This window comes from Mycena indigotica, assembly GCF_014461135.1.
Source record: "Mycena indigotica strain 171206Taipei chromosome Unknown Mind.scaff0020, whole genome shotgun sequence".
NCBI classification, from domain to species: Eukaryota; Fungi; Basidiomycota; class Agaricomycetes; order Agaricales; family Mycenaceae; genus Mycena; species Mycena indigotica.
The window spans coordinates 126,411-259,184 of record NW_023503019.1 but is presented as its reverse complement, the minus strand read 5'-3'; the positions used below and the strand labels follow the sequence as shown (position 1 = coordinate 259,184).

The window sequence follows — 132,774 nt, the reverse complement described above, 5'->3', positions numbered from 1 at the left end:
TTTGTTTATCCTTAAAAGTTTTTTTAAATTATAATATTTAAACTTTAAGTTCCACCAGTAGTAGATCTAAATTAGTTAGCTGTTTTCTGCAGCTCTAACCCTGAACACAACTATATATATTTGGTTAGATTTAATATCTATCTTCTTTTTCTACATATATTATTGCAAAGAAGATACAGGGTAGGGGGAATTTACGTGAAAGTCGGGGTAGGTTTGGGCTCACAAGCTAAATCTTTTTACACCTAAAGTGCATGACACAGTAAAACAGGGTGCTGGAATTGACTTAAATGTTAGAGAGAAAGCCAGCAGGTAGTTATGAGGTAGTTATTGTTAACTCTACAATTATTTGCACTTCCCTCTACAGCTAGCATCTTCCTCTCTTTAACAACAGGCTCTAACTCTCCTTTGTTAATAATATGCACTTCAAAAAATTTACCAGGGACTATTTTGTGCACAATAAGACTTACTGTGTTAATACCCTTTTAGTAGCAATAACTTAAAAGATGGCAGTGACTAGCTGGCCTCAGGACTAGTAAGCTAAAATAGTAGACACATGGTGTTAGGCCTGAGGAGAGATAAGTTATAGCATAGGGCAAGGCATAAGACCACACACAATGTGACGAATAAAGTATCGCCCTGTCAGGTAAATATCGAGGAAGCTCTTGTTATGGAGGAGGACCAATGTCAGGTATAGGCCCTTAGGGATATCCAGCTATGGCTCTTCATCCAGAATGAGCTTAAGATTGATTGAAGATAGTGTTCAGAGCTAGTAAGTATTTAAGGCAAACCTGATTTAGTTTCAAAGAACATGTCTACTTTACATATTATAATGCTGGTAGATAAGCGAAAGGCATGGTGAACAGTAAACTAGTAGATAATAAAAGAACATTAGCAGCAAAGTTTTAAAAAGAACACACGTTCTTGCTAGATAACTTATAGCTTCAAGAAGCTAATACTTGGGTTATAGTTAGGGTTTAAAATTATATGTGTTTTCAGACTGGGAACCTTATAATTAGAAGTTAAGTTAAGCTGCAGGTTTAGAGTTGATATAATAATAGAATGAAAAAGAGAGAGAAAGGGTTGCCGCCTACTAACATTATAAAAGGAACCTGTGTTAAGCCTCCTAAGACTGGGAATATGCCTTTGTTACACCTAGCTTAATGCTAACAACACTAATCTAATGCCCTAGTGTAGAGGTATTTCAGTGATAACCAGGTGAGCAACAATAACTAACTTTATAATAACAGCATGGATGTAACTAGACAGCATACTCCCTATCCTGTGCCGCTGAACGAATACAATCACAATTACAATTATTTAAAAGCCAAGGGAAATTTTCTTTTTAGGAGTAAAATGATTTAAATAATGTTGTGTAAGTAGAGGACAAACACTGGAGTATATGACATTTAACATTAAACATTTATAAATAAATACATATGTTTCTGATGGAAGTTTTGAATGGATAATGGTCCGGACCTGTGCGGAATACCCCATCATTCCACCCTGTAGGATATGTAAAGTATTTCACATAAAGATAAACGGGTGCATACAAGAAAGCAATGTTATACAGTTGCTGAACTGGTACTCTCTGCACACTACTCTTTATCTTTACTACTGCTGCTGCTGCCACTAGTTTGAAAGAAGTCAGGCCGTAAAATAACATAAAGTTGTGTAGTGAAGACCAATCCAGTAGTTTCAGTAACTACTCTTTGCCTTTGCCACTGCTGCTGCTCGTCTGAAAAAGGTTAAGTTGTGAAAAACAGGACAACTATGACATATTATATAGGCAATACAGCTATAATCTGCTAATTGATTATATAATCTCTTGTTATTTTTTATTATACACAGAACAATTATTACATATTACATAGGCAATACAGCTATAATCTACTAGTTAATTATAAAACATTTGTTACACCCATTATAAGTCCTCTGCCAATGCCTCTTAGCACCAACAACCCTTCACACTCTGTTTACTACATGTACTAACCTTACTTGCAACAGCCTTTACAGTACCCCCCCTCTTGTAAATAAGCCCTCTGCTTCAGCCACACCACAAAGCAGCTGCTCTTGTGTTCCTGCTGCAGGAAGTACAAGATTGCCTATAAAGATTGCCTATAAGAGAATAGGGGACGGGAGTGTTGATAGACAATGTTAGTATATTTTTTCCCCCCTTTTATCCTTTATAGCTAATTTCTACAAAAATACAATGTGCTAAATACAAGATTGCATGTGCCTACCCACAGTTTCCCATCAGGAACAACACTCACACCAAAAGAGCACAGCGTGGAATGGTAACCTCTATTATAAAGGTACTGGACCAGAAATTAGGTAGCTGTTACTGTTGCCTGAGCACACAGCTGGCGTGAGCCTGCTATCTATATCATTAAGTGAGTGGTATGCTTTCTCTGTATGCACAGAGTTTGTATAGCTACAAGCTATTGCAACCACTGTAATACGTAGATAATAGTTAAGAAGCTATAAATTTCTCTTACAAACAGAATACCTGGAAGATATAGTCATAATAGGTCTGACACTTTAATCTGGGCTATTAGCAGCAAAGTTGTAGTAATAATACACAAGCAGAAGAAGAGAAATAAAGCTTAAAAATTGTGTAAATAGATTGTATTATGAAACAAATAAAGTAAATACAGTTATAATAGATCCTTGCAAACAACTGCGTACAAACGCCTACATTACTCTTGTTCTGAACTGCACTAGCATAAGGTTGAGTCTGAGCAAGCAAGTTAGAAACTACTAGTAAGTATAATAAGTATTAATAATAAATAGTGCTACATAGAGGATAACAAACCTTAGGACAGTCTTCAGCTGGTCCTTTCTTATCATATATATACAGCATCATCATCTCAAAACTGCATAGAACAGTATGGAACAACTGCCCTTAAAAAATATTGTTGTTTTTGCGCTATTATAGATTAACAACTACGAGGAGGATACAGGTAGGGAATTAAGATAACGCTCAGAAGATAGGAGTAAAAAAAGTGTTACAAAAGGGCTGTTTTGTGTGTTTGCAAGATAATTTTCAAATAGAATAATAAAATACTCTTATTAAGACTCTTAATAAGGGTAATATACATATTTAAGCTCTTAGCTTGGGGGCTGACCATTATTAAAACTATTATCAACAACACTGCCCTGGAACTCTAACTCTGCCTCTAACTACAGCTTTAAGACTAAGACTTAAATCCTCTGTATAAGGTTCTTTTCTGTGCAGCAGGAAATAGCAGTAGAAGCGGACAGCTGCTGGTAGAAAGAGTTGGAGGCGAAGAAGAACTTCCTCTCTCACAGCATAAGTTAGGGTAAGCCAGTATAAGTTAGAGTAAGTCAGTATTAGTCAGCCTGGAATTAGTATTTAAGGAAGATACTAGTAGCCTTCTGTCCCCAACATTTTTATTGTCTTTTCCCTCCTACCTTTATACCTATCAATACAACTTAATTATCAACCACTACAAAGTTAGATCATTTGATTATCCATTAAGTTGGCCCATCATCTGATTTGGCTTTGTTTGTAACAACTAGCTATCAACTAGTGCACTGGCTCTTCAAGCTGTCAGTAACTATAGGGTAGGGGTGGATAGTACCTTGTGCATATAAAGGTCCAACAAGTTCTACATTAAACTAGCCATGTGGCAAAAGAAACTTGGCAGCTATTATTAGACATTAAATTTGCTTGATACTCTCAGTTTTATCAGTGTTTGTAGCAGAGTACACTCTGCACTGCGCGAGCAACCTTTATTTTTTTTAAAAAAAAGACAGAGTAGATATTATCTGTCTCGAACCCACGTTAACAGAAATTGAATAGAGTATTCTGACCGCAGAGGACAGGAGCGGAGGTAGACAGTATACTATGCAATGGGCAGTGGAGCTGTTAAACCCTTATCGTCACAAACAACACCTAGGCAACAGCATGGGTAGGCCATACCCGGGGCCGGTACGTGGGTTTTACCCTGGCCGGTACGGGTGTCAACCCCAAATTATGCCAGTTAGCCAATAAAGGCAAGCAAGAAACACCATAAAAAGATATTGTAAAGCTGATGCAATTTGAAGACTGGCGTACAAGACGAAATCTACTCTACTTATATACACTACTACTATATGTTTACCATACCTAATACAAGAGGCAATGACATTATACTTTAGCGATGCCTTTACATGCTGTTTGCCTCATGTTCAATTCTACGCTGTCAATCAACATCAGTATCAACATCTGAGAATCCAATCACTATCTGATCATCTATCTTATTTCCTCCTTGTCTTATCTTATCAACCAGGGCCAGAATAAAAGGTTTAAATTGTGAAGACAAAGGTTTGTTTTTTGACACTTATCATGGTAAAAGGCCAAGGCTTGTAAAACATTGTATAAAGGAGAAGCAATATGGTGGTGGATAAATATATTGCACAGCCACACCTTATAATCAGTTTATAAGCAGCAAAGCCACTGCATGACGGATGAAGATAATTTGTTACTCGGAACTTCGGAAGCTGTGGCCCCACAGGGCTGCTCCGGCCTAAAATGCCTCCAGCCAGATCATTTCCTTGTGCACCCTGTAACATTTCCATCAGATCAGCCGGTGTTGATGCGTGGCTGACAAAGCAATTAAAATACTACAGTATGTAACAATGTAACACAGATCACCATTGAAGACAACTCCAGCCCTAGCCAGAACAAAAAAAATGCCTTTTTAACAGGTATCCGCACCATGACCACCTGTTCCCTGACAATATTCATAACATATTTATATGATTCAAGGTAGGGCCGACGAGCGGCGTAGCACAAACTGATTAAAAGTAAATAAAAAGTTTTCTGTACATACAGCATTGTAGTGGCAATTGGGTCTGAGGCTGGCAAATGTAGGTATTTTCAGATTCCAAATTATACAAATTATCCTGGCAGGAGCTTAAGCTTGATTCAACTGAGAGTAATTTTCCTTCAAAGCATTGAATCACACTAGGGTTTCTGCTAAAGATTATTCCCAAAGCAGAACATAATTCTAATGTTCAACAACTTTAATTGATAATCAAGAAAAGAAAACTTAACCTGGTCAAGGAAAAAATAAAGTTCTGTATCAGGGCATAAAATCTAGAATATATTGAGACTAGCTCTTTTATCACCCTGATTTGTTGATAACAAATGCATCTCACTTAAGCCTTAATATTTTTCAAAAAAGTATTATTACCTGAATTTGTCATATCTAATAGGCATTTTTTCACTTATCTCTGATATATTCTGCTGCAGGACCTGGCAGATGTGGTCTTATATTTTGTGGTATATTTGCCATATTTATTTGCTACAGATTATAGTTATAAAATGGTCTGTTGATATTATCTTTGACTCATATCCTATCTGAGAACTTGATATGTGATCCAATCACTTGCAAGTCAAGTCTACTTTCTTTAAGTTTTATTTTCCATCTGTTCAACTTATTGAAATGTAAATTGTTATTGTCCTAAATACTAGGATTATTTACATTTGTTACCAATAAAATAATATGTCTTCAACATGCATATATGACTTTTGGCTTACCATACTCTGGGAATACTGTCCTAAATATTTTCTGGGCAAGCTGTTTTCTTTTGTAAGTATTTTAGTATTTTAAAGGAGGAGTCTCTTTGACGTGAGAGCGTGACAGCGGCATGAGTGATGCGGTGGTCGTCACAAATCAGGGCACTTTCGGTTTGGTCACTCCCGGTCGGTATAAGCAAAACTGATAAATCAGTTTGTGAATTTCGCACCTGAATATAATTATTGTATGCTACAAATATGTTATTGTGTTAGAGCTCTACATAAGATATTGATACAATACTGTAGTATTTCAATCGATTCGGCATGTCACGGTCACAGGCCCGATTTTTGCGGCGGGTCACAGGTCACTGGGAGCTTTGCCGAACTTTCCACCCCTACCTAAAAAGTCACAATTTTTTGCCAGTAGACCCGCGATAGAACCAGGCGCGGAGATCCGATCTAGCTCCTCCGTTGTGACTGACACCTATCCATCATGATCACGGCCTTCTTCCGTTCTCTCATGCTCACCACTGCCTTGCAGCACACTCGTCGCTCAAGCCTCAGCCCGTAGCTTGTCTCTGGAGGTGAGTATCTATCCTTCTTCATTCAGTATAGGCTGACTCCTAGCTCTAGTCTACCCTAGGCTCTGCCATGGCCAAGTCCTCGTCAAGATCATTGGCATGGCGCCAAAACAAGGTCGCAGCGTAACGAGAGTTCGTGTTGCGCTGTCGTGTCCCTCGTCGCAGCTCCCCTCCCTTATCGACCACCACCACATCTACGCTGTCGGATTCGGCCACATTCGAGGATGTTAACCCGCCACTCGCGTTGCCTTCCTCATCCACCTTCACCTGTCGGTTTCGCGGGCGCTTTTTGGACACGACATGGGAAACGACTTCGCGGGTTGGGACTTCTGAGTCATCGTCACCAAGCTCAGGGTCATCGTAGGCGAGTGGATGGTCTTCAGCAACTTCTTCATTGGCTCGAGGACGATAGTCGCGGGCTGTCTTTGTTTCAAACGAATCCCACACTTCCGGCTTCTCCTTTCTTAAGGCGCGTAGTCTCTCATTTGTGGCCCAAGATGTCATTGACGCATAGGACAGATTGTTGCCTCCCCGAACTTGGCACATTTCCCATGCCTACGTTGCTGGAAGTCAATTCACTGCCAGTGGAACAAGAACTTGGTGAGTAGTGCTTACCTTCAGAACCATCTCAGGACGATTGATGGCCTCATAGCCCTTCCAGATCCAACCGACACTGGCATCACGCAGCTTGCCAATGCGCGTATCGAGTTTCATCGGCTTTCCTTGTTGACGAAGCTCGAGGAATTTGTCGACGACATAAGCATGGTAGGCCAGTTTGACGGCATGTTTGAAAGGTCGATTGACACCTACATCCAGCGGTTGGCCTATCCCAGTACATCCACCTGGAACGAAGTCGATGATGATGTTTGGGTGATAGGTTTCGACCCAGCTCATGAACTCATCGGAGCGATGTACGGACCAGACATCGATTATCCAAAGTGTCTTCTGACCGTCGGGGAGGTTTTTTTCGGACTTGACGCGTTCAATATGAGGTACGAGATTGTCGGTGACGAATTCGGCGCATTGATTGCTGACTTGACCAGTGATTATTCTTCTTCCCCAATGGCACAAAGCAAAAGTGAGCCTTTTCGCAGTCCTGGCGATGTGGAGCATCGTCATTGGGAGTGACTCCATCTGACAGACCGCCGTAGACACACTGGATCGGGAGAACATCTCCTCGGGCAGTGATCGAAAGCAACGCGGTAAAAGCCCGTTTTTCTTCGGTTCCCAACAATGCGACTTGCTTTTCGCCACGTTTCGACCATGTCGGAAATTATCAAACAGCTTCGTAACCTTCGCGCTGCTGGTGCTGGCGTATCGACTGCGACAGTACGCTGCATCGTCATTGCTACAATCCAGGCGATGTGCCCCGAGCTCTTCGAACACCAGTTCAAGGACGGATCAACCTTCAAAGCCTCGGACTCGTGGTGTCGCGCTTTTCTACGCAATCAAATGTCCTGGTCAGTCCGAAAAAGCACCAAGGCAGCACAAAAGTTACCAGCAGATGCGGAGGAGCAATGCGAGACAGCATTCCTTCGACGTGCCAACCTCATCAAGGAGCACCGCATTCCGGACACGCTCGTTATTAACTCGGACCAGACTGGTGTCATCTTCATGCCCGGCCTGCGGATTCCTCCTTGACTTCTGGGTATGCCGCCTGACCACATATCAGAGACGCGAAACTGACATTTGTAGAAACTCACCAGGATACCTCGGCAACCTCCTTTCGAATGTCCAGGTGTATGGCCCTGCTTTGCAGCCCGCTCCAGGACTTGGGGCTTCCACCGTCGCTCGCCTCGATGCCATTCGATCCATCCTTCGACCGTCGACCGCGGAAGATATTGGAAGAACTTCCGGTTGACCTTTTGGAGATACAAGATGATGTCGGCGGGTCTCCAGCCAACACGATCCCGAGCATCAAGGATGGCCGCCCACGAAAATGGTGTAAGCCAGTTGATATACTTGCGTGGTCGGTGCGCTGCCTTTCGCTTTCGTCCTGATGGTTTTCCTCGACGTTTCTGATGCTCGTCCAGGATTGCTTGTTTTGGTCGCGATGCTTCAGCAACCTCGCTAGACGAAGGCCCATCATCGCTATACTTTAGCTTAACAACCTGCAATCGGTAAGTAAACTCGTCTTGTCTCGCAGATACCAACTTACACGTTGACGCTTTGCTCCTTTAGGATTGATTAGCTCCTTTGCAGCACGCTTCTTAGCACGGGAAACGATGCTGCCGCTCGTTCTGGCTATCTTTCCGACACTGGTCAGCCAGAGCTTTCCGTTCTCGTTGCTCAATCTCTCTGTCATCTCTCTTCTCTCGTCGTATGTCGGCGTCCTTTGTGATGACCTCCATCTTCTCATCCTCTGTTAGCGCTTTGGGCTTGAAGTAAGCAAACAACGGAGCAATAACCGACTTTGCCTTCGACTTTGAGTTGTTGTACTCGTCGATGGCCTGTCTCGTTGCGGATACCAGCTTGGCTTTGGTAAGCAATGGCTTCTTCTTCTTTGGGCTACTCTGAGGTGTTCCAGTTGAGCGGTCGGAGTGCAACCGTTTAGGTGGTCGATCTGGTATTGTCGGCCGAGATGGTGAAGGTGATTTTGGTTCCAGAGCTTCGTCTTGGACACTGCTCACATTAGAGACAGAGCACTCGTTCTCATGCTGAGATGAGCAGCTGCCTTGATTGGTCTGAGTGTCCTCATGGTCGACAGCGACCTCTGTATCCCATTGATCATGGGCATCATCATCGGAGTCTTCTAGTTGGTCATACTCAGACTCTGATTTGGTGTCCACATCCGAGTCTGTAGCAACGATGAGCCAAATGTAAGTGTCGGCCAATGTCACTACCTTTTGTCTCATAACCATCTTCAGACAAGGCCTCGTCGTCATCGTCTTCTTCAGCTGGCAGACGCAGTGCATGCTCGAAGCTGAATTCAAACCCAAAGGCTGTCTTTTCGAATGGGGTGGGCTGCAATAATCCATGGTAAGGGACTGTAACGGATTCAGGTAAGAAAATAATACCGCTTTTACCCCTTCCTGATGTCTCTCCATCACTCTCAGAAACATCGACAACCGCTCTCGCACCATGTCCTTCGCTGTCCCTTTGGGCAGCGGAAAGCGCTTTGGATCAAGGAAGTTTGCAACTGCACAGTATGCGAGGACACCACACGAGTGCATGTCGCGCTGCTGAGGAATCGGTAACTCCTTCCACTCGAAAGTCTGGCCTAAATGACCGTGAATCCACCAGGTATACTGCTCTCGTATATGGACCGGAATTGCCATGGGCAAGGAGTTACCATAGAAGATCGTGTTCTGGGAAACATCAATGGCAAGTGCAATCCAGTGGTTATTGTCAATATTGGCGATGGTAGTGAAGCGTTTGATAGTACCGCTGGCAAAACCTTCTCCGACGCGCCGGATGTGTTTGAATGAGCTGGTCTGGTAATGTGTGGGATTGTGGAATGCCTCGGTGAGCTTCGGAGTGAACCAGGTGTTCCGGACAACATCAGTACTGTCGACGCCTAACTCGAGGTCTCGTTGGAGCATCTGGTGCTCGTGGGTCGTTGTGAGCCACTCGGTGGTCAACCAACGCGAAAGGTATGCCACAGGTTCTCCATCTTCAAACCCTCTGACATGATCCTTCCAAGCCAGTGTATCCAAGACGTGAAAGACACGCTGAAGACGGTCTATCGCCACTGTATCTGTCGACACCTTTTGTTCTTCTTCCTTGAGCTTGTCAATGGCCCGTCGCCATACGCGCTTCTCCTCTCGCACTCTTTCCGCCTGTGTCCAGAACGTGACAAGCGACACGGGGTACAGCCGATTGTGTTGGCGGAATGTCGGTGCATGGAGAAGACAAATGGATTTGAGGGAAGGATTATAGAGGATGAGGCGGCCGAGTGCCTTCACGACCTCGGTCGGAGGCGCAGGAATGGCTTTGGGATCAAATATGGTAACAGTCGGCTCCATTTCACAGAGATAGTCGTCCACATCGGTGTAGACTGTGGAAGCATTCTGTGGGGGTACAGTAATCGGAAGTCGATGAGGGAAGTGACAGAGAGATTGGGCTCCGGAAGTAGACCATAATAGAGTTCCGACAGCTTGAGTCGGTTTGGCAGATTATCCATGATGAGACGGGGAAGCAATGGGCACGAAGAGGCAGAGTGAAAAAAATTAGGTAACATCTGTCATTACCATGATTGGCATACTTGTTGCTAGGCAATTCATGATTGCTACATATTTCATACACATTGGGATAGCTCCAAGGGGGTGTCACGTGTCAAAAAGTGACAACCGGGATGGTCGGTCGGTCCCCCCTCCGGACCCTTAAAAAAAATTTTTGGTAGAAACTTTTTGGCTGAAATGGTAAGTCAAAATTGTCTTAGGATGGGTTACAAGTACTGTTTGGTGCACTATACATCCATAATTAAGTATCAACAATCTCACAAGTGGTTATTTTTCAGTATCTCATCATCAGATGGAACATTGTGACAAATCAGAACATATGGGGATGGATATCTGTACTCTGGAGTGAGATTTGTAAGACAATGACTATATCAGGACTTTGTCTACAAGATATATATATCGCTAGAAGTCTATGTTTCTATCAATGTTCTTGGAAATTCAGAGGACTGACTGAGTTTGATGCTATCAGATCACATGACTGTGTGAATTACCTTCCTAATATGGTAATGTCACGTCACAGTCACGGTCGGTGGGTCCCCTGGAAGGGCTTAAACAAAAAGTCCAACATATGTTCCGTTATTTTTTTTCTGATACCCCCTTGGATAGCTCTCTACAAAATAGTCCCAGTGGCCGAAATTTTTGTGGGTGTCACAGTCAAAACGGGCCCTTGCCGAACTTTCGATTTCGGCCAAAAGTGTCACCGGTCACAGCCCTGCCGAATCGATTGAAATACTACAGTATATTATGTCCTCAGAAGAATACAACAATATTTGGTCAGCGCTACCCTAATCAAGTCAAATAGTACAGTACTTAGTCTATGCCTGGTATTGTTATCACATCATCTTATTATGTGATGGGCTACCACAGTCACTATCTCAGCAACCGTAAATTTGAATATAGTCTTATGCCTCAGGAAAACAATATTTTGTGCGAATTTTTATTGGGAAATAAGTGAAAGAAAATGTGAAATTACTGACCTACGTGGCTTATCTCGGACTCTCTATCATGCATTTTGGATAAGTAGTTGCGTGAAGGACAGGTTGAAGCACGAGATTGTTCCAGAAGCACGAGATTGTTCTGGAACAATCTCGTGCTTCAGTAACCCGTAGCCATGCGCCCGAACACATAGCTATAGTGTTGCCGCGAGTCGAGCCCGAGCTGAGCTCGAGCTGCCATATTTGGACAGCTCGGTTTCAACTCGACAGCAGCTCGCATAGTAACTCGCGAGTTGACTCGACAGCAGGACTATAAGAAGTATGTAGTGTAGATTCAAATTATGATTATATGGTTACATCTCCCAACGGCCGCAAGCTCTCCCGCAGCTCATCCAGTCCTTCCCTGACGAGAGCTTCTGCCTCAGTTGCAGACAAGCCAGCCATCTCCACTATATCATCTGTTTCCAACACGTCGTCCATAAAGCGTTGCTTGCGATGCTGTCGGAACCGATACTTCAAGATTTGAAGCATCTCCATTGTCTTTGGCGAAAGCTGGTTTCGCCGAAGAGTGTCAGTCTCCTTGCTCGAGGAGAACACACGTTCACAAGGCACTGCTGAGGCCTGGCATGGCATAACATCGCATGCAACTTGGAATATGAGTGGATACAGTTTTTGATTGTCCTGGTAGAGTATGAGGAAGCGCGAACACATATGCTAATATCATACCTTGATATCCCAGTAAGCCACAAGATTGAAGTCTTCGTCTTCAAGGGCCCCGGCCTCGTCCCACTGGTTGATCTCCACATCCACAGCCAACTCATCTGCCCTCAGCTCAAGGGTTGCCTGTTCCTCCGGATCCAACACTGTGATTGGCGGCGTTGGGATTGACTCGGGCGCTCGAGGACATGCTTGAGTCACGGGATAGTGTTGCCCGTTTTCGCTGCCAGCGTGCTAATCCACTGACTTGTGCACGACTTGCAGAGCGCTGTTCGATATGGCTGGTTGACTCGGTATGGCTGGTCGACTTGGAAGGTGTTGCGGAAGCACCTTGATCACGCTCAGCACGTTTGTATGACAGCATCTATGGAGTGTAAGTTGCGGAATACAGCAAGAAAGAACATACCACTGCGCGGAGAGTTTCACGGGCAGTTTGAATATCATCTTGAGACCAGTTAAAAGATTCCATAGCCGTGAACTTGAGGGTAGGGTTGATTGCTGAAGCTTCATTAGATGACAGAGATATAGTTGAATGAAAATATTAACAAACCAATAGCAAGCTGATAAATTTTCGTTGTTCGTGCGATGCCCAGGTATTCGTCGAGCTTAGCAACAGCTGCATCAAGCGCGTGAGTCAGCTTTGGGAACTTGACTTTCAATCCGCCTGCCAGCGTCTCGCGCAGCTCTTCGTAACGTGGAATGACTAGAGCCAGTGTCGGTGTCTTTTCAGCTGATGCGAGTTGTTGGATATCATGAGGAAAGGAAAGGATTTCGCGAATGTCCTCAAGGACGTGGAGTTGGTGATGCGAAAGATGGTGGTCAAGATGATGTTTCGTGAGGAAGCGTTGAATAGCAAGAAAGAGCTCGAGGTAGCGGTCGATCATCAGGAACGTCGATGACCAACGTGTCTCGACATCGGTGAGGAGAATGATTTGGCGAAGGAGGATATATGTGCGAGGAGTGCTATCGACAGCAAATGGAATGAAATTACAGTTCACATTACCATCCCGAATGATGGCTTGAAAGTCAGCTCTCCTTTCTCCAGATGCCCGAATAGCTGCGACGCACGCCTTCACTGCCTTGATTACATCGCTAGCCAAGGCGTCACGATAGGCAGGATCGTCGTCAAGTTCCAGGGAGGTGAGATAATAGTCAAGTGTCTTTTCGCGAGCGGCATCTTCTGCGGAGAATATAGTGAGATGGCGAAGGAATGCAGTCACAACGAGATTAATGACGTGTGGAAAACATCTACATGCGTCAGCATTCTGCAACCAAAAAACTTGATACAGACCTGATCCGATTTTGGTCTTGGTCAAACAGGATGCCGAGTGCTTTGAGTGTACTTTCGAGGCCCTCCATACAGGTATTGTTGTTGGAGGCATTGTCCAGCGTCACCGTGGACACACGATGACGACAGTTCAGGTCAGTCAAGATGTCATGAATCTTGTAAGCTATGTTTGCGCCGGAGTGGGACCCATCGAAATAGCGAAAAGCGACAAGCGCGGAGCGAAGGACCAGATGGCCATTTTCCCAGGCGAGCCAGTGCGCGGTAAGCGCCATAAATGCCTCGAGATTTCGGCGTGACCAAATGTCAGAGGTAAATGCTACACGGCCAATCGCGCGCTGGTCTTGCTATCAATACTAATTAGGTTGACGCAAAAAGAAACGTACACCAAGTTCTTCAATCAAGCCTTGATACTCCTTCTTGAACAAGGTCTCCAACTCTTGGGCAATCTTGGTTCGATGTGGTAGGTCACCTTCTTCTAGTTGCACTCCAATGTAGAGCAACAAATCACGAAACTCAGGACAGTCAACAACACGCAGCGACTATTTATAATGAGCCATGAAGACACAACAACAAGAAAACATACCTGGTCATCGACCGCAATCCATCGCAACAAACGGAGTGTTAGACCATCAAGGGTAAACGGTTCACGCTCGCGAGTCTTCTCTAATGCTGATGAATCTGCAAGACTCTCCCACCCCTTCAGCTTGTACTTCAGGACCGAGCGATGCCATTCCTCCTGATGGTGGGCTTCCAAATGTCGGCGGATCGTGCCCGTGATGCCATTGTGGCCGTTCTTCCATGTTTGCCATACGTTGAGTTTTACATTCTCATGGTAGCTAATGAATAATAAGATGACTGTGATGTTCACGACAACTTAACATACCATAAGCGACACCGCAGATGTGAGTATTGCTTGATGTCGGGAGGGTGTATTGAGGGCTCCGGTTCAACTGGTGGTATAAAGGCAGGCGCTGTTGCACCATCGACGCCATCAACGAAGTACCAGATGTGCGTTGCTGCAGCCCCAGAATGGAGGCTACGTTCCTTCTCCACCAGCGACCCAAAGCCTGTTGTGAATCCAATGGGCAGAGTTTGTGGCGCTGGAGCACTTGGTCCGGCAGCAGCAAGCACCGAATTAGCCTGCGATGCCGGAGGGACATTTTGTCCATTCGAGCGAGGACCAGTGGTGCGCTGCCGCTTCTTGGGACGTTCTCCACCAGATACACGCGACGCTGGTTTTGAACTTGGTGCAAAGCCATAGCCCTGCACCTGGAAGCTATGCTGTCCCGCTCCAAGATTGGTGCTTTCAGCCAGAGGGCTCTGGATGGTGGGAAGTGGTGGAGTGTAAAACGGAGTAATTGGTGGATGGAAAATGGGAGTTAAGGGTGGCCGATGATCGATCGGAGGGAGTTGCAGATGAAAAGGAATGGTAGGCGTATTCTGAGCCTGAGGACTTGGGCTGGCAAAGGTGGGTGGGATGGCTAGAAAGGTTTGTTCAGTATTGCGAGCATGGTGGTCATGAGCAAACAGACCTTGATTCCAATGATGCCATGATCTCAAAGTATTGCCTTCGCTCACGCAATTGACGCTTGCATTATTGACTGCTGTTGGAGAAGATGAAGGGAAGGAAGTGCGAGGAGAGTTCCAGGGGGGTGGATTCATAGTTGAGCTGATATTTCCTGATTATGGTTAGCTTTTTATACCAGTCGCGTTCAGCCATGAAACATGGTTGTCATTTTTTTTCTTTTGAAAATCCAGCATGGAGACAAATGGCACAAAGGGTACGATGCCGGAAGATGCACATGCAACGCAAAGTAGGATTGGCCGCTAAAATATCTGCAAGTTCATTGTACTAACATCTTCCTAGCATATCTACAATTCTCCTTATTCTTTGACCCCGCTGCGACTCCATGGATTCTCATCTTCCACCGGGCAAGCTGTGGTTTGGGCGGGATAACATTTCCACCACGAAGATGACGACACAGTCTTTTGTTTGTTCGATGGCGTAGATTTGCGTTCGAAATCGGAGGCGGAGCAGATGTGGCTATATCTCCTTGATCTGGCCGGGCTACTCGTCGAACAAGGCGTCCCCAGCGACCAGGGCATGCTGGGCGGTAGGCAACAACAGGTGGGAGACCTGGGAATATGTCTTCTAGGGGGGTTGTGTAAAGCTGTTTGGGGAGCGTTCAGCAGATGATAGATAATGATAATAATATGTAAAAGAACGCACAGAGCGTATCTTCTCTGGATCAGTTATCCAGACTGGTTGTGGGATGTGATTTGGACTATGTTGAGAGCTCATGAGTGAGAGAGCAGGGCGGTAAGATAGATAGTAGAAGCCGGACAGCAGAAAAGGTCGTCAAAATATTATCCGAAGACTGCCTCAGGGGCGCGATTCCACGCGTCTAACGTAGTCGGGGCCTGGAAACCGGCTAAATGCCCCTATAGACTCCATGTGGTTGACCTTGCGACATGTTTTGAGGGTGCAAGCAGCAAGTAGTTGGGAGGGAGATGAGGGATTTGGTGTAAACTATAACGGAAAACAGGTCGGCCCGGGATCATTGACATATCACGAGTCATCAGACGAGCTTCGAGTCGAGTTGGGCTCGAGCTGCCTTATTTAGAACGAGTCGAGCTCAGCTCGGCTCGTGCACGAGTTGACTCGAGCTCGCGGCAACACTACATAGCTATGATTAATTGTCCGAAATCTCCGAATGGATCCAGCTAAAACGGGAACAAGAATTACGGCTAAATTTGACACTCGCTCCTTAGTGCCCGTGTGATATCAGTCAACGTCGCCGTACGTGCCCCTTTCCCACCCCTAGCGGCCAACATAATATACCTAGCGCGCATCCGCGTCCCGCGTGCCTGGCGACGATGTTTCCCGTCCTTCTTGTCCTCACGCTCCTTACCCACTCTGCCATCGCCCCCGAGCCTGCCCCGCCGCAATCCTCGCCCACCCCGCTGTCCTACTACCTCCCCGCCTACCGCTGCCCGTCCGGGCCCTCCTTCATGCTCATTCTGGAGGACTGGTCGCCGCCCACCGGCACCCTCGCAGACCCCCACGTCGGGACTCTCATGTGCATGGGGCAGATCAGCGGCACCCCCGGAATGTCCACGTGCTACTTCTCGCTGCAGGACGGCGCGCCGCTGACCGGCAGCGGCGTGGGGTGTGTGGGGCTCGCCCCTATCGCCGACGCGCCCGCAGCTTACGGGTGCCCGTATATGTGCCCCACGCGCGACCGGGCCGGGGGGGAGACGCTCGGCCGCACAACGAGGGGTTTGGACGCGCTGAGCTGCCTCTACGGGACTTGGTGCGGATACGATGTGCGTTCGCGTGCCCCCTTTCCCGCTAAAGATATGCTCACCGTCACCATAGCGAAGCACCGGCGCGTTTGTCCCGAGCCGCGACCCCGACATGGATCAGAGCCGCTGCCCTCTTGCCGCTGTGGCGTCTTGCGCGGACCTCAGGCGTCGATATCGTGGCGTGGATAACCTCACCGCCATGTTACGGCGGAAGGCCATCAGGGCGAAGGAACTGAGGCACTCGTGAATCGGGATTGTACGCGTATCAGTGGTTATGTTTAAAGCTGATACCATCCCAAGACGCAAGACGAACGTTCAGCCGATTTGCTTCCCAAATGTACATCTCTTGTTTCAGTGTCGTCGCAGAAGCACGTTAAATATGGTAGTACCCACTAATAGCATTCATTCTCCTTCGATGTGGCCGAACCGCTCCGGCCATCTGAACCCGCCTGGCGGAAGGGCTACCATCGCGTCCCTGTTAGCAAACGCCCAAGGTCAGCATTAATGAGGCCAGCGAAAAGGAATGTGTTCCCCACCACATCGCGCCAGCATCCCACGATGTGGGGTAGACTGCACCTGTCGCGGGTGGCGGATATTCGTAGCCAGCGACGCCGGGCGCTGGATGCGATATGGGTTGGTCGACGTCGAGGGAAGGATTCCCTCTTGCGGCGAGCGCTTCGGCGTCAGAGGGGGTTGCGAGAAGCTGTGTATTGAAATCCGAGGGAAGCAAAGCGGGTGTGGGTACGGTGGCAAAATCGGCGGCGTAGAGCGCATGCATCGGGTCGGAGAGATGTAGGTCGTGAGGCTCTGGAGGAAAAGATGGAGTGAAGGACAGGCTGGACTCGCCGGAGGGCAGGTGATGGGATGCAGAGCCCGCATAGCTGCTTGTGGGTTGTCCCCCCGCGAGGTGGGCATCCGGGCTTCCTGGCCATGCAGTGGGCGGAGGAAAGAATTGCGAGGGATCGAAAGCCTCAGCGAAGAATCCGTCGAGTTCGAGAGGGGCAAATGCAGCGGGGCTGCCAGTTCCAACCGACGAGGCGGAAGACTCGGCACATGATGAGATGGAGTTGCTGCGACTCGAACGAGGATGCCGCTGTCGAGGCCGCCGTTTGAAGGATGTCGGCTCTCGGAGAAGGGCGTTGTATCTGTTGAGCGTAAGATTGCATAGCACCGGAGTAGACTGACGCGCCTGTTTTTCGCTGCGAGTCCTGTCCTCCCTGGAAAGTGCTTCTTCACAATTTTCGTCCATAGCTTCCCCTGTGTGTTGACGGCCTGAAGGAGGAGATTGTCATGCGACTTCGACCAGGCACCGTGGTCGATTGTGGGATCGAGGGTGTCCGTCCACCGCTTTGCGCATTCTAGGCGGAATATCAGCGAGTCCTTGGAACTGCATGTGGGGACACACGGTCGCTGTTCCGCGTCTGCACCATAGTGGCGACCAACGACCACCTAAGGAAAACAGTCATTCGCAAGAATCGCGATAATGTCGCGACGCACCTTGTCCCGTACTTTTCAATGGCGGCGACCAGCCGCGCATCTTCCTCGTCTGACCACCCTCCACGCAACACCTCCGCGTTCATCTTCGAGTACCAGCGTTTGCGGCAGTCCTTATTCGTGCGCCCGGGTACGTGCTCTGCAATGGCATTCCATTTGGACGGGGCAGACGTCCCTGGCTCTTCTTCTTGCAGGGCCTTCACCAACGAGCGGACGAGGGAGCAAAGAGAACGCACCTGTTTCTACGCCCTGCCGGAGCAACAAGTCTTCGTCTATCGTCCACGGCCTGCGCTCGCGCTTTTCGCTGCGCTGCTGAAGAGGCATGGGAAATGGATTGCAGAGGTTTCGGAGCCGGTGCCGCTTTTAAGTCATGGTCGTCCGCGGCGTTCAATCGTATGACGCGCGTCGCCTATAGGAATACATCCTGTGGGGACGGGAGAAGAAAGAGGGCGGCGTGATCGGGGCAGAGCGAAGGGGAAGGAAGGAGGGCGGTGGGAGTGTGAGGTAAGAGTAGGTGCACAGCATCACGCGGTGAGTCACGCCTGATGCAATGATGCGTCCATGTGGGATCTGCGTGGACCATGGGAGTGGTGCAACTTTGAACGCAAGTCAAACTGTACGCGCATGAGGTGTCGTGTAGGTTTTCGCGCAGCATAAATGAAAAAAAAAAATCTGAGGTTGTACGTGCCATCGACGAAGCCGGGGGCCGGTCGCGGTATCAGTCTCCATTTCGGTCGCCGCCTGTGGTCCGCGATAAGTTAAAAAAGACTTCACGGGCGTACTTCTAATAGCTCGCGTCTCAGTAGTTGAGTTGCATGCATGGGTCGGACCAACGCCCGCGCCGACCACCCGCCGGCGATATGTGGTTACCATGCCAGTGACTATGATTGCCTGCGATGAGCGCAACACACATCCCTCCAATCCGTCGAGATTCAGAACCTTCCACTGTCTGCTGGAATCCACCCCGCGCAGAACGGACCCGTCCGAGACCGCCGGATCCACATTGACAAGGCGCCAATCTTCTCAGGACGTCGCGGTCTGACATGATCTTCATGTGCCGAGCTCCATGCCGAGCCGTCGGAGCCCGTCTAGAACGCCGAATATGCCGTGGCAGGTTCAAATTACTTATAGTAACATGCTCAGGCTGAGCTATACTTAGTGTATCCAATGCATATGATTGAAGGTAGGGCGCAGCACAATCTGATTTCACACGGTTTCAGACTGAGATGTTCCTGAGAGAAAAAGATATAAGTACTATGAGCAACAAGTGCGCATTGTGTTTATTTAACTTTATTAAATTTCCCACAAAAATATAAAAAAATTTGAGGAGCAGGTCTGAGTCCTCAAGCTTGAACGAAGAATTTTTGGGTCAAAAACTACACAATCTTGTCCCATTGCCAGAACTACTTATATATAAATAGTTGATTGCTACTGTTCATGCTTCTATTTCTATTTTGTTTGAAATCTGGACAAACATACAATGTCATACCTAAAATACGAGCCTTCTGGGATCACGGAAAGATGGAACTGGGCAGCACATTCTAGATTCTCATAAATAAATATTGATCGGCCAATGGAATAGGCCCCAGCCTCACTGGCACTCTACATAGTACGACTACCAGGCAACAAGTGCATGAGACACCTCCATGCTTTTGACCCGTTCACACCCGGTCACTGTTCGGCTTCTTGGCCACAGGTGGCTGGAGGTACCCCAGGTCCGCGACGGACGTCGTCCAGACGTCGGACTGCCCGCGCGACGCGGCCTGGATGCCAACGACCAGCAGCATACCGGCATAGCCCATCACTACGCCGCTCAGTTCCCAGCGCAGGCACGAAGGACGGGACACGCACGGAGCAGCCAGCTGAGGAAGCCCATCGCCGCGACGCCTTGCGTCTCGCCACAGAGGCTCTCGCCGGCGCCGCCGCCGGCGCCGGTGACGCCCGCGGTGCAGTACCCGAACTCGTTGAGCACCTGCAGCACGTTCGCCGTCGCGCCGCCGGTCGCGAGCCATAAAATAGAGAGCACGAGCAGCACGGAGATCTCGACCCAGAGCCACGAGGCGGGGCCGCCGGGGCGCAGGAGCTCGAGGGCTACCCTATAGGGAGTGAGTAGGAGGGAGGTAGAAGGATAACTCCCGTACATGGGCCCGACGCTGAGCAATGTGAGCACGGCTGCGGCGATGGCGAGCGAGGCGTAGGCGAAGGACAGGTCCTCCAGCGTCTCGGTGGCACTCTCCACCGCTGCGCCAAGCCCGAGCGCGACAATGGCAAAGAACAGGGCGACACCTGCAGAGGAGAGTCAGCGAACACAGTATTTCCGAGTCAGGTGTGTCACGCTTACAGAGAACAACAAGGCGGACGAGCGGGAGCGACATCTGGGATGTACGACTCCGAAGAGATGCGGGGGAAAAACGAATAACGAATGTTTTCTGCGAGTCGAAAACAATGTTTTATACCTGCGACCTACCAACAGCGGGCGCTGCCGCTGACGTCCAGCCTATCGCAGGCTTATCTCTGACAACCGCGAACAAAAGTGGAGTCCTGTTGTTTGTCGGCGCGCGCGACGACGTATTCGATCTGTTCGCGATATGTTTTTGCTATCTCGTGTTGGTCACTGTCGCCGGTGATAGCGCGGCGGATGGCTCGCAGAGATATGATTCAATCTGCTCGAGATATGTTTTTGCTATCTCGTGTTGGTCACTGTCGCGGGTGATAGAGCGGCGGATACCTCGCAAAGACATCTTCACGCACATCTACCTGCGCACGGACCGACAATCCTCTCGAGAGCGGGCGATATGGACCCACGCGAGCCACATCCAAGGGCATTTTGCCAGTGACGGGGTCCGCTTGCGACTGTGATGTAGACGAGGCGATGGCACGAGCGCCATCTCGTTCCGCGGGTTTCGATGCTGTGGATGGAGGAGGAGACGGTGCTTGGGAGACTTGCGGGCCGTGAACGTTGTCTACACCATGGAATGATAGACAGGTTGAATTGCGACGCTGCACTATAGCTACGGAGCGGGGCAAGCGTCCGCCGGTCCGTCCTAAAAGCTTTGTGAGGACCCCGCTGTGGGGATTCGAGACGAGCGCGTACGACGGGCGGCTGCGTTGCCGGAATCACCGGATGCCGGTGGAACATCCCACCGCAGTGCAAGCCGCAAGCCGTGAGGTTGCAGCAAGCGATCCACTGGCACGGGAAGCCCGCGGAATGCGCGACGCGTCTGCCGAGACGATCTTCGCGCCGGCGCATATGCGCATATGCGGCACAGCAGCATATGCGGCACAGCACGCTGCTGGCGGTTATTCGCGGTCGGTGATGCCGGGGGTTGTCCTGTGCACGTGCGACGACGCCAGCGCGGGAAGGGGGATGGACGCCCCTACTCCAGCTCCGCAAGCACGCTCAGCCCAGGGCCCCAGACATGATCCCGCCACCAGCTGCATCCGGGGTTATAAACAACCAAACATGCGCGTCAGTAATAGGCACGCACCAAAGCCCAACTCGCAGGACTCGGGCACCGCACACCTCACGCATCCTCAAGAGCTTCCGGGAGTCGACGTGGCAGAAGACAAGCGGTGCGATCCTTATCGCCATCGATCAGATTCACCATCACACACGTGGATGGCAGCTGATGCCTGTCACACGTTTTGCCTCTCGTCGTACCCCATCATGTCGGCACCCGCACCGCGCCTGCCGTTGGATTTGGAACGGGAGGCGTTCATTACGGCGGCGCTGCTTCATCCCGAGATGACGCCGACCCTCCTGCGGGTTGCCCGGCGCACCAAAGAATGGTATAGTTCCCCCACTGCCCTATGGTGTACCCCTGACCGGCGGTAGGCTCGAGCCCCTGCTGTACCGGGCGCTGGTCGTGTGCGCGGACCGGGCGGGCGTGCGGGACCTCCCGCGGTGGATCCCGATGCTCACGCGGGCCCGCTTCCAGGCGCTCGTCGCGCGCGTCGGCGCGGCGTTTCTCAACGGCGCGGTGCAGCACGTGCTCCTCCTGAATGACGTGTCCCGCGCCGACATCCGCACCGTCCTCGGCACGTGCACCCGCGCGCGCACGCTCACGGTGGGCGCGACCGCCCTGGCCGGCGAGCCCGCGGCGCTGTCCCTGCTCGCGCCGGGCACGCTGCACCGCCTGCGCTGCCGCCTCGACGCACTCGCGGGCGAGCTCGACGACGCGCGCGTCCGGGCCGGCCTCCCCGCCCGCCCCGGGCTGCGCGGGCGCACGCACCTCGAGCTCTGGGGGGCGCCGCTCGACCGCCCGCGCTGGGCCGCCGCCGCCGCGCTCACGCACCTCGCGGCGCCGCACAGCTTCGCCGGCGCGTTCCACCAGACGCCCGCCGGCGCGGACGCGGTGCGCGCCTTCCTGGCCCGGGAGGGCGCTATGTACGTGCTGATCCACTACGGCTCGCGCCTTACCGGACCGGAGCTGCGCACCCTTCGCGACTTTGCACGCAGCCCGCGCTTCGTGGTGTACCCCGCGGGCATCGGGCCGTGGGAGCAGGACTGGATCGACGGCGTCGCGGGCCGCATGGACTTCTGGGAGCGCGCGGACGACCTGGTGCGCCGCCGGAGTGCGGGCGAGGTGCCGGGTGAGTGTATTTGTGCTGCAATTGCCACTGGGGCCCTGCTGATGCGTGGTTTGGATAGTGGAGAGGTGTGCACTTCGAAATACGCCGATGGGCGGATGGCGGGCGACGACGCTGTGATAAGTTTGGATATTCAGAAACGACATGGCCCGGACTCCGCCCCTACCCGGCCCATTTCGAGCGTTCCCATATCTATCGTCCACGGCAAGGAGCCAAGCCCAGGCCGTTCGTTGGCAATGGCAGAATCCTGTCACACGGGTTCGCCACATATGTGTGAGGTGGATCATCTGACTGTTTTTGGCCACATGCGGGAGCTTGCAAAGGGACTGTAATTTCTTTGGTGATATGTATAAGGCACGGGGAAAATTCAAACTTTTTTTTCCCATTAACAGGTGAATTCAATGTAAACATTTCAATACTTCTACTTCTTTCCATAAAGCACAAATATCATGTATCTGAATTAAAATAAATGTTTGTTTTTTAAACATATTTCACATCTTCTAAAGAAAACTAAATTGTCGATTATTGCAAGTTTATCTTTCCAATCCAAATTTGTATGCCTGTTTCTTTGTAGCAGAAAGGACATTATTTTATTTTTCCCATAAAGAAGATGTTTTCATGTCAATTAAAACAACATCTTCATATTTTTTTGCATGGCAAAGGGCATCTTTTGTTTCCCCTTTCATACAAGAACAAAGACGGTTTAAAAAAGTCAGAAACATGATGTTTCCCCATCCCTTTCATGCAAGCAGAAAGCACACCTTCCCTTTTTCTTGAACGATGTTCTTTCAATCTGCTGTCAAAGGTATATACAAAAAAGACCTTTCTTAAAGTAGCGGAAATATGGTTTAGGAACGATTAGGAACTACTTTCGATGGTAGGGACTTTGGGATGGCCAAGGTTGCACTAATTTTCAGCTGTTACTCTTAGCCTTAATCCCACATGTCTACTGTGCTAGTATGTGTAGAAGGTTTTAGAAGAAAAAGGTTTCTTAAACCCAGGGTTTGACTGCACTGACTTTGCAGCACAGCTAGTGACACGTCATTGCTTCTTATCACATTGTATTTAAGCTCACGTAGTATTTTTAGTTAGTCAAGTTTTCTGGACTTTGAATTGATAACTTACCTACATAATTTTTGACTTATTGACACCTCTACATCTCAACAAGTTCGGACCATAGAACGCCAGAACTCATGTCAGATGTGTCTTGTGTCTTGTTTTGCTTCCACATCGCTGAGAAGTAGGCGGTGTCACAAGGCGGTGTCACAAAGTTCAAGTACCAGCATAAATGTACATTCAATAGTGTTGATAAATTGTATTTCAATTTTCTTATTATCACCACAATCTTGAGTAGATTTAATTCTCAATGCAATCTATAATCTAGGTTTATACTGCCTAGGACTAGCAATTTTTAGCATCTATGTACAGAGTGCAGCAAAATTATCTGATCTATTGATATCCTGCTTATGTTGTCTTCTTGCTTGGTGCAAGGATATAAGGGAGCCATCCTGGACAAAGAGTGTGCGCACCTCAGTCCTGTAATCAACGGCAGATGTTCTTTTGTATTCAGTATGGAGTGGGAGCATATTTTGTGATCTTTCTGCTTCTGGGAGATGCAAGTTGTGACGTACAAAAAGGATTCCATTCATCATACACATATAATAATATATGTATGGAAAGACAGGAAATGGGACTTCCGTGAGAGCCACACCTACCGATCCCGTGGGTCCCGTCCCAGTCCCAGTCTCAGTCCGAGTCCCGCCGCCCGCACAACCGGCTGTGATAACGATCTCGCGTGCTGTAATTCCGGCGATACAACTTTACGGGATTGGCGCTGATTGAGCTGGCGCTAAAAGTGACAGCGACATGACACGACAGCCTAGTATTTGACGGCGATCGACAGGGACCGCCTCCGTCGTCGCGTCGTCGTCTGCCTGGACAAACGACGACGAGCCCTCGCCCTCGCCCTCGCCAGAGGTCGGTGGGCTGCACAGACTACAGACTACAGTCGGGGACTGGCGGTAGCAGGCGCCGCGGCCACCGGGTCCGGCGGCCGGGCCGATGTCGATGCGCGCCTATTTCCGGTTGCGTGTTTTTCATTAACCCTGTGCCAAGGACAAGGGCTGGTTCCGCGCCTAATCCGGCGCCTCGTGGCGGCCTCGCCCCGCCCGGCTGGCCGACAGGCACGGACGATCGGTTGCGCCCCTCTTACTGCCCCGCTCTCTCTTTTTTGCGTTCGTCGTGCAGGCGGAGGTGGTGGTGGTGGTGCGGGCGATGGAGGGAGGGAAGGGGATGGAGGTAGAACGCGGGGCGTTGGCGACGAACAAGAACCAGAAGGGGAGATGGCAGATTCGGCGGTAATCAGGCGGGCGGTGGCTGGCTGGCAGACACCGCGTTCGTGGCAGCTGTCAAATATACAGCTAAGTGGCAGCGCCGGCTGTAGGTATAAAGGAGCGCTCCTGGGCTGGGCGGTGGCCGTCTTTCCTCCTCTCCCTCCCCCCAGCAACGACTAACACAACGATGGTCGCGCTCCCGCTTGTCCGCCTCGTCGTCCTCTGTGCGTCGCCCGCGTACTGCACGTGTGCTCTGCTGACCTCGCCTAGCTGTGGCCCTGCTGTTCGCGGTCGCTGGCCTCGGGCTCGGCGCCGCGCTCACGTCGACGACGGAGAGCCTCGCGAGCGTGTCGCTGACGTACGCGTCGCTCGCGATCGCGGCCGCCGTCCTCACGCTCATCAGCGTCGTGCCCATGTGCGCCTTTCTCCCTCCCCCCTTCCCCCCACTGACCCTCCGCAGGCTCGTGCTCGAGCGCATCCGGCCCGGCGGGCCGACGTCGTGGCTGGCCGTCGAGATCCCGGTGCTGCTGGTGCTGTCGATCCTGTGGCTCGCGACGGGCGGCGAGTCCGCGAACGTGCTGCAGGCGCTCGACGCGTTCGGGTACACCGCGTACTGCTCCTCCTCCTTCGACGGCGACAACACGTTCAAGAACATCTGCGGCGAGACGCGCGGCATCGCCGCCGTCGGCTTCCTCAACTGGGCCCTGCGTGCGTTCCCTTTCCTCCTCTCCGTTGGGCGCGGACTGATCGCCGGCAGTGATGGGCTACGGCATCATGCTGCTCGTGTTCGCGATCCAGGCCACGTCGCGCAAGCAGCCCGGCGTGTGGACGACGAGCGTCGCCGGGCTCGCGGACCTCCCGCCGCCGCAGCCCGCCGGCGCGCACGAGAAGGCCGAGAGCGTGCCCCAGTCGTACAACCCGTACGCCGGCAGCGAGTACGTGCCCCCCGCGACGACGACGGGCGGCACCGTCCAGGCCGGCGCGGTCCATGCGTGAGCGGTCGAATGAATGAATGAACTTCGAGGGGGGAGGTGGTGCACGCTGAACAAGTACTGTAGAAATTGCTAGTGACGATTCGCATGAACTCTTATTTGGCTCTTTTCCGCACGACGCACCGGTCCGCTGTGCTTGAGCGATCTATCGAGTCACCGATGCAGCCGCTGTGTTTGCGCCATCTGTCTTCTGAAGCCTTGACGGTGCGCACCGAGCTCATGGGATGTGCGAGATGAGGGAGAGCAGAAAGCCGTATCCGCAGCCGCCCGCGCGCACGGACCACCCTCCGACCACGTGCCTGTTATGCCATCAATTTAATTTAGCTCAGGCGCCGCCGCGCCAGCGCTGAATACGTACTCAATGCATGTTTTGCATGATATTATGCATTGGGCAACTTCCCGTAAGGGTAAATAGAATTCTCGAGCGGTGCCAACTTGAACCTGTCAATTTTTTGAGTGGAAATTTTGACAAAGTGTACTTCCCATAAGAAGAGTATGATTGAGATCATCCAAACAACACGTCAACACTTCTCTCCGCACCCTCATGGCTGCATTTCTGCTCCCACCTGAAATTTATCAACAGATGGAGGATGATGATGACAATGACAAGATGAACCTTTGGGGGGCAGCCACTGCAGTTCTCTTACTACTATACTAGGGTTTATGGAGGCTCATCAGCTTATGGGGGTGGGCACTGAGGGGTTTTTGATGTACATCAAGTGATGTCAGAGAGGCTCGGGTATCTAAGCTCAGCAACGCAACAACTATATCTGTGTCGACCCCAACTGCTTCTCAACCTACAGATGGACACCCCATGGCAGGCACTTTATGCCAGCCATGATAACCGCACATTCATCACCACAATGCGCTTCAACACTGCAACATTTGACTACATCATCAAGTCGGGATTTGACAGGGCTTGGTACGCAACACCAATACCGCAGGACAATGTGTCAAGAAGTGGACGCTTGCGGCTGGGTGCAGGCTCCCTGCAGTTGGGGTATTGGGTCTCATTCTCCACTACCTCAATTCGACAATGTGTGAAATTTCCCTCCAGCAAATCTTCGCACTCTGTTATATCCCGTGCATCTTTGGACGCTCCAAGGTTATCCTTGGAGTGCAACAGGGTTTTTACAGTTAATCTGCACGCAGACTCCCTCGGACCTATACGGACCCTCCAACCATCAACTCGGATCTTTACCCATTTGGACTTGCGTTTGTTTACTTATATTCTTTAGGCGTTCACCTTGTTTCCTTTGCCTCGTGTATGTCTTCTCGTTCCCCTTACTTACTATGCCTTTGTACTTATCCCGCTGTGGAAGTGTGGAATGTCCCTTACGTAGCTTTTCCTTATGAGGCAGTTTCCGCTTTAGGACGCCCATCATCAATATTTGATGTGGCTATTTGTTTGTAGTCTACATCATCATTTAATAGAACTCCTCACACCCCAACCACCACCGAGTTCGCAACCAGTGCCGAGATTGCTCCACCGAGGGCAGGTTGCTAGTGAACATCGAGCCCCCAACCACCAGATTCTTGCGCCTTTCGAGTCCCCGAGCTTCACGACTGGAACAAGTTTCTGCAATTTCACCTTCACTTTTGCTTTCACGCTTTCAAGAATTCTTCCACTCTTTTCCCTCCGAAATCATTTCATTCGTGCTCCCCCAATCCCGGACATATTGACCGTTCTTCTGGCGAACACTGCACAAGCCAGTACTTCCACACCGCAGGCAGATCCTGTGGACCTCATCGGATCTCCCTGGGAGGTCATATGCCTTATGCTTACCACTTAGTATAAATACTCGTACTCTCCACTCACTATGGGGCTAATCTAGGTTGGAATACCACCCCCTTTAGGAGGTATTTCCCACTTCAACCTAATTTAGGTGGCTCTTAGGTGACTGGTAAAGACAACATTTCTGTAAGCTTTAAATCATTTATTTTTTCAACCTAACAGATAGGTGGTTTTTGAAAAAAAAAATTATGATAAGTTACTTACAACCTAGATAGGTTGAATAGATTATACAAGCATAGACACCATTTTGTTGAATTTCATACCAAGTCTTTTTCTACCTACTGAGTAGGTTGTTTTCCCCATGTAGAGGTTTAGCACATTAATGCAAAAACAACCTGTTAGATCAAATTTCAACCTATCCAGAGCATAATGTCAGTGAATATTGATACACACTTTATTACAGAGCTTATCATACTGTAAGCACCAAATCTATATATTGTAGTCCCAAAGTAACTCCTCAATGACAGAGGCCTTATGTCAAGTTATAATGTTTGGTCTCAATATCAATATCAGAGCTATAGTTTTGACTACTATCTCTTAGTCTAGTGGTTATAAAGTAGTTTAGATAAAATGCTATTGTGGCTGGTTCAAACCCCCTATATGCACATTTATTAAATATTTAAGTATAAAAATGTTACCTGTTCTTTGAGTTCAGAATGTCTAATGTTCTCTATTAGAGCAAGTAATGGAGTACTATATGGTTGTAACTCGATACTTTCTTTTCCTTTATAATATTTGAAATCAACCTAAGAAACAACCTATTCCTCCCTATGTAGGGCTTAGGTTAGATTCGGCCGATTTAGGTAAGTTTTCCACCCTTAGTTTAGGTTGATTTCTCACCCTACAAAGCAACCTAACTAGGTTGAAATATAACCTATCCTAGGTGGGGTTACTACCTAAGATAGGTGGTTGCATAGGTTATAAAAGCACCTGCTGAGCCCCCATAGAGACTCCTGTACTTCAGTTTCATTATTAACATTTCTTGCCTCGCTCTCTGCTCTCATCTGACTCCCTCTGCATTCTAAGCCTTTACCACCCTTGGCTTCTCCGAACGTATTTGTTCAGACTTGCGTTTGGCCTGCAAGACGTGTAGTCGCTCACTCCAATATAGTATTGTAATAGCCACTGGGTTTTGCTTTGGACTTTCCGTTACTTACATTCAGTTCTTGCATGGTACTTAACATACTCATTCCAACCACCATCTCTTCATATCTTTAATTTGCCCTGAAAATTCTCCTTGGAGTTTTTTGCTTCATCCCCGAATCACAAATCCAGTAGCCAAGAACTGATGAAGAGTTCCAACACCACAACAATCCGATTACTGAATGTCATCCACGACTAACAGGTGCCTTTGCTGCTATTGATGGACTTAATCTTCCCTTGCAGACATCTGGAGATCCGGAGGTTGAGAATGATACCTACAATGGCTGGCTTTGCAAACACTGTATTACTGACCCATTTTGATCAATTCAGCGGGCCTGTGACCCGTGACCGTTTGGCCGAAATGTCCAATTTGGCCACAGGCCGAATTTCGCGTGACCTACTACCCGATTAGGAATTTCGGCGTGCCGCAGGTGCCGAAAATTTGAAAATCTTCCCGATTGGGACAGTTTGGGACCAAAAGATTTGGCTGTGACCTGTGACCCGCCGAAATCTTTCGGCCAAAAAATCCCGATGTGACCATGACCCGCCTAATTGAATGAAATAGGTCAGTAGTTCTGTGCTTGTCTTTTCTCCCCAAGGTGTGTGAGCAATGCATTGACTTGGTTATCATACCTAACTAAACCCAGGAACAACTATTGCTGCTTCTCTTAATAAGCCTGGAAGCTGGTATGACTTACGTGTTGCGAAGCCAATCTACAAAAAGCTGTTAGACATGACACTGGATGGCTGGTACCTTTGCGCTGACACGGCATTTCCACGGGGAACAGCTCAGATTGCTGGCAAAATCTGTGCACCAATCAAGACCGGACAGGTTTTGGCAGGAACAGCTGCCGAAATTGCCGAGAAGATTGCATTCAGTCGTGACTTACTTTGATATCGACAGACAGAGGAGTGACTACAGAGACTGGGTGGCCATGACGAGGAGTCATTGTCAACTCCACTGAAACCCAATATGCAGCAACCGGAACTCTTGTATTCAGCAACTGAAACCCTCAACCGATAAATCCTTCGACACGATGATACTATTTCAAAGACAGTGATATAAATACTAAAACAAAAATGATAAAATCAGGTAGATCATGAGCATAATTATATTGGTATCGCTTTGCCATACGGCCCAGAGTCGAAGATCTAGGTCCAGATGACTGGTATCGTGTGTATTGGTGTCAATGACCTGTGTAAATCTTCTATATTCGCGACCATCTAGTTTTGCTTGTGAAGAATTCCTCGATCTTGAGTAGGATAAGTTGATAGCTCGGCCTCCCAGCTCTCGAATGACACCCATAACTCGTATCTTATGCATATGACCTCAGCGGTGGTTGTCCCAACTCTCCTGGCGCAAATCTAGTGTTCAGACGTCCAGTTCCTCGTCAGTGTTTTAGAGTCGCCGTTGATCACAGGTCCAGACCTTAATCTATTAAGTTGGTTTCCCCCATTTAACCGTCCCTTGGCACCCTCGATCCTCCAGCAAATTCCGAAACTATGTTCCAATGATGTCAGTCGTTGATACTAACAGAGATAGGGGTATCCATTATTTAGGAGAAGTCGATATCGAGTCTCCAGTGCGCGCCAATTTAGTTTACATTCCCTTTGGGTCTTTTGCATAGGATTAGATAGATCCTAGCAAGGAAACGGGCTCTGCGAACTTTTCTTAGTCAAGATTTCAGAATCACCCAGAGCAATCTGATAGATTTCAACTGGTCCTTTGGCAGATAACTCCCTAACTGACAATTTGGGACTCAAGTCAACTCCGAGACGTACGCTGAGCAACAAGATCGATAAAAAATAGTTGTTTCCTAGTCTGTCCCAGACTGCAGCTTATCACTGGCCCAAGCTCATCAAGGCTGCCTTCAACATCATCTACAGAAACTCCGTTGTCTGGGACATTAACACCTATGATTTCTGCATCAACAATGCATTTACTGCCTTTTAAAGTAAGACTGTGCAGAAGGCCAGTTGAGTTAATAGTGTAATAGCCTTTATTGATGCTAGTGCATAACATATCAATTTCTACTATATTCTACTAACCCTTATGTTGGTAAAGGGCCAGCCTAATAAAGCTTTACATGATACATCATATCATCAATCAGTAATGTGGAAGAAAAGGCTGGTCTAGAGTTCGATAGAATTTAGGGGTCAATTGTCTGGAATTAGGGTGTATGAAGGGAGAGAATTCACAGGGAAATGAGGGGGAGAATTCGTGTAGAAGCAAAAAGGAAATAAATGAAAATTTGCAAACACTCACTCTAGTCATCTAACTCGGCTCGGCGGCTTCGAGACTCAACTTAGGAAAGAATCTGCAGCTAGGATGCTTAGTGTTCACTGGCAACCTACTCTTAGTAGAACTATTTTAACACTGATTGCAAACTTGGTAACGGTTCAGAAAGTTATTATTAAAATAATATAAGCTACAAACAAATAGCCACATAAAATTTTGATGATGGCGGCCCAAAGTGGTAACTACCAGAAAAGAAAAAGTAACTAGTAGGCCACTCTACACTTCTACAGTAATACTCTATTATTTAAGATAACACAGCTAGTCCCTAAATAGTATGGTGGGACCGATAGGTACTAGGTTATGATATATGTTACTAATAGTTACTAGTAGACAAAGGCGGTGGAAAGGCCAGAAGACAAGAAGCTAAAGGAGGGTTATTTCTGGAAGATGATCACATAGGACCTTTGTGTGTTGTCCACGATGTCTTGCCTTAAAGCACTTATAAGTCCTCCAGGTGTCTTATCATTCTCCCCCTATTATATCAACTTCCACATCGCGCATCTCAACAGACCAGAACAGATTAAAATGCAGTTTATTGCTTTCTACTACGCTATTAGTGTCTTTCTTAAAAAAAAAAATGTCCTTTCATCATCCACCAGTTCACCGTCGGCTATGCCTTTCACTTATCTAACAGCATCACAATATACAATGTAGACTGTTATATGCAACATATTTTTCGAAAAAAAATTAGGTTCACTCTAAATACCCACTAGCTCCAAATGCTATCTTTCACCAACCTCAAGCGCATTCTGGATAAGGAGCCACGCCTGGATATTCCTGAGGGCCTGTACCTAACATCCATCCTTCTCTGTGACAAGAGCTTCCTCAATATTTATCTAGCAGAGCAACACCTTATTTGTTACATTATGTGGTCTTATGCCTTCCCCTATACTATAACTTATCTCTCCTCAGGTGGTAGCTGCTATCTTTAGAACTAAGGTTACTTATAGGCTCTGCTATACTAGCATGCGCTACAGCCAAGTGCCACAACTATTAACTATAATTAATCAGGTGCACCTATTATTGGAGGCAGAGATGATTTATATATATAGCAAAGAGAAGGTTAAAAAGGCCCAAGTCTTTTTACCTTCCTAATGCCTTTTCTGAGATCTGGCAGGCTTATGAGTACATACTCGAGAATAATGTTAACAACCTGCTCCCTATAAAAGGAAAATGACTGTTTATTGCTAATCATCCACAACTGCGAAATGTTTTCAAGCTCAATAGACAGGCCTAAAAGCTGACATCTAGATGCGACGAGCTTTTAATAGAGTTTGTTATTTTGCTCATGCTGCACAAGGAATGGAAGGAGCTCTGTGGGAGAGGCAGTTCGATTAGAAGAAGGGTAATAGGATGTTTAATAGATTCATCTCTAAAGACGCTACCCCAATCATCACTGTAGCACCTAACCCTACCATTAGCAGTGCTGAGACCGGGCTTACGACCTAGCGAGCTACCGTGAAGGATTTAGAGTTACAGAAGTCTAGGCTCTAGAGGGCCACCCTTAACAAACCTGAGATTTTAAAGGAGATCCGCATATCAGCAGTGAACAACTGCAACTTTAAACTTGCTAATAGCAGCAGATCTTACCAAGCAGATCAATACAGAGGAGAAAAAGCAGCTGGTGCGGCAGCCCGGCAGCAGTCCCATCTCGACCAGTGCTAAGCTTAAGTAAATGACCTCATCCAGTGGTGTTGCCAACTTCCAACTGATAAGGCCCTTGATAAGCTGATCAAGGACAAGCTTGCTTAGTGGTGTAAGAGCCTCCTTGCCCACCTACGAAAAATACAAAGCTAATTACCTCTTTAATAAAATCTATTTAAAGTTCCAGGTTTTCGCCGTTTAACCGTCCCTTGGCACTCTCGATCCTCTAGCATGATCCGAAACCACGTTCCAATGATGTCAGTCGTCGATACCAACAGAGATAGGGGTGTCCCTTATCTAGGAGACGTCGATCTCAAGTCTCCACTGCGCGCCAAACCGAATATGCCTTTTAATATACATGTAAGGGCAACCCCGGAGGCCTGAGAGCAAGGTCCTAGCAGGGGAGGATCCAAAGCGTGAACATTGGTAAGCGAATACAAATGAAGCTGACCTAGCAGGGGAGGATCCAAAGAGAAGAAACTCTGAGGGTCCGCCTGCTAGGTAGCTGACTATATACTGCTTGTCCGTAGCTGCCGCTGTCGGGCACAGAAGGCTTGGGCGGCGTCGCAGGCGAGGTCCCAGGGCGACCGTCGGGAGGGCATTGACGGATCGGTGATTGTGCGGACGAGATGGAGGGCCGGACCGGAGTCGGAACCGGAATCGGACCAGAATCGGGCGCGTCTCCGGGCCGAAAGGGAGGTTCCCCTGACAGGGGTGCAGATAACCCAGCGGTCAAGAGTGACATGTTACTACCCTATTTCGATCAAGTGTCCGGGGCATGTAACGCGTAACACAAGATGTCTGCTGGATCAGGTGTCCGGACTACCATAAAAGGCAACTCTCACTCCGCCGGAACAAAAAATTGCCTTTTTAAGGCTGTTTTTGATCACAATCCGGCCCCGAATGCATAACGAGGACCACACCGCGACCGCCTGTAATGTGTAACGCGGACAGGTGATCGAAATAAGTAATACAGTATCCATTCCTCAAGGAACTCCACATACTTTACCCTGCCCTGGGTGTAATGCACTGATGGGTATCCGATATCATCTTCAGCAAGCGAAGTAGTGGGCCTGGCAGATCCATCCACCCACCACCCTGCAGCCAGTCACCACCCCCTCTGCCCCATCTTCCATGCAGTCAAAGTGGTCCCCTGCCCATGTGCCCCGATGCGCTAATAGCTCATATACTACCACCATGGACAGGCATATGCATCAACAGCACTTCGGTCGCTGACATATGCCGCCTGCAGGGCCAGGACAGCGGGGAACCGGATGTACATATGCTTCAAGAGGTTGTGCACAATCAGGCCTCCTTCGGACCATCCGAGTGCATCTGAGGCGCATCCAACCAGCACCCCTTGGACGCTCCAACCCCTGCACAATCACCAATCACCTTGGGACAGAGCCTGCGACACCGCTCAGGCCTTCTGTGCTCTACGTCAGCAGTTACGGACGACCAGTATATAGTTGGCGCCTAGCAGGCGGACCCTTAGAGTTTCTTCTCTTTAGATCCTCCCCTGCTACACTTTTGTCGGAGTCTCTAGGGTTGCCCCTACACCTATGAGCTTGAATAGCCCACTCTGTTGTAGGCCCAGTATCAGGTAATTAATGAGAGATGAACATGGTGGACACACGGTAAATTCAAATCTTTCTTTTCCCTCAGAAACATGAACACAAATATCACCTTTTAATATATATTTCCTTCTGAAAGAAATAAGATATTTTATCTGAATAAAAATAGACACTAAAATGATTTCTTTTTATCCATCTTTAAGTACCAGAGAAAGACTCTCTTTTCATCACAATGAAAGAGCAATTAAAAGACTGCCATTTTGTCCAACTTTCTGTCTACAACAAATTGTGATCTTTGTGTTTTTGCAAACTTAGAGTTTCTTCTCTTTAGATCCTCCCCTGCTACACTTTCGTCGGAGTCTCTAGGGTTGCCCCTACACCCATGAGCTTGAATAGCCCACTCTGTTGTAGGCCCAGTATCAGGTAATTAATGAGAGATGAACATGGTGGACACACGGTAAATTCAAATCTTTCTTTTCCCTCAGAAACATGAACACAAATATCACCTTTTAATATATATTTCCTTCTGAAAGAAATAAGATATTTTATCTGAATAAAAATAGACACTAAAATGATTTCTTTTTATCCATCTTTAAGTACCAGAGAAAGACTCTCTTTTCATCACAATGAAAGAGCAATTAAAAGACTGCCATTTTGTCCAACTTTCTGTCTACAACAAATTGTGATCTTTGTGTTTTTGCAAAAAGGCCAATTGAAAATCAGGGCTTTTGATGTGCCTTTTTGTGTTGCACAAAGAACAACTTTTATTGACACACAAAGACGTTCAGAAAGATTGTCTTTCTGTGCCTCTTTTGGGCAATTACAAAGATGTTCTTTGTGATTGCCCAAAAGGGGAAAGGAAAGGGTATCTTTCTGTACACCTTTCAGCTTGACTAAAACATTAGCTTTCTGTCAGGACTAATAGACATGAAGAAATATAATATTTCTGTGCTACCCTAGGGTATACCTTGGGATATACCCTAGGGTACACCTTGCAGCTCAGGTAGGGTTACCTTGGATGATATTGTGACAGAATGCTTATGTGATTGCCTACAATGCCCACCAATCATGTCATCATGAGAGCTCCGCTTTGAAACAAAATCCTTGAAGCCACGCTGCGTCCAAAATTCAAGTCAAACTGTCAAAGTGATTGCTTATTATGAACAATATATATATGAATAGTGTATCAAACTACTCTACACTCTTGGAGACCAGAGAGCCGCTCGTCTTGGCTCCGTGGCTAGCACACTCAATTTTAAGTTTGTAGTTTTAACTTGTGGTTATTATTTAAGACAAGTGTTGTTGGAGAAATGGTGATCATGTTGCTCGGCGAGCTTGTCGTAGTTCATCCGAAAGCCTTCGTGGTGGCCGCGAAGGTCGACTTCGGTAGGCGCGCAAACCGAATAACTGGAGAGAACACACCTCGTTTGCGTCCTCGACAGTCGGCGTTAATCTTGACAATAAGTGCCTTGATGAGGTCCTGACAAAGAGAGGGCGAAACAGAGTCCCCCTTCTCCAAGTCTTCTTGAACATCCTGCGCAGTCTAAAAGGTGTTGATTATACACTTTTATCATATTGTTTGCTTACAGAGTAACTTGAGTGTGGAACTAGTTTGGTATCCTGATCCTGACATATTCAACCCCATCGTGGAACTACTCACAACCTTGAGAATCCAAATTCTATGTGAGTCTTATTTTAGGCCTTCTTTCATTATCCTTAGTTTTTTCTAATAGATTTTCTCACCACTGAACAACAACAATTTTTTGGTCAAGTTCCATCTGAAAAGCCAACCCTAGCTGCACAATCCACTCACAGGCAACCCTCTCACCCACTGCCACGGTCCATCATCCCAAGAGAACCCAGCATCATGGAAGATCTTTGGGCTGCTCTCACTGACCGCAACGAACTGCAGTTCATCCTTCAGTTCAATAAGATCAAGGCATCTCTGGACGTTATCCAGAGTCACTCTGGCTACCTTCTGCCAAACTGGCAAGTGGAGATTCCCCAGGAACTTACTGCCCATATTCTGCAACAAAATTACAACCACTGCCTCATGCCATTTACATACAGATTGAGGGGCACAGGAAGCTTATCCTATGGAGAGTTGCTTCCCAGACTACTTTTTGAAATGTTTCACAAAGTTGGTTTGAACTCAGCTTCACTCTTCATGGACTTTGGTAGTGGGGTAGGCAACGTTCTTTGCCTTGCTAGTCTGCACTTTGGTTGTGGCAGCTTTGGGATCGAGCTCGACCACTTTCGGTATGGATTGTCATTAATCTGTGATGGTGATATGAGGGCCAGGGCAGCGCTATGGGGCTTGAAGTATGGAGGAGTAGAAATTGAGCAGGGAGACATGAAGAAGTTGGAGGGACGAGTTTCCAAACTTCTTCGGGTTGCTGATTGTGTCTTAATGACGAATATAGGTTTCCGACCCAAAGACCACCGTGCGTGCTTTATCTCTGACCTGTTGAAAGTGGGCTTATCTGGATTCCAGTTGATCAATTTCTTCAATCCAGTCTACAACTTAGGAAGCCTGGGGCAAGCCTCATTTCTATGCGTCCAGCGGGTCCCAAAACTTTCTGACCCTATATCCATGTTTCGAATCTTGACCTCAGAACCCCCCTTGGTTCGGAAGGACTCGACGGGGGCGACTGAGCGGCGCAAAGATCTTGGTATTAGCTTAAGTACATATGAAGATATTGTCTAGATAACCTTTCACAGAGCCGCGCACCTGCAGATTCCGCGCCGATTCCCAGAAATCAGCGAAATCTCTCTGCCCGGCCTCGGATCATGGACACTCAGAAAAGGGGATTGGACTTCGATATATTCTGTTCGTAATACGCCAGCCAGCACTCCGAAAGTCTGCCTCGTGCAAAAGACGGTCCCTGTCACGCTCACGCTTGCGCCAGGGCCGGCCCGGGCCCGCCGCCCTGCGCCTTCGCCCGGTCCGCGCGGCCGCCGACGGAGGTCGTCCACACGGGCTGCTTGCGCCGGACCGCGAGCGCGACGCGCATAGCCAAGTAGCCGACCACTACCCATCCATCAGCCGCTAACAACGAATGCAACTTAATTGTCACGCACACAGCACGCCGATGACGAACGCAAACGCCGCGAGCGCGCGCGTCTGCGCGCAGATGGCCGGAAACGCGCCGCGCGCCACGGCGACGAACGCGCGCGCGCAGTACGGCGTGTAGCCGTACGCCCAGAGGTCGGTGTCCCCCAGCGCGTGCGCGGTCGCGCCGCCCGCCGCGAGCCACAGGACGGCGCACAGCCCCAGGAGCGGGAGCTCCGCGGCGAGGGACGACGCGGGCCCGCCGGGCCGGACGCCCGCGAGGACCAGGCTAAAAGGGTGTTAACTTGATGTGACGGGCGCACGAGGACGTACAGCGGCACGACGACGAGGATGGTGAACGCGGCGGCGGCGAGCGCGAGGATCGTGTGAGTGAGCGACACCGTCTCGAGGCCCGCGGTGGCCTGCAGCAGCGCGCAGCTGAGGCCGAGTTCGACGAGCGCGAGGAGCAGGACGGCGCCGAGGACGACGGCGCGGACGCGCGGGAGCGACGCCATGTGTTGGCCCACCCTCTCTGTCGCGCGGTATATAACGTCCCAGGCAAGGCGGTGCCCGTCTGATCGGGGGGTATACTCGCGAGGTCCCCGGTGCGCGTATATTACACGCGCGAGGTCACGCGTCGGGCAGCGCTTGGCACCGCGACCGCGACGGCGACCGGCTGGGCACTGGCAGCCGCGCAGCTATGCGTGCATCCGCGGGGGGTCACGCCGTTCCTGCACGCACGCGAGCTCGGCCTCAGCCCTTCCATCCACCCCTGCGGCGCGCCGGGTCCGCACGCCAGCGGGGCAGACGCCCACACCCACGCCAACTGCGATTCGCGCGACAGGCGGCGCCCGCGAAGCCTCCTGCTGATGCCGCGCGCGTCGGTGCCAAGCGGCTCCCGAAACTTAATACAGTCAAGCACCGGGTTAATAATATCACAGTGATGTCGCGGCCCTGCCAAGCCCTGTCTAGGGCCGGGCCCGGGCTTGGAGGCAGCCGACCCCCGGCCCTTGGCCCTTGGCCCTTGGCTTACCGTCGGCCGGAAGGCTACGGTTCATTTTTGATCTTTTGTTCTGCCGACACATCACACCCAAGCATACCTACTTACTTATGACTCGCCATTGTCGTCCTAGTTCCGTTTGTTTGTGTGTTGGTAACACAGTATGTGCCTCCATCTGAGCTACTAGTAGCACTGAGCACTCACATAATTCAATAAATTGCAGCTTGGCCGACATCGAAGTAAATATATCCCAGCCATTTGCCCCGCTGAGTGTCGGTGCAAGGGCAACCTTGCGGCATGGGTCCTGAGCAGAGGGGAATCCTTAGAGTCTTAGAGAGAACAAGCCAAGGAGCCCGCTGCCCAGGTGCACTACTATATACCAGTGACCAGAGTGGTGATGGAGTGACTGCATAGCAACCCTGATGGTGACTCTGGAGAGACTCCCGGAAACAGGTAAAGTGTCAGCGTCGGGCTGGGGCCGTATCGGGTCGTCGGGTGGTCCGACTGCGAGTGGGTCTAAGGAGCACGAAGATGGGTTTTAAGCCCGGAGAATAGATGATATTAGCCTAGCGACTACATCCTGTAAGTACGGTTTTTATACGCTCAGATATTAGGGATGGATCGGATGGGCGCTAGGTCCCAGGGCGGATCGGATGGGCGCTGCGTAGGGCCCGCAGGGGTGAAGGGAAGGGGTTAGAAGAATGGGAGAGCATTGAGGAGTATGGTGGTTGTGTGGGCCTGCGCGGGCCCGATCGGCCCCAAATGGCCCGGCGGCCCAACCCGAACCGTGATATCACCCCCTCCGTTGTGGGCGGCGTCTCGACACCCTATGGGTTTGCGCGCTCTGGTCTTCTTTGCGAATTTTCCATCGTCCATTTACAAGTTCCTCGCAGGGCTAGCGATGGCCAGGTCCGGTTCGGGATTTCGGTTCGAACCCGAACCGGACCGGACTGAACGCGCGTTCGGCGTTCAGGTTCGGCAAAGGCCGTTTCTGAACCGAACCTGGCCCTCGGTTCGGCCAGGTCCAGCCATTTTGGGCCAAAAAACGCCGGTTCGGGGCCGGTTCGAACCGCCGTTCGGCGTTCACGTTCGGCCAAATCTGCTTTTGAACCGAACCGGCAGTCCGGCGTTCGGCCAAAAATGGCCAAGAACCGGACCGAACCGGACTTGGCCATCACTACGCAGGGCGCAAATGGGTTGAGGGTGTAGAAATCTTCCAGAGCCACAATAATAATATAATAATATCATAACATAATATGGAATAATATCATATTTGTTCTGGTCCTAGGCATAATATAATGATAATAATAATAATAATAATAATAATTAATAATTAATAATATGGCATAATAAGAAATCATAATACTGACCTATTTCATTCAATTGTGCTCATGAAAGATCATCTAAAATATAACCTTTCTGTATGCCTTTCTGTTTACTAAAAATGTCACCTTTTTGAGCAAATGGCAAGCTTCCTGGAAATTCCTCAGAGTTTTAGGTTTTTTAGTACATGTTCATCTAGTGTTTTGCAAGATCTGCCTAGCCTACACTAATAACAACTTTCCCAACATGCTGTTGACTCTCCAGGTACGCAAATGCCTCATGTGCCTCTTCGAAAGAGAACACCTTGTCAATTACGGGACGCGTGCGCTCCGGGTGTGCAGCAAGGAGGCGGTTCATCGCATGAAATCTAGCGTGTGTAAGTATATCGGCATTCATAACTCAGTAGCTCACTGCGAGACCGCCCCGACATAGCTTCCGCGCAGGCGGACCTGACCCCAGATTGCAGGGCCGACAATATCAGGTGGCGATATGCTTTGCCCACCCACGGCACCAATCATGTCGACGCAGCCGCCCAGGCGCACCACACGAATAGAGCGCGCCAAAGTGCGGTTTCCAACGACGTCGAGCACGCGATCCACCCCGCGGCCGTTGGTCAGTTTCAGCACCTCTGCATCCCAAGCGGGAGTTTCGGAGTAGTTGATTGTGTGCGTCGCGCCGAGCGTTTTAGCGAAATTGAGCTTGTTTGCTGAGGATGACAGGATGATGGTTGTAGCCCCAGATACCACGCAAAACTGCAGGGCAAAGCTGCGGGCAGTGGATAAGGAGGAATGAATTCGAATCCCAGGAGTCAAAGGACAAGGAGCACTTACATTGAGACGCCACCTGTTCCCATGATCAGCACCGTATCGCCAGCCTTTACTTGATCAAGGCCGTCCACAAGGGCGTTGTATGCTGTGAGGGCCGCGCACGGCAGCGTCGAGGCTTCTTCAAAAGCAAGGTGATCCGGAATAGCAACGAGCGACTGCCGAAGGCATTAGCCAGCGCTCTAAAAGCCAACATAACTTCAGGGACGTACATGGGCAGGATATGCTCTGCACTGCGTCAGCACACCATGTACCTGGCCTCCCAGCGCCGTCGCCTTGATCGCGCGCGTCATGCCTGCTGGTGCGAGCAGGTCAAGGAAAAAGTTAGCCATGACGCGGTCGCCCGTTTTCCATTGCGTGACTTCGACGCCAACAGCAATGACTTCCCCAGCCATGTCCGAGCAGGGGACGAGGTTGGGAGGGAGACTGGAGAGTGTCAGATAGGTACGCGCAGCACGGCGACGCACTGATGCGGGTAGGTGCCGTGGGCAACCATGAGGTCGCGGAACTGTCAGGGGAAATCAGCATCATGATGTGCACGAGAATTATCATTAGGGATGAACCTGCAACGAGACGGCCTTCGTCCTCACCAGCACCTCTGTTGCTTTGAGTGCCGGAATAGCCACCTCCACGAGCTTAAGCGCGTCAAGAGACCCGGGCTTGACCGTGACGGCAATGAGCGGAAAAAAACATAGAGAGCGGCTGCGCAAACCGTTTGCACGATGTATTGCCGTGTGGTCTTGGGAATAGCCATGTCGGATGGTGTCTCGGCGATCTTGAAGTTCGCCCGTTTTATACTAGTAGCGCGACGCTGCAAGCCGGTGGGCGACTCGTTGTCGCTGTCCGAACGCCTCGCAGAGACCCGCCAAGGCGCGGATCTTCCCACAACGCGGCCCACTGGCTCAGTCAGCGCGCAAGATGACACGACGAGAGAAGAGGCTTCCGCTGACTCATTGACAGGCGTCTAGGCTTGGTCTACTAAGGCTGTTGATGACGTGATGACACAACGCGATTGTGCTTCGCATGGCTACGAGGAAGCTTCATTATATTATACAGAAAATCATTTGTTCACACCAGTACTGCCAATATAGGCCTGCCACTCTTCCAGCAACGCCTTCCCGACGCCCGGCTCGAGCTCCGTCCCGTCCCGCGACACCTTCACCTCGCGGTCGTGGTTCCACGGGTTGCGCAGCATGCGGGTGCGCGTGAACGGCAGGCGCGCCGTACAGATCCACGTCAACGCAAAGTCGCTGCCCCAGCTCGTATCGGCGTTCTCGGGCATGATAACGCGATCCGGCCGCGGCGCCGTATCCCCGCCAGCAGGGCTCGGTGTGGATGCCAGGGGTAGTACCGGCCCGGAGCTGGTGCGAGAGGTTCCTCGCGAACGCATCGCCCTGACCGGTGCCGTTTCGTCAAGCTCGATCACCGCAGGTTGGGACTGCAGATTGGCGAAGAGATGGTGGTCGAGACTGTACTTGACCGCGGGTGAGGCAGCGCTAAACACGCGCTCTCTGGGACCGAGAATGGCGGGTGCTGACTGGACATTTGATGCGCGGGCGGAAGATAGTGGTAATGGGGACTCGTCGACGAAGTGCGAGCTGCTTAGGAGCGGGGACGGGGTATTAGCGGGATGAACTGGGGAGCGTCTGGTCCAGGGAGTCGATTCTGAAGGCGAGCCGTTGGACCGGCTGATCGGTCCCGCCATCCTGCAACTCTGTGGTCAAACGGAAACAGACTATAACGCAAAACAAGAACGCGCACTTTGCATACCCATAGAACTCGCCGCTCTTGTTGACGCTGAAAATAAGGAATACGTCTTCCGATGTCCGGAACGCCCGGTCGAGTACACCCTCATTATGCTTTTGCGTCGCCCACAGTCCGGTCTTGATGCTCAGCTCCAGGTCGTCCTGCGAGAAGTTAGGTATAGTATGGAAGGGATAAACGGACCACTCACCCTCGTTAACGATTTGAGTATAAAATATCGCTGCGGGAAATTCTCTCGCAGCATGCTAGAGTCCGTCGAGGCGCTCGCATGCGAGCCAGACCCGGACCGAGAGCTCAACGGAGTCGGTCCTGGCCTGGACACTTCTGTCAACGCCGACAAGCCCCCGGATCCAGACGCCCTGCGGCTGGCCTTGTTTGCTTTCACCCACCCCGTGTGCATTCCCATCCCTCGTTGTCCGCCAACCCCCGCATTCAGATCGTCGTCCTTCTTCCTCACTTTGCACACCAAGCGCGGACATCGTGAGTCTGCAGGGCGGAGACGGACTCCATCGAAACGCTCAATCGCCGCCTGAAGTTGAGACTCTGTTTCGTAGTTGACGAAGGCACAGTTGGATCGAGAAATTAAAAAGATGGATAGCACGCCCAAGTCGTTCTCGTCGCTTGCGGTTGTTGTTGTCGTTGTCGGTAGTGGTGGTGGTGAGGATTGTGTGGACTCGGGGCTGACTGTGCTTGCATCGGCAGGGGGCGGTAGCTGAGACGGTGATGTGAAAAAGCGCCACAGCTCATCGTGCTTCGCGTCGCTGGGGACATTACCCGCCCACATTACCCAGTCGGAGCGCCGGACGGGCGGATTCGGGTGGTACTCCCTACGCACAAGCGGTTTCGCCGTTTGCTTTCCGCTGCCCTCTTGGTGTGCCGGGTCGGGCACTTTTTGAGGAGAGCGCTGTGACAATTTGCGCTGAAGATGCGGCTGGCTGACGGGAAGGGCAGGAGTACCATGAGCAGCACCGACAATGGGGGCATGCGGTGAGCGGCGGTTATGAGGAGAGGACTGCGATGGCTGTTGCTGGGGCCACCACGGGCTAGTCCGCTCTCCCATGGAAGGCCCGGCATGAGCATAAGCCTGGTACGTGGGCGAAGGGAAGAAGTGTGGGTAGCTCGCGGCGTGGATATATAAGTTTTGAGATATATGCGGCTGCTGGGCATAGAACCCGGTGTGTTGGACGGGTAGCTGGTAAGACATCTGGTACGGGAGGGAGCCAGAGTTGGCCTGGTGGTGGTGGTACGGGGAGTAATAGCTCTCCTGTGCTTCAGGCGGCGAATACCGGTGTTGCAGGCCTGCGTATCCCGACGCCTCAGTCGGCGCAAAGGCGTTAAAAACTCGCCTGGGGTTAATCAGCTACTCCCAGTATAATGGACAGCCACGCACCTGGCTCCTGGTCCTCTAACACTCCCGAGTGCCCTAAAGGTAATTCTACATGCGTACCGCGTCAGCACGGGTGGAAACGGAGGAGATGGTGGAAGAGAAAAAACAAGCGCTGTCAATGGGTAACGGCGTGACGTGGCGCCGGTGACATCGGGGAAAAGTCACGCACCTCCGGGATTGGTCACTGGTGCACGCACCGTGAGCGGCGGGGGCGGTTGGCCATCGTTGGGCATGAAATCAGACGGCGCAAGTGTGGGCGGTGTCTGTGGTGGTTGCGGCGAGACCATGTCTAAGTATCTCCTGATTTAGCTGGTGATCGGGGTCTAGACCAGGCCCAGGCACCCACCAATCACCAATTATATGTGTCAAGGGGGAAGAGAATCAAAAGAGAATGAGAAGGCGCGTTCGTGGGGCGGGCGGAGGTGGAGCAGCGCGCCGTTATGTACTCCGGCGAAGTTGCTCGAAGAATCGCGCTGCGTCATCGCACGGGACTCAATGCGTGACGTCATAGAGAGCCTAGGCCCGCACACGTGTGATACACGCAGCATCTTGGGCAAGCCTCAGCAAGGTCCCGGAGCGAGTGGCGAGGATACTCCGCAGTGAGTAGTACCCACGTTAAGGGTCGCCGTCGCACAAATGACCATCATCTTCCCATCATCCATTGCTATGTTTGTGGTGCACGCCAAGAAAAGATATCTGAACCTTTAATACCCTACAGGCAACAGGACTCCGAAATTCGAGGTACCTCACGAGTCACCGTTCGAAAAACTTTATCTTCAGTGAATGTTCAGAGACGGCAGGCTGTTGCCACGGATCCAGTCTCGGATCAATGATTTGCGTAGATGACGTGGCCCATCTGAGATTACGCAAGCAAGCGCTTCTTTTCCCTTCCCGCCATCCCCTTTCCCTGACACTCCCGCTTCCCTGCTCGTGCCGCTGCTGAATGGAGCACCACTCTACAATCCAAGACGAGGTCAATGCGCTGCCCGCGGTCCCTGTTAAAAAACGGCGCATCCAGCGCGCGTGTGACTCATGCCGCCAGAAACGGCGGGCGTGCGACGGGCTCAGAAGCGCGACGAAACGGTGCTCATTCTGCGCGGAGGCGGGGGTGGAGTGTGTTTACTCCGGAGCGCAGACCACCACGAAGAAACGAAGCTATACGGAGGTGTTAGAGGGGCGGCTGGCACAAATGGAGGAGAAGCTGAAGCAGGTGCGTTTGCTATAATTCTCTCTGTCACCCACCGTACTTATTTCATGACATTGACAGTTCACGGAAACCTCAAAGCCCGGATGGTCCGCGGAGTCCAGCGTCACGGCACATGGTTCGACGACACGAGCAAAAGTGAGGCCTGGCCTTGCAGTAGAGTTTGCGGCGATGACTATCCGCGCAGCCAACGCGGCAGAGAACTTGGAGGATGGGTCGGACGATGAGGTCACGGAAGAATTGCGACTAGCAAAAGAGCTCAGCAACATGAAGATTAGTAGCCATCGCGAGCAATTTATGGGGAAATCAAGTGGGGCTATGCTTGTCAAGACTGCTATGGACCTCAAGATGGCATCGAGGGCTGGGAAGGGGAAGGATCCGAGTAATCCGGCGACATGGCTGGGCGAGGGATGGACGGAGAGGAGAATGGAGTACTGGAGCCCCGTACCCTGGACGTTGCGCGGGTTGTCTCGGCCACGCTACGTTTTCCCGCCACCAGATCTTCTCGCCGACCTCGTCGCCCTCTACTTCGAGCACGCCAACGTGTATGTCCCGCTCCTGCACCGTCCCACATTCACCCGCCTGCTTGCTCGCAACGGCCATTTAGAGGACGATAAGGTTGGCGCAATTGTGCTTATAGTCTGTGCCATTGGCGCGCGCTTCTCGCCGGACCCGCGGGTACTCGGCAGTAATGCAGCTGGCGGTGGCACAACTGCACAATTAGCGTGTGGGTGGCAATATTTCTCCCAACTGTCGACGGAACTGGAGTTTATGTTTGAGACGCCGGGGTTATACGACTTGCAGCGATATTGTGTGCGTGGCCCTCTTTCCCTTACTTCTCTCCCTTGCTCCCTCTTTCCCTGTCTCCAACTCTCGTTCATTTCATGGTTCATTTGGTCCATATTAGTGCTTATTATCATGGTTTCTTCTACGTGGTTCTAAGACTCATATCTCAGTAGCTGGCCATTCACTTCTTGGAGGGGTGCGCGACGCAGGCCATGTGGCCGCTCATCGGTGTCGGGCTGCGCATTGCGGAGGAGGTCGGCGCGCACCGCAGGCAAATGCACGGGGCATACCCAGGCAGTACTAACACAGACGCTACCTCTGACTCTGGCGATCGACTTGAGCGACATTCAGTCGAAGCGGAGTTGTGGCGCCGCGCGTTTTGGGCTCTGGTATACTATGATCGGCTTGTGAGCTGTACTTTGGGCCGACCCTGCGGTGTGCAATGGGACGAGTGCGTATATCTTTTGCGCATTTCATTTGGCTGCGACCCTAACGCCATCGCAGTTTCGACCTTCAACTGCCGACACCAGTGGATGACTCTGCATGGGCGGGGGAAGTATCTGATCCCGCCCAAGCCTGGCGACAGCCCAAGGACGTGCCGAGTTCTGTCGCGTTCTTCAACGCCATGCTCAAACTGAACAACATCCTGGGTTTCGTGCTACGCCTTCTGGTGGGTTTTTCGTTTCCGAGAATCCATTATTTGAATGCTGACGAGCACGTAGTACTCAATCGACAAGAAAAGCGGGATGCTCCGGGCGGACGACGACCGCTGGGAGGAGCACATAGTCGCTGAGCTTGATTCGGCTCTGAACAAGTGGGTGGATGAGATCCCGGAGCATTGTGCGTAGCTTTTCTCTCTACTAGTACTTGCGCGGCGCTTTCGCCTTCACCGCATGTTGTACCCGCTGCTGACTTGCCACCCAGTACGATGGGACCCTCAACGCCAGGATCATCTGTTCTTCAAGCAGAGTGTTGCGTTGTACTGCGCCTATTACCATGTGCAGATGACGATTCACCGACCGTTCATTCCGATGCTACGGCGCGACTGTGTGTCACCTTTTCGTATCATTGAGTTTCGTGACGACTGCATTCTATAGCACGTACACCAACCGGCTTACCGAGCCTCGCAATCTGCACCAATGCGGCACGAAGCTGCGCGCATGTTGCGGACGTGTGGACCAAGAGGACAAATGGGCAGCCGGCGGTTAATCTGCTGGTACGTGTTTTTTTAAAACAATCTTGGCCCACTTTGATCTTCTCTCAGCCAGCTCTCACTATGGCCGGCGTCGTGCTTCTGCTGAACGTGTGGAGCGTGAAGAGGACGGGACTTCCTCCGCATATGAACACTGCGGTCGATGAGGTCAAGAAGATCATGGCGGCCATCCGGGTTTGTGAAGCACGGTGTGTACTCCACTTGTTGTCGGTTTTAGGTCTAGCGGGGGAATTCACACGTACGCAGATGGCAGATGGCCGGTCTCTTCTGGGACATCCTCGCCGAGCTGGCGAATGTTGGTCAAGTGCCGCTCAACGCCCAGCGGTCAGGCCCGAGCACTGTCGATAATCCGAGTGTCAATTCAACTCCCGGCACCAGCGAGAAGAGTGTAGGCAGGACGAGTCTTACCTCCGGTCATCACGAGAGCCCGGCGCCAAATCCAGAACCTCGTGTAGGCGGAATGAACTTTCCGGCCGAGCTTCCGCCCGACCCGGCCCTCATCTATCCAACCGCGCCGCCAGTAATGGCGATCGGCAGCCCGTCGCCCTTCACAAGCACACCACCCACCCCGCCCACGTCCCTGTCAGCTTCTGCGTCGACTTCCTCGATCAATGTTGGAAGTAAGCGCGCGTATTCCGCACTGGAGGCCATGTACGCGCCCGCGCCGGCCGCGGTGCCGTACGAGGCACATTGGTCTGCGGAAACGACGACGCTCGACATGGGAATGGGCGGGCTGCAGGAATGGGCGGATCAGGCATTCGCTTGGGTTGGCGCGCCCGGAGAGTTCATGGGCACAGGCGGGGAAACGCTGCCCATGCATACCGCCGAACTGGGAGGTGGATACTCGATGTGGGAGGATGTCGGCGCCAGTGGGCCTGTCGGACCGGTGGGAGAGGATTTGGGCTTCGGCGGTGCGATGAATGTGTGGGCGAATGCGCCACCAGGGCTTGCGTATGTCCTGTTCCATTTTCTGGACTTCCTTCTCCCTCATCACCCCCACTCAGCGCAAATGATTGGGGCACGTACTTCAGCATGGTCAACGCATTTTCCACCCATGCCGGCCAGTCTGGTTAGCCACATCTTCGGTGTTCCAATGGGCGAACAGTGTGTTAGCTATCTTATCAGGAACCGCAATCTCATCTCATTTTACGAGTCCATCGCAGCATAGCCCCGGCCGAGAGCGGATCGCAATAGAAAAGACCTAAAAATAAGACGCCGAACAGAGTATTTACCGATCGCCGCTCGTTGTCAATCTGGCTCGACAGATGCTGATCTCGGAACCCCGCGCAATTTAGCCTTTCTTCCTTCTCTTCTTCTTCCATGTCCTATGCCTCGCCGTCGCCAGCACCGTCCTCCTTAGCTGCGTCTGCAGGCCAGCCCGACCTCGCAGCGCTCTACCGCGGGAACCTCATTCCCCTGCATGTCGTCCGTGAGCAATCAGTGTCCATTGTCGACGTCGAAGGACTGACGAGGCATACACAGTGGCGGGCCTGACTTGGGTTTTGCATGATTACCGTGCGTACATATCTCCGCTCCATGCCTTGAGGTTGAGCGACGCGTCTGGTAGTCGTCACCTTGGAGGACGAGGCACGTAGCTGCGTCAAAGCTGCGGATGTGCTTCTAATCGTGCCCGATAGATTCGATACATCTGGCCGCAGCGCCTTAATTTCAGTAAAATTATGTTTTTTTGGGTGCGCTCGAATCAATCATGGGTCCAGCGTTCTCTCATGGCCCACAGATTCGATATTACACGTAGGAACCAAGTCGCTGGGAACACCTAGAACTGGCTTACTATGTCCGCAGCATTGCGCTATTGCTCTTCGACGTCGTACAGATTCATGTCTTCGCAAGACCGGGGATCACTAATAATAATTTGTACGTGGATCCGTTATTGTTTTCTCGTAGTGTGGACTCTGAGGCATGCGAAGATGCGTGGCGATGGACACCATCATCCGCGTTGTTGGTGCCGTTTCCCTCTGGAGTGTCGAGATCATCATGCAGCTGCGGGTCTACGCGTTGTACAACTGCTCGCGACGGGTGCGTGTGTAGCCTATCACGCAACACTTTCCTAGAAATAACAACCATCACAGATTGCGGCGATCAACGTATTCCTCTTCCTCTGCTCCATCGCTGCCTTCTTCTGGATCCTCATCTACAATCACGACCACCGCGCCGCTATAATCGCCAACGCGATCCACCTCCCGCTCCCCGGCTGCCCGACAGTGCATTCAGGGATTGAATGGGTGCAGTGGGTCCCTGCGACGGCGCATGAGGGCGTGCTCTTCGTGTTCGCGCTCGTGAAGACGGGGCAGAGCGTGTGGGCTTTGGTGTGGGCCGACGGTGCGGCGACAGGAGAGAAGAAATGGACAGGGAAGGGCAGAGGGTACCGCGCGCTGTTGCCGCTGCACACCATTTTGTTGCGTGACAATGTCCTCTACTTTTTCGGGTGCGTTATCCGTCTGCTTGTGTGTGGGGCGGACTCTGATTGAATGACTGCAGCGTGTCCGTTTTACTTGTTTTCAATAATGTGCGTTCTCCTGCTCCGCCCGTAGATACACCTGTTGAAATACCCTTAGCTGATGGTCGTGGTGCGTTAGGCTTGGTCGGTATACCTTCCACTCAGCTGTTTTTCTCCTCAGAACGTAACACACATCCCTTGGTTCAGCTACGGGTACGCTGCCATTACGCCTGGTGTTGTTCTGATCTCTTAAGTATAACTACAGGCCATTCCACGCGGCGATTGGAATCATGACTTCACGGATGCTGATCAACCTGCGCAAGGCGGCAGCGCAGGAGAACGAGCTCAACCTGGCGAGTAGCCTGCGTGCGGGGGTCATCTCCAGCCAGACGCCGTTGACACCGCGCGGACAGCGCGTCTTCTTCCCCGATAGAATGGTGCTTGACACGAACAGCAGTGGGAGTAGGATGCAGATTGAGACTGTTTGATCATAGCTCTATGTTGGAAGTACATGGTGACCAGTTATGCTTTCCCTCTCGGAAAGGTTATTGGTTAGAGACAACTTGAAAAATGCAAAATTTATCTGTGATGTGCTTTTGTGGAGGAACCAGTAGACAAACGGCCAAAGTGCTGGCCATTATTATATTACAATTTACAATTATGCCATATTATTATTACTATCACAATTATATTATATATCATTCTATATTATATTATTATGGCTTGAGCATAATATATTATAATCTATTATTTTACCAACTTATATGTCAGCCCCAAATCTAATCCGGTACAAATCAGTGTTGTTGATAAGCGTCTTAATAAGGGTCAGCCCCCAAGCTAAGGGCTTAATATCTAAATTACCTTATTAAGGGTCCTGATATTAAGTGTCTTAATAAGAGTACTTCCTTTTTGGGAACTTTTTTTTTTTACAAACCAATTTCAGGTATTGGAATCACTATCAGAACCCTCTCACTCTCTCTGAATATCCAATAGTACCCTTCTCTGTCCATTAATGCTATACTTGGTTATTTAATACAATAGATACCTAGTTCACGGTGCAGTTTTAAGCACCAGTTTAATTGTCTGGTATGCTAGAAGTATGAAGAATAAACTTAGAAAGTTCTACAATACTGTATTGATATCATAAGTGATGCAATCACTAAGCATAACAAGGGTCTTAGCTTAAATCTTGTCCAAGCTAAGGGTTATCATTATCATCTTGCAAAGGGTTAATATGGCAAACCCTTTGAATCTTATCATCAACACTGCCCAAATTCACAAACTTTGTACAAAACCAGCTTGTATACTAACTAGTACTTCTCCTGTTCTTTTTCACATACTATGAATGCTCTTCTTGCTCATAGTGATCAATTGATTGTTACCTGTTGGGACTTGGCAATAATACTATCAGTTGAAGAAGAAGACTTACATATAATATATATTAAACTATCAACCACTAGGGTGAGAGGATGTTCAACCTGAACCAAGATGAGTACACACTCATAACATACTATCAATATTGTAATATGGTTACAATCGCCAAAGAAGGTAATTCACAGCAGACATGTGCCTGAAAAGCCCCTTTAAATATCATCCAATAGAGGGATGTGAATAAGCTACTGTTCTAGAGCATTACATAATATTGGTACTAAACCATATACTAACAACTGAGGTTGAAAATGCCAAAGGTTTGTTGGCATATGATCAAATATTATAATAAAATCATAATATAATATTTCACATTATTATTATTATATTATATTATGGATATATTACACTGCGGAGGACCATATTATGAGAGTATTATTATGTATTTGGCATAATAATATCATAATAGGCCAGCACTAAATGACACAAAAGACATTTCTAGATCATCTGTGCTTTATCGGGCAGGAACACCTAGAACTCTTGTCTTTGCCAGTGCTCCCGAGGTCGGCAATGGTGCCGTGGACCGGTCGAAACCTTCCCGTGGCCGCGATGTACCTGAAGAGGTGGGGGAATAGCTTGGGAGTGCCCAGCAGCTTTCTTATTTCTCTTGTGAGTGGTCCTCCTGCTCGTTGTAGGCGACTGCATGCTTCGTCATGTGCGCTGCAGTGGAGGAGGAAGTGGGCCACGTTGCATATCGGCGAGTCGGCTCAGTTGATGTGGTGAAGGTGTTTTGCTAGTGTGCAATGGCCAGTTCTCAACTGCAGCAGTATCGTCGCGTGGCTCCAAGGGATGCTCGTCGTGGTGTTTTTTATGAATGCCCCACGACTGAGTGTGTGGTCGTATTGCATCGTTCGCTGGTGCTGTATAGACGCTTTCCACAGCTTGTCCGCCTTCTTGCACAGGTCTTTGTTGATGTCTTGGCGCACTGCCAACTTGCTAATTGGGAGCGGGTCTCTGAGTTCCTCCGGCAGTTGTTCTCGGGGTGATGTGGATGTCGTCGATGCTGGTTTCGCCTCTTGGTCGGCACGCTCGTTTCCCAGGATGTCTTTGTGCCCCGGGGCCCAGCGGACTGTAATAGCTATGTCAGTATTGTACTTGAGTAATTCACTGCAGGCGTTGTGCCTCTAACAGCTGAACCTCGTCGCCGCACATGAATCGACCCAGGATGTCCCCCCCCCGGAGCACGGTAGGCTGATTACTTTACTTCCTTTTCTCTCACCACATGCATACACGACAAACTAACATACAGCAACGCCGCATAAGACGGCTCTATATACTTACTATACCTTACATACCCACCACACACCTATTCGCGCCCGCCCGACAGACCAAATGTTGGGCCAAAGGCAAGATACCAACGAAACAACTTGAATTGCGACGGCGAGGACAAGTACATAGATAGAGTATGATGCTGACTACCATGCCTCAGGGCGAAGGCCAAATAAACTGGATTCAAAAAAAAAAAAAAAAAAAAAAAAAATGTTAGAGATAGATGTCAAATTTATCTATTTCTTGATTTATGCCAAGGACTTCAAGTTCTTCCTCCAGATCTTATAATTTTTTCCTTTTGGAAAAGTCACTGCTTAAATTATCAAATCAATATGGCATTTATTTTTTTAACTTGTTGAAGTTGTGCTTTGAGATTTTCTGGTGGACAAATGACAGCCTTGTCCAAAGATTTACAAGCTACCATTGATATAGCTGTTTCATCCTACTGTAGCAATTAGAATTTAGACCACAAGTTTGCATACTTAAGGTGTAATTGGGTCAAAAAACATAGTGTTAAAATCAAGCTAAAATTCGCCGAAAACCAAAAGAAAATTTTTCGGCCCTCTCGGGCATGAGAATATTCGAATTTGATGACCCTATGGTCCAATTACTACAGTATTAAGTACTTCTCCGAGGGGGGGATTTCTAAATAAACCCAGTGCAATCCCTGCATGTGATAGGGCTCTGACGTGGGAGCTTTGAGTCATCACACATGTCTCGGGCTCGGCAATGACTAACTGCCATGTCACTCTCTTCCTTCCCTCATGAACTCATCGCCCACATCGTCTCCTACCTGCAGGACGTCTCCAGCCTGCGGACCGCCGCGCTATTACACCCCACATTTAGGCCATGGGTCCGCGACGCGCTTTTCCACACCGTTCGGCTCACGCACACCAACGTTTTCGCTTTCCGCGAACTTGTGCAGTCGTCACCCGCGGTGCTGCCCTACATACGCAAGCTGGATATGATGCCAGTGGGCGGAAGGAACACCAGCTTCGTGACGTTAGACCCGGGGACGCTACTCAAGTGCGAAGCGGTGGCGGCGCTGAAGACCTACAGCGATCCATTTGGGTTCCGCCATTTGGGTAGCGCGGAGTGGAAGACGTTGCAGGGTGCTGTGAAGGGACTGAAGAAGCTGGAGCTATTGGTGGATCGGCTTTATCCACTTTCGTACTGGGCCACACTCCTTGACTCGTGCGAGAGCCTGGAGAGCATCGACATCACCGTGGATTCAGGCGTCAACGGGTGGACCACAGAGGATGTCGAGGTGGAAATTCCTGGAAGGGCAACGGACGCAGGGTGGTCAATGTCGCTGCAAAGCTTGTGTGTGTCCGGCGAGGTGAAGGTCCTCACGCCGCTATCTCGCTGGCTCCTTCCCCGAAAAGCGCTAGATCGGCTGGTCACTCTCGAATTGGATGTCTACTACCTCCACGACGACTATGGGCCGCCAGAGGAGGATCGTCGTAGTTCACTTGTCTCCGCAGCAATGGGCTCGGTGCGGGAACTGACCTTACATTTGGATCCTCGTGTGTGATCAAATTCTCCTCCTTCCATTGTCGCTGATGTTGTTGTTAGCTGTACCGCTTAATTCATCCTCGAACATCCATCTGACGGTCGCATCGTTTCCAAATCTGACCAAGCTGCTCCTTCGCGATGGGCCCGATGCCGAGCTCGTCGACTCCCTCGCGTGGACGGCGTCATTCCTCGCTCTCCCGCTCGACCAGCAGCACTCTAACCTGGCACAAATCACCCTTGACCACGGCATCCGGCGGCGCGATCTCCTTGCTGTACCGAATGAGACTTGGGCCCGCCTCGAAGAAACACTGCTTTCCGCATCCGACTTCCCGGCATTCCCGGCCCTGGCTTCATTCACCTTTGCCAACCCGCACAAGTTCTCGTTCGCGCATCCGGACTCGATACCGGCGCCGGACAAACGCTTCGTCGAGGAGTATGTGCGGGGCCGCCTGCCTCGCCTCGCTCAGGCTGAAAGAGGGAGGGTGAAGCTGGAATTTGGGGGTGACGCGGATGCGCTCAGGCGGCGGATGTGGGAGCGCAGGATGGTTAACTGAGGGTCATATCGACTACTGACTGGTTCTGAGTGAAACATGAAGGATAACAGGCAGTGTTTCGGAAATGTACTTATAATGCCGCCTCATTGTTCCATACTCCAATGGGTGTAGCGGGAAAATGAAATAAAGATGTTTCCGCATAGTTCTAATGATCGACTTGATGTAGATTTATGCTGTTAAAGCCTTTGCAGAAGGTTGAGACTAATCAAGATGCTTTTGTTGCAATCTAGGGCTGTCCATTTATGATTACAAATACATGTTTTGCATGATATACTTATTTATGTTACTAGGACTCTGCGTACTCGGTGAGATATCACTGTATCAGATGTACTGTATTATAGACTTTCTACACAGGGAATTTACTGTTTTTGTAATTGGTTTTTTCAGAACAAAAAGGCATTGGTTTTATTTCAAGTTTTTTACATAAAGAAAGGAATTTCATCATTATTTGCACAGATAAAAGACTAGAAGTTTCATTTAGACAAAGAATCCATACATAAAAATCCCTTTAAGAGGTATTGTTACAACTTTTTAAAAAAAAGAAAACCTTTAAGTAGTATTTGAGCTTACATAGCACTACTACTACAAAAGACGGAACTGTTCTGTGCCAGACTAACCATCTGAACTTGATACGGTATTAATTTATTGAAATGTAGGCAGCACCTCAATGACCGGCTTTTGTGTCTCTAGCGGCGGCCTCCACGCGTGCCCACAGGGCATCCCGTCCACCGAGGGCGCTACTCGCCCACTCCGCCACTGGGGCATCCGGCATTTGCACCCACAAGAAGCGCTGGTCTGCTTCTAGTCGGGGGTCCGGCTCCGTGATTGTGCCGCTATAATCGACGAAGACGACGAAGGCGAGCGCCGTATGAGGGTCGGCGCGTGCCGCGAGCATGGCGTCAAGGAGCGGCGCGTGACGCGTGAACAGCGAGACATAAATCCGGCTCATAGCGAAGTATGTGAGAGCGGGCAGCGCGAGGAGCTGTGTGAGGAAGCTGCGCACGTCGGCCACAGAGTTGGGAAACTCTAGTTCGATATGGGTGAGCTCTGTCAGCGCAGGGTGCGCGCTGATGGCTTTCAAATCATTGAGAGCGAAAAAGTGGGCGAGGTCCCCGGCGAGACGCCGCAGGACACCCGGCTGCAGCAGGGCCAAGGCGCCGTAGAGCCGGGTGTCTGGTACTGGAACGATCACGAGCTCTTCGATTCCAGGGCATACAGCGAGGATAGCCCGAATGTCGCTGGACGTGAGGCCGCCCTCAATCCGGAGCCGCTTCACATGGCTGGCGATGACCGCTGGTGACTTCCGCTGAACGAGCGCAAAGAACGCCTTCGGTGCGAGGCGCGATACGGGGGCGGTCACGGGAAGCACGGATGAGAATCCAATGACTACTGTGAAGAAGTAGATTGGTTCTATCCTGTGGCTTTGGTTAGAAGATAGCCCGCGATGACATGAGCGACGCACCAATTCTTCACCCGGGCGGCGGCAAGCATGAGCGCAGGCACGCAGGCGGCGTTGTTGAAAGCCGCGAGGCGGAAGATGTGGCGCTCCAGCTCGGGCGGAAGACGAGGAGACTCTGCAAAGGACATGGTGGTCGAGAGCAAGAAGCTACGTCAGGGTGACGTGGCGTTCGACGTATCAGCAGATTGTCATAAATATTGTCCGATTGCACTGAGAATGGTGAATAAGTTTCAATGATTCTAGGCCCGTGACGAACACTATCATGATAGGCCTGCAGTCATCTCTGATCACGAACACACTGTTTAATGTTTTCAGATTCAAGTAGACAATTGTCCTAAAAGAAGATCATAAACGTACATCAATGACGCACCCGGCTTTCGACGAGTTCATCCGCCTCTTCCCAGAAGTCCACACCCCTCAAGGCGCCTTCCCGCCACTGCCCACCCCAGTAGCCCAGCGCCCGGTTTAACCAGACCCAGCCGGACATCTGGATCAGCTCATTCAGCGTGTCCAGTACCGGCGGTGCCGCGGTGTAGTGTACGAATACTAGCACCCGCAATGGGCGGAGCGGAGAGGATAGCACCTCTAGCGTAAGGCGAGTGTTTTCTGGATAGCTGAAGACGCGGGCGCGGTCGATGGCGAGGTGTGTCAGAGCGGGAAGCGAGAGCACTTTGCGCCAGGGGGCGGGCTCGGCATACGGCGCGCCTTGAAAGAGTTCGAGGTGGGTGATATTGGCGAGCGACGGCGCGACAGAGTCGGAGAGCAGACCATGGACAGCAAAGAGCAGGTCAAATCTGGCGCGGAGCCGGCGAAGTCGGGCCATGGAAAGCTCCACCAGCAGCGGGACGGGCTCGTCATTCCCATCTTCTTCATCGCTACTAGAGTCGTAGTAGTGCCGGCCCCGCATAACGTCGCCAGTGATGACAAGCTCCTGCACCGATGGGCAGGCAGTGAGGATACGAGCTGTCTCCGCCCGCGATAGCTCGCCCATGATCAACAGCGCGGTGACGCTCTCGCTTAGGAGTCGACTCTGCTGGGTAGACACCAACCGCGTGAAGGAGGGCAGCCAGATGAACGGAATACAGCCGGCGGTGTCGGGGGAGATCGTGAAGCCCTCCTTCGTGACAATCAGGGTGCGATAAAGCAGCGGCTGAATCCTGCGGCCTCATAAGTGTCAAATCGGATGGATATCATGACGACGCACCACTCTTTCACCCGCCACGCGATGAGCGAGAGCCGCGGGACTGCGAGAGGATACTCATACGCAACCAGCCGAAAAATGAGCCGCTCCAGGTCGGGCGGGAGCCGGGGGCTCTCTGGTGCCATGGTCGTCAAGAGCAAGAGTGATTTTGACCGTGACAGGAATCAGCCACGTGGCGCTGCATCAGGTATCAGGGGCGTCAAACACCTTCACACGGACGCACTTCGGAGTTTGCCATTGGTTTGCGATAAATCTGGCTCCCAAAAGTGAGCTTAAAAAGTATTAGTTTTTTTTTGAAACTTTTTGAAAACAAATTGTTTCCACAAAAGGAAACTTTGTTATGAAACTATGAATAACTTGCTAAAAAGGAAATAAAAAATACTGTTTTTGGAATGTGTTGTTTGGATCAAAAACAAAAGGTTTTACTTTGGGTTTTCACACAAAGAAATAATTTGCTCATTGATGAAAATAAAAGCAGATTGAGCCTGATGTGACATCTTGGAGGATAATACAACAGGTTTGTGTTGTGTACTGTAGTATTTTACTCAATTCGAATGGAAAAATGGTGTGACATTTGATACGAAATTTGAATTCGAATTATTGCCTAATTAGGAAGTTATTGGCGCTGGAAGCGCCCGGAAACGTCATAAATTGCTTTTTTGGGACACAAATTTGAGCAAAACCGTGTGACATATGGTAAGTGTGACGCATGACATGTGAACTGAGTAAAATACTACAGCATACCATTTGTGTCTGACTTATGTAGTGCTGGTCTATCATAATATTATTATGCCAAACACCTAAAAAGCATGTCACCATCGCATAATATCTCCATAATATGATAATATTATATTATCTTGGTACATCAAACCTTTAATATCTTCAATTCTTCAGCATATGGTTCAGGAACAATATTATATAATACACTAGAATGAGAGCTCATTTAAATCCCTCTGACATCCACAGTGAAGTGCCCTGCTTGGAAATTGGGATCACACTACAATTATGTTGAGATAGTGTTGTTTATTGATTTGAGACTGAATATCCTCTCATATTACTCTTATATTAAGCAGATGTCGTGTGAATGTATGTGCATGTTTGGCATTGACTTTAACAATTGATTTACTCCATACTTCCATTCGAGGGTGCACTGCTGTTAAAGTCCTAAAGTGGTAAGAAAACCTGTGAAATGTGACCAATTCTAATTGGGACACAAAGCTGTAAGTGATGTCTTGCACCCAGTGCTGTGAACAAGTTATATCAGTTATTTACAAGGGCTATTCCATAGTGAGTGACAATGTTCTTAACTTAGAAATTCATGTTACTTATTCAAGCAACATTCAATTATATTATTATTATTGTGGCTCCAGCATAATATATTATTCTAGCAACTTAGATGTCAGCCCTAAATCATGCACTCTCCATGTGTATATCACCAGCTTGCCAGTGTATATTAACTAGTGTCTAGTTTATACTGATAGTCAGATATATAAATCTTCCCCAACTGGCACTATTATTGCCAGTAAGGAACATATCAATTAGTGCCAGCCAAATATGGTTATTTATTTTGAGGACATATCATATTACAATCAAATTATATCCAGAGCTCCAACACAAAATGCATTTATCTATAATCTACTATGCATGTCTCTGGATATATTTCACATATTTACTATAAGAGAAATCAAAAGCATAAGATAAATGGTTAACTTTCTTTCTAGGCTATCTAACTCTAGCCTAAGCCCATAGAACCCTCAAAATACAATCAGTGTAGGGGCAACCCCAGAGGCTCTGACGAGAGTCCTCGCAGGGGAGGATCCAAAGAGAAAAAAAACTCTCAGGATCCGCCTGCTAGGGCATCAACTATATACTGGGCGTCCAAAATGTCACAGATAACTTATAAGACCCAGCCTGTCCGCTTCAGCACTGGTGTCGGGCCATCGCGGACCTGCAACACGCAGCACATGACAACAGGGAACATGCACCCCACAATTGCGCATCCTTTGTTCGTATTTGTTGTTGCATGGCTGTGCTGCGCGCCTCTTGTGGATTCAATATAGAATGTGTTTATTCTTTCATATAAGGCCTGAGTATTTTGCTTCCTCTCTTCATGTCATCCCCCAACGTATATCGTCCCGGGCTTTTCCCCCCACTGCGCTCGCAGATGGTCACCCCTTCCTTGGAGCCCGGCTGCCTGTTTGTGCGATTTGCATTGATGTCCATTGTTGAATTCCCCTCTTTTTGGCCTGTTGCGCAGGGGCGAGACCTGTTGTACCGGGGTGTGCACTCGAGCCCCTTTGTGCACTGGAGGAATTGCCCCCTTCCCAAGCCGCTGAAAACTCTTCTATGCTAATTCCCCAGCCAAATTTTTTTGGTCCTAAAGCGTCCCAATCAGGAAGATTTTCAAATTTTCCGCGCCTGCCAAATTTCCTAATTGGGTAACAAAATTCGGCTGCAGGCCAAATTGAACATTTCGGCCAAAAGGTCACGGGTCACAGGCCAGCTGAATTGATCAAAATGGGTCAGTAATGTATTGTGTAATGAAATCACTGTATATAATAGATACTATATGACACTTATCAGAGGTAGGTCTAAATCAGACTAAGATGAGTATTATTAGTGAGCACACAGACTGGGAAAATACCTTTGATCATCCACCCTACTATATTTAAATATTTTCTGACTATGATATAGTATAGTCATGACATAATATAATATATTCATAATATTTTGAATTTGAATATTTTGAATATTTAGTCAACTATAATACAATTCTGGCCAGCACTAATACCAGGACATACATTGTATATGGAAGTGGTACAAGTCAATAAGCTAGTTTTATATAGACTTTGTGAGTTTGGCTTGAACCATAATGATAATAACATCATGAGATTAGTGCCACTGAAGCATGATAGCTGTACTCACACCGTTTTTGGCATTTGAATTGAGTAAAATACTACAGATCATGGCGCATTATGATAACAAATTGAATCTGGTTATTGTCCTTCCTAACAAAAAATGAGCCAAAACTGAGTACTAGTATCTGATGTGGTTGGTAACACAGCCCAGATGGACCGCCCATATATTTCCATAACAATTGTAATTTGTCTCAACACAGTGAGTCTCATCTGCAAGTTATTTATCTAAGATTAAAGGCTTCATGCTGCCGTATCAGCTATTTTTTTTTATATAAGCTCAGATTATGTTGCATTTTCTGTGCTGGTTCTCTACAAACACAATACCATCTCCAGGCCGACTCCCGATGTGAAGATGTGGATTTCCGATCAGCGCCGACAGCTGATAGCCGCAGATCATAAAAGCTGCCACGTCAAACACCCTTGCCTCCCAACGACCACCACAATGCTGCCAAACGAGCTCATCCTCCTCGAGATCCTTCCGCACCTGTCCAAGGCGGACCTTCGCAGGGTCTCCCTCGTCTCACGCGCGTTCTGCGCACTCGCCCGCTCGTTCTTCTTCACCACGATGCACTTCCGGCCGTATGCCTTTGACCACGACGTTGGCGTACTGCGCTGCCCGGACGCGGCGGAGCAGACACCGCTGCTGTACAAGCTGGCGCTGTTTGGCTCGGAGCTGATTGCGCCGCACGTGCGTTTCGTGCGGGTGAACCGGCTCAGCACCTACCCCGTCCCTCAGCGGACGATGTTCCGCATCTCGGATGCCTGCTTTGCCGACGACGACGATGGGGACACGCATGCGCTGCTCGGGCCGCTGTTCACCGCGGTTGCGTCATTTCGCAACCTGCGGTCGTTCCAGGCGGAGCGGATCCCGTTCACACCAGCGGCTATTGACGCGCTTTCACACATCTCCGGCTTCTCCCTGTCGATCTCGAACTGCATGCTAGTCCTGCCCGTAAATTACAACTCGCGCCTTCCCGTGCTGCACGTGGTTGACCTCACCATCCGTGGGGGCGGCGACGTCGTCCCTGGCTGGCCTGCATGTTGCCTTCCACGCTTGAAAGCGCGCGCCTAGCCTCTGTCCCCGAGTTAACTGGCGATGCTCTGGCTACGTTGCCGGTTTTCCCACACGTCGCATACCTGATGCTCCCGCTTGCCCATGCGGAGCTCCCTGCCCTCCTGCCGCTCCTCGCCGCCGCCTTTCCCGCAGTCAAGTCAATGGAAATCAATGGCTCTCCGGTGCACGCTGCCGCCGCCGCTGTGGGGAACCCACCGCATCCAACCCGTGCCGTCCTCTTTCCCCAGCTCACCGAGCTGGAGGCCGATTTCGAGGCGGCGTTCGCGTTTCTCCCGCTCGCCAGAGTCACGGAGTTGAGGCTGCACGGCCGGACCCCTGCGCCGCAGCTGCTGCGTGCGCTGGCCGCGCTCCCGCCCGGATGTGCCGCGGCGATCACGCAGCTGGAGCTCGCCCTAGTTAGCTGGGCCCGCGGGCCGCTGGTGCCCGCGGTCCTGGCGCACTTCCCGGCGCTGGTGTCGCTCACGCTGGACCTCGCGCTGACCCGCGCCACGACAGATTTGGTGTGTCAGCCTCCCCGCGCCTTCTTAATGCTGACTCGGACGCACATATCAGGCTCTAACAGTCGTAACCGCCCTCCCATCGCTCCTCCCGCCTCCGCTCGTGTGCCTCCTGCTCCGGGCCGAGGAGCCGCCGCATGATGCGGATGACGGGGACGCCGACGAAGATGTCCCGAACCCACGCGTTCTACAAGCACAGCTCGTCGCACGGTGCCCGGGACTGCAGGTGATCGACATCTGTATCCCGCAATTAGAGCTGGAGTGGTACGCCACCATTGGGTTCAGGAAGGAAGCCTGGCTGTGAGGGTCATGCATGTAATAGTATGGTACCTATTATGATATTATTATGTAATATAATAATAATAATGTGAAATATTATCAAATTATATTATGATTCTGCTCCAAGTCCAACGAACTTTTGACATTTTCAACCTGAGTTGTTGATATATAGTTCAGTACTACCAATATCATGCCATGCTCTAGAATCGTAGCTTATCCAAATCCCTCTGTTGGATTATACTTAGGCTTTTCTTTCACATGTCTGTGGTGATTGCCTTTTTTTGGAAGATTGTGACTACATTACAACATTAATAGTATGTTGAGGATATAGATTTGTTCAGATTGAACATCCTCTTACTCTATCTAGTAGGTAATTTAGTTCATAGTCTAATATATAAGTCTTTTTGAACTGACAGTATTATCGCCAACGGGTAACAAGTAGCCTTATCACTATGAGCAAGAAAACCATCCACAGATAGTGGACAAGAATAGAAGTAGTGCTAGTTAATATGCAAACTGGTTTTGTCCAGAGTTCATGTGTTAGGAATACATAATAATAATATAATAATGCAATATAATATTTGCCATTCCGGCCCCAGGCATAATATAATTGTAATAATGCCAATAATAATAATAATATGACATAATGACAAATTGTATGATGATATTAATCATGATAATGGCGTAGGCACATTATACCTGTAAATTCATGAATATATTCCACAATCAACATTTGAAACGGTGTCAAGGTTCAACCTGTGCCCTCTGTGGAAAGAACAGATGCAAATTCAACGGTCTTATTTCAATGCTGTTATTTCCCTGACCCCCCCTAAAAAAAAAAAAAAAAAACACAAACCTGTGTCTTTCCCATGAACGAGCACAAACAACTCGAGCCCGCGACGAACGGGCATGTATTACCACTGGCAGCCCCAGGCCTCGTCCTCAACAAGTTACAACGAAGGATACGTATTTAGATACGAAGTACACAGGTTTACTGATACGCGAACTGCAGCTCGCGCTCCATCTCGCGCACGCGCGCCGGGCTCTTCTCCTCCGGCCATCCGCCCGTGGCACCAGGGCTGTTCCCTTTGACATCACCCGCGCCGCCGCCGACGGGACTGTGTGCGAGCGCATATGACGGCGGCGGGGCGTCATCTGAGTGCGCAATCGTCGAGGCGGTGTCGGGGAGCAGGGAGTAGGGGTCGAAGGAGGCCCTGGAGGAGCTCACGAAGTGCGGGGCGGGAATGACACCTGTGGAGTTAGCGGTGCGTCGGTTTCGGATGCGTTTGCGCCGACATGCGAGGATTGCGGCGAGGAGCGCGATGCCAGCGACGACACCGCCGGCGATTGCGCCAATGGGCGGCCGCGGCTGGCTGCTTGCGGCGTTGTTGCTGGAGAGGAAGGTGAACGTGGGGGCTGGTGTACTGTGAAGGGTTAGGTAGGATTCGGATGGGCTGGTAAGATCACACACCTGGATGACGCAGCGGGCAGCGATGCCTCTGAAGAAACGGGGAGGGAGGCTCTGGACTGGCTTGCGTCCGTGGATGGGGAAGGAGAGAGCGGCGGTGTCGTTGAGGAGGAATTCGCAGGGACGGAGGAGGGCGATGGTTCCGGCTGGGCCGACGTATTCCCGCTACTCGAGCGTCAGTCCCGCCTAACCCAGAAACGAATAACACGCACGGATACCGCGTCACGCCCGCAAAGTCTCTGGCGGGGGGACACTCCGCGTCCGCCCCGGGTACCGACCAGTTGGCCACGACGATGTTTCCCACCTCGAAGGGCGGGCCGACCGACGCGGTATACATGCAGACGCCCTTCTGCGTCTGGTACTCGCAGCTGAGTGGTAGCTGTGCGATGTACCGCGCCAGGAGCGGGTTCCCCTCTGGATCGGCGGGCGGGCACGTCGGCGGCCAGACCCAGGAGTCCATGGTGGGCGGAGGCAAGGGGGATGACGAGTGACGCGCGGAATGAAATGATCGATGCACCGCGTGGCATGACGTCGACGTGATGGCGGCGCGATGGCCCTGACGGTGATGCGATGGCCCGGGCGTTTCATTGGCCGATCATCATCGGTAGGCGCATCGATCCGAGCCGAGTTCTCACGCTCCTTGCCACGACGACGACGACGCGCATCCCGCCTGCGCGCGGTTTAGATGGTTGTCAACGTGTCCCGATGCCCCCCGCGGCCTTGGGCGCGTCCAAGTCGCGTCGAATACTCCACTCGACGCTCTCGACCTTCCCCCCATACTGTACTATTTTACATCCGAGTCACTGCTCTTGTTCCTGCCGTTGATTCGAGCGGACGTCGATAGTGTTGCCGGGGTGCAAGTCAAGCCGATGCAGTGTGTCCCACTCGTTTCACCTCGATCCGACGAGTTGGCACGAGTTACTGGCTTGTGTCGTCCCTCTACCGTTCACACCAGATTTGGTAAAATATCCCTTGAAGTAGAAACTGTTTTGGATTCTTCCAGAATCTAGAACCAAATCAACCTGTGGAGTTTTGCCCCAAATATACCTTTTTGAAACTGAGAATGATTTTAGTCAAATATATACTAGTTTTAGGCAGTCTGAGATGAAAACTATCTATAGGACTGAAACCATTCCTGAAATGGTTCATATCTGTGCACATATATTTGGTTGTGATATCATGTGTATTAAATGTGGTGAAACTGATAGTAAAACAAAGGATTTCACTGACAGTTTTAGCATGGATGATACAAAGGAAATTAGCAGTAGAGAAATGCACATAGATTCTCTTTGTTTCTATTTGCATTTCTCCACTGCTGGAACTGTTGGTTTACAGTGCAATGAAATCATTGTTGAAATCTCAAATTTATTCATGCCAAAAATTGCGATTAAAACTATCAGTATATATATTGGAGATATTGTAAGAGATATTGTATGTATATCAGTGACTTGAGGGTCAACCCTCAAGTCAACCCTAAGGGTCTGACCTCTGGGTAGACCCTACAAGTTCAGTCTCCAGCTATATAATCAGCGTGAATAGGATAACAACTTTGTAATGACTTTACACAAAATTTCTAATAAATGTTACCAGATTGTAGGGACCCTTAATACATGTTACTATTCAGTTTAGACTTAGGCTTTAAAGTCAATGGTTGAGTCAGAAAATGCAAATTACTGACCCAACCCTGAGTTTTCAAAACAGTGATAGGGTCATATCTCAATACGTTCTTATCCATTCCTAACATGTTACTGTATCATTTCGATCACCTGTCTGCATTACACATTACAGGCGGTTGCGGCACAGACACCTGTGGTCCTCGTTATGCATTCGGGGCCGGATTGCGATTAAAACAGCCTTAAAAAGGCAATTTTTTTTTGTTCCGGCTGTTGCCAGAGTTGCCATTTATGGTAGTCCAGACACCTTGTGTTACGTGTTACATGCCCGGACACTTGATCGAAATAGGGCAGTATATATGAGCAGGAAGGTATTTAATAGGCCTACCAACTAGTATTCAACATAAAGTTCATTGTATATAAAATCATAGACTTTTATTATAAAATACATTTTGGTCATCAGATTGTTAACCCAATTACTTGATGGTTTCTGGGCTGTTTATGAAAAGTCAAATTTTGTCAGAAAGGTACTTTAAAGTTCTACAAACTTGATTTCAACCCTGATATGCTTGACTACCAAACCACAGACTTTCACTACAAGTCAAGGTTTATTGAATTGACCTTAAAATTTAAAGTCAACCAAATGACTCCATATTGCACATAGTAGTAGAGCTTTATTGATTGAGTAAGTGTTCAGTTCAAACCTATTCAAAATTTACAATAGTTGACTTACAGAACATGAAATACTCACAAAAGATCAACTTTGTTACTTTAGGGCTGACCTGGCTCAAATAGTATCAGCACTATATTGTTGCGAATTTCCCCTTCCTGTTCACTGCTTACCACTTGTAGGATAGAGCACAGGTACAGATCTGGGTCTGCTTAACCTGACTCAGACCCTGACCCTACTTAAAACCTGACTCCACCGGGTAAGGTTAACTTGATTTCTCTCTATACAAGAAGGCATCAATGACTCACTAGGCTATAACAACTCAACTTGACTCAGTATCTGTTCTGTTCCAGGTGCATGTTTCATTGAATATGATCTAAAGCCTGTTGTACCCTTTGCTCCTCTACCCTCTATCTCATATTGATTATGATAGCTTTAATAACATTACTGTTGGCACTAGGGCTTCTGGGTCTGGGTCTTGAAAGGCAGACCCTGACCTTAACAAACCCTGCCCCTTTTGAGTATAAGTTCAACCAGGTCTGGGTTGACCTACAGGTCATAGATAATGTTTAGAACAATAATTTATATGTTTTGCTATATTATCTTGTTGTGAAATCTGTATAGAAGTGCTAACACAGAATCCAACTGGGCCAAAAGACCACTATAACCAGGTACTGATCATATGTGCTTTCATTATCGAGCATCGCCCTTGGACTTTTTGGATAGGCAGCTCGGACACGGCAGTGGGCGGCTTTTTGCTACTTGCGGGCCCAACTATCCGTCTGTTCTATTCCGGGCGCGCATTCTTAGGAGAGGTCCTTGCGCAGCCCGACCCGCAGTCTGACACCCTTGTGTTCTGCATCACAGTCAGGCTTTCTTCCTGAACCTAATAGAGTGCAGCTCTAATTACTTGCCAGGTACCAATGACAGCCTCATCTGTGTTGTTGTCATCTTTCTTCAGTGGCTTACTGGTGTGAGAAAGAACAAGAAAAGCAAGAGCCCTTCAAACTGCTCTAACTGCAGCCAAAGGCTACAGCACAACTGAGAGGGAGTAGGCAATGGCACGGGTAACGTATACCCGCGCGGGTACGCGGGTTTTACTTGGCGCGGGTCCGGGTATAGATCGGAAAATCCTTACCCGCCGACCCATGGGTGCATAACCCATGGGTAGATCAGATAAGATGTGATATATCCATCGATCGCCGCATGCCACAATTGAGATCGATCGCCACGTGCAATCAATCTCTCCATCTTAGCTCTCGCTCTCATGTCTGCGTCCAAGCGAAAGCATTCTGTGGGTGCCACAGCCGCCAATTCAGCGGCATCTACAACGCTCAACACATCACCCACCATCCCGACACCTTCTGAACCAAAACGCGCCCGCAAAGCTGCACCATATCCAGTCCCACGACTGGTCGCAGACACTCCTCGTGAAGCGGCAGGTCGAAAGGCTGTGAAGGAGACAACTGAAGGTGTGTGGCCTCGGTATTAAACCTTGATTGACTCTAATACTCCAGCTAGGTCGTGCGGCCAACGCTGCAAAGACGCCGAGTGGTGCTGTCAAGGGGACGACTGAAGGTGCGTGGCCTCGGTATTAAGCCTTGATTAACTCTAATACTCCAGCTAGGTTGTGCGGCCAACGCTTCAAAGACGCCGAGCGGTGCTGAGCAGCCAGCAGGTAGTAAATCTGGTGCGTGGTTGTTAGATTATAGCAGAAAATCCTATTAATCATTGCATAGCTTCCAAGCCACGCCGCGCAAGCGTGATGGATGAAGAGGAGGACCAGCTGAACCTCAGTGAGGCGTCCGAAATCGAGGAATATGATGTCAATGGCAAGCTCAAGCGAAAATACCGCGGTGCTGATATCAGGAAAGCGCTGTGCATTCACAACTCGACAGATGACGAGGCCGAGGTGCAGGTCGTCAGTGGCCCGGGTAAGGGGAAGAAAACGGCGGCAGCGGCGGCAGAGGCGGGAGAGGAGCCAACTCGAAAGGAAACAGCTGACGAAGAGCTAGGTGCGCCTCCGCCCACTCACAATGTCTGTCAGCTTATCTAGGGTATAGAACGGCTTTCAAAGAGCTGGAAATCGGCCGCATATGCTTTTTTCAAGTGGCCACCGACGATCGAACACAAAAACGACCGACGGTGCCATGTCTTTACCTGCGCTCGCCCACGCTGCGGTAAAACAATACCCATAAGTAAAACCCATACCCATACTCATGACTACTCATACCTATACCCATGGGTATGGGTATGGTGGCTGTGCAGGTACGAGTATGAGTAAGGCTCTGGATACCCAGGGGTTTACTCATGCCATTGCCTAAGAGGAACTTAGAAGAAGAGAAGAGGAGGATTTTGGACTATGAACTCTGGCGGAAAACTATATGATATGGGAACTAAACTAGAGACAAGCTTATATAGACTACTGACTAGGAGCTAGGAGGAGAAACAGGAACAGGAACTATAAAGAACCATATAGGAACTAAGGAACACATAAAGGTAGAGATCAGGAACAACTACCAGATATGGACAAACAAGACCAAGCAAGAACAACAAGCCAAAGGCTCATCAATAGTATTGGTGTAAGGGCAGCCCCGGAGGCCTGAGATCAAGGTCCTAGCAGGGGACACCCTTGCTGTTTCAAAACAAGTGTTTTTTGCCGGAAGAATTCAAAACAGTGTTTTGAAACAGCTGTTTTGAAATGAGGATTCAATCCAGAGTTAAATCCTGCACTATACAACAGCGTATCCGGGCCCCAGCCTGGTAACTCCAGTATGTGTGTAGGGGAGAGCATGATGTCAGCCTAATTGTGGTGGATCATTAGCTGTAGCTGTACAGAGGGCTTTCTGAAAATTTCCTTTTTAGGCAATTAAGTGCTGGCTTATTTAAGGGCTTAAGGCTTACTTAAGGCTTAATCGATTTTGGAGCCCCAAATTAAGGGCTTATGAACATCACTGGCCTGGTTCGCGTGCAGAAAATAAGTACAGGATACGGGATCGGGCAGGCAGCATCCCAAGCTCGCCGAGAGACTCTGGTCCAATGGGAGTCGGACTCATCCCAGCCGTTGATCGAGAACTGATAAGGTCAGGTAATCACGGATCTGCAGATCTGCAATCAGCGTGACAGCGATCTGCAATCAGCGTGACAGCCGTTACTCCACACCTTGCTTCTGACGGTCATGGACGACACCCCCGACGAGCTCATCGAGCAAATCTCGTCGTCCTTGCCGCCAAATACCTCCGCGGCGCTCAGCCTTACCTCCCGCCGTCTTGCGCGGGTGTGTCGGCGCACCTTGTACCGCACGATCTGCATCGATGGGGCCGCTCCGGCGCGGGCCATCGCTTGTGTGCAGACACTCGCCGAGGCCCGCGTCTGCGCCGACCTGGTCCGAGAGCTCAAATTGTGATGCCCTTCCTTTGGTCGTCCGAAGATTAGATTGACACGATCAATAGTGCTCATTTTGACCTGAATGAACTCCAAGAACTTAGCCCGGATATTATCGAGCACACCCAACAGGCCCTGACGAACGCGGCGAACCTCGAGGTTCTGCATCTAAACAGGCTCCCGGACGTCCTTGTCCTCATCCACAGTCTCCGCTTTCCTCGGCTGCACTCATGCACCCTGCCCTACCTGGCCCCGCACTCCGTCGAGTTCCTGAGCAATCACCGCTTGACACTGCGATATCTCAGTTTGTCGAGATGCAAGGGAACGATCGATAACGACGCTGAAGCGCCCAGAGCCGTTGTGCCGATGGTATTCCCCCGGCTCACCCGTTTGGCCGCTGCCAGTGGCTCCCTCGTCGGCCAACACTGGCTGCGCGACTCCGTCGTGGAAAATCTTGCCTTTGACATCCGCGACTCCAGCGGCGGGCAGGATCCCACGATGGCCCTTCTGCGCCAGATCGGGTCTTTGACGGGCCCTTCGTCGGTGTTGACGACCTGCTGCGTCATGGTGGACACCTGGGACACCGCGCTCCTGTCGGCCATCGCTACACATGCACCGAGCATTCAAGTACTCACAATGTTCCACGCGAAGACTGAGCCAACAGAGGACGCGGAATACCAGAACTTTCTCGTGTCGATCGACAGCTTCATTGTCCATGTTCCGCACCTATCCACACTGCGCCTGTTCTCCGCCCACCGGATGGCCAGCATGATCAGCGAGCCGCAGCCGCCGCCCGACATGCGTGCGATGATGGACGAACTCGCACACCTCAAATGCTGGTCGGCGCTGTGCCCCGCCTTGCTGTCCGTCACGCTGAACAACTGCTGGCGCTGGAGCCACTTCATGTCCGCGCCCGATCTGTGGCTCCACGTCCAAGACGCCAATACCGCAGACACGATGATGGTCGCAAAATAAGGCCCTCGTCGACGCGCAGCTGGCAGGCGTCAAGTCGGCTCCGCTGAGCATGGATGTGCAGGCGATCTCGGGGCCGTGGTGGAAGCGCGAGATGGCGGTGTCCGAGCTGATGTGCCGTAGTACAGAGATGTTCCAAGCCCTTGGTAGTAGTTAAATTAACACCAGATGTGTCTCCCCAAAATACGGGGGACTGAGACAGAGCGACACACATAATTGTCCAGGGAAATCTCTATGGAGGCCCAGCAGGTGGGTTTCTAACCTATGGAACCACCTATATCCTACCTATATCAGGTTGGCATACCACCCACATAGTTTTCTAAGGTGGTAAATCAACCTATGGGGGTAGTGGAAAGCCCACCTAAATAGGCCACTTTCTATCTAAGCTTTACACCTGGAGAAATAGGTGGATCCTTAGGTTGTTTTCAAGTATCAGTACTGAAAAGAAAGTATACTAGTAATTACTAGTGTATTTTACTGAGTGTTGTGAGGCTACTCAGATTGTATTGTTGTTATTGATACAGGACTATGTATAGTTTATGAGTATTTACAATAACTGAAATATGGCAGGTAGGGGACTTGAACTGCCAGTGGTAGACTTAGTATCTTAATTACTAAAACTGTGCTAAACCACAAATATATATATTAGTCAAAGTATTTAACATTACATTGACAATGTCAATGTTTTGACATTGTATCTTACCACAAGTTATAATTTGATATGCTTACAATTACAAGTATATAAGCTACTACTGATACTGTTAACTATGTCAACATACTGTCAAGTATAGGTGGAAATCACACCTACTTAGGTAGATTTGAAATGGGGGGTCTTTGACAGCATTTCACTGGCAGTAATCAGAAAGACAAACTAGTAGGTTAACAATATGATGTATGACTATGACAAATAGGGTTTATTAGATATATATATTTTCTTCAACCTAAATAGCAACCTATTTAGGTTGATTGACTTTTTTGGAAATAAGTAACCACCTAAATTTTAGGTTGAAAAAAATTATTGCACAACCTTCACAGAAATAAGCTCTATACGAACCACCTAAAACCTGCCTAAAATAGGTGAAAAGAGGAAAGCCCTCCTATGAAGGGTGGTATTCCCACCTAAGTTGGCCCCATAGTGTTTAAAGGAACGTGTATTTGGTAATGAATGCGGGCGTGGAATACTAATTAGTCTAAAATTAGGCACTGTCGTCGTGTCAGGCTCCCAGCGGGAACACCTCGAATGTCTGTCAGGCATCAGTACGCAAAATAAGCAGCAAGCAAGCGACGCACTACTGGAATCGTGTTGGGGTAGGCGACCGCAAGCCCCGCTGGGTCCGCGGTGAGGTACACCGTGCCGCTTACCGCATCCCACAGGATGGTGATCGGCGGGGCAGGGTACCCGAAATTGTTGACCCACGCCGCGCCGACCGCGCCGGTGGTCGCGGAGTACGTCCAAATTGCGGTGGCATACTGCCACATGAAGATGGACGTCCCCCCGCCGTTTGGCGCGCCGGGTTCGGCCCCTGGGTCCGCTGCGGGCTATGAGCTCAATGGGAGAAGGGGCGTCGGCAGCGCACTGGTGAAGAGGCTGCCGCCGAGTACGGCATAGCCCGCGTTGTCGGCGAGAAGTGCGGTGCCGCCTTCCATGAGGCCGGCGAGGTACGGAAAGCCGATGCTCTGAGGAGGGTGGTATTAGAAAGGGGGGGGGGTTGCGGTGGGTGTACAGCACCTCGCTCCTGATAGTGACGCCTGTCGTTATGCCCTCGACGAAAACGGTGGCCGAAAATGGGCTCGCATTATCCAGCGACTCAGTCACGTAGTACTGAATGCTTGACGCAATCAGCACAGAGCAGAACAAGCTCTAGGACATACCCGTTAGTTCGGAGGTATCCACTGATCCCGCCGCTGCCAGCATCGAGTATGCGCACGCCAAATTGGATATTGGTTGTCGCGGAGGTGGTGATACGTTTGGCGGCTAACAACGCGATTTTGTCAGCCTCGGCCGGCTGGATGATATGAGCACACACTATCTGTCCCCGTCCCTCGGCGTATCGGCGCGCGGGGCCCGAGCCCCGCCTGCAGACGCATTGCGTTGGTCTGTGCACGGTCCCATATTCGTGTCGGCGCTACGCGAACAATGGCGGCATTTCGTTTCGAAAGCAACGCAACCTCTTCCAGGCTCGCGGCGGCGGCGGCGAGGACGAACAGTAGGGTGCAGAGGACCCTGAGGAGGTGCATCGGGAGGGGAGGAGAAAGGAACGGGATGCAATGTCGTTGTTCACTAAGTATAACTGTATAAGTGAATAGTTTTGTTAATGAAAGGGGCAAAGGACCTTGCCCCTCAGTGTCGTGCTCAATCGTGCCTGTTGTCGAATTAGACGCCATTGATTGCTGTCTGTGCGGCTAAACCTGACCGGAAGTTGCGTTGCGGCGAAACCGCTCCGATCGGCCTGGTCCGTGCGCGATGGTCACGTGCCTTTTAATCGAAAAAAAACTCCGAAAAGCGAATCATGGAAGGACGTTCTTCTCCTCGTTCTTTTAATGCCTTGAGCCCTGTTAATGTTTTCATATGCGAAGGCGTCCAGGAAACAGTTGACTTCCTTGCGGAAGAGTTAGCTAACCTAGGGTCGAGTCCTGTCGAGTCGGGGGGTCGAGTTACTTCAGGCTCTTCAAAGGCTCTTCTGCCATGCCATGCCGCAAAAGCGACGGTGTACCAGAGAACTGTGGATTAGGATAGTCCTTGCAGAGGATGCCCACGCACCATTGGGCGCTGGGCCCGTCGTGGTCGTCAAGAGCAAGGTGGGATTGAGAAGCGCCACGTGGTGACATCAATCGAAGCGCCGATCAACGGTCTCACGCTCCTTGACTCCGCTCCACGACGACGCGCCGGGCCCCATTCAGAAGGGGACAGCAGACTGGTGTTCTGCCCATAGCTTTCACGCGCTGGCTCAGCTGGGTCTATGGGTATGGTGCACGTTACCGCGACTGTCTCATTCAGCTGATGATCGCGGCCCGGGCGTGCCCCTGTAACCTGTTCCACATGTGACGCGCGCGCGTCGCTTCCTCTCCCTCATCACCGATGGATGACCTACCCACCGAACTCGTTGAGCTCATCTCGCTCTTCGCCCCGCAGAACGACATCGCGTCGCTCTGTCTCGCCAGTACACGTCTCGCCGATATTTGCCGTCGCTCCCTATACCACAGCCTCGCCATCGACAGCAACAATGTCGAGCAGACAGCCAGTTGCCTCACGACGCTCGCGGATGCACCTCGCTGTGCGAGATTTGTCAGGGAGCTCGAAGTGTAACCTTTTCCATAAGCCACCTTCGTACCACTCACTCCTCCATAGCGTCAAACTGGATATAAAAGCACTAGCAAGCCACTGCCCCAAATTACCCTTGCCTATCGGTCTGCAGATAATCTGTGCCCTCCAAAATCTGGTGGGGCTAGAAACCTTCTCATTCGGCGCCGAACCCTCCCTATTCGTCTTTATTACCGGTGTCCAGTTTCCTCGCCTCCGGTCCTGCACTCTCCCGTACTTCCTGCATTATACCAGCGATTTCCTTGAACAGCACCGATCCACGCTTCAGACGCTCATTATTTCTCCCCGCCTGACGACTCAACTATTGACGGCTGCTGATGCGGCGGAAATCGAACCTCTCACCTTCCCGCGCCTGAACTGTTTCGTGGGGCCGTCGACGCTCGCTGAACGCTGGTTGCCGCATTCATCCATCGAGCATCTCATTGTCGATTGCAGACTTATCCCAGATGCGGCAAGCAACGTCCTCCGGTCTGTCAACAACGCCAGCTTGGCATCATGCACCATGCTTGTGGAAGGGTGGCACACCGAGCCGCTCGCAGCGGTCGTTTCATACGCACCGGCGGTTCGAGTGCTGACGATAATTGAGCTTGGATGCGACGATGATGAAGATGCATACGAGGTCTGTGCCTTCTCCCTTCCCCGCATCGGGGCTTACCAACCGTTGTGCGACAGGCCTTCTTGTCATCCGCTGACAAGTATATCGCCCAGCTCCCGCAGCTGTTGGCGCTCCGCGTCCCGACTTCTCCGAAGGATCTGCAGCCGGATAAGCCCGGGGACACGTCGCCCGCGGTGCTCGCCGAGCTCGCGCACCTCCGGCGCTGGGCCGCATGCTCCCGGACTCTTCTGCACGCTGCGCTGCACGACGTCTGGCAATGGGCGCCAACAGCCGTCTGGCTTGCAACACACAAGGCCGACGCAGTGCGTGTTGCAGCCGCCAGCGACTCCTTCGATGTGACGATAGCGCACATGCAGGTGGGCCCGGCGTCCGACGAGAATGTCAAAACGGCGGTGGATGCGTGGTGCAAGCGGCTGGACGAGATGGAGACGATCGTGCAGGTGGTTGCGCCGCTCGAGTCTCACGCCGTCGAACAGGCCCTGGTACGTCTACGTTCAGGTCAACTCTGAATAATAGCTCACTGTATTTATTGCAGAAGTTCTAACCTCAAAGGGCTGCTGCATTGAGAAATGCGTGTCTTGGATTGTCTAGATCTCTACAAACATTTCTTTGTAACATGTTAATGTATTTTTTCGCTACTCGAAATCAAATCATTTGGCGGCTTTTGACTATCTCATATACTTCGATAGGAGCCCCCTAACATGCACCCGAATACGTTATCGACTATTGTACTGGCAAGACTATCTACTACATTGGGCTGGATATTGGTTTAGGGTGACACTAGTCAGAAAAGAGGTAAATACCCCGAGAAGAAAAACTGGTCTCCGAGGAGAAACTCTGCGCTTCTTTGACATTTGCGAGAAATGTGGGCTCTTTTTGCCCCAAAGTCTCGCTACGTCATTCACCGACAACTTGTCACTCCAGAGAACTTGTCGCTCCGAGCGACAACTCCGCACTGTGCCTGTCATTCTCTGTAGTCACAGGACATTCAAATATAGTAAGGTGTGTTAAAGAAAAGAGAGGAGAACCAATCTATGTTGAGATAGGCACAACTGGCCATATAGCCGGCGCGCCCTTCCTGGACGTGTATCGACACCGATATTCCCCCTCCCCTTACTACCGTTTCCTTTATGATCCAATACTTATACCTACGCACATACAGGAGCATACCTCAGTCATCTCCTTTGTGCCCAACTGAGGTATGCCCCATTATATTACCCATTCTTCTTATACTTATATTGTTCAGTATAGGTACAATATAATCTAGTCGTCTCCTTCATGCCCAACTGAGTACTCTATTCTACAATCTATATTATAAACAGGCATATAGCTATTTATACTATATGAAGTATTCTGGTACTGTACTATTTAGATCAAGTGTCTGCATTTAGGGATGGGCACGGATTGGGCCAATCCAGATGGATACACAGATTGTATCCGGACGGATATGGATACAAATAGGACTTTGTGCCGGGAGCCAAGCACAATTTAGGAACTTGGAAACAGAATAACTAAACTAGTTCAACTTGCTAAAGCAGGACATATGATGCCACATAGCGCCGATCCGCCGGATTATCCGTATCCGTATCCGCGGATTACGGATAGGTGGCTATGTGGATACGGATATGGGTAGGGGGTCCGGTATCCACGGTTTTATCCATGCCTATCCCTATCTGCGTTACATGTTACAATGACAAAAAAAACTCCTTGTTAAAAATTGCCTTAAATCAAAACAAAATTTTTGGGTCCAAAAATTCAAAAATTCACAGACACTTGATCTAAATAGTACAGTAGGTTCTGGAGAACTGAGTCAGTAGAATATTACACTCGCAATGCTCTGCATTGGTGATGGCAGTCTGGTGCTGACATTATCCAGCCGGCAAGACTGGGGTTTGCTATTCTACACTTTAACAAGGCAGATGATCATAGCTATTTTCCCAGTCTATATAGAACACTTTGGAGGACAAGGTGTGTCTACGTCAATGGTGTTGCCGTGGATGTCAATCCAGCCTTCCTTGGAATGTAGAGCTGGCTGAGTAGAATGGTGAGATGATGCAGTAAAGGCTGGGCGCAAGATTAGAGCATGTGCTGGAGGGCCGAATGGAACCGGGTAAATGGGATGAGTAGAACCCCAATGTCATAAATGGGAATAGGGTGAAGAGAGCTTTCCATTGGTGCATGAATAGGCACTGTTGGATAGCAATAGTGAAGAGGGTCACCATGAGCAGCAACAGATGGAGGAACCACATAAGCGCCGCTAGCAGGAAGAGGATATGTCAGCACAGAACTAAAGGAGATGGCAATGGCAACCATTAGCATACCGAATGATTATAGAAGAAATCAGGGTCATACCAGATTGCATGCTAAAACACGAGGCACTACTTAAGCTGAGAGCGCGCTAAGGCAGTGACACGCTCAGCTGCGACCGCTTGATTCAACGGATGGATGACACCCGACTCCAATGTGAGGTGGATGAATGACCCAAGGAAAGAGGGAGTGGGGCAAGCGTTGATGAAGGCCGCGTAGCATTCGGTAACAAGTCCTGGAGTGGCGGGTGAAGTAATCTGGACAGACTGGACCCACCCGTTGTCGTAGCATAATCAAATCATTATGGGACTACCCACAAAAATGGATTGTATCAGCCATGATTCCACCCACTGTGGGTAGACCCATAATAAACACAATACCCCCACCTCCCTACGGCTGACAATGCCGACTGCTGCTCAACGGCGCCATCATGCCGTCTGCACATCACTCCTCAGGATGATACAGGGTGTATCACATGTCCGCCCTTTCCCCGTCCCGCCCGCCCCGCCGTCCGCGCATGGTGTTGCCCAAGGCACCGCGCACGTGCGTGGATCGATGCCTACCACCGCCCGCCCGCACAGCCCGCCACACACACCTTGCTCCCTCCCTGCCCAGTGCCCGCCAAGCGTCGGGATCACTGCGCGCTTTGTGAATCAATGGCCATCTACCGCAGCCCGCCCGCACAGCCCGCCGCCTGTCCGCCTGTCCGCCTGTCCGCCTGTCCGTTCGCCCGCGCCGCCCGCCACTCACTGGACCCAGTGCCCGCCCAGCGTGTGTCGGGACATGGGCTCACCCGGGCCTGGCGTTGCACTTGGCATTGTCGATCCGTCCCACAAGTAGACAAAACGCTTGGCATTTGTAAAAAAAACAATCAATCCCTCTCCTCATCGTTTCCATCGTTCTCTTCGACTGTGAGTTCCTCCTCACCACCATCCAATAAATTCCGCATCAATCCGCCCAGTGCGGCCTCGATGGATTTGCTCCATTCTGCGAAAAAAAACTCGCCCATCCGTCGATGTAGTTCGGCTTGGCGACATGCGTAAGCACGTAAGCCTGATTTCAATTCGTCGGAGATACCCTGCTCATCGCTTCGGTGATCCACCCGACTCTTCCATTGGTCTTGCTCCCAGCGAAGAGAGCGCAAGACGCGCTTCATCTCTTCCCGCACAAGGTTGACCTCCTCCCGCCATCTGTCACGACGAGCCTTCGCCTTAGACCAGTCGACACGAACAGCTACGCTTGCATCAGGCAGGGCAGTGAATAAGCTAAGCAGCATGACGTACAGTCGTGCAGATCGGATGCTGACGATCCACCCGTGGTCCAAATCCAGGACACAGTCCGCTTCAAAGCGGCTTCCGAGGGCTGGTTACGCGCGACCCGTGACGAATCGGCAGTCGCCAAGCGTTTGAGCGACTCGATGTCATTTTCGACCCCTGGCCGCGCATTAATGTCTGCGTCAAGGAGAGGCCGAAATTGAGGTGCGGAGTTGCTGCCCTGGAGCGCGACAAGCGCCGTCTGCGCATCTCGGTACTTGGCCGCGGCTTTTGCAACAGCCTCCCCCACACGACTAATCAACGATGCTGACCGCGTAGAGGATCGTTGTCCCACGGAGTTCTCATTCCACCAATAGACAAGGTGGGTCTGGGTATTCAGCGCTGCGCGAAGCTCCGCCAGCGCATCACCGCATTGACCGACACGAAGCTTTATTTCAGCTTCCGCAACCCCTCGACCACATGCGCTTGATCGTTTCTCCGCAGGTATGTGCGATGGAAGGTACAGCTTGACATATTCAGCTTTTGGTGGTGGAGCATCGGGGTCGCGTTCCGCCTCGTCCGCCATCCGAATATCGTCAACGCCGGGCATGTAAGTGAGCTGAAGACGGAGGAATGTTTTGTGTTTTCGGAAGAATGCGAAGCGACGCTCTTGTATCTGGCTGGAGCGATCAGCGTTTAATAGAGTGGTGTTTTTGGTTTCGGCGATGATGCGACGTCTGGAGATGAATTAGTTGCCTCTTAATGGAAACAAATGAGCTTACTGTTGCGCCTCCAATTGTAGCCCGGCCTCAATGAAAGCCGCACTGGTCATTCTACCCTCTACCAATGGGGCATTCCCGGCTCGAACGTCCTCAAGCTCCGCCATCTTCAATTCTTCCATAATCGACTTTTGCGTCTGCTGCCCTATCGTCTCCCGTCAGCCACCTGTACACGGGGTTTTTTTTAAAAAGGTCTTCTTATTACCAGTGTTAATGTTTTTAAAAAATGCCTCTAATTTATGCCCCTGCCAAAAGGCGGGTTTTATATAGGAAAATAAGAGATCAAAAAAAGGTTTAAAAAGTGCATGTCAGGGTGGGCAGTGTGGTAGCTATAAGGCCCAGGACCTGATGTGTGGAAAATTCCTGAAGTATGGGGAAAATACTGTGTAGGGGAAAGGCCAAAAAAGACGAAAAAAAATGTTGATGCCAAGGTGCCAAGAAAGATACGGAGTTTGACAGCGTGGATTCTATTAAAATGAGGGTGAAACTTGTAAATCACTGATGTTTTTTAAAAATGTTAATACTCTAATTACAAGGGATCTTTTTAAAAAAACCCCGTATACGCCTGCGTCAGCGAAATCAGAGTCAGAAGCTAGGAATGACTGACCATCTTTCGCTCCGTCAAGTAGGTAAGGGCTTGGTTGGGAGGAATCCGCTAACCACGCTCGCACTTTTGCATTCCACAGAACTCTGGTTGGAGCATCGATTCCCCCGTCAAGCTCGGAGAACTCTTCGTCTTGTCGTGCTGACTCTGCCAGAGCCACAATGAGCTTTCGAGCCAGAGTATTGCCTGAAATCCGTTAGTATGGGGCTTGTGAATCGATCGGAAGCTTACCTTGGCCGCGATTCTTCTCAAAGTTGATATGGTCAAGCCGGTCTTCAATCGCGTCTTGCCTCGCCCCTTCACCCATCTCCTTCGTGGACCATCCAATCGGATTCAGTGTCGCCCACGTCCGCTCAATTCCCTCCCCGTCGGTCTTGCCAACCCCGACCTGATACGACAGCGAATTTGCCGTACGACAGCCGATTTCGTGTGCCGCCGCGTGCCAAACCGGCAGAGCAAACTGCATTTTGAAGCCGCTGAGATCTTTGGCCATTCTACCACTGTCCTTCAAACGAGTCGCGCGTTCGGGTAGGTGGACACTCCATTGGCAGCCAATATCATAGGACAACGCTAACGATTCGACGGCTTCGTCTTGTACCGCAGAGAGCACAATAAAATCCATATTGGCATATCTGAAGTCATTTAGACAGGTATAATCTACGAGTTGGCACTCACCGCTCGCCCTTCTGTAGGTCTCCAATACCCTGGGGTCGTAGTAGGCCATGTCGGGCGCATACGCACCCGCCAGCCCCTGAAACACGAAGCCCAGTGCTAATTCGGGTGTCCTTTTGGAGGAGCGCGGCAAAAGCTACACAAGTGCTAATCTACAACTGCGTCAACAAGATACACAGAATTGACGATAGTACTCACATCTTTTTCGTTTATATACTCTTTCAGATGAGCTTTGTAGGCCTCGCTTTCGACAAAATAACCCCGTCCCGCAATCAAAGATGGGTCTTTGTGGGCGTTGGCGCGAATTCGATTTTTAAGGCGAAAATTCGCGTCGACGGCAAGGATCAGCTTATAGAGATAGCTGTAATGCGTCAGTTAATTAATCTAGTTAAAGCTAAGCATGCGCACGCATCCTTCTTCCGAACGTTGCGCCAGCCTTCAGGCAGATTACGCTCTGCATCGGGACATGCCCAGCAACGTAATGCAAAACCACCGCGCTTCTCCACCACAAGTCCGTTCTTTTCGTGAGCGCGCCCTAGACGCTTCGCAGTCGTAAGGAATGTATGTTGGCGGGCAATTCTGATGAATGTCTTGTATCGATCCTAGGTAGTCATGAGTTTAAAAGACCGGAAGTGGAGAAGGAGACGCTCACAGGAACCTTGCCCACGTTCGCCGCATCAGTCAGTCGTTCGAGGGTGCCGACGAAGTCGTGCGCATTGAGGTTGCCGACGACATTGAGCAGCCGAAAGAGCTCCAATGCCTCCAATGTCGCACAAGTCTCGGGATTAATCGCTGTCGCCGGATACCAGCCATGCGCGAGGAGTTGCTGTACTGGATCGCTGCGCCGCTGGCCATATTCACAGCTGCAGAGGCGGATACGAAGAGAGAAGATGCCGCGGGTGTCAATGACAACCAGCGACTTGACTGGCCCAGGATTCTGGCAAGCAAAGCCGTGGTGCCCCAGCTGGAAGACGAGGCCCAACCCGCCATGTTCTTTCGGGGACTGGAGCGAAATATCGTCCCAATAAACGCCATTCCATTCCTTAGAGCACGTCAGATGGGTTCAAGAGGGAATATATACGACGCACTCGCAGGGTATGCAGAGGACAACGCATGTGCTGCTCGACCACACATTTTCCGCATTGCAGGAAGCCACCACATTGCTTGCATTGGAAGATCCGGCAGTTATCCGTCCCAAAACATTCTCTGCAGAACGAACATTTCGGAGCATGGAGAAAATCTCCTAATCCTTCTCGACGCAAAAAGCTCGTCAAGGTAAAATTCGCTGTAGGGAAGCCAAGTTGACATGGGATCGTCCTGCTATTGTTAAGTGGACTACTGGATAGGTGAACACAACACTCACCGAGCTGGCATACCGTCGCCTCTTCGCCGTATCCCCCTCTCCTTCCTCCTCGTCCGGGCTAACATCGTAGGACGTGATGGTATCTGCTAGCGCACGCATGTCGTCCAATCCAGAACCCGAAACTGGGATCCATTCTGCCAGCCTCTCGTCGTCCTCACTGACAGCAACTCCGCGATGGCGTTTTTGGGGGGCAGTTTGTTGAGTTCGACTGAAGAGACGTGCCCCGTCAGCGGAGACGTGGGTATGAAGGTCGCCGTGGGAGCTAGTGGTGCTGTCGTGGAAGTCACCGAGATTCTCTGCCCGTGTTCGTCGTCCCATGTTAGTCAGGGAAGAACGGGAGGGTGTTCCACAAACCTGATAGTGGCTTGGTTGCCAAGCGTGGGCCTGACTGTCACAGCGTGTCGTCATTCACGTGGGCACACATGACCAGTGACAGCACTGCCTCCTTCCTTCCACCAAACCGGATCCTGGCCAATCCTGGCCTACCATGCACCACACGGTCAAAACACTTGGCTTTTGCTTAGCAACATGTGGTCGTCAGACTGATAACCTGCGATGGCGATTTGAACTTGGGCAAACTCGAAATCCTGTTCTTTCCCTCTATCATGCCCACCTCATCTGCTGCTGCCTTCCAAGCCGCCCTCGACTCGCCCAACGTCTTGTTCGCCGCTCACATTGCTGGGGCTCCGGATGTGCCTGCTGTAAGTCATTCCTATGTCTGCGCTGGTTTTGGCCTATGTTTCTGTAGGACAGCACGATGTCTGCGCCAGTTCCCGTGCGCCCTCGAGATGGCAACAACAATCTGACGGTAATCCTCGGCGAATACGGCCCAACGGATGCCCGCCCCATGTACTATCGCGCCGAATACAACCTAGCTGCTCCGCGCGCTTTTCCCTTCATCGATTACCGCACCCTCGATTACCCACCCGGCTTTTGCGAACACTGCTTTCGCGGGTATTATGCATACGAAGAACTGGGGGTGGCCTATGTGGTTTTGCTCGACTGTCCACACCAATCCCCGGCCCATCTCCCCGGAGCTCCCTGCCCAACAAATCCATTGCGTGGCTCCTTCGCAAGCGGCAACGTTCTGACCTGCGTACTGTTCGTGGTGGCCTGGCTATTGTCAAGCAGAATCGCGCTGGGCCCGTTCTCGACAATCCCACCGAATATCCCATCTGCAACATCGACCGGGCGGAGGAAGATTTTGTCGAGGATGTCATCATCACCTACATCACCCTCCTCCATGCGCTCGACGGGGGCAATGTTTACCTGGCGCCGGAGGTGGCGGGCGAGATAGAGGAGGGCCAGCACTTCCCTGGCTGTCCTCCGTCGCCGGGCCCCGACGCAATGTACTGAGATGGGTGGAATTGGCGCTGTTGTTTTCAATTTTTTTTTACAATATGCAATACACTTCATTGACGCCTCTGATTGTGGGAAAACTGGCAACAAATATCGTAGCTAATCGTGAATTGAGCCCTCTCCATCCTGCTTATTGCGTGAAAGTCGTGGTTCACGTATCGTTCGCCAACTTGTAGCTCAGCCTGAGGCCGATTGTCTAAAGAATATTAGTGCTATTAACAGACCAACCACTGGGCTGACCAGTGTTGATAATATGGCCTGTGCGGCTCTCTCGCGTGCTCGCCTCTGAGGGGGGCTGGGGCTGAACTTGCTCCATCGTTGACGAGGAAGGCATCAGTGGTAACGTGACGTCACATTGGATTGCATCTTTTTTTCTTCTTCCAAACGACCATCATTGCGACATCAGAGTGTCTCCGAAAGGGCCTTGCCCTGGCACATGTGGTCTGAGGGCCCATCCAAATGGAGCTTCGTGTCGACTTCTGGATCGACCTCAAAAAGACCAATGCCTACTCCGTCAAAAATCTTGGGCCCTCTGTTTCCTTCACTATGTCGGGAACCAGCCTCCCCGCGACACCTGGGCGCAACAAGCTCAAGCCTATTGACGTGGACGCCTTCCGCACCCCTACCCCGGGACGCAACAAAGTATTTCCCATCTATGCGGACTCCTTTCCGACGCCGGCACGTTCGGCCTCACCTATCGATGCGGACATGTTCCCAACCCCCGCCGGAGTCTCCCATTCGTACGTATTTCTTCTTCCGATTAGACTTATCACTAATCAACTAGTCCAGTTCCTCCGCTTGGGCCCGCACTAGCCCGGGCGGCGGCTTTGCCGGACTTGACCAGCGATGATGAGACAGAGGTCACAATGGCGACACCTCCTCCCCCAGCCAATACCTGTCTGCCCCCGGCCCTCGCTCAATGGGACTCTGACACTGAGGCCGACGAGTACACGGATGCAGGTTTGTCGCACCCTACTGCATTGGCTGTTCTCACTCGTGTTTACCGCTAGCTCAACGAACCCTGCGCAATTTGCGCGAGCATCGCCGCGGTATGGGTGGTCCCCCTCCCCAGCAACTTGTCCAGTTATCTCCCCGCCCCCCCGAGAACCAGCTCTCGCGGCGGCTGCACTGATTGCTCGAGCCGGCGTTACCGCCCGGCTGGCCGTCGAGCACGATGATGCTGCTCTCAATGCAGCTGAAGAGGCCCAGAGTCGTGTTTGGGCTCGCGAGCGCATCCTCGCACGGGTCGCCGCGCTCCTACAGGCGGCTCGAGATGACGACCGACCTTCGGCGGCCCTGCGTTGGATTAGCAACCATGCCTACCTCACCAAACAACAAGCTCCCGAGTCCGCTGATACTGAGGTCATTGACCCAGATCTCGCATGCTCAATCTGCTGCGAAGTTCTATCGCATCCCGTCAAGTATGTCTTTCATTTCGACAATGTCAATTGATCTAATCGACTCTTTACAGGACATCTTGCTTCCACATCTTCTGTTTTGTTTGTCTTCGCGCAAACATGGAGCTCACAACTGCTTGCCCCATCTGTCGCACTGAGCAAACGGTTTCGCCCAGTTCTTGCCCCGCATTCAATCGCTTGCACGCAGCGGCCGTACGCTTTCGTTATCCTCAATGGCGGGACGACAGTCAAGTCAAAATCGAATTCGTGAATCTCCGCTCTCTTGCTGGAGCTGACCTGCCCACCGAGTGAACGGGCCGTTGCGGGACGACAAAAAAAAAACCGGCGCAAAGTCACCTTTCTTCTGTTATCTATTTATGTGTCGTAGTCGTAGTCAGTAGTATATGTTGTACTCTGTGCAAGCCATCGTCTTTGACCACTTCTAAAGTGCATAGTGTGCCAAGAAGCCTCCTGAGATGTGTGCCGATGCTAGATTTGCCTGTGGCGAACGTGAGCCCGAAAATATGATGTGTGATGCCCCTGGTCCAACAGACGAGGGACGGCTCCTTGTTCAGTATTCCAATCGGAATGGCTCGGTCTCTTGCATAATCTAAAAGTATATGTAGCAGGTAATGCCAGACAATATTTTGGGAATTTTTACATTTTTGTTTGCTCGGGATAGCTCATTGCCAGAATCGACAGTAAATCAGTGTCTCATCCTAGAAATTCGGTTGAATCCGCCAACATTTTCACATATTATACCCCAGTTTTTTTCAAGAAATCACAAGGACTGCATGGACTGGGTCTATTCTGGTCAGAGCGCTGCCATAGCATACTTTCATGGAATGCTAGACGGTGTTTTTGTAGTTTGTCCAGCCGAATTCAACCAGTCAGTAGGACTTTTATCAATAGGAACTACCGTTTAGCCACCCACCCTGGCTCTTCCACTTTTACCATCCTTGGGGCTTATACACACAAGCTCATCACATCTCTTCATGGCATGCGGGGCGTTCTGGCGTGCATCGAACAGCCAAATAAGCTGACACATTCACGTTACGTTGGCCTGGTTGATCGCCGTGTGCGTGTCAAATGCTGTGCTGGCACTTCGTTCCGACAGTCATGTCCGTCTCTGCGACGAATCCGCCGAAGCCCTGTCTTGCCACAACTCTTCGTCCCGCAACCAGCATCGTGGCCCGTCGGCAAGCAGCCAAAAAATATCGGGAAGAGTGAGTAGCTATCATTGGGTTAGCGTGCTCGCTCAACGCGTTACACTAGGAATAAGGATGAGCTAAATCTCAGGGCTGCAGAACGCATGTCTCGGTATGCCATGTCTGTGCGATTCAAACTTTGCTCAGTCCTCTGATTAGCCTGCGGACAGCTCGGTTGGGTACCCTCGATAACAAGACTTTGGAGAGCCAACGAGCAAAAGATCGAGAGCGCAGTCGAAGGTATCGAGAACGGTATGCAATCCCCCTGCACTCTATGGTGAGCTGACTATCCTAAGCCACACAGCTGAGATAGCTATCCATAAGAGAGAAGCTCGCAACCGGTGAGTTTTATTCTCTACAGAATGCACAATGTTACTATTTCAAGTTCTCAGTGCGTATATCGCCCTGCACGGGATTGAAGCCTTCGCAGACCGAGAATACAATCGCAAACTACGGCGCCTCATCATCGAAGAGGACGCTCAACTCCTGGAGCTCGATGCTGCGTATCAAAGAGAATTACTATCACGTCGCAAGCGCTCGCAGGAATCTTTGCGCTAACTTAGCTTGTAATCAATTGTCTTGATGTTGCCGCTACCACTGGCATAGGGTAATTGAAACCAACTTGTTTTGGCCATCCCTGAGTGTCATCGGGGCCCGGGCTAAGTGGCAAATCTCTGACATCTTCCGAGTCCTACCATACCGAGAAACCCGACAACGCCTTCTTTCTGTTATCATCTGGCAGCTCTTGTGTCATTGTCAGCGTACAAGGTTGCCGACTATCACTGATTGATACAGAAGCACTTGTCGATCTTCCGCCAAAGATATTATTGCGACATGCAGGCTGATAGCAGCACTGGCGTTACAAACATATGAGACAAGAAACTACCCCACATTCATGTGTCCAACCTAGCTGTATCCACGTCAGAGCTTACTAGAGTTCCAGGAAAATACGACAAACCGTCGGACAATCTCGTTTACAAGCTCCATCTCATCAGCTGCAATACTCAGCATTTCCACATCAGCATTCATCGCATGCACGGCGGTGAGCGCGTGCTTCATAACCAGGAGGGGTCTGAGAATCGGGTGGCGTTGCCCAGGGATAAGAGTTTTGACTGCCATGTTGGCCGGCAAATCACCTTGGCCAGGTGGCACTTGATCATGGGTGCATGCGGGGACCAATGTGAAAGCGTGGTCTTGATTTTCAATACGCACACAGGGCTTCAAGCAGCGCGGACAGGTGAGCCCACTCTTGGCAAACACATGTGTAAGTTGCGCGAGGTTAGCCTGGATTGAATGAGACGCTGAACTGTTGGCGATGAGCGTGCGAGTTGGCGTTGGGCGGTCTACAGGGACATACACAACAGCCAAGGCATGAGGCTGAGGGCAATTAGAAAGGACACGGACTCGGACAAGGCAGTCTACGCACACCGTCGGCATTATCCATCAGAGGTTTGCAAGTCAGAGGCAGGTAGCTGTCGGGGCTTGATGAAAACAAGGGAACAGGCCTTATTTATCACGTTGATTTTTCCACTCTGATTCGACCAAGTGTAAGAGGACAGCATTGTTACACTGTCTTCGAATCATTCATTATAACCTCAGCGCGTGACGGACCCATTTGTTTTTGTCGCACCTGTTTTGCCTTTTTGCTCGCTGGCAGTGGGTCCTCGATAAACGCGCATATTACTGTTTGGTCGTCGTAAGTCGGACATTCCTCCGCCATCCTCACTTGACTGACCGTTGTTTAGATGGCGAAAAAGAAACGCCAGAGAAAGCTCAAAGCTGAGCGCAATAGGGTGCTGTGAGTAATGCAAAAAACATTACTCACACCGGTTTCGAAACCGGTTTCGAAACACCCCCCGTTTCGAAACAGTTTCGAAACCGGCCGGCCGGGGGGGTCCGCTGGCAGTCGGCAGCTCGGGACAGCGCCGGGTATCACAATCCCGAGGCACACTATGTGCCAAGCCCAACTAGAGCAGCACACTGCCATGAAAACCCATCTGCCCGGCCTTCCGCCAGTAAGTGCAGGTGATATTGGGAGGGCATCAAGCCCTGACAGCCGGGCCCGGGCTCCCCGGGGCATCACGTGTCAGTTTCGAAACCGGGTCAGCTGGCCGCGGCTTTCAAAACTCACATGTGTTTCGAAACCGGTTTTGAAACCGTTTCGAAACCAGAGTTACTCACAGCACCCTAGAGCGCAAGAACCGCAAATTCTGGGCAGAAGGCTGCCGGGAAGATCAAATTCTTCGTCCGCGGTTGCAAGAGTACATGGACGCGGTCGCTCAAGGCTGGCGGGCCGAACGAGCATGTCGACAACGCATCTGCAACGAGTTTCATGCCCGAGTTCCATGGAGATACGCCGATGACGAAGAACCCGAAAGCCTCCCGGACTACGACGAAAAACGCTCCCATTGTCAACGAGGTCCTGACACCCGCAGAGAGCAAGAAAAAGTGGGCGCGAATCGAATTTTTGAATCGAGTGAGTGACATCATTGGGTAATGACAATGACACGTCACTGACGCATTTGCTTCTTTTCCTCTTCCTCCCACCCTCCCTCGTCTTTCCCCTTCGCCGGTCTTGTAGAGCATCCACAACTGGCTGCGATACCATGCGACACATTCCACGAACGCCTACGCCAAACGTACCGTCGACCACAATGCGCCATTCACACGACTTTTTTACCACATGAAGTCGATGAAACCGCCAGCAAAAGCCCTCACCGGCGCGCAGCAATTCTCCCAGGAGCACTATCAGGACCGGGTCCTTCCAGAGCTTTTGCGTTTCCGAGAGGATCTGGAAAAGCGAAAGGGCACGCCTCTTCCCCCCCGTCAATATCAACGACAGAAATATGGCCGCCACATCAGCAAAATTACAAAGTTTTGCATGAAATGGGATGCCCTGGGGACAGGGCTTCCAGGTCACCCAATTGCGCAGAATTGTTTTGGAAGCAAAGTTGCCAACCAATTGCAGAACATTCCAGAAGGGTTTTTGCATGCAAAATGGGCTGTAGACACAGAACATTTTTAGACACAAATACTATATGGCTCACAGGTGGGGACCGAAAAATAGAAGACAGAATAAATATTTGTTTGCCAGTAGTAGCAACCATGATATCTTATTCGTGGTCATCGTCGGACACGTCTATCAACGCCCCACCCATGATATCCCCTTCACTAGTCGTCACCCTATCCTCGGCATCGTCACTGTCATCGGAGCCATCGGCGTCGAAGTTGATCCACCGCGAGTGCGTGAGCGATGATGTCGGCCCGCTTCTGCTCAGTTAAGAGATTTGAGGAGACGCGTTGGAAGTAGTGCGCCAGCTTCGACGTCCATTTTGTACCGGTGAAGTTCTTTTTACCCTGTCCGCGCTCCTTGGGCTCGACAATTATTCCAGATTTTGCAAATTTGAGTGCGCGATAAACCTTGGAGAAGAATTAGAGAACATTTTAATATACAGACGGGATACATACCGCAGTAGCGCAAAGTGCGATGGCTCCTGCGGGGAACACAGGATCGTCGGTTTCGATATGCTTGACATGGTAGGCAATCATTCGCGACATGATGCTTGAGCGAAGGATACCGGTCTGGTTTATATATCAGTCACTTTGAAAGAGCTTAGTAGATAGATACACTGACGCGGCGGTTTGGATCCGTGTAGTCATTGTACAAGAAATTGTCGTTTAATTTGAGGTCCTTGACAAGTTGAATGCGTTCAGCCATGGTGCGGGATCGCTCTGCACCATCGGGCTCTTTGACAGTTACATTGAGCTCAGCTGCAACGATGTCGATGGCCAGTTTGCCGATTTGACTGCGCCAGTTGTTGATAGCATTCGTAGCCTCTCAAGTGGTTAGCAACAACATGGCCAGTTGAGAACAGACGTACGATGGAAGACAAGGCATCATGGAACTCAAAGCTGGTTCCAAAATGTGCGTCGTAGATGGACCTGAAGTTCGTGTCAAAATCCGGGTGAGCTGCTGCGATGAATGGGTTGTCGAGAGTACCAGCCCAACTCAGCACGGAGGGAACCACGCCCTTGTCCCATTTGCTGTGCTGGTCCCGGGTCGTGAAGCCCAGGTCCCGCTTGGTGTATTGAGGCTTGCGCTGGCGAGGTTGCTTTGGTGTGGGAGCGACGACAGGTTTTTCCACAAGCGTGATACCCATCTCATGATGACGTGTCAGCACCTCTCTCTTCTCGACAGCCACAATCTACGCACCTGTGCTGTCGTCACCCCCACTTTGCCCTTCTGCGTCGCCCCTACCGCCCTCTCGACGATCTCATCTTGCTCCGCGTCCTCTGGAAGATCGTCATCGCCGCTGGGAATACCGGTGGCGGACGAGAGTGATGATGCTGAGGGCCCGTTTGAGGCTACGGTCCCAAGATGTGCTCGATGTGGCAGGGGGTTTCGAGACGCCTGCTGTCTTGCGCCAAGTTGGGAGTACCCCACCGGGCGTGCTCTTGGGGCGTTTTGGTCTGCGGGAGCGATGAGATGTGGTAGAAACATGGAGAGAGCATACTTTGGGGCGGACAGAGCTTGTTCTGTGCCGGATTTGCGCTTGGTGGGCCCGGACGAGCTGGCTGTGGAGGCCTCCTGCATTTGGATGCGAAGGGGAGCCGATAGTATCAGGTGAGTCCTCGACCAAATACCTGGAGCAGTAAACTCACCTTCACAGTCTTCTCTTTAGCCTTTGTCGTCTTTACCTTCCCTTCTGCTGCAATCATTTTGCCTAATCGCGCATACTCGGCCTTGATATCCGCATATTCGACAACGGCAGTATCTTCATTGGTGTCTTCAAGCACCCGTAGCTGTAAGTTTTAGGCTAAAGCCCTATGTACAGCTAAACAGGTGCTTGCCTACACGGTTATTTCCACCTAGGGCTAGCTGTACCTAGTGATTTAGGCTATTGACTCAATAATATCAATGATGGAATAAATTATTATATAATATATATAAGTTAATAATTATGTAATATAATACTTTAAACTCCTTTTCTTCAGGCCGATGACCCGGTATATAAGTTGGGAAGGCCTGTATCAACAACTTTCCTAATTAGGACAAAATGATGTATCATGAGATAGCCATCAAAAGTACTGATGGCAATCAAAAATGGTTCCACAATAAAATCATTATCTAGATAGGTGCATTGCCACAGGTGCTAGGATACCAGATAAGGAATAATAATTTTTGTTTAAAAAAAGTGTCACACATGTTACAAAGCATCACATTTGGCTCTAACAGAGGCCAGTAATGGGCTGCCTAGGTAGGGCTAATCCTCTAGGCAAAGGGTTCCCTAGCCGTACCTACTGGTTTTAGCCTAAATCTTACCACTATGGCTCCTTCAAGGTCGTCACCGCTGGCTTTGTATTCGCTGTCGTCCTGATCATCCTCGCTCAGCTCGTTGCCTTCCATATCGTCGATGGACACAGTTTTTCCGGCCTCGAATGTATCCTAGAGCTTGTCAGCAGCGCAAGGAGGGTACCAGCCCTTACCTCGTCCATCCTCTTGTCCAACTTGGCTTTTTCTGTCCGGGCGGCAACAACAGCTTCATACTCGTCGAGCGTAGCGAGGTCAGGTCGTGATGAGCTTGCTTCTCGATGCTTGTCGGCCTCACGCTGCTTCTTGTCGGCTGCAGCTGCATCTTGTAGTTGTTTCTTCGCCTTTTGCTTCGCTTGCTGCTCCTGCGCAGACCTTTCAAAGGCCTTGAGGCGGTCGTCGTCCTTGACCTGAGTCGATGTCCGACGGCGTTGAGTGGCCTGCTTGACTATGGCTCCAGGACGAGCGTCGCTGAAGCCTTCTCGACGGTCTCGTTTGTCCATGGTGGGAGGAGGAAGACGAGAGGAAGGGGAGAGTGATCGTCTTCCATGTGCGCCATCTCCTGTGCGTTTCATCAATAGGCTCATCATTGAAATTCACTTACAGTTCCTGACTTTCCGCAGTCATCTTCCCGAATGTCGGATGTTCGTCGTCACCGTGGTCGGGGCAAGCGCCAGACAATTGCCGATATCCCATGTACATTTTCGGGCTGTGGGCGAAGGTTCCGCTCAACAGGTGCCCTAACCAACCATACCCGCACCGAGCACCGTAATCCGACACTTGTTGGCGGAGCAAAAATCCAGCGGGCCTCGTCTCTAGCTCCTATGCTTGAGTCAGGTGCCGACTCCCCCCCTACGAATGCAGAATCCGAACCTCTTCGTCCGCTTTCTCCAGAATCTGAGGAGCGTGCTTCAGAATCTCGGGACATTGATGTTGGCTCTGGTGGGGGCCCGGGAGATGAGAATGTTTCTCGCGGATGGAAGCGGACATACCATCCCTTTCTCTCTGGTTTGTCCCCTCCCTTGTGGTTTCCAATTCTGAAACTGACCATAGTCCAGGACGACCATGCGATGAGGACGGCAACGACCTTCCCGATGGTGCCAAGCCTGCCCCCCGTCGACCGCCCTCCCCTACTAATTGGAACCCATATGACGATGAGGTCCAATTCCGTGTTGCGGACTTTGTGTTTCGAAGAGACCAGATGTCCAAGGGGAATATCCAAGAGATGCTCCAGATCTGGGCATTGGACAACCTGAAGCATGATGACATTGCACCGTTTGCCAATGCTGACCACCTATACGAAACAATCGACGCCACGGAGCTTGGGGATGCACCATGGAAGTGTCTTGTGACGCAGCCGTTAGCTGACGGTGCTGATGCGCCAGAATGGGCTCGAAAGTCTTACGAAGTCTGGTACCGCGACCCTGACGTTGTGGTCAAAAACATGCTCGATAACCCGGATTTTGTCGGTCTATTTGACCCTGCGCCATATGTCGAAGTCGACGCAAACGACCAACGACGCTGGTCTGACTTCATGTCAGCAAACTTCGCTTGGTCTCATGCTGTGCGTATGGCTGATTTAGTTATGCCGGATGGCTATTGACCAACTTGTAGAGTCAAATCTTTCACAACGACCCTACAACGGAGGGTGCGATGATCTGCCCCTTGTTCTTCGGCGCAGACAAGACAACGGTCTCTGTTGGGACTGGGGATGTCTCGTACCACCCAGGGTATACGTCAATCGGAAATTTTCATAGCAGTTTGCGTCGTGCTCACCGAGGGGCCGTCATTCCCTTCATATTTCTCGCCATACCCAAAAGTATGTTGGATCGAGCCATTCATCAAGAGATATTGACACGTATAGGCGAGCGAAAGTATGACAATGACCCAGCATTCCGCACTTTCAAGCGACAGCTATACCATGCGTCTTGGGCAGCTGTCCTTGCCTCTCTCCGACCAGGGATGACGGTGCCTGTTGTAAGACGCTGCCCCGATGGCCATTTTCGCCGCGTCATCTACGATTTTGGTCCATTTATTGCGGATTATCCAGAACAAGTGCAGCTTGCCGGAATCGTCCAGGGATGGTGTCCCAAGTAAGCTCCGATTGTAGTTCATTTCTTGGATCATCTAATACGTCGCTGTAGATGTACAGCACTCGCTCATGACCTTGATGGTCCAATTGGCACGACAAGAAGCCAAGCGCTCACCGAACAGCATATACAAGCCTTCGACGGTGATCCGAAAACACTTTGGGAGAACTACGGGATTAATACCGACGTTATTGTACGTCTTCATTGCTTTCTGTCCATAGGCTAAATCATTCATAGCCATTTACTCATGACTTCCCTCGGGCTGATATTCATGAAATGCTGTCGCCCGACCTCCTCCACCAGCTTATAAAGGGGACATTTAAAGATCATCTCGTTGACTGGGTAGGTGAATATCTTTCCCTGGAGCACACGCCCAAGGAAGCTGCTCGTATAATGGATGAAATAGACCGTCGGTAAGTCCATGCTATGCCGTGTCAATTGTGTCGACTGATCTTTGATTTAGTATTGCCGTTGTCCCCCGTTTTCCGGGCTTACGCTGCTTCAAAGATGGTCGACGATTCCACCCTATATAGCTCATTCTTTGCAAAAGATGTGGGCTGAGCTGCAAGACTCTAATGCAAAAGATGTGAAACAGGGTTTAATTATTGAATTTCTCAATGGAATTGAAAGATATGACTAAGCTAAAAATTGATATAGTCATATAAATCACCTTTTCTTCAGGCCGAATACTCGTAGGGTAATACTTTGGACTTATGTGGCAGAAATAAGAAAATAAATTCAGAGATTAAGTAAGACTGATGTGGCATCACCTGGTCATTAGATCTAGTGATGGCAATCAAAAATCGTTCCACATTAGGTAATATTATCTAAATGCACTGATCCCATCAATCAAAACCCGCCAGAGGGCTTATAAGTAATTATTTTATTGCTTATAAGTTTTTCTTTGGGCACTTGCCCTCATCTTTTGCATTACAGCCTTGCAGCTCAGCCCTCATCTTTTGCAAAGATACAGCTATATGAGCTGACGATTCAGTCAATGGACTGGAGATGACTCAAAGGCCCTCATGAAGGTATGGAACCTTGTGTCGTCTTACTTGTGCTGTTCTAACACCAACTAGGTGTATATTCCTGCAATTCAAGGCCTCCTCCCTCCCGACATTGTCCAGGCACTCAGCACCTTCTTGGACTTCTGCTACCTTGTCCGGCGACGCGATTTCGACGAAGCCACATTACAAGAGATCAATGCGACCGTTTACAAGTACCATGGCCAGCGCGAAGTTTTCCGCACAGCAGGTGTCCGTCCAGATGGGTTTTCCCTTCCACGGCAGCACTCAATGGCTAACTATGCCTCCGAAATCAAGCAGTTCGGTGTGCCTTATGGCGTCTGCTCCTCAATCACCGAGTCCCGCCACATAACTGCTGTCGATGAAGCTCTAGGACAGATGCTGTTGACAAACCAGCGTTTGGACAAGCTTACGGCTTCGAGGGCCGACTTTGAAGAACGGGGTATGCTGCCGCCGCAATACAAGGCTCTCCCAGATAAGACTTCGGAGCAGGATGATGATGCTGATGAAGAACCGGTGGATATACCGCGCGTGGATGGTACGGTTGAGCTGGCACGTACTGCAGGTCTGATACCGATTCCCTTACATCTACGCTATTCTTACAAACTCTTAGCACGAGCATACCCTCGCAATATCTACAGCCTCGGCGACCATATCGGTCTTCCGCACTTCCATGACCTTGTCGAGGCCTATCTGGCAGACCAACCTAGCCACAACTCCGATGCCGACTCCAATTCTGACAACGACATGAACGAGGAGATCTCCACCATCCGCTTTTCTGTTTTTCACTCTGCCATTGCCACCTTCTTTGCCCCAAGCGACCAATCCGGTATCCGTGGGATGAAACGGGAGCGAATTCGTTGTACGCCCTCGTGGGGCAAACACAAGCGCGTTCGCCGTGACTGTGCCTATGTCGTTGACTCCGAAAAAGACGATGCAGCAGGCTTTGCAGGGCTGAGTGCTGTTCGGGTCTGCCTCTTCTTCTCGTTCACTCTCAATGGCGTTTATCACCCATGTGCGCTGGTTGAATGGTTTGAGACTGTTGGGCGGCGGCCAGACCCTGAGACTGGGATGTGGGTGGTCAAGCGACAGATGGAAGGCCGCACGCGACTCACAACCGTTGTACATCTCAACACGATGCTACGCAGCGCACACCTCATTCCTGTCTTCGGCACGCGTGCCATTCCAACGGACTTGCGATATTACCATTCATTAGACGCATTCGATGCTTTCCACGTCAATAAGTACATAGACCATCACGCAAATGAAATTGCATTTTGACATCCACGGCCTACTATACTCTGCATATTCTGGATATTTTCTACATTCTGGATGTTTTGTGCCCAGTTACCCCACAGCTTCCAGTGCTTTCATTTCCCCCAGCTACGTCCAGTTTGTGCAGAATTTTGTAGTTTTGCTGATGCATCCGAGTCTTCAAAACGCTGCCTGCTGAGGAGCAACAGGAGTACACCAAGAAAGCCGCAGCCGTGGCAGCCCGCGAGAAAGCGGCCTACAAGCATATGACAACGGTTGGCTACCCTACCCATGCGGCATTCCGCGCACGGTGCGTTTCTTCTTTCTTGCTGTTTTTTTAACCCTTGCCTCATACGATCATTAGGGTTGCTGACGAACTACGGGATCTCGTACCTCCCCTTCTGCACGAGCTCCATAAGCTGTCGGGCCTCCAAATCATGTGTGCGTTTGGTGGGCCTGTGAACGGTCGTCCCGATATTAATAACGATCCCTTTCGGATTCAAGTGTGCGCAACTTTGTCCTCCTTCTATTTCATGTGCAATTAACATTCTCGACAGATATACAGCTGGCAGCAATTTGGCACCACATCCCGTGCCGTTCACCAACTTCAACCCCCCAAAATTTGCGCAGTTCTCAAACCATTTCAAAGAATACCTGGGAACCTGTTATGGTTCGTTGTTTCAACGACAAATTAAACGCTACTAACCCTTCCCCAGATGGCGACCACGTTGGACAGTTCCAAGTCCGTCCTGGCGAAACCTATGAGCAGTTATCCGAAGAGGCGCTCGATGTTCTATCGGCAGCCCAATATCGCATTGACCCCGATGATGAGCGTCACGAGATTGACGATGAAAGCGACTCCGACTCCGACGAGGACCAAGACGAAGAGGTCTGGGCATCACCAAGGTCTCGCTGAACCCGCGCCCCAAACGTGTTGTCAAGAACCCTGGTGACCGACGTCGAATGGAGGAGGAGGAGCGGGCCCAGCGCGAGCAAGAGGCAAAAGAAGAGGCTGCCCGTAAGCGCCAGGCAAGGCTTGCGCGGGAGGAAGAAGAAGAACAGGAGCGATACCAGCTTCTTCTGGCAAATGCCAAAGATCCAGTGGTCCAAGCCAAAGCTGAGCGGGAGCGATTGCGCCAACGAGCACTCCAAGAGCAGGAGGAGGCGCGCTGCCGCCAGCGTTTCGAGCGTCATGGCACCGACCCCACACAACCCGGATTCGAAAACGGTGCCCACTCTGGCCGTAACTCAACGGCAGCACAAAGCGATGTAGAGATGGAGACACTGCCAACATCCGACAGTGCCAGCTCTATCGTTTTACCTGACTCAGGCCTCATCGCTGTCCCCGGCCCCGTTTCTCTCCCCCCTGGCCCCGTCTCTGTCCCCGGCCCCGGCCCTGACCCCGACCCCGACCCCGACCCCGACCCCGACCCCGCCTCTGATGTCTCCGGCTCTGCACCCCCAGACCCCGGCCCTGTCTCTGTCCCCGCTGGCCCCGCCTCTGTCCCCGGCTCTATCGTCTCCAGCTCTGCGCCTCCCGGTCCCGGTCCCGGCCCCGGCCCCGGCCCCGGCCGGCCCCGCCCTCGCCCCACCTTTGGCTCGATGGTCTCTGGCTCCAGCACCACGGCAACTATCCCAGATCCCCACACCATCTCCAGCATCGACCCTGCCGTTCCTGGCTTCACCCACACAGGCCCCAATCCGGAGGATGATATGTCCTCATTGGATGAACAGCAGATGCTTGAGGTTGACGATAGTAATGTCCCTCTGTGCATTGTTCAACCGACGCCCCCACCTCCGTCAGACATGTCTGGCTCCGAACGACCGCTCACGCCAATGGACATCGAAATGCCCGACATCGAGCACCGCATCTCGGATGGCTTCGACCCCAACAGCAATCTCGATATGCCAGACCAATCGCCCAAGTCGTCAACGAGTCAACTGGAGAAAGAAGACCCTCCACAGCCTCCTGGTCGTCGACGGAGAACGACATCTACGGCCGCAAGCAGCGCTCCAGCCAAGCAACCATCAAAACGAGGGCAAACCCGTGGGCGTGGGCGTGGCGTGGGAGCGGGCGCGGGCGTGGGCGTGGGCATGGCGGATCTGCAGCGGGAGCTTCCCTTGCGTCTGAGGCGGAGCCAGACCCACCTCGGGCAAGTGACGCTGGTGAAGAATTCAAAATTCGCTTGCGGCCTAAGCCGAAAGCTACATACAAAGCTGGTGGGTAGTCGAGTTCGTCATTGGACTTTACTTACATTTACTACTATACTTGTCTTCCACTTCTCTTACTTACCCTTGATGGTGCTTTTTCTTACTTTGACTCTCTTGACTACGTACCTCCCCTATGGCCAATCTACGTACTGCTTATACTTACTGATGCTTGCTGGGTACATAGTGAATGTGATTATTTGCGCCGATGTAAATCACGTGACCAGTACCGACAACCTGCCCGACACCGCGTTGCGTGCCCGGAACTTGAGGTGTCAGACAGCACACCCAGATTGTGCAAAGCTTAAAGGCAAATAGGTGGAGTCAGCTAGGAAAGTAATAAATTTAGAGCAATCACAAGAAATTGCACGAAAAAATTATATTTAAGACTACGGACAGAAAATCAGAAAGCCCTCAAGTTTAAGGTGGTGCCGGCCCTAAAGTAGAACTTGTGTCGAAAAAAACACGCCCGAGTTGATCTTGGCAAAGATCTAGACTGTTGATCCCGACTATGCCAACGGCGGGCAGGAGGACTTGAACTCGTAAAGCTAACGGCGGCAGCGCAACTGATAGTGCAAAGCTACACTGGTAGAGGCTGGCGGCGTCATTGGGAATAAACTTTGACAAAGCGCTGGTGGACTCACACACAAGGGCAACGCAAAAAGGCTACGTCATGCTATGATGCCAGTCTGGCCTATTGCTTGGCTGAAACTGATCCCGGCACTGAGTGCATGTGCCCGTGCTGTGCAAGAACTCGACACTGCCCCAGGCCAGGCGCAAAATGCTGCACAGGGGTGACGCCAGGAGCAGGGACGGCGACCGTGACAGCGACGGCAGCAAGCGGTGGGGGTGAAGGGATGGCGGCGGGGGACGGCGGTAAGCCGTGGCGGCGATGAGCAGGAGCGGCGATGAGCAGGAGCGGCGACAAGCTGTGGCGGCGACAAGCTGTGGCGGCGACAAGCGGTGGCGGCGACGAGCAGCGAGGATGACAGTGGGCCCCACAAGCAGCGGCGAAGGCAGATCAATGCCCAGTGGTGACGGCGACATAATGCGACGATGAGCACGGCTGATGCCCGTAGGACAGGAAACGCCAAGACAGTGGAGCAAGGGCAATATTCGGCACAGGAGGACGCCGACAAGCTGATGATGGTTGATGGCTAGGAGCGGTGCCGGGCAGCCGCGCTGCCATTGTAGAGGCTAGGGAGGGTGTGGTTCTACCCACAGTGGGTAGGTCCATGCTTGATACAAACTGTTCCCCTGGCTACAGCCATGTTCCGTTGTTAATTAGTTACCACTACGGCTCCTGGACCTGAGAATAGTGAAAAATGCAGGCAAAAACTCACTTGGAAGTGGTGGATAGTGCCCTCGGCGACACAGTTGATGTGTCGCACAGCGTGCTCCTACACCACCAACCAGTTCTGACATCAGCTTGAGGTCACATCTAAATATCACAGGATATCTGACTCCATTCTTGTGTAGACAATCTATCGATGTCTGGTTGTACTACAAATATCAGATCTGTTTGACATCTGTCTGACGATGGTGTCACGGATAAGACCCGGCCCGTCCGCTCCGGCGCTGGTGTCGGGCCATTGCGGGCCCGTAACACGCAGCACGTGACGACGGGGAACATGCGCCCCAGTAGGAGGAACGCACACGTGGGAAGCACGTGACCGAGAACGACGCGTCGAGCCGTCGCCGAGCCCAACTCGACACCAGGGGACTGGGGAGGAGTGCTAGGAGGTCAGGAGTAGCGCCTGGCCCGCAAGGGATGTGCGATCGTCCCCTCTGCGGCCAGGAACGGGAGCGAGGAGGAGGAGGAGAGGCCAGGGTGTCCGATCACCCCCTTTGCGGGCCCGCGTATATAAGGCGCGATAGTGTACCCTGTACTCTATCGCTTAGATCGTCTGAAGAACTACCTTACTCCGTGCGAGGAGACGCTATCGACTCATCGGGCCCGACACGACCCGATTCGAACCATCGACCACCGACTACGACAAGGGACCGAGTTCACGGGCCCTTTCGGTTTCGATCTACACCGCCCGCCGTACTTGCGGGCCCGACTATTCGTCTGTTCTGTTCCGGGCGCGCGTTCTGAGGAGAAGTCCTTGCACGGCCCGACCCGCAGTCTGACAGATGGAGGTCCACTCGATATCTGACCATAACTTCTGTTTGACTGAGCGTTGATATACGGAGGAGCTCAAGCTGTACTCAATTTCCCGTCAAGTGGATCTATTCTGAAGGACTTTCAACCGGTATAGTTGCCAAATTTATCATTTGCTATTCAGGATACAAAAGAAAATATGAATTCTACTGCTGCTCTTCGGTCACATCTGTAGTACTGGCAACCCTGTTCTCATCTTCCTCTACTGCCGACCGGCCCACATTCACCATCGGATTATTCTCTGGACGCTGAATGGAATGCTCTTCCTCCTCACTGTCATCCCCATCATCGTTCCGTGCACATTTTCGCTTCGTCCCCCGACTGGATGCCGTTACACGTGTAACCTTCTTTGCGTGAGTATTGAGATCTTGCAGCCATTGTTTCAAAGCACTGTTGATATCTTCACAGAGGGTACACTGTTCCTCGGGGCCCAACAGATATGTTTCGCGGTCCATCTTGTAGCCAATGTGGAATCCCCTGGAGAATGATTGAGTATATTACAAAAAGACAGTATGGCGATGAACTCACTCAATGCAGTCGCTGGCAGGCAGCTCATAAAGCTGGTCTAGCTCATCGTCGACCTTGTCCCAGAATGAGCGAGTGTTGTGCTGCTTGGTAACCTCCAGACGCTAAAAGAGAATGAGCGCAAGTGAAAAGGTAACCAGGAGGACATACGATGAGAGCCAGGCGGTGCAGCACTCCAAGTGTCAGTGGAATCTCAGGTGCGAGACCGAGAACCTTGTCGGCCAGCTGAATAATAGAGAGTGGTGGCCCCTCCTTCGGAGAGACTGATTGCGCAACCTGAGATGATTGAGATGGTGGATTAAGTCGTAATATAGGCGCTGCTTACCATGGTTTTCAGGGCAGAGAGTGCCAATGTCACATGGCGACGGACAAGCTTCTCAAATATATCGTATGCAGCCTCGTTGTCCTCGCTCGGGAATCCATGTCGGGTTGGTGAAGTGAGAACTTTCTACATATGATATTGTCAGCGCAGGAAGCAAGGGATATAATATCACTTACGATGACAACGCGATGCAAAGCCCCAGAGTAGAAACGAAGACTGGGGAGGAGAACCAGTGCTTGACAGAGCTTGCGGACTTTTGCCTGAACAGAAGCGGTATCAGGCATGATTTGCGTGGATATACGCCAAGACCCACTGTTTCGGCTGACGAAGGAGTCCAATTTTCAGCAGCCTGGACTGCATGGAGAGAGATTTCGTCTTGGAACGCCAGGTTAGAGACGAATTGGATCATCTCACGTTCTTCGGGGTTGGTGGTCTGTAGATTAGAGAATCAGAGAGCGCTTTCTGGATGTGTTGTGCCAATCACCTCGAAAAACGTTCGTGCCAGCGATAACTTCACGTTGTTCTTGATTTTGACTTTCTTGAGTATCTCGTTTCCGAAGGCAATGCGCTGGGCAACAGACATCGGGGGCATGCTCGCGAGCAAGCGAAAGGGCAGGGATTGGCTGTTGCGATGAGAGAGGCGTTATAGCATAGGTTGGTGTGCTCGGCGGATTGAATGGGGACGATGGGGTGGGTGTCTGTGCCAGTTGTGCGGCGCGGGATTGTCTTTGCAGATCAGCGAGCGAGCGCGACATGGTGAGGATGTGGACGAAAGGAAGAGGAGTGAGTTGTGTGACCATGCCACCAAGTTTTGTGAAGACTGCGCCTTGTCCGCTTTGTGCAGTCAATTGAGCCGGAATTCGTTTATCACGAACCATGCCCAAAGCTCGTTGGCAGTTGCCTGAAGGTATTCAGCTCACGAATGTCTTGTGAATTGTAGCTAACGCACCAACAGATGAGAAACAAAACTTTGACATTTCTTCCGACGGCAATAAGATGCGTTGTCGAATCTGCCATGCAGAAGGAAAAGGTGCAGTTGGTAAATGGATTCAAGAGAAGACTGTGAAGACGCACCTTCGAACGCAGACCCACCAAGCTTGTGCTCGAAGCAAGATGCAGCGCCCTGAGCAAGCAACGATTGTGGCTGGCAGGATTGACGCCGCATACATGGCAGCTGGTCTGGCTGAGTACCAGGCAGCAAGAACATCCGCGCATCACGGCCCCAATGAGATCTTGTTCCCTCTAGTAGAGCCAGAGCCAAACCACCAACCCAACGCCTTCAAATACGCAGCGGAGTTGGCCCGCATGAGTCAGCAGTGCCACGAGGACGAGGACGAGATGCTGGCTGAGGTTGAAGAGGTCCCAGAGGAGGGCGAGACCATCAGGGATGCGTATGAGCGGCTGCTTTTAGCTGCGTTGGTGAGATGCCACTTGCTCGATGAAGAGGAAGAAGGAGACGTGGCAATTGATCCGATAACGTCAGACGAAGATGACGGTGTTGATGAGCTGGACGTTAAAGTCGATGGAGACTTATCTCCATACCCGAATCAAACGGTGAGATTTACATGTTATCTGAGTCATATCTGACCTTTATGACAAGATGTTGCTGCTTGATTTAATTGACAACCTGCCCCGGTGTCGGTTCACAAATGCTCAGCTCTCTGTTGTGCTCCATTTCGCACATCGTCTTGGTGTTCCGAATGTCCCCACTCTCAAAGCCTTGTGAAAGCTTCAGGCCTCGCTCCAATCCACCTGCGCAAGTGAGCCAGAACGTGTGGAATCAATGCACGGAAACATTTTCTATGTCAACAACATTCGCGACACAGTTGCTCGGGACTTGGCAAACCCAGCAATCGCCTCAAAGCTTCACTTCTTTCCGGAAGACGTTGAGACCGGGACTCCGATATCTGAGAGCTGGCAACCCGACCGATGGAAAGAGTTTTATCCCTCTCAGTTAACTCCAATGTTTTCCCGGGGAAATAAACGGTTCTTTATCAACGAGGTTGCACGCTGTGCCAACGGGACGTATGTTATTCCACTGACACTTGTGATGCGACAAGGGGTCCTTTGGACCAATGCCAGAGCAGTCGGGCAGAATACAACTGGGGATTGGGATTTTCTCGACAAGTCGCTTATCAATTTTCCTGTTGGTGAGCTCGAATGGGATTATTTGGAGCTGCTCACAATATTTGGAAACAGCACCGACAAAAAAATGAGGTGGGCGCCTCAAGCACAGGCCGAGGTGCCTGACATGCCCAACCCATGGCGCGATAAAGCCAAGACCGCCAATGGAGAAGACTGTGATATTGCTATCTTGATGGTCGAGATTTGGCAGGATGACGCCTCGGGCAATGTCTCCAAGCAGTATGACCCACATCTGATCACATGTGTTCGCAATCTTGCCATCCCCGGGCGACTTCTTCAGCAAGATTTCCATATCCACCATGTGTCGAGCTCCCAGCATGCCTCTGCTGGGGAAGAGTTCGCTGCTGTCCGCGACACGATCAACTCCACGGAAGCGGATCCCATCCATTGTCTCAATGTGCACACTCAAAAGCCCACTGCTATCGTCTTAAGAGCACCAGGCCTCCCCGCAGACAATCCTCAACAGTCGATTGAAGCAAGTCATATTGGCTGCAATGCCAATTTTCCCTGTTGCAAGTGCATTTGGGGTGGAACAACAATCCAAAAGACTGCGCCGGATGTCTATCACGCATGTCATCTTCCCGAATCTGTCCAACGGAATGCCAATCAGATTCGCGAGCACTTGGGAACTCAGCTTAAACTGGCGTGTCAAGGGGATGCAAAGTCAATCAAAGAGCTTCAGACCGAAACTGGCACTAAGGACAAAGTAGCCCAATACTGGATTGACCAGGCCCTAGCCTGCTTCTCACAGATTTGCGACCAAGCGCCAGATCAGTCAGCTGATGAGATTTCCGCCGAAGTCTAGAACTGGTTGGAGCAACAGCCGGGTGACAAAATGAGCCCATTGCTGGACATTACTGGCCTTGACCCGGCGCAAGATACCCCCAGTAGAACTCTTGCACACTGTTCTTCTGGGTGTTATGAAATATATATGGCATTTTCTCAACACAAAACAATGGTCGGACAGCGATAGACACCTTCTTGCTGTCCGACTCCAGTCAACCGACATCTGCGGGCTATCCATTCCCCCAATTCGAGCAGCATATATGATTCAATACCGGAACAATCTGATCGGGAAGCACTTCAAGACGTTGATGCAAGTCCTCGTATTCCATATCCATGAAATATGTTCTCCGGAACAGTTTTCCCTTGTTTTGGCAGCCGCCGACCTCGGTACTCGTCTGTGGATACCAGAAATCGATGATATGGACAGCTATATTGCAGATCTCAATGTCAGTATTGCGAACCTACTCGACGCTTTCGACTCTGTCGACCCTCTTCGAATTCTGATAAAGATTAAGCTGCATCCATTGGCACACCTGCCGCACGACATCCGCCCGTTTTGGCCCCGCGATTCGCTTTTCTACCGAGGCGTTTGAAGCATACAATGCCATCTTTCGTGCTTGCTCTGTGCGAAGCAACCGCCAAGCACCAAGCCGCGACATTGCCCGAAAGCTGGCCTCTGTCGAACGTGTCAAGCATATTTTCACTGGCGGCTTCTGGTACGACGAAAAGCATGGGAAATGGCTGCAGGCTTCCCCACTTGTCCTTCAAATTGTGGTCGACGGCTCACGCCATCTCGGCTGGGTCTCCCAAAAACTCGTTGAATGTGGAACGGTGCGAATGCTATCCGAGAAGCAGCAGCCGTTGATCACCTGGGCTACAAGTGGCTGCGGGCCATATTGGAGCGACCACCTTGGCCTCCAACCTGCTCTCAAAAGCACATGGCGTCAAGCACTGACTGTCACGATCAAGAATGGCGATGCTGTGTGGCACACAAGTTGGGTTTACGCATTGGATTCTACCCGGTCGTATTTTCTTGGCCGTGTCTCAAAGATTCTTGCAGGAAAGCAAGTCTTCATCTTGCTCGAACGCTTCGTCTGCACCGAAACCGTCCATCCAGACTTTAAATGGCCTGTCATTCGACGACCAAGCGGGGCCGAAATCGTTGGTGGAATGACTTCCTACACCATTGTGAAGCCCGACGACGTCCAATTCGCTGCTCTGTTGAGCATGACTGCCGTCGCGGATTGTGCCAGCCAATTCCTATCGGTAAATTATCAGGCATGCAGACGACAAGCGATTCGTTCTCAACCTGGCCGGCTTTCACAACTTCATGGAGCTCAGACGGATTCTCCCCGACGATTTCACCCGACTGAAGCCGTTACACAATGACCGCAAAACCTTCCACAACGATAAGGCACGACAAGCTCAGGAACTTCGCCTGTCAAATCGGGAAAAAGCCGCCGCGAAGCGCAAGGCTAAAACGGCGGAAAAGAGGCGATTGGCGGCAGACGCAGCGGTTGATGCAGCAGTGGCCGAGACTCAATTCGCCTCGGCAGCTCAGAAGCCTGGAGGCCGGGCCAAGCTAGCAGAGAAGAAGCGGCAAGCAGTGCTCGCTGCAGCAGAAGCAGCCACAGCAGAAATGGAGGAGATTGTTGAAGACTCGGAGCAAACCATGGACCTGCTTGGTTCAGACTTGGAAGAGGCAGACAGCGATGAAAGTCATTATCATTCAGATGAAGAGATGAATGACGAATATCATCTGCCAGGGAAGAGGAAGGTCACACTCGGAAATACAGGACGCATAACCCGTGCTCGAGCTCGTACTAATGCCAATAAGTAAACACAGTTACATATATTATTTATATATATTAGAATAATTTATTGTCATCCCACAGATGTTGCAGCAAGACTCTAAATTTACATCATTGCTAAGATTTCTCAGATATCATCATATACACACCATATGGAGGTCATGCCTCTGATATCAGCTTGAGGTCTCAAGACATCTCTGAGATGTCAGTGAACTCCTCAGACTGAGCTTAAATATTGAGCTCACAGTAATCTCTAATTGGGTTGGTGGTGTAGTACAAGTCTTCATAAGGTCAACAAAAGGGCTAGGGACTGGAAACACTAGCTCACCTATGTCCTCTAAGTCGCCACTGCTGTCGGCAATACAGCCTGAAAGGTCCCAGCGAACTTCGGCAAGTGGAGCTCGCTGCAAATGGTTAATAGCAACAACAAAATTGACTGGGTCGACAAAGCAGCAAGAACTGGTGCCAGAAGCAGCAGAGGGAGGACATAAAACACCCATTGTCACGGTTTGGATTGGGCCTGTTCACCCATCTATTCTGAACAAATCAGGAGATGGAGCAACTTAGGGCCGAAAACACCACCCTGGCGAATCGACAAGTGGCCATCGAGGCTGAGCTGTCCTGAGTAAATGGGGAATACACAGCTGTACAGCAGGGAGTCATGCAGAGCTACGTTTTGCTCCGCCAAGCCAGAGAAGACCTGGCCCAACGCCGTTACAAACACAGTCTATCGGAAGGATACACTCCCCGATACTTACGAGGCCTGGAAGGCAGAAGCCATCAAACAGGACGGCGTGCTCCGCCGCTACCACCATCTTTGACAAGAGTCATGAGATCAATCACCCGCGGGCCAAGATGCCCCCAACGGCACCTGCCCCCGCAAAGAGCGGATTCAGTAACCACAACCCATTCAACGGATGGGCCCGTAACGCGGCGATCAGCGCCACTGGACCAGCCGTGGCCACACCGAGAAAACAGGGCAATGGTTGCCGGGCCCACTACGGGGCCAGCACCTATGGAGATCGACCGAGACCAAGCTCCCGCAACACTCGCTGCTACAACTGTGGCCAAGAAGGACATATCAGCCGGATGTTGTCAGGGGAACCTCCCTTTCGGCCCCTCGGAGACGATTCCGATTCCGGTCCGACTCCGGTTCCGACTCCGGTGATCGCATCACCGCCTCCGTCAGGCGCATCGCCGCCCCCGCCTGGCGATCCCCCTGGGACCTGGCCTGCGACATGGCGCAGGCATACTGCACGGAGCAACGATCAACCTTGGCGCGTCAAGAGCGCAGTATATAGTTCCGCTACCTAGCAGGCGGACCCTTAGAGTTTCTTCTCTTTGGATCCTCCCCTGCTAGGTCAGCCTCACTTGTATTTGCTTACTTCTATTCACTCTTTGGATCCTCCCCTGCTAGGACCTTGATCTCAGGCCTCCGGGGTTGCCCTTACAGCAGAAGAAACTCTCTACGGGATCAACCGGACAAGATTGCCAGGTTCGGCGCTGACTCAGGCTCGGAGTCCGAGTCCACTCCGCCCCGCCACCACCCCCCTGCCACTTGTCCCCTCCTCCTCTGCCACTCCTGTCGTCCCCGCACCTGTCATGCCTTCCGGAGCTACTCCTGACGCTGACACTCGGCTGGATGCACTCGAGGCGAAAATCGACCGCCTAACTGAGGCACCTCTTAATCCCTATTATCTCTTCCTGTTAGAAGGAGCGACCCATGAGGGTGATCCTTCTAACAGGAAGAGATGTGTCTCAAGAGCCTACTCTGTGATAATTGGGTAAATAATTCTGCAATAATCTCAATAATTCTGGGACTTAAAGGTTTTTTTCAGTCCTGTTGCATACCCGGTGATGAATCAACACATTCTGATGCAATCAGTGATATTTCTATATAAGGTAACTTAGCTTGGACAACAACACTTATATCAAGTGAGTAACTATGACTTCAAGCGTTATTCTGGTGACAATTTGATGCCATCACTGGTACTACCATATAAGGAAATTTCTACTACTACTCCAGGGTTGCTCCTTCTAACAGGAAGAGATAATAGGGATTAAGAGGTGAATCAGGTCAGAAGTCAGGACAAATTGATGCCATCACTGGTACTACTATATGAGGAATTTTTTTACTGATATATAACTTGATTAATATGAGGAGTTTATTTTATTTTACCTACACATCAAAGGAAATTGATGCCATCAATTATCGCCAATAATGCTACCAATATCCCTCAAGTCAAAAAGACCTCTTCACAATGGCTACTCAAAAAGCAAATTGTATTATGATGTGTTCAATGTAAAATAGCTAATCTAAAGGCAGGAAAACTTCTAGTCCAAGTGCAGGGGATGATGCGGCGCTACAAAGAGTTTCAAGTGTTACTCCCTATGTCCAGGAGGACCACCCTTCTTTCCCTTCACAACAGCACGGGCAGATGTCGGTTGATTGATTCTGTCCTTGCCAAATGCTGGCCGTGGTTTGGGACGAGCAGTGGTCCCAGACCCGAGCTTGGAACCCATCTGGCGTTGCAAACGCTCCAACGCTTTCCCATTATCATTTTCCTTCGCCTTGGCACCATCACCCCGATGACGCTTTTTGCTCTGTTCCTCCCCCTCCGCACTGCTTCGCTTCCGTTTCCGTCGACGCTCCTTGCTCACCTCAGGCTCCTCGTCGCTGCTTGTGCCTTCATGCCGTCGCTGTTTCTTCCGAGGAGGCTTTTCGGATCGGCCCTTCGTCGGCTTTGACTTGGCCTTGGCAACCTTGCGAGCATGGGCTAACGCAGTCAGCATCTTGCGCTTCCGCTCAAGAGGAGTCTTCTCGCTGTTGGTATCTTCTTCCTCGTCGTCAGTTTTGTCGTCTTCCTGGTGGGAATCAGAATCTGCATCGTCGTCCGAGATTGCTGCCGCCGTCCTCTTCCCTACCCACACCCTTGTCGTTTCGCGACTTTCGGACCTTGGGAGCAGGTATCTCACCCCGTTCCTGCAGCTCCTTCAGCCTCGCAAGCTCCTCTTCAGCAGTGGTGTCGTTGACTTTGGCCCACTTGCATGTTTTGTCTTTCAATGCGCGGTAGATCACCCTCGTGTCGGCGTTGTTCTGAAGAGACATGCGTTTGAATGGCGCTTTCGGCCAGCGCAGTATGACATTGTGGGCCGCAACAATCTTCTCCCCGTAGTTCTCGAAATTCATTCGTACGCGCTTTCCGATAATTTCTTCTGTAAAATTTTTAGTCCAAGAGTGTCGCAATACAAGACCACATACCTAGTCCCGCCTGGATCATCTGTGATGCTTCGACCTTCATCTGGGCAACCGTTGGCGCCGAGATAGTTCCTGCGAAAGAGGTAGTATCAGATTGTCCTCTCCGTTGATATGCCAGACTGACCTTTCCGTTTCGCTAGCGCCCAAAGCTCCAGTAGGGTGCACAGTTGTGCCGCATCCTTTTGGAACAAGTCGGTGAAGAATCGGAGAGCGCCGCCGGACTCCATTGCCACAGGAGTAGTCGTGTCATTCATGTGCCCACGTGTAAAGAACGCGGCACCAATGACGCCTGTTCGTTTCTCCAGAGAGATTATCTACGGCAGACGTTAGCACCTACAAACATAGACGAGGGAAAGCTACTACTTACATCATCTGAGATGTTCTTCATTGCTTGAACGGCGTCGGTAGTAGCGGAAACGTTGTCGCCACGGACTCCAGTTTCCTTGATGTCCCGTTTCGTTCGAAGAGTTTGCATTGCTTGCTCAAGTTGCTCTGGCGTGATGTCGTTCAGCATGTCGGGGTCCTCCCGTACCAAAGCCTTGATGTCCTTGAGGGTATACTTATTGCCAACGGAACGATCTAGAAGGTGGGTAAATAGCGGTGCCTCAGCGCTTCATGGTACCCATACCTTCATTCATCGACTCCATGAGGAAGGTAATCTTCGCGTTGTACTCGCTTACAGCCCGTACTTTCTTGACCCTGCGAGACGCGTTGGTGATGCGCCGGATGATTTCTGCTTCGCGTTTGCCATACTTTTTAGCCAAGTTTGGCACAGCAAGACGAAGGGGCTTCAGCAGTTCATTGATTGCTTTGGTGAGTGAATCTGCTTTCGCCGCCCTCGCAGCCTGGCGAATCTTGACTCCCGGCGCGAAAATTAGCGCCCTTCTTGACTTTCTTACGCTGGGGACGAGGGATAACGGGGCGGTCGGGATTGCGACTAGCGTGCGTGCTTTCCACCTCTTTGGTTCCGGCCTCGTCCACCCAGTTCCGGTCTCCGTCATCCTCTTCGACTGCTGGTGGGTTGTCCGTGTCATCATCCTGCTGGGGCGGCATTGAGGACTGCATGGGCAGAAGTAAGAATCAGAATGAAGAGAGAACAAGCGCGAAAGGAGTAATACCTTTGTGGGCACACAGCTTTTGTGAATGTTTCATGTTTGACACTGTGTACGCAAGGCGTGAAGGGGGTGAAGGGCTTCGTTGATGTGATAGTAGAGCAAGATTGTAGGTAACTAGCTACGAGATGTGAAGGGACGTGAAGAGTTCTGTAAGCGGCTCTGAAGGCCTTTGCGGTCATAAAACTCGAGTTTGCCACAAGAGAGCTCGTCAATGGCAAGGCTACTGGAGTATTTTTGAGGCAAAATGTACAGAAGTCAAAGGAATAGACTCACTGGTCGCGGTAAATGTGTCCAGTCGATGAATTTATAGCAAATATGATTTCCTGTTCGTCTTCCCTCTCCCTGTCGTGTTTTGCTTGTCGAGCCGTAGGAGATTCCTCGTCAGATGAAGCAGCAGATGTATCTCGTCGATCCTGAGTCGATAACGAAACCAACGAGGCACTTTTGGTGGCGGTGCCAACGTCGCGCTGGGGGTGTTTCCTGCTTCCTGCTGTCGAGATGGAGTCATCTGGACCGATGATACTGAACCGGGATGATGGGGACGATGCGCGCGAGGAGGGGTGAGGCGAAGATGAAAGCTGTGCGCCATGAAGCCAGGTTGAGGTTTTGAAGTGTTTCGCAGCTTGTGCAACAGGTAACAGGAAACGTGCTCCAGGAGGGACATCGTCGCGCGTAAAAGAAGTTTTCGTTGAGCTTTTGGATGATGATTTGACCGATTTAGAGGTGGAAGAAGGAGGATTGGACCAAATGATCGATGTGCCGGAGGTTGTTGATGAATCACGCTGGATTGCACCAGAAGGAATAGGTGGGAGGTCTTGGTGGCGCCCTGGAACAATGTCGTCGTGGTCCAAAGCGCAGAGAAGGTCCCACTGGGACAGGAGTCCAGTCCAGGTGAGATGGCCGGTTATTTTCTCTGCAATTGCACCGGGAGCAGCTGAGGCAGCGCTTCTGTTGCTTAGTTCAGACTACAAGTAATATGATTCAATTTGACCTACAGCATTGTGAAGGCTCCGACATTTGGGACCATCCAATAAAATAACTTATCAGAGGTATCATGGTGGGTGCGATTTTTGAAGTTACTGCTTGGAAAGAACGGAGGTGGGCAGAATCCTGTCTCCAGGGACATCTGTGGGTACTGTCAGTCAGATCTAGTAGTGCGGAGCATTGACTCCCACAGACCCGAGACCACCCGACACGGTACAAGGAGGCGAAGAGAGAGAGTCGACGTCACACATGGTCACTGACTGGCAGTAGCGACAAGTATTTGATTCTAACTTTGCAAAAAGTGCAGGTAGTACAGACGATAAATTCTACGGGCCACAAATATGAGATGCCGTTCATAGATGTAGTACTCGCATGAGTCGTCCGAATAGAGATCTTTCAATTGGGTGATATTCTTCCAATCTTCGTCGAGCAGGTTTTGTACTGTCGTTCGGAGACGATCCATGACCTTGGGACGCCGAATATTCCCCATAGTTTCCTTCATTTCGGCCTCGTATTTAAGTTCACGACGTCGAAGAAGACCATCAACCGCGCAGCAGAGATATAAGAGATCGAGATTGGAGTCTTCTGGGGCACTGTTGCCGCAAGCGCGGGCGGGAGAAGGAAATGGTGGATGCTGGAGCCAACGTTCAAACTCTTTACTCTTGAAGTTATCCTCTTGTACATCATAAAAGATGTACCGTTCCGAATGGAGGTCGGCGCAAGCCCAATCTTCGACCAAATCGGGGAGAGCTAGGCGCGGAATACGAGTTTTTGCGGTTTTGCGGGTGTTGCGGCGTTTCCTGGCCTCCGCTCGGACACGGCGCCCACTGCACATCGCAAGTCCGACGTCAGAATGACCACTCGTCAGAGAAACTAAGCGCACCGCTCGCTATGTTCATACTTGAGGGTTGTAGCACGACGGGCGACTAGTTTCTCTTCTGTGGTTTTATATTTGGAGTTACGAGCCATAGTGGTCGTTATAGTGCACGTCTGATAAGAGTTGTGTAAGAGCGAATATGTTGTGACATGAACTTCGAGTACCAAGAAAAGGACGTCGAGGAAATACATTATAGTCAAAATTGAGGTCCAGTGTTTGCCTACCCGTGCTCGGGCAGTCAATATGAACTTGCGTGGAAAATATCTATGCTCTACGTGCACTACAAACTGTGTAGTACAACAATTATCAGGGTCCGACTTTTCTTGATCACCCTTCAAGCGCGAAGTCCTTCGCGTAGGGTTAGGGTTAGCCAAATGCACTGTCATAAATTCAGGCCTGTAGGCCAGTGCCCACAGGCAACCCACAAAAGAGCGATAGTAAGATAGTGGTAGATAGTATGAGGAGGTTGAGAATAAGTAGAGTGGCCGTAGAGTCTGTGCATTATGTAAAGAACAGAGTAGACATAGAGAGAGCGATGAAAAGTGGACCAGTAAAACAGCTGTGGAGTATTCCGCGCCCTAGATAGCTAGGAATAAGGTATGAATGGATGGATGTGGTATTGGTAAAGGCAGGGAGAATGTTAGAGATGGAGAGTTGTGGAGGAGCGGGAAGAGATGAAGGGGTGGTGCATAAATGTCGTCGGTATCGCGTAGAGGTAGTAACACATAATTTGGGGAGCTATAGGTAAGCCAGGTCAGTTTTACATGTGTTGTGCGTTTCGAAGGAGCACGCACTGGATGGATAATAGATTCGAAAGCCACCAGTAAGATTTGAAAGCCACCAGTAGAGATCGATGACTAGATTGAGTTGGCGTCAGTAAGATCCATAAGACGCCGATATCGCAGTATGCACCTCGATCAGAATGAGCGGCCAGCGCGTTCTGAGGTGGGCCAGGGAGTTGAGCACAAGTCGAGAAGGTGAGTCAGGACGAAAAGAAGTGCGAATGATGTGACGAGTAACGCTTTCCTTTCGCGGTCTGGTGCTTGCACGCACGAATCGGTGCAATGTACAAGTCCAAGGCCCGCTCCAAGAAGCTGGTTCTACTGGGGACGTCTGCCCCGGCCTTGGGCCTGTTCTCAACGACAACAGCCCAACGAAAAATGCTTAACACATCCGCCATTCAGAAGTATCGCCTTCAAGTGGCTCAAACCGTCGAAGAAGAACAAGAAGGTGAGAATTCTTTTTCTTCCCATTATACAGCTACTGAGTGTTGTAGTCATGGCCCCCGAGTCGCTCGATGCACTCCATGCTCTGCAAAACCTAGCGCAGGATGACGATTTTGATGCCTCGGACTTGCTGGCGCGCGAAAACATTGTTACTCTCGGAGGTGTGCTAGATGGGACGCATAGGGCTGAGCTAAGCCATGCTGGGGAAGAGTTTTCAGAGCTGGAACAATCTGTGCATAGCCTACCTCAACGGTCAGTTGCTTGTGGCGCCACACCTTTTGCTTATGAATTGTTTGCAGACGTCGACACCACGATTGGCGCACACGTCGACAACGAACACAGCAACGTGTGGATGCTTTTAATATACAACTCCCCAGCATGCTTCAAGCCTACCTCCGTTTTTGTGCGGCCCCGACATCAACAATAAACGAGCACCAAGATGCCGAGGAAGCTGATATGTACCCAATTACCATTGTGGACATGTTTGGTATGGAATCTTGCCCTTCCTCATGTGCCATGTGTTGATAAATCTGCAGAAACTCGCCACAACCAAGAGGTTTGGCTTGACCCTACGGCTGGCGGAATTGCGGCCGCCCTTATTCGACAAGGGCTTATTCCCTGTGCACCATGGGCACCCAGCGTTGCAATCACCTTCAAAACTCTCGAATTCTATCGCGTGGCGCATGCAAGATGTCCCCAGCTTACGATATATGCATTCGTCAAGACATTGAGTGACATTCATGGGGTATGTTGTCGTCGTATCATGTTCCTTTACTCATTCATTTTAGCTAGAGCATCGTCCCTATCTTTTGCAACAGTTCTCGATTGCTCACGACCTCCTTCTCGATTTACGACGCCGGGCCGATGAAAAACTCCTCACTCTTCTTGGCCGCGACAACTCAGCTTGGCGTATCAAGAACGTCTGCCCGTCGTGCACCTACAAATTGGCCGACGAGCCCAAGCTCAAGTTCAGTATGCTTTGGGCAATGGACGGCAACGACTCACTCAAACGGATCGCACGCAAAGAGCTTATCGATGACGGCGACGCCACTGAAAGTAAGGAACGACCCGATAATCGCGACGCCTCAGATGGCTACTATATTCCACGAGCACATGTCGACACCTTCGCAAAAGCAAAAAGCGGGCAGAACCTCGGTCACGGAGAGCACCGTACGTCATCTTTCTTCTCTTCTCATTGTTATTAACTCTAATATCTCCTAGGGCGAGGAAAACCCCTGTGCGAGCCGTTGGAAAAACATCAAAAATGATGTTACTGCAAAAATGTGGGGCACATTCGACGAGACAGGGATATTCCTTGCACTATGTCGCCATAGCTTCGTCATCGTCGCTGCTGACATGGTACAAAGTGGGGAGCTGTAAGTCATTCCCCTCAATATACCTTTGCCGTTGCTCATTGTTTGTAGCTCCAAGTATGCTCTGGCTGTTGTCGAAGCCTTCCTCCTATGCACCGAGGAGGATGACGCCGTTGGCGGCTATGACGTGGCCTGTAACCTCAAAAAGACCATCGCTAGTAGCAATCTGGGAGCGCTGGCCGCAGAACGGAACTTTTCTTGCCTTGTAGGATCGTTCCATGGGCACGCGCACAATCGGCTTTGTCAACTGGAGTACCTCACGACATATATCGAGGGGCTTGGCCTGGAAGATCTCGAGACCCTTGAGCGCTTTTTTTCACGCTCTAATGCTCTCGCTCGCGCGTGCCGAAACGCTAGCGCGTTCCACCGCCAACAAGAAATTACGAGCTATTTCAAGCACATCGACACCTTTGAAACATATGCGAACCTGAGTGAGTTAGTTATAATGATCATCTGAACCGCTCTGACAACCAACAGGCAAGTTTATCTGTGATAATTACCGGCAAGCTATACGTTTAATCAACACGGAGCACGTCGTTCGGTCCCTGATGACCCGCGAGGGTATCGAAGATGGAGAAGATTTCGTTAACGCACTCGGAGAGGAAAAGGAGTGGCTCTTGGCCCTCAAAGCAGCCTCTTCCAATACGGAAACCGCCACGACACGTTATATCCATGCATTGAAAAAACTGGAGGCAACACGGTGCGTATAGTTTCATTTGCTAACTGAGATGTTTACGCGCCTTGTCAGGAACAGGGCCGGCCCGGGCCCACGTGACGGTCTCCTGCCAGCCTGACAAGTGTGGGAAAGATGGTTCAACCCCCCATAGCTGGGTGGTTGGCAACCAGGCAGCGTAGATGGTGCCACTGCTGCAATAGAGAGCAGGGTAGGGACAGCTCGGGGCGACTCGAGACGCCCCGCTGCCACGTTGTGTGACAGCGGTGTCACAGGATACGAGTAGTCGTCTAGAGTTTCCTACCCCTGCTGAAGGGAACGAGTCCATAGCCAAAGATCGCTGCCCAGTAGAGTTGGTGCCCCAGACATAGGGCAAGGCATAGGCTGGGCCAGTTGAACAAGCCGTTCGGGCGGGGCGTGACGTAACGCGGTCACGCCCGACGGTTCGGGGGTCGAGGGGAGTCGCCCCGCAACAGGGGCTGCGGGCCCGAGACCCCTGGAGCGCTTGAGAAGGGTTGCCAGTCCAAGGGGCGACATATCTCCTTTCCTGGAGTAACGAGTCGCTGTGGCTCCTAGACACCGCGTGACGGCGCGGTGTGACGCGTGACATGCGGGCCCGATCGGGCCCGCACCCTCCCATCGCCCCGTACCAGGGGAACCCAGAGCTTGAGGCCAGAGAGCAAGAAGAAGTGGCTAGGACAAGGGTGAACATAAGAGACAAGAGCCTGAGCTGTCCAGCCCAACCAAGGGCTCGGGTCAATGAGGCAAGCGAGCCTGGAGCGTCAGGGGTTGCCTGGACACCCCTTGCATGGGGATTCGTCGCAGCAACCCCGCTTGAAGGGACCAGGCCGGAGTAGGGTTCAAGGAAAGAGACTTCAATGCTAAACCTAAGGTACAGGAGTAATACTCTAGTCTTTATATACTGTGGGCGCTAGGGGCCGATCGGGCCCGCTGAGGGTCGATCAGAAGGGAGCAGGGGATGTCTCTGGTCGTCCCTGGTCGCTCCGCTAGGAGCCCAGGGACCATTCCTCTGGAAAGGAGCCATGCCAATGTCGACACTAAGGAGTGTTTGACAATGCAACAGTAAGGAGCTCCCTCCTGGACCCTGTGGTTGTCTAGGGCCGATTGGGCCCGCTGTCAAGGGCGTCCGGCGGCGCATCATGATCCCTGATGGCGGGTCATGATGGCTTGATGGCTGACTAAAGCGCGATCCGTGATTATGTCCCTTCTCTGGGATATTAGTGTTGTTGCTCATTGCTTTGAGCTTGTGAATTATGAGGGCTTGTCAAGCCCTAGGGCTCTAAGGGTGGTGAGGGTCCGATCGGCCGTATAGGGCCCGTTGGCCCGACCCGAACCCTGACATCACCCCCCCACTAGGCGAAACTCGTCCCGAGTTTTATCGTCCGATTTCCGTATTCAATTCCGAATTGTTGAGAAAAAAATTTCGTCATTCGCATGTAGATGCCTTCTCGTCGAAGGGCTTAGTCGATTCCTCTCTCGCGTCCAGGCCCCAGTCGCGTCCTCCCAAAGGATGATCAGACATCCTGACGCTCTCCTGGGTCTCCCCCGTTCCCCGTTCCTGGCCGAAGCGGAGGTGGTCGTACACCCCATCCGGTCCAGGCGCTGCGCCTAACCTCCCAGCACTCCTCCCCATCGCCTGTTGCCCCAGGCGCGCCTTTGCGAGGGATGATCGGACATCCAGACGCTTCTGAGTCTCCCCCATTTCTCCCGTTCCTAGCCGCAGAGGGGACGATCGGACATCCCTTGCGGGCCAGGCGCTACTCCTAACCTCCTAGCACTCCTCCCCTACGCCTTGTGTCGAGTTGGGCTCGGCGACGGCTCGACGCGTCGTTCTCGGTCACGTGCTTCCCACGTGTGCGTTCCTCCTACTGGGGCGCATGTTCCCTGTCGTCACGTGCTGCGTGCTACGGGCCCGCGATGGCCCGACACCAGCGCCGGAGCGGACGGGCCGGGTCTTATCCGTGACATCGCCCCCTCCCTTGGAACGACTCATCTCGAGTCGGCGTGGCTTGGTCGCCCCGGTTTCTCGGGGTGTTTGGTTGTTCACATTTTCCGAACACTGGCTTCCAATTACATGCTGAGCATTGGCTGCGCGTTTTTAGACCTTTCGTAGCTTCTCCTGTTTGCGTAGTTTCAGCCCGGTCCGGTCCAGTGCGTCCGCGCATATGCAATGTTCAATCTCGTTGCCAGTCGAAGCCCAGAGGCGATGGGGTCGCTATGACGACACCTAGCCATCCCTCTGTCCAGCCTCCAATTTTGGGGTGTTATTGTCCCCGGTTTTTTGCTGCCAGTGTGCAGCCACCCCGTTCCAGGGGTCATCGTTGTTTTTTCGTATATGCAGATTTGGCCCATCAGTTTGTCGGGGCCCGTCAGGCCGATTCGGGCCGATGTGGGCCGAATCGGGCCGATTCAGGTCATCGATCCCATCATCTTAGTCGTATGAGGGTTTGAACATCAATTCACACGGTTTTGGGTTTGTCTGGTTGAAGGCCAGCACCTTTGAACGAAATTTCCCACGGTTGGGAAAGGGGTGACGTTTCGGGCGCACGGGACGGGTCTCTTGCTAGTGAAAAGAGCCTGGGTCTGCTTCTTCCCCCAGCGCTCCCAGAGTGGTTTTCCACTCTCCTTGGCTGCTATAGAGGTTGGGACGGACTCAACGTTTCCCGTGCCTCAAGCGCCGTTCACCGGAGTGGACGCCCCATGGCAGATAGAAGTTGCGGCCCAGAAGTCGACATCTGGGGGAGCCGATATTCCTTACCTCGGCGCCAGGGTACGAGAATTCGAAGAAGAGGGTATAGAGAAAGAATTTGCCGAGTAGGGGCGAAAGAAACAAAGGTTTGTGTTCGGACCAACGGGTCATCGGGCCCGTAGATTGACAGGCCAGACTTCGAGTCGGGCCGCGCAAGGTCTCCTAAGAACGCACACCAAGAACAAAACAGACGGATTGTCGGGCCCGCGAGTATGGCGAGGGGTAGATTTGAACCGAAAGGGCCCGTTAATTCGGTCCCTTGTCGTTGTCGGTGATCAAAGGTTCGAATCGGGTCGTTTCGTCTTGTCGTTAGGCGCAGAAGGTATAGAAAACTCCTTAACCGGAGTGGACGAGTGGAGCAGGTTTTGACCTGTTCCCAGGAGTTTTAACGCGAAGGGGCGGACTCCTCAACCCATAAGACGAATGGAGCAAAAGTTGTTGGCTCCCAGGAGTTTCAAGACGAAAGGGATAACTCCTCAACCCATTGGACGAAGTGCCGACACATCGAGTGGTCGTTCAGCACAGAGAGGATTGCTCCAAGAACTTGAGCTTTCTAGAGAGCGCCCCACACTTGAAAGAAGGACAGTAAAGGAGGTTTAGCATTCTGTCAGGAACAGGGCCGGCCCGGGCCCACGTGACGGTCTCCTGCCAGCCTGACAAGTGTGGGAAAGATGGTTCAACCCCCCATAGCTGGGTGGTTGGCAACCAGGCAGCGTAGATGGTGCCACTGCTGCAATAGAGAGCAGGGTAGGGACAGCTCGGGGGCGACTCGAGACGCCCCGCTGCCACGTTGTGTGACAGCGGTGTCACAGGATACGAGTAGTCGTCTAGAGTTTCCTACCCCTGCTGAAGGGAACGAGTCCATAGCCAAAGATCGCTGCCCAGTAGAGTTGGTGCCCAAGACATAGGGCAAGGCATAGGCTGGGCCAGTTGAACAAGCCGTTCGGGCGGGGCGTGACGTAACGCGGTCACGCCCGACGGTTCGGGGGTCGAGGGGAGTCGCCCCGCAACAGGGGCTGCGGGCCCGAGACCCCTGGAGCGCTTGAGAAGGGTTGCCAGTCCAAGGGGCGACATATCTCCTTTCCTGGAGTAACGAGTCGCTGTGGCTCCTAGACACCGCGTGACGGCGCGGTGTGACGCGTGACATGCGGGCCCGATCGGGCCCGCACCCTCCCATCGCCCCGTACCAGGGGAACCCAGAGCTTGAGGCCAGAGAGCAAGAAGAAGTGGCTAGGACAAGGGTGAACATAAGAGACAAGAGCCTGAGCTGTCCAGCCCAACCAAGGGCTCGGGTCAATGAGGCAAGCGAGCCTGGAGCGTCAGGGGTTGCCTGGACACCCCTTGCATGGGGATTCGTCGCAGCAACCCCGCTTGAAGGGACCAGGCCGGAGTAGGGTTCAAGGAAAGAGACTTCAATGCTAAACCTAAGGTACAGGAGTAATACTCTAGTCTTTATATACTGTGGGCGCTAGGGGCCGATCGGGCCCGCTGAGGGTCGATCAGAAGGGAGCAGGGGATGTCTCTGGTCGTCCCTGGTCGCTCCGCTAGGAGCCCAGGGACCATTCCTCTGGAAAGGAGCCATGCCAATGTCGACACTAAGGAGTGTTTGACAATGCAACAGTAAGGAGCTCCCTCCTGGACCCTGTGGTTGTCTAGGGCCGATTGGGCCCGCTGTCAAGGGCGTCCGGCGGCGCATCATGATCCCTGATGGCGGGTCATGATGGCTTGATGGCTGACTAAAGCGCGATCCGTGATTATGTCCCTTCTCTGGGATATTAGTGTTGTTGCTCATTGCTTTGAGCTTGTGAATTATGAGGGCTTGTCAAGCCCTAGGGCTCTAAGGGTGGTGAGGGTCCGATCGGCCGTATAGGGCCCGTTGGCCCGACCCGAACCCTGACACGCCTGCCAGATTGACGCTTCGAGAGTGTCGTGCTGCCTTTCACCGTTCCCGTCTAGACGATGCGACATATGAACCCGGCCGAACAAAAGCTGAGATTAACCTTCGACATGCGCAGGAACGGTTGGAACGCGATGGGCAGAGGGTAGAAGAATTGGAACTCGAGCTTGGGGTCGCAGAACGGTGGACACCAGACCAAGCTGTGTATCAAGAGGCGGAGCGCGAAGCCATGCAATTGGAGTTTAATCAGGCACTCAATCGACTTGAGTTACTTCTAGTACAACGACTATTGGAGCTATCCAAAATGAACCAATCTGGTTTGGGTAAGGATTCTGTTTCTATTCCTTACCGTCGACTAACTCGTAGCTAGGTTATAATCTCCGCACACACTTGGCACGATCTATCCAGACACGCTCAACAACCATCAGACGAGCACTCGAAACCTACAACAGTATTGCTCTCCTCCAAGATCCACCGCGCTCCACCATTACATGGGACGAGGTCGTCGCTCGGACCTTCCTCGCCGAATTCGATCTTCTTCGGCGACAGCACTGGAAATATACAGAACCAGCGATGGGCTCGACCAGCATATCGACAGGTCATGCACGAGTACTTCAAAATTCTTCGTGCTCGAGAAGAGATTGTCCGCTTGAATGTGGAAATCAAGCGTCTGTTGACATGGATGAGGGATGATCTCAAATTCCTGCGGGAAATCGAGGCGGAATTGAGAGATGGAACGGGCAAGTCCCCGGCAAGGGTGGAGCAGGACCTGTTGCTGGCTGCTCAGGTGGCCGAGTATGCTATGCGTCGCCATCGTTTTGATGCTGTGCATCGTCGTCGCTTCCGGGCCCTAGCTCTGATGGAGGGTTTCACGGGTTCTCTAGATCTGGGTAAAGCCCTGCATCCGATGAGACGACCAGCAGATGCAATGGCCGTTGATGACAATGCCCCTCCTGCACAAATGGACGTGGATATTGAGATGGACCGGTATCAGGAGGGTAACGGCGAGGACTCGGAGGATGAAGGTGATGATGCACAAGACGCTGAGCTCTCCGATTTTATCTATAGCTTGGCTGGTCTCGGAATTGACGAAGAAGAGCGTGGTGATTTGGACTTATGACAATATAACATAGATTGTAGACAACTGTTTTTTTTGAAGTACTGTACGTGATTGATGGCATCAATTGCCTCATTACCATCGTAAAGACTCAGAAGATGTCTTTTTGACTTGAGGGATATTGGTAGCATTATTGTCCACAATTGATGGCATCAAATTCCTTTGATAGGTGAGCAAAACAAAATAAATTTTCATATGGTGATCAAGTTATATAGTAGTAGAAATTTCCTTATATGGTAGTACCAGTGATGGCATCAAATTGTCACCAGAATAACGCTTGAAGTCATAGTTACTCACTTGATATAAGTGTTGTTGTCCAAGCTAAGTTACCTTATATAGAAATATCACTGATTGCATCAGAATGTGTTGATTCATCACCGGGTATGCAACAGGACTGAAAAAAACCTTTAAGTCCCAGAATTATTGAGATTATTGCAGAATTATTTACCCAATTATCACAGAGTAGGCTCTTGAGACACATCTCTTCCTGTTAGAAGGATCACCCTCATGGGTCGCTCCTTCTAACAGGAAGAGATAATAGGGATTAAGAGGTGAACTGAGGCCCTTACTCTCCTCACCACCCAGGCTTCCGCTGCCGCTGCCGCCACTAATACTGCTGGCGGACCCCAAACACCACCACCGGAGACGTCGATTCCGACTCCGACTCCGGTTCAGGGCGATTCCGAGGCCCTCTTTGGCGACATCAACCTCGCCTCAAAATTGGTTTTACGACCAAACCCCCCGTTCACCTTTAACGGCGATCGGAAACGCGGCCGCGCGTTCCTCTACGCGGTCCGCACCTACGCCCGCCTTGCCCCTGAGGCCTTCGTGGTCAATGGAGAGGCAAGCGAGGAAAAGGCCGTCCGCTATGCCATGTCGTTTATGGCAGAAGGACCTGCTCAGCAATGGGCGGAGCGCCACGGAAGCAAAACCCCGTTTCCGTTTCCGTCCTGGGGCTCGTTCGTTTCCGAAGTTTCGACTCCGGTTCGTCGAGGAGAATGAGCAAGATCACGCTCTCTCCAAACTGGAGACTTCCGCCTATCACATGGGCACCAAGGATGTCTACCAGTACACCGACGACTTCGAGGACCTGATGGACCTCGCCGGATTCGAAGACACGTTGGTCAAGGTGACCAAGTTCCGCCACGGACTTGATCCCCTGATCAACAACGGAATCACGTCCTCGAATGACCCCCCGGACCTCCGGGACTATCTTAGCTGGCGCACCCGGGCCTTCCGTCAATACGAGGCCCTGGTCCGGGCCAAGCTGATCAAGTCAGCCGCCCCCAAGACGCCTGGCGGTTTGATTCGGACTCCGTTTCCGGTCAACCGCGTCCCGGCTCCGGCTCCCTTCCGCCCGGTGGCTCCGGGTCGTGCCACCCGCGGCCCGCGCCCCCCGCTCCGGCGCCTCCAGCTCCCGTCCCCATGGAGTTGGATCGCACTAGGGCTCGGGGTGCCCCTCGTCGCGCCTGCTTCAGGTGCGGCGACCCAAACCATCTCACCCGAGATTGCCCCCTCCCCGCGGATGTCCGCTCGATGGACATCCTCGACGAGGTGATCCAACAACTCGGTGACGAGATGTTAGCGGAGTTGATCGCCCGCTACTCGGACACAGCTGCGCTGCCGGAAACAGCCGCGGAGTCGATGGCCGGAGAGGATTTTGTCCCCGCGACGGTGACTGGTGTGCCCTCGTTCGCGTCCGTAAATCGTTTCGCTTGTTTGTATGACGAATCAATTCCTTTGCCCTACAACGAGCCTGAAACGAAAGACATACCCTCCCCGCCCCGTTTCGACTCCGTCTCCGACTCCGCCCGCGACTCCGGTCATCGTCCTTCGCCGCCTCACTTCCTGGGAAAAGAAATTGCCCAAGCAGTACACTGTCGCTGCTTCCCCTGGGGTGAACTCCCTCCACCTCCCGTTGGAGCTAGAGTCCACTACCAGCGCTTAAGCTCTCGCTCTCTGGCCTGGTTGACTGTGGTGCCACCTCCGACTTTATCGACACGAACTATGTCGCTCGGAATGGCATTCCGGTCCGCACCCTGGTGCAACCGATTCTGGTCTTTAACGTTGATGGCACTCCGAACGACGCCGGCTCCATCAACCAGATCGCGGACTTGGTCTTACGCTACAAAGGCCATTCTGAGCGTGTTCAACTCGCCGTCACTCATCTTGGTAAACAAGACCTTATCCTGGGGTACTCCTGGCTGCGGAAGCATAACCCGGAAATCAATTGGGAAACCAAGGAGGTCAAGATGACACGGTGCCCCCGCGGTTGCTCCACTTGCCGCGAGGAAGAACGCGTTGAACGGACCGAGCTACGGCGACTCCGGCTGCTCCAGAAGCGACTCCGCTCCGGCCCGTTCCCCTCGGTCTGCGCCATGGACCTCTCTGGGCCTGACGACGGAGACGATTCCGTCTCCGGTGACGACTCCGCCCTGCCTGATCTGATGCCGGACTCCGACGACGATGAAGACGATGGTCAGCTTGAAGATGGTGACCGCATCTTCTACACCTCGTTCCGCCCCTCGGAGGAGATACGCGCTGGCAGTACTGTCTCACAGCGCCTGGCCGAAGCCTTCGCCAGGAACTCCGCCCCTCCGCCCTCCGAGATCCCGGACTGGGCTAAGGAGTTTCAGGACGTCTTCAACAAGGAGTCCTTCGACACGCTACCGGAGCGGAGAGCCTGGGACCACGCCATTGAACTCGTCCCCGACGCTAAGCCCACCAACTGCAAGGTGTACCCCATCTCGCCCCTCGAGCAACGCGAGCTCGACGCCCTTCATCGAGGAAGGGCTTTCGACGGGCCGGATTCGCCCTCCAAGTCTCCGATGGCGTCTCCGGTCTTCTTCGTCAAGAAGAAGGACGGCGGACTCCGCTCGTCCAGGACTACCGTGCTCTCAACGCGATGACTGTCAAAAACCGGTACCCCCTTCCGCTGATCAACGACCTCATCAACCGGCTCAAAGGCGCTCGTTACTTCACCAAACTCGACGTCCGTTGGGGCTTCAACAACGTCCGGATCAAGGAAGGTGACGAGTGGAAAGCGGCTTTCCGGACTAACCGAGGCCTGTTCGAGCCCTTGGTGATGTATTTCGGCCTGACAAACTCTCCCGCGACGTTCCAAACGATGATGAACGACATTTTTCAGGACCTCATCCTCTCCGGAGACGTCATGATCTACCTTGACGACATCCTGATCGCCCATTCCGACCTCCGGAAACACCGGCAGATCGTTCAGGAGGTCTTGCGGCGACTCCGAGAGCACAGGTTGTACCTCCGAGCGGAGAAGTGCGACTTTGAAAAATCGTCAATCGAGTACCTCGGAGTCATCATCTCCCACAACCACGTCGAAATGGACCCCGTCAAGGTCGCAGGCGTCTCCGCTTGGCCGACTCCGGAAAACAAGAAGGACATTCAGCAGTTCCTTGGGTTCGCTAATTTCTACCGCAGGTTCATTCGGGACTTCTCGACCCTTGCGCGCCCTCTTTTTGTGCTCACCAAGAAGGACCAGCAATGGACTTGGGGCGACCCGGAGGCCTCTGCGTTCCAAGCGATCAAGGACGCAGTCACCTCGGAACCGGTCCTGGCGATTCCGGACGACGCACGGCCTTTCCGACTTGAGGCGGACAGCTCTGATTATGCGACGGGGGCGGTTCTTTCACAATCCGCCCCGGACGGGAAGTGGCACCCTGTAGCATTCTATTCCAAAAGCTTAAATGATGTCCAGCGCAACTACGAAATCCACGACAAGGAGATGCTTGCGATCATCCGCGCACTCGAGGAGTATAGACACTTCCTCGAGGGCGCCGCACATCCCGTCGAGATTTGGACTGACCATAAGAATCTGGAGTACTTCAGGAAGACGCAGCACCTCAACCGGAGACAGGCCCGCTGGTCCCTCTACCTCTCCCGGTTCGACTTCACGCTGCACCACAAGCCCGGCCGCGACATGGGCCGACCTGACGCCCTCTCTCTGGAGACCCGACCACGGAATCGATTCCGACAACTCCGACGTCGTCCTTCTGCGGCCCGAACTCTTCCATGTCCGCGCTCTCGAAGGTGTTTCCGTTTCCGGCCCTGGTTCTGAACTCCTTCGCGACATCCGCGATGCCCTCTCCGGTGAGCCTGACTTAGAGGAGCCCGTCGCACTAGCGGCCCGGCAACTCCTAAAGGTCCAAGGTCAAGCTCGAGGCCCCCGCTCCTCGCGCTCCGACGAGTGGGCTGTCTCCGGTGGTCTTCTTCACTTCCGTGGGAAGATTGTCGTACCTAAGGATAAGGACCTCCGGAGACGCATCATCGAGCTCTGCCACGACACTCGAGTTGCCGGACATGCTGGTCGCTTCAAGACCTTGGAGTTGGTCTCCCGGAACTACTGGTGGCCTCAGATGTCTCGCCATATTGGCCGGTACGTCGCGACCTGTGACTTGTGCTGTCGCACCAAAGCACTCCGGAGACTGCCCCACGGAGAGCTGCACCCGACGGAAACGCCCCCAGAGCGTTGGCATACCGTCTCCGTCGACTTCATCGTCGAGCTTCCGGAGGCCCATGGGTACGACGCGATCATGGTCGTCGTCGACACCCTTGGGAAGCGTGCCCACTTCTCGGAGTGTCACACCACGGTCGACGCAGTAGGGACGGCTCGCCTCTACTACCGGAATGTCTGGCGCCATCACGGGACTCCGGAGAAGTACGTCTCCGACCGCGGCTCGCAGTTCATCGCGGACTTCACCCGAGAACTCTGGCGTCTAATCGGCATCAAGCCTGCCACGTCCCACCGCGTACCACCCGCAGACAGACGGTCAAACAGAGCGCGTCAACCAGGAGCTGGAGCAGTACCTGCGGATCTTTACCAACTATCAGCAGGACGACTGGGATGAGCTTATTCCGGCCGCGGAGTTCGCCTACAACAACCACGTTCACTCCTCCACGCAACAAGTCCCCTTCATGACGGACACGGGACGACTCCCCGCATGGGCTTCAACCCCGGAGTCCGTTCCGCTATGGAGTCCGTGAACGAGTTCCGCGACCGGATTGCCACTGGTGTTGCCGAAGCCAAGGCCGCGCTCACTAAGGCCAAAGAGGAGTACAAGCGCTACTACGACCGGAGACGCACTCCGTCTCCGGAGTTTAAGGTTGGCGACCGTGTTTGGCTGGATGCCTCTGACATCAGGACGACTCGCCCCTCGGAGAAGTTCTCCCACCGCCGCCTCGGACCGTTCAAGATAGTCGCGGAGATCAGCAAAGGTGCCTACAAGCTCGACCTCCCTCCCGCGCTACTCGAAGCTCCACCCGGTCTTCCCCGTCGTCAAGCTCGAGCTCGCCCAAGACGACCCCTTCGACGGACGCCCCGGCTACGACCAGCCCCCTCCGGACCTCGAGGACGGAGTCCCGGAGTGGGAAGTAGAGGAAATCCTGGACGCAAGGGTGAGGTATAAACGGCTGAATTACTTCGTCAGATGGAAAGGCTACGACGCGTCCGCACGACCAGTGGGTCCGCTTCGACCGCGTCTTCGCCCCGGAGAAAATCGCGGAGTTCTATCGTAAGTACCCTGGCAAACCACGGCACATCGCCTCTGCAACCTTCGACTCGATTCCATTCCGGTCTGTGCGTCGGGACGCCGCATTCAAAGGGGGGGGTGATGTCAGGGGAACCTCCCTTTCGGCCCCTCGGAGACGATTCCGATTCCGGTCCGACTCCGGTTCCGACTCCGGTGATCGCATCACCGCCTCCGTCAGGCGCATCGCCGCCCCGCCTGGCGATCCCCCTGGGACCTGGCCTGCGACATGGCGCAGGCATACTGCACGGAGCAACGATCAACCTTGGCGCGTCAAGAGCGCAGTATATAGTTCCGCTACCTAGCAGGCGGACCCTTAGAGTTTCTTCTCTTTGGATCCTCCCCTGCTAGGTCAGCCTCACTTGTATTTGCTTACTTCTATTCACTCTTTGGATCCTCCCCTGCTAGGACCTTGATCTCAGGCCTCCGGGGTTGCCCTTACAGATGTGCCCAAACCGGGCCACATCGGCCAGCCAGATTCGCGCCATCTTCTCGGAGTTTATCAAGGATAATGCGGACAAAGCGGATTTTGGCAATCGTCATGAGTGGAGCCTGTGCCCTCGCTGACGTATACCACAAGTGTCTCTAGTTACAACCGGCATAATCAATATTCCGTGTTGCCAATCCAGAGATACATGGGACCAGACGTAGAAAACGACTCCGAACCAAAACCCCTACAAACCACTGCTTTCACCCGCAAAAGAAATCCACACAAAACCAGCTGCGACACCCCGCGGCCCGCTTGGAAGGACTGGCCCATGGCCAGCGCCGAGAGACTTGTCGCCCAGATTGGGGACCAACCCGAAAAAAGGCCCACTCCAAACTGCAACAGTGGATTCACCCGGCCCGACAGGCTGAGAACGGGCCCGAACTAGAGGAGTTCATATGAATTGGGTACGCCTCCGATGTGGCCGAGGCCCTGCGACAGTTACAAGATGCCCCTCCCTTTCGAAAGAGTAAGGGCAGCACGGCCACCCGAATAGCCATCACTCTGCAAGGGGTCAATAACCTCCGGGGGTATTCGGTCAATACACTGCTTGACAGCGGGGCCACCTCCGAGTTCATGCACAAACGATTCGCAGAGGATTCCCAACTGGAACTCAAAGCCCTGCCGCACCCCGTCCCGGTGTACAATGCCGATGGGACAATCAATGCCGACGGGGGGCGATGACACACGTCACCCGCTTATGGGTCATCATTCAGGATCACTCCGAACTTCTCACGTTTGCCATCACGGACACAGGGAACAGCGATGTGATCATCGGGCATCACTGGCTCAAGAAGCACAATCCCGTTAATACACGTAGAAAATGAGCAATCAAGGAGATCACCAGGACCTTCAACCTAATTATTCAAATCCTAATTTTGTGTGGTTTGTGTTCGGGGTTCGAGCCGCAGGAAATGGCTAACGGATTCAGATGTTCTTATTGATATCAGTTGTAATTGGATGTTGTAAAAGCTTGGATTGAGGTTGCCACTGTGATGAACAGAATAATAGCAGTTGTTGGGTGAGGAGTTGATATTTGAGAAGAGCAATATGGCTCTACTCTCCTAGCACTTGCACTTTGCACTTTGCACTTGCACTTGCACTTGCACAAATATAGACATGCTACCACTTATTCGGTTCAGTTTCTAGACCGGGTCTATGTCTAGAACTGGACCAGAGCTGTGTAGACCGCCTGGCTGGTCCCTTCTGGAATAGATCTAAAGTCTAGAACAATTCTACCAGAAGTTCTATATATATAGCATGATTATTGTGCTTCAAAATGAATTCATAGAGCCCTCCTGGCATTATTTACTGGTTGTCATATTGATGGCTCATTACCGCTATCGACTGGCATGAAGGAGCGATCGCCTTCACCCGGTGCCTGCCCGAGTACAAAAGGGCCTGATTGATGGAACAATGGGATGAAGAGGACAATGAACCCCTGGGCAAAGGGGATCGCCTCTTTGTCACCCGGATATACAACGAGGGGCTGAACACGCCCAGTCACATCCGGGCCATGCAGAGTGTAGCCACCAAGTTGGCCGCCGCCGCCCACGCCGCCGGAAAGCCCCGAACAATGGAGGAAAGTGTACCAGCGCACTACTTGCGGGAGTTCAAAGAGGTTTTCGAAAAGCAGGAGTTTGACAAACTCCCGGAACGGAGGAAATGGGACCATGCCATTGAGCTACACCCAGACGCCGAACCCGTAAAAGGGCATTGTATTCAGAAAACTCCTCTACGGGGTTCTCACCCTTCTTCCTGATGCTGGGGTTCCACCCGAGAAAGGGGGTCTGAAGCTCCACAAGAGGTGCCAACGGAAGCCGCAACAGTATTTGCCGACTGAATGAAGGAAGCACAGGCCGACACGGCTGAAGGCCCGAAGCTATGAGGGAAGCCCAGGAAAAGATGAAGAAGTACTACGATTGGAAACACACCCCGGACCCAAACTACTCTGAGGGTGACAAGGTGTACCCACAAGGAACAAACCTCACCAGCGATTGACCTTCGAAGAAACTCGACAAAAGATTCAGGCCATTCGAAATCAAGCGGAAAGTCGGCAAAACCTCCTACGAGCTGATCTTACCCCCGACACGACACATTAGTCCCGTATTCCACACCGCACTTTTACGGCCCTGGAAGGCCCCAGTAGCAGATCACCAGCAGGCCGCTCCGCCGCCCCCGGCCAAGATGCAGGATGGGAACCCCACTAAAAGTAGAGGCTATCTCCCTCGTATGCAAACCAGGGCGACATTGCCTAAAATATTTAATCCAATGGAAGGGCTACCCCCGGGAGGAGTGGACGTGGGAATCGCGGGATAAACTAGAGGGCGCAGAGGAGGCACTCGAAGATTTCTACACACTCAACCCATTCACGCCCCGCGAGGAACTCGTAAATGGACGGTGGAAAATTCGCAAAGAAGACCAGAGCACACAAACCCATAAGGTGTCGAGACGCCGCCCACAACGGAGGGGGGTGATTTTAAGGTTCGGGTCGGGCCGCCGGGCTTTAGAGCCGTTCGGGGGCCAATCGGGGCCAATCAGGCCCGCGCGACCACCATACTCCTCAACACTCCCTCATTCTTCTAACCCCTTTCCTTCACCCCTGCGGGCCCTACGCAGCACCCATCCAATCCGCCCTGGGACCTAGCACCCATCCAATCCATAGGCAACTGCACGGGTAGGCCAAACCCGTGCGGGTACGCGGGGTTTTACCCACGCGGGTACGGGTACAGGTCAGCGGTGAGGAAACCCGTGGCTTCCTGACTCAGCTGGCTCTGTTCATGGAGGTTGTTGCTGAGGTCCTTGCTTTGAGTCTTGCTAATATAGGTGCTTTTTATCACCTATTACGGCTTTGACTCACCTTGGACCTTTGACACATCTTCATCTGTGACCGGTGACCCATGGGTAAACCCATACCTGTACCCGCGGGTACGGGTACGGTGGCTGTGCGGGTAAGGGTACGAGTAATGCCTCAAATACCCATGCAGTTGCCTACCAATCCATCCCTAATATCTTAGCGTATAAAAACCGTACTTACAGGATGTAGTCACTAGGCTAATATCGTCTATTCTCCGGGCTTGAAACCCATCTTCGTGCTCCTCAGACCCACTCGCAGTCGGACCGCCCGACAATCCGATTCGGCATGAGCCTGACGCTGACACCCATGGCTCTGAACCCACAGACAAGGCCACCCTCTAAGCAGCCTGAACAGGACTTCAGTGACTAGGGAAGTCAACATGCACACTTGAAGGACATACAAACTCACCAATGGTCACATAGAAATAGCACAAACTACTTCAGAGGAAGTAGCAGGATATGTTGTGGGCTAATGGAAGGGAAAATAGCCTGGCCCGATGTGTCAAACATGACCTCAACAACCTCCGATAGAGGCTGCGGCTTCTAGTGACGAGATGTTGGATCAGCAGTCACGAAGGTGGCAGGACCATCAGATAAGGACAAGGAATTAGACTTGTCGAAACATAATGTTTCAGGGATAGAGAGTCTTACGCGGACGCCAGAAGAGCTATGTGACACAGGCATTTTGCCTTGGATATTACTCAAGTGAGGCTAATGTTAAGTGCCGTGTCGACCAAAGGACGGGAGTCGGAGTCGGAGTCGGAGTCGGAAACAGAATCGAAGTCGGAGAGCACTTGGGGGCGGAACACCACAGAAGGATGTTTGAGTGACCGGGGCTTCCGGTTGACCAAGATAAGACAAGAAGACAAGAGCGGAGTCGAGACGACGCTGGGAGATAGAGACCAGCAACGTTAATTTACAAACTGAAGTATGTAGTAATACATCAAAGTATTTATAGTACGAGAAGTAACGGAAACGGAATAAGGGATAACAAAGTAAGTAACGAGATTAGAACAAAGTCAAGTAAAGTAGAAGGGGAGTTGCATACGAGGAATAAGGCATAGATGATTGCATAGATCATAAGTTGGGGTAATTGGAAACGCTCAGTAAATCTTCATTGTGAAAAAACCAAATACCGGAGTCGATATCGGAGACGGAATGCCGGAGTCGGCACGGATATAACAGCTGAATACTACAAGAGAGTGGTTCTAATCAACTTATGGAGAAGCAATGAAGTTGGCCTGCCGACTTGATGCGTAGCCCGTGCATTACAACATAATCAAGCTAACACGAGAGCTTCCTTATTGAGAGATATATGATATTGCTAAAATTTTCAAAACTGCCCAAAAATATCAGAAACTACCCTTTTAAGACATCTTTTTTTTGCTGAAATCCATGGGATACTTATATGAAAATTTGTAAAACATGATTACTGTATCATGTGATATGTAAATTGAGTAAAATACTACAGTACATCTCACTACTGATAAATTCTTGTAGTTACTGAATATCATTGTAAAATAGTTCCAAAATAGTTATGCATTTTTTTAGTACTTTAAGGCTAAAATGCAATGATCGGATTCCCTTTTACACTGCTAATAGACAGTATAATCCATCAATAAAGAAGTCCATAGCTGCCCTAAGCATAGGAATTAGTATATATTGTAGTCTGACTAATATAATATTTAAAATAACTTACTACTAATAAGAGAGAGATTACTTAGGTAGGATAGCATCCTTAATAGGCTTAGCTTAAGGGCTTATGCCTTAGGGTGAACACTCACATAAATATTCTTTTGACAGCCAATAATAGTTGCAAGGCAATAACCGCCTCTCAACCGATTTGATACAATGATTGTGGGCAAATCAATCCAAATCGGGTGACGTTTCGCGCGATCAATATCTTGCCACGTCACCACACTCCGGCGACTCTTCCACTCTCCACCAGTACCAAACGACATCCGGTCCGTTCCCAGGCGCTCATGCCAGGAATACACTTCCGCAGCAGCCTGTCAGCCTCAGCCCCATCATCACTTCATTCACGGCTCGCTTCTATTTCTCTGCACAGCGACTTTTTCCTGTGGCGTCGACAGGGCTTCCCTCGGGACGAAGAGCGGCTACCGCCGAGGACCTGGGCGCACTCTGGCGTTAACGCTGCCCTCTCCCCTCGCGGAAGCCGCCGTCTTTCAATCTCCCGGATGGACCCGCGAATGGTAAGGCTGGCTTTCATCTCCGCGACCCCTTCACTTCATACCCAGGTGATTCAATCGTCACATTGTCTCACTTGATATCATGGGATTTCAGCTGACCCGCCCACAGACTCTAGATCTCATCGCGCATCGAGTGGCCCCGGTTTCCGTCCATGGTGTCAATTTTGCGAGAGCCCAAGTGCTTCTTTCCGAGGAGGTTGATCCGACCCCCGACGACGCGGGGAAACCATCGTCTACCCCGCATCTTCTGAGTCTTACGTGGCTGTTTCCTCACAGCACTTCTTTCGCAAATGCCCTTGACGATCCCATATCAGGAGAAAGCTTCGCACCGTCTAACTACCGGCCACACATCCGCGGGAAGGTCAGTGTTCCGACCCATTGTACCATGATTCGAATGACCGAATTGGCAACAGGGAAGCACCATCATAATGGAGGCCGCGAAGCGCAGGGGTTTGCTGGAAGCCTGGAACAGACTCGGCGCGATTCTCTCAGGTATGTAAGTATGGCATTTACATGGAGCGATGGGAGATCCTATATGCCGCACAGAGAAGCTCATTTGAGCCGTGGTCGCCAGCGATTTAGCACACGAATTTCAGCAGGCTACGATCGATACAGCGAGAGGCAACGCGGTGGGATGAGATGGATTGACGGATAACTTATGAGAACGGGGTAAACTCTTTTCCATCATTGCTTCCCTGTTGAGTATGTTTTGGCAGTGACGATCCAGAAGAATGGAGAGTTGGGACAAGATGGTGGAGGTGTCTTCTTGTGTGAGTTATCCTGCCCCGAACCTTATTTCGGAAGGATGTAACAATTGTTCTCCTCTTCTTTCGCCACTTCGATATTATGGACCGGCAGATACTCGGAAGATGACCCGCTGGTCGTCAATGATCCTTTCACCAAGAACAATTTTTACATTCAAAAGACGAACAGTCTATGATGGGTGCGTGTGAAATCTCTGCCTTTTTCGTCCAAGATCCTCAATGTCCATCAGAGAGCTGTCTCGGACCTTTTTGTCATTTCGGGCTCGCGTGGTCGTTGCGCGGAGGACACGCCGTCGCATCGACATTCTCCCCCCACCTCGCCAAAAGAACGGGGTGCCTTGTGTGTCTTTTACTGCTGGTCCTGTCCACCGCGCCCTCAAGTTCCAATGCCACCACGTCAGCAAGAGCCGCTCTTCGACGATGCATACGCGCAATACAATAGCGACAGCTCGGACTTGGAGTCGTCGCTGAATCCGTTTGGACCATCTGACGGCGGGGGCAGTAGTCGGTGTGAGTACTCGTATATTGGCTTACTACCATCTTCCCCTCCCTCCCTTCCGTTCATCGGCGCCCTTGCTCGCTCACTTACCTGCTCGGGAATAGGGCTTCGGTATCAGGCGCCAGACGACAAAAGTCTCTATGCGTTGGCCGGGCAGCTACAGCATCCCACGTCAATATACGACCCTCTTCGACACAGCGACCAGCCACCACACCACTACTACGGCGGCGCTCTGGATGGGCGCCTGTCGAGTCCCACTAGCGCAACGACTTCCGTATCAGAATATGACCACGACTTTGGAGACGTTGGACGTGCACGATACCAGCATCAAGCTCCCAGCCACCAACACCCGTTCGCCCTCCGTAGCGATTCATATTTCCCGGTCGACACACCTGACCCACGTCCTACCCCGCCGTTGTCCTTCCCAATATCGCAGTCGTCGTTACCGTTGCCGTTGCCTTCGGCATTTTCGTCGGCAACCCAAATGGATGTTCCGGATTACCACTACGATCCGCGGGGGTTTACGTTGGGCAATATACGGCCTCCCACCACCTCGGGCGAGGTCGTCGCCTCTCATATGACGTCGGATTCGTTGCAACAGCCATCTGCCGTCGTCATAGCATGCCGGCCCTGGTGAGTAGCCTGCCTGCATACCGTTTGCGCCAAAGCTGACACATTGCCTGTGCATCTTTTTTTCATTAAACCATATCCTCTTCGTATCACCAACGCTCGAACTTTCTGCCCTGTCCTTGCCATTGCGATTTCCCCGGTTCATTATGGACGACGGCGACTAATTGACGTCGATGCGCGCTACCAAACAGTCGGGGTCGGAAGATTAAGTGCGACTCGCTCCGGCCTAGTTGCAGCAACTGTATTCGCCGA

General features: G+C 51.3%; 16 protein-coding genes across 16 annotated transcripts in view; 9 read left to right on the top strand and 7 right to left on the bottom strand.

The window, feature by feature from the left end:
* Positions 1-16,934: 16,934 nt before the first annotated feature.
* On the bottom strand, positions 16,935-18,350 carry MIND_01428600 (uncharacterized protein; the record flags this gene model as incomplete). Its single annotated transcript, XM_037370668.1, has 6 exons — positions 16,935-17,007; positions 17,069-17,677; positions 17,704-17,890; positions 17,938-17,981; positions 18,030-18,213; positions 18,263-18,350. 6 exons carry the CDS (start codon positions 18,348-18,350, stop codon positions 16,935-16,937), a joined length of 1,185 nt encoding a protein of 394 aa, XP_037212939.1.
* Positions 18,351-19,687: 1,337 nt separating this feature from the next.
* On the bottom strand, positions 19,688-20,401 carry MIND_01428500 (uncharacterized protein; the record flags this gene model as incomplete). Its single annotated transcript, XM_037370667.1, has 4 exons — positions 19,688-19,830; positions 19,878-20,122; positions 20,168-20,312; positions 20,368-20,401. The coding sequence occupies 4 exons, from the start codon at positions 20,399-20,401 to the stop codon at positions 19,688-19,690; spliced, it is 567 nt and encodes a 188-aa protein (XP_037212938.1).
* A 4,735-nt stretch (positions 20,402-25,136) lies between these two features.
* On the top strand, positions 25,137-25,945 carry MIND_01428400 (MARVEL domain-containing protein; the record flags this gene model as incomplete). The annotated part of the gene is made up of 4 exons (XM_037370666.1): positions 25,137-25,173; positions 25,220-25,364; positions 25,410-25,657; positions 25,707-25,945. The coding sequence occupies 4 exons, from the start codon at positions 25,137-25,139 to the stop codon at positions 25,943-25,945; spliced, it is 669 nt and encodes a 222-aa protein (XP_037212937.1).
* Positions 25,946-37,111: 11,166 nt separating this feature from the next.
* On the bottom strand, positions 37,112-38,024 carry MIND_01428300 (uncharacterized protein). The gene is made up of 3 exons (XM_037370665.1): positions 37,782-38,024; positions 37,478-37,737; positions 37,112-37,427 (listed from the first exon to the last, which is right to left on the bottom strand). The coding sequence occupies exons 1-3, from the start codon at positions 37,961-37,963 to the stop codon at positions 37,291-37,293; spliced, it is 579 nt and encodes a 192-aa protein (XP_037212936.1). The 5' UTR covers positions 37,964-38,024; the 3' UTR covers positions 37,112-37,290.
* Positions 38,025-39,987: 1,963 nt separating this feature from the next.
* MIND_01428200 (uncharacterized protein) lies at positions 39,988-44,033 on the bottom strand (the record flags this gene model as incomplete). The annotated part of the gene is made up of 13 exons (XM_037370664.1): positions 39,988-40,138; positions 40,183-40,536; positions 40,602-40,753; positions 40,808-41,021; positions 41,063-41,103; positions 41,159-41,254; positions 41,308-41,492; positions 41,554-41,622; positions 41,670-42,301; positions 42,357-42,502; positions 42,550-43,700; positions 43,750-43,794; positions 43,916-44,033. 13 exons carry the CDS (start codon positions 44,031-44,033, stop codon positions 39,988-39,990), a joined length of 3,354 nt encoding a protein of 1,117 aa, XP_037212935.1.
* A 656-nt stretch (positions 44,034-44,689) lies between these two features.
* On the top strand, positions 44,690-48,023 carry MIND_01428100 (Zn(2)-C6 fungal-type domain-containing protein; the record flags this gene model as incomplete). The annotated part of the gene is made up of 10 exons (XM_037370663.1): positions 44,690-44,956; positions 45,014-45,763; positions 45,910-46,187; positions 46,241-46,406; positions 46,459-46,576; positions 46,661-46,783; positions 46,834-46,952; positions 47,001-47,137; positions 47,196-47,900; positions 47,954-48,023. 10 exons carry the CDS (start codon positions 44,690-44,692, stop codon positions 48,021-48,023), a joined length of 2,733 nt encoding a protein of 910 aa, XP_037212934.1.
* A 246-nt stretch (positions 48,024-48,269) lies between these two features.
* Positions 48,270-49,895, top strand: MIND_01428000 (UBA-e1-C domain-containing protein; the record flags this gene model as incomplete). Its single annotated transcript, XM_037370662.1, has 12 exons — positions 48,270-48,378; positions 48,432-48,464; positions 48,517-48,536; positions 48,587-48,640; positions 48,688-48,701; positions 48,753-48,824; positions 48,878-48,986; positions 49,040-49,395; positions 49,449-49,476; positions 49,547-49,620; positions 49,673-49,760; positions 49,821-49,895. The coding sequence occupies 12 exons, from the start codon at positions 48,270-48,272 to the stop codon at positions 49,893-49,895; spliced, it is 1,032 nt and encodes a 343-aa protein (XP_037212933.1).
* A 2,951-nt stretch (positions 49,896-52,846) lies between these two features.
* Positions 52,847-54,173, top strand: MIND_01427900 (uncharacterized protein; the record flags this gene model as incomplete). The annotated part of the gene is made up of 2 exons (XM_037370661.1): positions 52,847-53,630; positions 53,680-54,173. The coding sequence occupies 2 exons, from the start codon at positions 52,847-52,849 to the stop codon at positions 54,171-54,173; spliced, it is 1,278 nt and encodes a 425-aa protein (XP_037212932.1).
* An 8,420-nt stretch (positions 54,174-62,593) lies between these two features.
* MIND_01427800 (uncharacterized protein) lies at positions 62,594-63,530 on the bottom strand (the record flags this gene model as incomplete). The annotated part of the gene is made up of 3 exons (XM_037370660.1): positions 62,594-63,026; positions 63,074-63,235; positions 63,283-63,530. The coding sequence occupies 3 exons, from the start codon at positions 63,528-63,530 to the stop codon at positions 62,594-62,596; spliced, it is 843 nt and encodes a 280-aa protein (XP_037212931.1).
* A 7,393-nt stretch (positions 63,531-70,923) lies between these two features.
* Positions 70,924-71,947, bottom strand: MIND_01427700 (uncharacterized protein; the record flags this gene model as incomplete). Its single annotated transcript, XM_037370659.1, has 6 exons — positions 70,924-70,953; positions 71,000-71,241; positions 71,287-71,386; positions 71,439-71,538; positions 71,582-71,684; positions 71,737-71,947. The coding sequence occupies 6 exons, from the start codon at positions 71,945-71,947 to the stop codon at positions 70,924-70,926; spliced, it is 786 nt and encodes a 261-aa protein (XP_037212930.1).
* Positions 71,948-72,788: 841 nt separating this feature from the next.
* MIND_01427600 (uncharacterized protein) lies at positions 72,789-74,191 on the top strand (the record flags this gene model as incomplete). Its single annotated transcript, XM_037370658.1, has 4 exons — positions 72,789-73,012; positions 73,059-73,650; positions 73,704-74,129; positions 74,183-74,191. 4 exons carry the CDS (start codon positions 72,789-72,791, stop codon positions 74,189-74,191), a joined length of 1,251 nt encoding a protein of 416 aa, XP_037212929.1.
* A 2,634-nt stretch (positions 74,192-76,825) lies between these two features.
* On the bottom strand, positions 76,826-80,943 carry MIND_01427500 (CxC2 domain-containing protein; the record flags this gene model as incomplete). The annotated part of the gene is made up of 11 exons (XM_037370657.1): positions 76,826-77,187; positions 77,238-77,944; positions 77,990-78,131; positions 78,594-78,776; positions 78,822-79,222; positions 79,266-79,414; positions 79,461-79,623; positions 79,671-79,864; positions 79,915-80,304; positions 80,351-80,579; positions 80,639-80,943. The coding sequence occupies 11 exons, from the start codon at positions 80,941-80,943 to the stop codon at positions 76,826-76,828; spliced, it is 3,225 nt and encodes a 1,074-aa protein (XP_037212928.1).
* A 9,505-nt stretch (positions 80,944-90,448) lies between these two features.
* MIND_01427400 (C2H2-type domain-containing protein) lies at positions 90,449-94,296 on the top strand (the record flags this gene model as incomplete). The annotated part of the gene is made up of 7 exons (XM_037370656.1): positions 90,449-90,464; positions 90,507-90,842; positions 90,884-91,464; positions 91,515-91,993; positions 92,045-92,183; positions 92,228-92,332; positions 93,070-94,296. The coding sequence occupies 7 exons, from the start codon at positions 90,449-90,451 to the stop codon at positions 94,294-94,296; spliced, it is 2,883 nt and encodes a 960-aa protein (XP_037212927.1).
* A 6,068-nt stretch (positions 94,297-100,364) lies between these two features.
* Positions 100,365-102,438, top strand: MIND_01427300 (uncharacterized protein; the record flags this gene model as incomplete). The annotated part of the gene is made up of 4 exons (XM_037370655.1): positions 100,365-100,395; positions 100,444-101,042; positions 101,089-101,210; positions 101,250-102,438. 4 exons carry the CDS (start codon positions 100,365-100,367, stop codon positions 102,436-102,438), a joined length of 1,941 nt encoding a protein of 646 aa, XP_037212926.1.
* Positions 102,439-102,752: 314 nt separating this feature from the next.
* MIND_01427200 (uncharacterized protein) lies at positions 102,753-104,259 on the top strand (the record flags this gene model as incomplete). Its single annotated transcript, XM_037370654.1, has 3 exons — positions 102,753-102,865; positions 102,935-103,665; positions 103,706-104,259. 3 exons carry the CDS (start codon positions 102,753-102,755, stop codon positions 104,257-104,259), a joined length of 1,398 nt encoding a protein of 465 aa, XP_037212925.1.
* Positions 104,260-131,516: 27,257 nt separating this feature from the next.
* MIND_01427100 (Zn(2)-C6 fungal-type domain-containing protein) overlaps positions 131,517-132,774 on the top strand; it is a gene marked incomplete at both ends in the record, with an annotated part of 3,854 nt that continues 2,596 nt past the window's right edge. The window contains 5 exons of the mRNA XM_037370653.1: positions 131,517-131,572; positions 131,624-131,733; positions 131,775-131,903; positions 131,997-132,525; positions 132,714-132,774. The exon at positions 132,714-132,774 is cut by the window's right edge and continues 393 nt beyond it. Coding sequence (XP_037212924.1) covers positions 131,517-131,572; positions 131,624-131,733; positions 131,775-131,903; positions 131,997-132,525; positions 132,714-132,774 — 885 coding nt within the window. The remainder of the gene's footprint in view (positions 131,573-131,623; positions 131,734-131,774; positions 131,904-131,996; positions 132,526-132,713) is intronic.

Coding starts and splice junctions, on each gene's coding strand:
- MIND_01428300 (XM_037370665.1), bottom strand. CDS start 37,963: ATGGCGTCGCTCCCGCGCGTCCGCGCCGTCGTCCTCGGCGCCGTCCTG. Junction 37,738..37,781: donor ATCCTCGTCGTCGTGCCGCT/GTACGTCCTCGT, acceptor ACACCCTTTTAG/CCTGGTCCTCGCGGGCGTCC. Junction 37,428..37,477: donor GTTCGTCATCGGCGTGCTGT/GTGCGTGACAAT, acceptor ATGGATGGGTAG/TGGTCGGCTACTTGGCTATG.